Source organism: Glycine max, chromosome 18, assembly GCF_000004515.6.
Source record: "Glycine max cultivar Williams 82 chromosome 18, Glycine_max_v4.0, whole genome shotgun sequence".
In the NCBI taxonomy this organism is placed as follows: Eukaryota; Viridiplantae; Streptophyta; class Magnoliopsida; order Fabales; family Fabaceae; genus Glycine; species Glycine max.
Genome location: NC_038254.2, coordinates 46,676,507 through 46,817,289, shown reverse-complemented (window position 1 = coordinate 46,817,289; position 140,783 = coordinate 46,676,507). Strand labels below are relative to the sequence as shown.

General features: G+C 31.5%; 2 protein-coding genes and 2 pseudogenes across 2 annotated transcripts; 2 read left to right on the top strand and 2 right to left on the bottom strand.

Annotated features, from left to right (window-relative positions):
• Window positions 1–42,879: 42,879 nt before the first annotated feature.
• On the bottom strand, window positions 42,880–47,700 carry LOC100797212 (phosphatidylinositol:ceramide inositolphosphotransferase 1). The gene is made up of 12 exons (XM_003552164.5): window positions 46,828–47,700; window positions 46,599–46,688; window positions 45,722–45,808; window positions 45,566–45,634; window positions 45,323–45,403; window positions 44,621–44,692; window positions 44,406–44,466; window positions 44,221–44,323; window positions 43,650–43,745; window positions 43,516–43,562; window positions 43,303–43,433; window positions 42,880–43,178 (listed from the first exon to the last, which is right to left on the bottom strand). The coding sequence occupies exons 1-12, from the start codon at window positions 46,858–46,860 to the stop codon at window positions 43,098–43,100; spliced, it is 951 nt and encodes a 316-aa protein (XP_003552212.1). The 5' UTR covers window positions 46,861–47,700; the 3' UTR covers window positions 42,880–43,097.
• A 9,544-nt stretch (window positions 47,701–57,244) lies between these two features.
• On the top strand, window positions 57,245–63,820 carry LOC100796684 (eukaryotic translation initiation factor 5A-2-like; annotated as a pseudogene).
• Window positions 63,821–77,896: 14,076 nt separating this feature from the next.
• On the top strand, window positions 77,897–82,137 carry LOC100806604 (60S ribosomal protein L5-like; annotated as a pseudogene).
• A 23,327-nt stretch (window positions 82,138–105,464) lies between these two features.
• Window positions 105,465–110,609, bottom strand: LOC102665747 (uncharacterized). The gene is made up of 3 exons (XM_006602563.4): window positions 110,175–110,609; window positions 106,336–109,029; window positions 105,465–106,244 (listed from the first exon to the last, which is right to left on the bottom strand). The coding sequence occupies exons 2-3, from the start codon at window positions 108,889–108,891 to the stop codon at window positions 105,969–105,971; spliced, it is 2,832 nt and encodes a 943-aa protein (XP_006602626.1). The 5' UTR covers window positions 108,892–109,029; window positions 110,175–110,609; the 3' UTR covers window positions 105,465–105,968.
• Between the last annotated feature and the right edge of the window lie 30,174 nt (window positions 110,610–140,783).

The following is a 140,783-nucleotide window of genomic DNA, read 5'->3' as shown; positions in this document are numbered from 1 at the left end:
CCGGTAAGGTTTGCAAATGAACACCTTCAACCCATAACTTTTTTAGGATCACTACAAAAAGGCATGTAAGATTTTTTTAATTGCTTTTATGTTAATAATTTCTTTGTACTCTCGATTGTGTGCACGTACATGTTATGTAGGATGCAGTCTTCTTCAAGACAAAATTTTATAGGTTGCTTTCAGAGTTTTACAACAAAAAATGTCAAAATTATAATTTTTTTAATTGCAATGACCCATGAATTTTAATATATCTTTACTAAAATACTTCATTTTTAAATTCGTATTTCATAAGATGAGATAAAAATTTCAACAACTTTTTTTCCTATCGGAGACACCACCTAGAAGTTGGATGGGCATACGAAACTGGTCTAAATAGAAATATCATTACTCTGTATGTTTGGCAAAAGACTTGAAAGTATCTTAGTATTATTCACAAATAGAGATTATTTTTTCAAAGAAATGGTAATTATTATAACTTTTTTCTATGTAAATTTCGTTTCTATTTTACTTTAATATAATTTAACTACATTTTTTTATGGTAGATGAAGAGTTGGACAATAAAACACTCATCGAAATGAAAAAAATTGTTGCAAAGTAACAATAAAAGTTTATTTGATTTTCCTCACATACTTATTTCAAAAATTTCTTCCATCTTAAAATCATCTCATTTATGACGAACTCAAATATGATGAGTTTTGCTTCAACCAAACACAATTAATTGTTGTCCACAATGATTAATGAACAACAAAAGATATATGATACAATTATGCTTAGTGCGTCATCAAATACTGTGAGATTGTTCCTTTTTTTTATGGTTGGGGATGAACATGTAAAACTTTTCTTTGAAGAAATATTTTTGTAGCATTTAGATCAAAAGGAGAAATTGTCTTAACTATGACATATAGTGAAATAGATGTTTTGTTGATTCCTGGTGGAAGAAAAATACATTCTAGATTTCATGTTCCAATCAAAGTTAGTGAAGATTCTACTTTGCAACATAAACTAAAGTAGTCCTTTAGCTTAATTAATATCAACAACTAAACTCATAACATAGGATGAAGCCCCTATGACTCATAGACATTGTTTTGAAGATGTTGATAGATCATTCAAGGATATATTAAGATTTTCTAATAGGGAAAAAATCATATCTTCCATTTGGAGGAAAAATGGTAGTTTTGGGAGGAAATTTTAGACAAATGCTTTCAATCATACCAAACGGAATGAGACAAGATGTTGTTTATGCGAACATTAATGCTTCATATATTTGGTCTTTATGAAAAGTTCTAACCTTAATAAAAAAACATGAGACTTCTATTTGGAACTTCAAGTGAAAATGTTTCTTAGGCGAAACAATTTTTAGATTGAGTATTGAGTATTGGAAATGTTGCAATTGGTAAAATGAATGATGAAAATACTACCATTGACATATCATCTTATATGCTTATTGACAAATTCAAGGCATTTTCTTGTAGATATTGTCAACAACACATATTCCTCACTTTTGGAAACACACATCTTTTTCTTTTCCTTCATTATAGAGCTAATTTAGCACAGACTAATGATATTGTTGATGAGACGAAAGAATACATTGTCTTTGATTCATGGTGAAAATAAAACTTACTTAAGTTTGGATGTCCTATGTTCAAAAAATGGAAATAGGGATACACCAAATGATGTACATACTCCAGAGTTTTTAAAAACAATTGTTACATATGTACTTCTCAATCATAACTTAAAGCTTAAAGTTGGTGTTCCCATTATGCTATTAAGAAATACATATCAATCTTCTTGATTGTATAATGACACTAGACTTGTTGACACCCAATTAGAAAATCATGTCTTTGAAGCAAAAGTGATTTCTAGCAGTAACATTGGAGAAATGGTTTTCATCCGAAGATTAACATTAATCCATTTGATCTCAGAATTCCATTTTAATTTCAAAGTAAGCAATTTTCAATAATTGTTTTCTTTGTAATGACAATAAACAAAAATCAAGGACAAAGTCTAAAAAATGTTTATATTTATCTTCGAAGACCATTTTGTTTCACATGGACAACTATATGTGACAATATCAAGGATTATAACGTATGAATGATTAAAGATTCTTATATGTGATGCATATGATAATTCAAATATCACTTCAAATGTTGTTTATGGAGAAGTTTGATAAGTGCTATGCATTTGTAAACTGAAATCACATAGCAATTATTTCATTTTTTTTTCTCTTATTGCTTATTTTGTGTTAAAACAATAGGAACTTAGCTTCTTTTGAGTTTTTATCCAGAAGATGCTAAAGTTAATGATTTTATATTAATTTTTGTTGTATTTTGTGTAAAGATGTAGTAAAGGCATGAAAGAGGATTGAAGAACTGAAATATTGCACTTAGCATGACCTTCTCGCTTAACGAGTCACAATCGCTTAGCCGAAGCATGCTGCTTAGCGCAAGAAGCCACATTGAAAGACAACAGTCATGAGCAAGCGTGCTAAGTGCGCATCTTGCGGCTTAGCACGTGGCCACTTGATCCAACTGGATATGTGCACTCAACGCCAGTGTCGCGCTAAGTGCACAAGAAAATTTTGATTGACCAATCAGTTGGTAAAGTATATAAAAGGAAACGAAACATTTGAAAAACTTAGCAATGAAGAAACCATAGAAGTTGAGGATTAGAGAAAAGAAAGAAAAGAAGTCAATGCAAGGAAAATCTTCTTCTGGAGCTCTGGCCAATCCGTTTCACTCCATTTCTCTTCCATGTCATCCCACTTTTATATTTGTAAGTCTTGTTTGATATTTTAGGGATCTTAATAAAATACAAATAATCACCGGAAACACATTACATTAGATTATTAAGAGGGGTTGCGAAAAATACTTAGATCCATGATAAGCAGTCAAATTGATGAGTCTGAGGAACTGTTGGTTTTGTATTCTTCCTCAACCAAATCACTGTTTTCCTTTTGGGACCGTAGGTTTTTCATCAGATGGGGAGAAGAAAATACAATTTCTGATTTGGTGTATTGGGGACCACAACCTTGCTTTAGGTTTTAACCTATTAGAGTTCTCATTATTCCCTAACGGGCCAAACTGGTTTCCGCTTATCAAGCCCATATTAATTTATGATGATAGTCCAATAGGCTCACCAAATTAGATCACTTTTATTGAGCCCATAAATGTAAATAACTAATATAAATGATAAATATAATATGTAGCCCACACTAATTAATTAAGTAGGAATTATAAAATTCCTAACAATCTCCCACTTGAGCTTCATATTAACCTTAATCATTTATATTGCAAAAGTCTTTAGGTGCGCAACCGTATGTTATTTACTTTTAGACTTTCCTTAAACAATTTGGTCCATCTTATATAATAACACAACCATTGCAGTTTTCCTCACAATCCAATGTGATTGAGCCACAATGATCACCAATGTCACATATACTTGATAACATAAATCAAATATGGATAAGCGACATGAAAATAACATGCAATGTGATCTCATTCATGTTCATTTCCAACTAGTCCAAACTTTATTCTTTATAGAGATCAATCCAAACACAATATAAATATTGCAAACAAAACAAGCTCAGAATGAAATGACAACCTTCAACTTTATTTTATAGAAAATCAATCTATACAAATATCTGAAAAACATAAGGCATATATAGAACATAAATGGAACTCCCACTAAACTAAGGTACTATAAGGAGTCACTCCTATATGAGCAGTGTGCTCATGAAAAACTTTAGGTACCGAACCTTTCATAAGTGGGTCAACTAGCATATCACTAGTCCTTAAATGTTCTATGGAAATCTGTCTATTTTGAACTCTTTCTTTAACAACCAAAAACTTGATGTCAATAAACTTTGACTTGGTTGCACTCCTATTGTTGTTGGAGTAAAGAACTGCTGAGTTATTGTCACAATAAATCTTTAATGGTCTTTCAATGCCGTCAACCACACACAAACCAGTGACAATTTCTCAGTCATATTCCATGGTTGGATGCCTTAAAACAAGCAATGAACTCTGCGGACATGGTCAAAGAAGCTATGAGAGTTTGTTTAGCAGACTTCCAAGAGATAGCTCCTCCAGCCAACATAAATATGTATCCAGGTGTGGAACGTTTGCTATCTTGACATCCAGCAAAATGGAGTCTGAGTATCCAATGATCTCCAAATTCTCAGACTTATGATAAGTGAGCATGTATCCTTTTGTTCTCTTTAGGTAACACATCACACATTTTGCTACTTTCAAATGTTGCATTCTAGGATTACTCACATATCTACCCATAACTCCTACTACAAATGCTATATCAAGACGAGTGCAAACTTGAGTGTACGTTAGACTTCCTACTGCTGATGCATAAGGAATATTTTGCATCTCTATTCTTTCAAGGTCATTATTGGGGCATTATTTGAGACTAAATTTGTCTCCTTTAGCTATCGGGGTATCTCCTGGTTTACTATCTTTCATGCTGAATCTATCTAGGACGACCTTATTGATATAACTCTCTTATGACAACCTTAGGATACCTTGAGAGCGATCTCTTAGTATCTTGATTCCTAATACAAAAGAGGCTTCCCCAAGATCTTTCATCTCAAAATTTTTTGTCAGAAATTTCTTAGTCTCTTGTAAGAAGCTTATATTATTGCTAGCAAGCAGTATATCATTGACATATAACACCAACAATGAGTATTTACTCCCACTAAACTTGTGGTATACACAATCATCAACTGCATTTGCCTCAAAATCATATGAGGTAATGACTTGATCGAACTTGTAATACCATTGACGGGAAGCTTGTTTCAAACCATAAATGGATTTATTTAGTTTGCAAACCATAGACTTTGAGTTACCTGATACAAAGTTTTCTGGTTGTATCATATAAATTGTTTCTTCAATGCTACCATTTAGAAACGCAGTCTTAACATCCATCTGATGTAGCTCTAAATCATAATGAGCTACCAGTGTCATTATTGTTCTAAAAGAATCCTTTGAAGATACTGGAGAAAAGGTTTCTTTATAATCAATGCCTTTCTTTTGGGAAAATCCTTTAGCAACTAGACGAGCCTTATATCTCTTGACATTGCCCTTTGAATCCCTTTTGGTTTTAAATATCCATTTGCAACCAATAGGTTTCACACTTTCAGGCAATTCGACAAGATCCCAAACGTCATTGTCTTGTATAGATTTCATCTTATCCTTCATGGCATTGATCCAGTTTTGAGAGTTAGAACTACGCATGGCTTGACAAAAGTTAATCGGATCATCCTCTGTTAAACGAATGCCATCCTTATGTTCTTGGAGAAAGATACTATAATCATCAGGGATTGCACTTCTCCTCTCTCTATCAGATCTCCTTAATGACACTTCTTGAGGTTGTTGTATAGGTATTTGAGGAAGAACCTCATCGTTGTCTTGTTCTTGAACAATGTCATCAACAATAGTTTGAACATTGTTTTCTATTACTGGAGTTGTTTCTTGAACAACAATAAGTATGAGGACTTGAGCACTATCAATAACAGGTTCTTCCTTAAAGACAACTTTCCTTATGTTCTCTTCCTTCCCAAACTCAACTTCCTCAAGAAATCTTGCATTTTCCGTTTCAAATATTGATCTTAAAGTGGGATCATAAAACTTATAGCCCCGAGAGCATTCAGCATAGCCAACAAAATAACAACTAATTGTTCTTGAATCCAACTTACTTTCATGTGGCCTACTATAAGGCCATGCCTCTGTCGGACAACCCCAAATATGCAAATGTTTAATGCTTGGCTTTTTGCCAGTCCAAAGTTCATAAGGGGTTTTATTAACTACTTTACTTGGCACCCTATTAAGGATGTAAGTTGCGGTCTTTAAGGCTTCTCCCCAAAGTGACTCTAGCAAGGAAGAATGACTAACCATACTTCTCACTATATCCTTAAGAGTTCGGTTTCATCATTCTGCAACACCATTCATGCTAGGTTTGTCTAGCATAGTGTATTGCAGAACAACTCCACACTCTTTGAGAAAAAATGCAAAAGGTCCTAAACGTTGTTCTCCTGATCCATCATATCTACCATAATACTCACCACCACAGTCAGATTTGACAACCTTAATTTTCTTTCCAAGTTGAAGTTCAACTTTAGCCTTGAAACTCTTAAAACCGTATCTAGAGTAGTCATCTATGAATGAGATAAAGTATTGTTGTCCATTCCAAGAAGGTGTTGGAAAAGGACCATAAATGTCCGTATGTACCAGTTCTAAGATGTCTTTAGCTCTTTCGGCACCTAATTTCCTTATGTTTGTTTGTTTTCATTTTATGCATTCAACACAGACTTCAAAGTCTGATAAATCTAAAGGTTCAAGAATTTCATCTGACACGAGTCTTTGAATTCTCTGTTTAGAGATATGACCTAAGCGTTTGTGCCATAAAGTGGCTGAATTCTCTTTTAACTTCCTTTTTGTACCACGTGAATTTGTTTGCAGTATTTCATTATAGGAACAATTAACATCCAACATATATAGATTATCAATTAAGGAACCGAAACCAATCAAATTCGAATTCTGGTAGAGACTAACTTTATTATTTCCAAATGAACAAGAAAAACCAAATTTGTCCAAACTAGAAATAGAAATTAAATTCCGTCTTAAAAATTGTACAACAAAAGTCTCAAACAAATTCAAATAAAATCTAGTCTTTAACTGCAATCTAAAAGTTCCTATAGCCTCCACCACAACCTTTTTACCATTGTCAATAAATATGAATCTTTCATCATCACTTGGCAGTCGGCTCCACAGGCAACCCTGCATGGTTACACTTATGTGAGTAGTAGCACCAGAATCTACCCACCAAGCATCTTTAGGTACAAAAGCTAAATTAACTTCAGAACAAACAAGAGCAAGATATTTACCTTTCTTTACACGCCATGTGGCGTATTTGGAACAATCTTTCTTCATGTGTCCAGACTTATTGTAGAAGTAGCAGGTAAATTTCTCATCCTTTGTTGGTTTCTTTTGCTGAGAAAACCCTTCAGCAACACCTTTAGTTTTCTTTCTTTTCTTTTTCTGAGAGGTGGAACTTAAATGAGTACTTTCATATCTGTCTCTTTACATCCTCTCTTCCTCTTGCACACAGTGAGATATAAGCTCATTAAGGGATCATTTGTCCTTTTGAGTGTTATAACTCACTTTGAATTGCCTAAAGTGTGCAGGAAGTGAGATCAAAACTAAATGCACAAGCAGGTCTTCACCAAGCTCTAACTTAAGTGCTTTCAGTTTAGATGCCAAGTTAGACATTTTCATTATGTACTCCCTTATATTACTTTTGCCCTTATACTTCATGGAGATGAGTTTAGCCAAAAGGTTACTCGTCTCTGCCTTCTCATTTTTGGCAAAGTACTGTTCAATTTCATCAATAAATTTCTTTGCATTTTCACCCTCAGAAATAGAGCTCCGAAACGCTTTTGGAATAGAGCGCTTTATGATCATAATGCACATTCGATTGGAATGATCCCATTTCTCAATTTTTTACCTCATTGGAGGCTTTCGGAGTGGAAGTGGATCGTTCCATTCTCAATGCCAAATCCAAATCTATACCACCAGGAACAATTTCTACGGCTTCCTTCTAGACCTTAAAATTTGTCCCATTCAACATAGGGATACTGTTCACATAACAAACCCATCACAAGATACCCATTACAACATTAATTTAGAGTCTTTGGACAGAGAAATTAATTTGTAATTGGTACTCTCAACACAATGATCAAATATTAACTGTAAATTTTGTCAAATCATAGTCTTTCTTTAGATCAACTATAATTCATATGAAAATACCTTATAATTGTCACACATTTATTATCACAGGTACAAAATTATTTGGCCAAATTGCATCTTCCTTTGGGCTGAGCATAATTCGCATAAATAATTTTATACTAATATCTATGCAATTTTAATTAAATTAATTTATGCAATAAAGATTGCTTTGATAATATATTGTTTCAATCAACTCAATCAAAACTACCCAACATAAAAAAAAATAATTTTGAGGGTTTGTAATTTCTGAATTTACACCAAAACATAATGGTAATTACCAATTAATACACATAATTCTCAAATAAAAACAAGGAAAACAAAAATAAAATGCAAAGGCCAAATTGCATTTAATGATACGCAACATGAGTTTTCTTATGATGATACAATAAAGTCAAAGAATATGTATCACATGTATATCATGTCATGACATGTATGGCATGGATTCATGACATGCATAAGGAAACAAAACCAACAACCATAAAAAAAAAAAAACAAACACATGAATGAGAAACAAAAAGGATGACTATTTTGGAGCGAGAAAAAAAATAGTTTCTCATAGAAGCCGAACGCAAAACATAAGCGCGCATATGATGATTATTATATCGTGATCAAAAAGAAAAAAAAAAGAAATTTCCAAACTTACAATCATAATTATAATTGCAAAGATAAAATCCCAAAATAAAATTAGGGCTCATGTAACAAAACAATACAAGTATAACACAAACCAAATAATTTTAACTCCCAATAATCTAACAATAATGGTGGCTCTAATATCACTTGTTTGATATTTTAGGGATCTTAATAAAATACAAATAATCACCGGAAACACATTATGTTAGATTATCAAGAGAGGTTGTGAAAAATACCTGGATCCATGATAAGCAACATAATTGATGAGTCTGAGGAACTATTGATTTTGTATTCTTCCTAAACCAAATCACCGTTTTCCTTTTGAGACCTTAGGTTTCTCGTCAGATGGGGACAAGAGAATATAATTTCTGATTTGGTGTATTGGGGACCATAACCTTGCTTTAGGTTTTAACCTGTTAGAGTTTCCATTATTCCCTAACGGGTCAAACTGATTTTCGCTTATCAAGCTCATATTAAATTCTGATGATAGTCCAATAGGCTCACCAAATTAGATCACTTTTATTGAGCCCATAAATGTAAATAACTAATATAAATGATAAATATAATATGTAACCCACGCTAATTAATTAATTAGGAATTATAAAATTCCTAACAAGTCTCTCATGACAAATAGTGGCTAAAACCACTCGTTGTTGGGAGCTCTGCAAACCATACTTTCTTGATGTAATGACTCTAAACTATCTATTAATTTGATGTTGATATTATTGTTCTTCTCTATACTCATTCACATGTCTTTGGTTTGATCACTTGTTTTCATGAACTATTTTAGGATTCGGGCATTGAGAAATGTTTATATGCTAAGAACTAAGGAAGAACATCTAGGTAATTCATGTCTAGGGATAAAGTGGTATTGTCTAGCCTATTTATGCCTCTCTGTTCGTAATGCAAATTATTTAATATAACTCTTAAGGAATTAGGAGCGATATTAGGTGATTTAGGCTCTCTCACTTGAGGGATCATGGTTAGAGTATGTTAGAAGGTGCGGGTAATAATCATATTAATGTCAAATAGAGAAAAATCTATTAAGATTACGTTAAGAGTAGTTCTACTACATGGAGCCCCCAACACGTTCCTTAACTCATCACAACACCATCTCACAATTTTGAGTGTTTATTTTCTTAATCTTTTATGTCCTTTACTTTGTAGTTAATTCATTTTAGTTATATTTATAGTTAACTAATGAGCAAGATTCTATTTGAGTCACAACTTGCTTAAATATTATATATATATATATAACTCTAAGTACAACGAAGTCTCTACTCATTCTTATTGTTTTAATACTACTTGTACAACTTAGAATGTTTATCAATGAGTTAACAAAGTCTTTCAAAATTTGAATCAAATACTGATATTATATGTTTATTAATTCTTTTCTAATATATTTCACTATTTATAATCATTTTATTTCTTTATTTTTGTAACCTTTAACATTAATTTATGATTTCAAATTTACAGAGTAATACAACATAAAGATAAAAACTGAAACAACTTTGCTATAAAAAATATTACAATGCAGGTATTCATAATATTAAATTTGAAAATATAGTTCATCAAATATTACTTCATATGAAATCATGTATTTAGTTATACATTACATCATATATTGTGAATGTTACTTACCAAATTTTACATTAATACTTCTAATAAAAAATTAATTAATTCAACTTTATTCCATCAGATACTAAAATATTTATGTCTTTATTTTTTTTATTCAGTATTTTGGACATGTGAAAAATAATTAAAGAATTACATGTGCTTTAACAATTTACATACATTTATAACTATTTGTAACATAAACAATTGTTTTACAAATAGTAATATATGATATCTTACTTTTATTAAATTAAATTATTTTTTAATGTTTTACTTATTATATGTCAAAATAAAAAATTTCATAAAAATTCTTGAATAAACTTTTTCATATTATATAACTATATTATTTGATATAAAATCACCCTACAATTATACAAACATACTATTTACCATGTGCATTGCACAAGTCAAAAACTAATGTATGTAAAAGACATAAAAATAAAATGATGATGGTAAATTTCCTTATCTCGAATCTCTGAACAATCGGTATTAGGTGAGAAAACCAGCTTGTATTTATCATTTATAGACTTAAGCTTTGGATCATTTTTAGACACCAATATATTTTGAATCAAGTAAGTTTTTCCTTCTTCAAGTACTTTTCAAAAATTGTTGACATATTTTTTCTTGATAGATGCGTGAATTATATCACTCTACACATAAACATAAAGATATGTTAGTTGAATTTAAATTATAAAATGTTGCATAAAAAAATACAATATTTGAATTAAAGGTAATTTTTTTCATCCAAAAGAAGCAATTCAATACTACTGGCATCATTTGGATTCTTGAACTTTGGTAATATCCAAAGACGTATTACACGAACTTTCAAAGTTCAATAAAAAATTTTAGGAAATAGATTTGAAATGAGTGCAATTTTTGATGCCACAGCTCTAATAAAAAGCTTTATGCAAGAAATAAGGAATAAAATGTAGTAAAAGATATAAAAATATAAAACAAAGAATTTGTAAAAATATAAAAACCTCAAATCTGAAAAAGTTTAACTAAACATGCAATCTCTCTCTATATATAATGATATTAAATTAATAATTATTTACTATTAGTAAATTTAATATTCCATAACATGTCAATTATATATATTAATAATTAAATAATTACATATAACTTTTCAAGTGTTTTTCTTATTCACCCTTAATGAGAAATTTGAAATGGTGGTGAAACTTTTAATGACAATTGACATGAAGATGTGAGCGGTTATTTCATTCTTTTAATAATAATATCTAAATTTATTAACCTTTAATATGTTATCAATTTAAAATTATAAATATGATTTTAATGATATTGGGATAAAGATGTAAGAAAATATAAATTGAGGTTGGGGGAGACGAAAGCAAATAAGATTTATATATATTTTATAGATATAGATAATAGATTAGGAAAGATTCTGCCGTCAATTGCATGATGATTGTTGTAAACGAGGAAAGATTAATAAATGGGTGTGCAATTACTGCCCTCACAATCATCTTCCTAAGTTTTGTTAGGAAAAGCCATGACATCTCATTTTTAATAAGTGGTCAATAGGGGTAAAAATAGGCTAAAACAGGGTTTGGTGGGCCTAAGCCTGACCTGCATCATTATCACTAAGCCTGCGCCTGATTTATTATATGTTAAAATATTAAGGCTTGAGTCTGACCTGCATAAATGTCTGGCCTGAAAGCCTAAGACCTGATCTAATTAAATACATAAAAGGCCTAAAAGTCTATGTGAGTCACGTGACAAACCAAGAAGCTAAGATAGAGCAACTATTGAAAGAAGGAAACTAAAGAAGTAGAAATATATTCAGGCTTTAGGAACGTAGAAGTAGGAATGAAAGTGATGGACTAGTTTTAAACTTACATATCATGTGACTCTTGTGGACCACGTGTATTACAATAGAAAGGTCCTTGATGAACCACGTGACTCTTGTGGCCTGTATTACAGGTAAGTGAGGTAACTGATAAGTGAGAGTAAATGTATTTAGTTTATTAGTTAAGACAAACTCATTATTCAGACTTAGTGAACCTTTTTTAAAGCCTACTGCCGGACCATTTTAATTAAAAAAGCTTTTTAAAAAACTCAAATTTGATCTTTTTAATAAACAAGTTAGGCCAAGTCAGACCTTAATCAAACCAGGCGATGAGCCCTTATCTAACCTATTTCCACGCTTATTGGCCAATAATCAAAAAATCAAAGAATGAACAAGCGAGATATTTTTTTTTACCTTGAGACAAAATTAATTAGAATTTGTGTTAATCACCAAAAAAATATATTACAAATTATCACAAAAAGTATATTAATAATATTAATTATTTTAATTTTATAAAGAAAATGAGAAAATTATTTTTAATTATCTATATTACTATCCTTTCCATCCAGCCACCATTTAGAATGAGATGACTTAGAGCTATATTCGGTAATGGGTCAAATGGTCAATGCCAGTGTTTTGATTCATATTGCCAATGACTCATATGGTAGCTAAAACTCATTGGAATAATTTAAGATTATATATACGAATCTAAATCTAGTGTGATAATTTTTTTGTCAGAAACAGAGCATGAATTTGTACTATAAATAGTGTACTCTTATGGTGCTGGCTGCGGTGAAGTCTAAAAAAAGTGGACCACCCGTGGTACATTAAAATTACCTGGAATAATAGGTTATCTACTGGAAGAAAATAATAAAAAATAAATTAAATAACATCTTTTATTTAAAAATTGAAATAAAATAAAAAGATAAATTATATTATAATGGAGAAGGTTTAAAAGTTTATCATGTACTACAGTAGTAGGTTTGTTGGGTAACTGAGTTTAAAGAAGGAAAACTTGTTTAACGGATATTTTTTTTTATACATTTTAATTTTTTTTAGAATAAAAAAATTCCTTTTCTTTTTTCTAATTTCATCGTTCATCCTCACCATCATCATGCTTCCCTCCACGTCTCCTCTCGTCGGTAACTTCCACCATCGTTCCCTCTTTCCCCTTTCTTCACTAACAAAATCACAAATATAAATAGACAACCTCAAACACAAAATGCCCACCCAGAAACACAAGAAAAAAAAAATTCAAATCTCAGATCTAGAATTTAATATATTTTTTTACTTTTGTTTTCTTCCCGTTCGAAACCTTCAATTACCGGTTATTTTTAATGCTCCATCGGTAGTCCACTTTTTCAGACTTCACCGTAGCCAGCACCCCACCACTTCTAATCTATTGCTGATCACTTAAGTGAATTTCAGACATGTTTTGATTAGTTGTTTAACATGGGTGTTAAATTTGATGATGAGATTATGGCTCTTTTGGTTTCTTATATATAGTACTTCTCCAGATTCTAGGAAAAATTTACCTATGGCTTTTTAATTCTGTAAAAATTCTTAAGAAGTTTCCTATACTATCAATTATAGAAAACCAACAAGATCTTAAAACCTATGATTCTCATAAATAATCAATAAACAATGATGTGTATCTTTCTCCATAGGAAGACTTGTATTTTTTTCCATAGTAATTTCTCTCCGGTGTACTTTGATTTCCTTGGAAAATGAGAGAAATAAGATTTCATTTCCTTTGACCTTTCTTTTCTGCCTCTCTCCATTCGTGATGACTATCGGTGAGAGAGAACACTTTTCTGGTCAGGAAAAGGACCTTATTTCACGTTAGTGGATATTAAGCCCCTTTTATAACCACTACTCCCATCAAGTAACAGTTAACCCTAGAAACTTCTCCTATTAAGCCCAATTACAATTTAGCTCTTAATCGTTAATTATTTACTTATTAGTCCCTACATAAGTCATATGTCTCTCACATGAGACATTAATTCTTACATTCTCCCACTTGGCTCATGTGACATTAATAAACATTATGGACTAAATAAATAAATAGATTAACTAACATAATGCGCATTAAAAATTGACTAAATTGTTCTATACACTGGGTACATCATAATTTCATGATTAAGAATAGGAACCAATTCGAGTCATGGCGGTTGTACATCATCTAATCGACATAGTCCCTCCCATGTACTACAAATTAGCCTTCTCCTTAATATGACCATAAGTTAGGAGTACATAATTGGTCCAACATAATGTCTTCTTTCAAGACAAAACCTGTTAACATTACTCTAACACAAACATGCATGCAAACATAGAGAACATGTAATCAGAAACATATCATAATTGAGCTCACAGTGTCACTAAAATGCATAAGATAAATTACACTTAATGATCATCAATAACAATAATGTCCATACTTTCAACATGTTCTATAATGTCTTGGGCGGTAATCCCTTATTCAAAAGGTCAACTATCATAAGGTTTGTGCTAATATGTTCTATTGACACTATTTGTTTCTGAACTTCTTCCTTCACGACAAAGTACCTCAATTTCATATGCTTAGCACCCTTAGAGTACTTGTCGTTCTTACAAAAAATATTGCTGCGGAGTTATCACAATACATTCTCAGCGGCCAAGCGATATTGTCGACAATTCCAAGCCTTGAAATAAAGTTCCGCAGCCAATTAGCCTGAATTGTAGCCTCAAAACATACTACAAATTCAGCTCTCAGATGCAACAACAACTGATGCATACAAAATAGCTTTGATTTGTTTTCGTTCCATATCATTTCTAGGACATTGTGCGAGACTAGCTTTGTCTCATTTCTAAATTAGAATAGGTGATGTTAAACACCTTTCCATCTTGAATCTCTCTAGTACTTTATCGATATATACTTTCTGAGATAAGCCTAACAATCCTTGTGATCTATTATAGAATATTTCTATCCCTATCACATATCTTATCTTACCCATATCTTTCACTTCAAAGTTTCTAGAGAGAAATTTCTTAGTCTTATGAAGAAGACCAAGATTGTTAGCTGCAAGCAAGATATCATCAATATACAGAATTAGAAAATAACCTTACTCCCACTGACCTTCAGATACATACATCGATAAACAGTATTTTCCTTAAATCTAAAGGAAATAATGGTATCATTAAACCTCAAATACCATTGGCGGGAAGCTTGCTTTAAGACTGTATATTGATTTTTTTAGTATGCACATCATGTGTTCATTTCCTTCAACTGAGAACCTCATTGGTTGGTTCATACAAACATTCTCCTCTAAATCTTCATTCAGAAAGGCGGTTTTCACATCTATTTGATGTAGCTCTAAGTCATAATGGGCTACTAATGCCATGATAATCCTGAAAGAATCCTTTCGTGAGACCAGTAAAATGTCTCTTTATAATCAATGTCATCTTTCAGAGTAAATTCCTTAGCAACAAGTCTAGTCTTGTAACATTCAAGGTTGCCATGAGAGTCACGTTTAGTCTTGAAGACCCACTTACAACCAACTCTCTTACAACCCTTTGGTAATTTTACAAGGTCCTTAACACCATTATGTTCCATGAAATCTATCTTTTCTTTCATGGCATTTAACCACTTCTCAAAACTATCACAACTTACAACTTGTGAAAATAAAACTGGATCATTATCATTAATGCTTAAGTTTGTTTCTGTTTCATGTAGGTATACCACATAATCATTCGAAATAGCTGGTCTCCTTTTCTCTTTGAGACCTTCTTAATGCTATTTCTTGTGGTTCCTCCATAATAGGTTCATTATGCATCATGGGTTCATTATTGTGTTGCTCCTCTTCATTAATTTTGTAGCAATAATTGAAGGAGCAATCACCTTACTGTTAGAGGCATAAGCTAAAAGGACTTACACTCTAACTTCTTTAATTTCCATTTCTCGTGGAACTGTACTCCCACTGATTTCATCATTTCCAATGAATCTTGCATTTCCAGTTTTGAAAATTCTCATACTATGATTAGAACAATAAAACATATACCCTTTTAACTTTTCTGGATAACCAATGAAATATTCACTGATTGTTCTTGCATCCAATTTTCTTTCTTGCGGATTATAAATCCTTATTTCTGTCTGGCAACCCTAAACATGCAGGTGCCTTATACTAGGTATCCTATTTGTCCACAGTTCAAAAGGTCTCTTTGGAACTGTCTTGCTAGGAACCTTGTTCAACAAATACATGGCAGTTTTCAAGGCATACATCCACAAAGATACGGGTAAAGTCTAATTGATTAACATACTCTTAACCATATCCATTAAAGTTCTATTACACCTTTCTGATACACCATTTTGTTGTGGTGTACCGGGAATTGTGTATTGCACACAAATGCACGTTTCTGAACAAGCTTAGCAAATGGACCTGAGTGTTGCCCAGTTTCATCATATCTTCCGTTATACTTATCACCTCTATCATATCTAATAATTTCCACATTTATGTCTAATTGCCATTTTACTTCATTGTAGTAAATTTCTAAGGCATCCATTGCCTAAGAAATCTCGGGCAGTAAGTAGACATAACCATAACGTGAATAATCATCAATAATGGTGATAAAGTATCTTTCCTTTCCGAAAGAACTAACATCAAAAGGTCCACAAATATCAATATGCACAATTTCAAGAAGCTGAGTGCTTCTTGTAGCTCCTTTCTTTGTATGCTTTGCTTATTTTCCCTTAATACAATCCACACAAATATTTAGATCCGTAAAGTCTAGATAAGGAAGAATTTCATTCTTTATTAATCTTTCCATCCTTTCTCTAGAAATGTGACCTAAACGTTTATGCCACAAGAAAGCAGATCGTTCATTCACTAAACTATGTTTAGTGCCAACATTATGATGTAGAGTTAAAACAATTTCAGCATACAAACTGTTTATTTCCCATTTATATAAACCATCACAAGAATACCAGTACCAATGAGATGATTATGCTTAAATAAATTGAAACATTCATTACCAAAATTAAAAGAGTATGCAGTAACATCAAGTTTAGATAATGAAACTAAATTCCTAGATAAACTAGGTACATAAGGAGTTTCCAGTAAATCTAAACGATGTCCAGTGTTGAGTTTTAAACAATAAGTCTCAACTGTTTTCACTGGAGCTTTCACTTCATTCCCCATAAAAATGAACTTCTCATTTGGGCTTATGGTTTGGATTGTAAGAACTCTTTGCATAATGTTAGAAACATGAGTCATACATCCATAATTAATCCATCATGTATCATGGGAAACTACAATTAAGTTTGATTCAAAACATACATGAGCATTAAGCTCACCATTCTTTTCAAACCAAGACTGGCACCTTAGGTAATCCTTCTGGAAATGTTTAGATTTCCTATGAAATTGACAATTATTTCCCTTTGATACCTTTTTTCTGGATTTGCAAAGAGTCGTCATTGTTCTTTAATGACCCTTTGCCTTTATCATGCTTCTTCATAAATTTTTTTTCAAGCTCCTTGATTCCCTTGGTGGCTAACATCATAGACTAAGTGACTTCCTTGATTCTTAAGAAGCCTCGTTTCTTCCTGAACTAACATACTGTGCAATTCATGCACATTCCATTTATCTTTCATGGTATTATAGTTCATTTAGAACAGGCCAAACTCAGACAGTAATGAGTTTAGAATAAAATGAACAAGAAAGTTCTCATTCACATCCATTATATTCCCAAGTTCTTAAGTCTTGTTGTAATGTTTGTCATCTCAATGACATGTTCATACATAATACGTGAACCATCAAACTTCATGGTGGTCAATGTACTCATTAATGTCCCAGCAACAAACTTATCAGCTGTTTGAGAGCGCTCTCCCACTAATCACATAAACTTTTTAGCACTTTCGATTTTAGGGAGAGTTGTCTTAATACTGTCTGCAACAATCATTCTCATCAACATTAGGCTGAGTCTGTTAGATCTTTTCCAAGTTTTATAATGAACTTTCTCTTCATTGCTACTAACATCAATAATAGTAACAAACTTCTCTTCCAACATAGCAAGATCATGATCCAAAACACCGAGGTGAAATTGGACTTGCTCATTTCAGTCAGAGAAGTTAAGCCCATTAAAATTGGCTCAGATGATACATAAGAATCCAATGAATTCAAAACATGTATTACATAATAAAATTCACATAAGTGTTTTGAGACATAAAATACATGTCATACATATGATTCATTCAGATAACAGTCAATGTATATTGATGTTCTCCTTTGGGTGATACATCAACATACAACATACAAACATAATGATGCTAATAAAATTTTAACATTATTTGGCAATTAAATATGCACCAATTAGTAGTATCTATTTCCTTTGGGCATATAAATAAAACTAATGATACACACAAATCGCCTACAATTATATTCATTAATTATAAGAACAACTAATCAACCTTTGGGCGATCCATAAATGCCTTATAACAATGAATTTCAATTACCCATAAACCAATAACCATATAATTTAGCATCCATTATTCTATGAGTAATCAAAATAATCATTAATTTTGGAATTAAATAACCTTACAAATTTGGCCACTTTGGTGACTAACAAATTCAACATACATTTAATTCCAACCAAGTATAATTGAAATAACCATTAATTTGGAATTAAATAACCTTACAAATTTGGCCACTTTGGTGACTAACAAATTCAACATACATTTAATTCCAACCAAATATGTATGGCCTGCACATACTTATTGCTATTAACAATTCATAGCCATTCTATTAATTTCATTCCAGGCCATAAAATAATATTTGCATTTATTTGTATTTTGCATTTAAACACGTTCAAGCAAATATGTAGCATATGCATATATTTACTGCTACCAATAATTGCAAAACATTCACATTAATTTAATTATAGAACATAAATTTTCAATCCTTTAATCACGTTCTACAATAATTTTTCGGTAAAAAAAAAAGATCAAGTGGGATTAGCAATTTCCAAAATTTCATATTCTTCCTACAAGAAACGTACCTGCGCAGCTTTTCAAGATTGAAATTGAATCTTTACGTTTAGGCACGCTTCCTTTCTTTCACCATTAGAAGTAAAAACTTTCTCCAAATTTAATATATACATGCCGTGGAACTTTCTCTTCCATAATCATAAGTTTTCAAATAATCTTTCTCCAAAAAATTGGTATTCAACAATAATAAAAATATTGCCAATAAAACAATACATGCAGCGAAAAATAAAATTCCTAAATTTCATAATTAGGATTTATGCATAATTGAGAGAAATTGAATTATCCCTAAATTTCATAATTAGGGTTCATACATAATTGAAAGAAATTAAATTATCCCTAAATTTCATAATTAGGGTTCATGTGTAATTGAGAGAAATTAAATCATTCTTGAGAATCATAAATTTCATAACACATGCTCTGATACCACATGTAAAAATTCTTAAGGGGTTTTCTAGACTATCAATTATAGAAAACCAACAGGATCTTAAAACCTATGATTCTCACAAATAATCAATAAACAATGATGTGTACCTTTCTCCATAGGAAGACTTGTATCTTTCTCCATAGTAACTTCTCTCCGGTGTACTTTGATTTCCTTGGAAAATGAGAGAAATAAGATTTCACTTCCTTTGGCCTTTCTTTTCTGCCTCTCTCCATTCGTGATGACTATGGGTGAGAGAGAACACTTTTCTGGTCAGGAAGAGGACCTTATTTCACTTTAGTGGGTATTAAGCCCCTTTTATAACCACTACTCCCATCAAGTAACAGTTAACCCTAAAAACTTCTCCTATTAAGCCCAATTACAATTTAGTTCTTAATCGTTAATTATTTACTTATTAGTCCCTACATAAGTCACATATCTCTCACATGAGACATTAATTCTTACAAATTCTACTCCAGGTGGTGTTATAACCATAGATATATGATCATGTTAAAATTTATATTTTGAATTAAGAAGTTCGCAAGGAAACAACACAAACATCCTTTTTGGAATTCTCTTCGCAGGTAGAGGTTTTGATTAGTAAAAATAGGGGAGAAGCAAAAACAAAGATCAAAGGCAAGTAGTACAAGAAGAGGTTTCGTCAGAAAAATATCGAATGTAATAACCATTATACATGGTACAAAAGAACATACTATATATGAAGTATTGCTATTGTTTGAAAAAGGAGAACAAGGCCAAATAAAAAGAAATATAATGATATTGATGATCGAGTTATCACTTACAGAAGATCTTGTCCTTGTTTGTGATGAGAATGTTTTTCATGTTGTTTCTAACGATTTAGCTGGATTGTTGATAATCTAAAAGCAAAATCTTCTTAATAGATGTTAACTATTATTATAATAAAGATAATTTGGTGAATAACGTAATTTATTTGGTTTTAGAATATTTTTATGACACGTTAGTAGGACTTTTCATAAATAAATAAAAAATACCGATAATGTGAAATTTATGAATTTTTTACTGACATGTGAAATGAATGACTTCACATTTTTAATTTTGGGTTTTAATAAAAATATATTTATTTTATTGTTTATATAAATATATTTTTTATATATGTTCTCGGATCATTTTAAAAACTTATGAATATTTTATATAAAATTTAATATTTATATATTTGATGAACAAAATTTATATTCTTGGCTATTCCTAACTTGTAAGTCTAGTTCCGTCTTTGTATGCAAAATGTGTTTTAATTGGTTATGGCAAAGTCAGATTTCCTAATACAGTGAAAACTTTTGTTAAGAGTACCTTTGTTAAAAAAATTAGAAAAATAGGGGGTGGACGTAGCAAATAATTGAGTGGGAATAGCAAAGCCATTTTAACGTACCTTAATTGATCGAACAAAAAACATGTGATAAAACCAACATGTTACATGTTAACTATTTTTTCTTTTTATCCTTATCTCAAAAATAAAAACTATTGCCTTTTATCCCACGATCAGAGTAAATATAAATGTATATATTGTTATAAAAGATTTAGAAGTAAATCTTCGAGCATTGTTGGGACTAGGAGGCCTCTTCCATAATTGCTTTTTATTATTTTCATTTTAAGTTAAATTAGCGTTTTAAAAATAATTTGTAGTATTAAAATTCCATTATATAATAATTTATGAAACATTCTTTCAAAAATAAAATAAAATTATGAAAATGATGTCTTCTCAGACTTTCTCCTTCTATTTTAAATGTGTTATTATAAAAAAAAAAATTGATTATATGCTACATTATCTTATTTCAAACACAATAGTACTCTTATATTAGTGGTATATTCAAATTTTTTTAACAAATAGAGATTTTTTTGAGACAACAAATAGAGATGTTAGAAATGAATTATATTCACAAACTCATTTAACCATAGTTGTATAATATGGACTGGCTTGTTACTCCATATGCAAAACCCATAAATTAGGCCTCTAGACACAACTCACAAGTATAAAAGAAAGAAGAATTTTGTTATATTAACTCCGCTTTTTTTTTCTTTTTGCCTGAGTACACTCTCATTTAATTTTTTCTATTTTTCACTATCATACACCTTTTATACCAATAACATTTATACAAAATCATTATTCTGTAATGTGTTTTCTGAAACAATGTTTTGATTTTAACAGTTCGGAATGTTGAAAAAATAAAGTTATTTTCTTGAAAATACTTTCCAGTATGTTAAGAAAAATGTCTAAAAAACTTCACACAGAATGTCTAAAATCTCATATAAATTAAGGAAAAATTGCACAATAGTTAAGCAACTGAAGTGGAGAAAACAAATAATTAATATTAGTCCTTCAATTGAAGTAGATGATAATAGAAAGAAATGATATAAAGAAGGAAGATTTAAATTAAAGTGATGTGAAAGAGGTGTGCTGACCCACACTAAATGAAAATTTTTGTTCAATTCTTCTCCCCTTCTTAGCAACCAAACCTATCTTAAGAGCCACTTCATTGCAACAAGTCAAAGTTTTGAGGATGAAGAAACCCTAAGGCTAGAGCATGGGAGGAACAAAAGGAGACCAGAACAAGAGATCTAAGGAGATGAAGGGAGTAAAAGAGAATGAATGTGATGAAAGAAAAGAAAATTTGTTGTTATGTATTATGAAAAAAAGGGAGTATACGACAGAGACAAGAAGGTTTGAAGGGAGAACATTATTTATGTAATTTAATTTTTGAAAAAGGAAAAGAAGAGTGTACTAAAAAAAAGATAGTGAATATAGCAATTGCCAGGAAAGAAACGAGAGAACAACTTATGCCCAAAACAAATAATTTGGTTCGGATGCCTTTAAACTTTATTATTATTGTTGCTGCCGCTTAATGCACATGTTAATGATTATCTTTAGTGGTGTTTGAGAATTGAATTGAATTTTAAAAATTTATAATATTATCTAGTTTAATTTAGTTAATATTATTTAATTAATTGGTATGAATTTGATGTGTTTTGAATTTTTCGTTAATAAAAATAATACAAAAATTCATCAAAATATGGTGATATTTCCATGTGAACTGATATAAAAGTTTAATATAGTAAAAAAAATTGTAAAACGTAAATAAAGAGAGTCCAACATGGATATTTGACATGAAGACAAGTGATAAGTGTATACGGGAGTTGCAAACGCAGACACGTTATAAGTTTACCAAAGAGAGTCCTGCATGGATAAATACTACGTATACTAGTATTTAATAGTGAATGTACTTTCATGTTTCCAATATTTACTTACACTAAAGAATCCTATAAACATAAACAACATTTTCAGTTTCCATTACTTGGCATGTCTGCAGATTTTTGTCGGTAACCCTTTGGCAGCATTAGCATACTTTTCTGGAGCCCGAAACCTTAATAAGATGGAAAGATATTTGGCTTGAAGCAAGTGAATTTTAAACATGACCCATCCTTTCAATAAAAGATGGTTTCAAGTGTACAAACAACTGGGGCCTTGATGGGGCCAAGTGCACCGTTTTCCTTGGAAAGGAATCAAACAAAATTCCATTTGAGTGATATATGAGGTACATGAATTGCTTTATTATTTGGACAGGGGTACAACATTAACCTATGTTGAGCATTTTTAATTGATAATGTTGTTCAATATAGTTCTATGTAAAAGCTTACAATTATTGTTCCGTGCTATTTGGGGGAAAAAATGCTATTCATTCAAGATCATAGTAAAGCAAAAGCTAAATATTAGTGCGTGGAAGTGTGGAACGAATTGAAACTCTAAATTAAAAAAAAAAATTATTAGACAAAGGAATAAGAAAACTTTTATCCCCACAAAGATATAAAACAAAAGAAAGTGTTAACAGAGTTGATGTGTGTAACACTGTATTTTCCACAATATTTGATTAAACGATTTTAATTAATTAATAAGCATAAATAAATTTAAATTAAGTGCTTGAAATAAATAAATTATTTATGTGGTGATGTCATGCTTATCTCGTGTATTTAGTGAGTTTTAGTAAGTATGAGCTGAAGCAGATGAACCTTGATGTATGGTAGGGGGTGGGTGTGCTCGAAGAAAACCTGGTGTGAAAAGGAAAATTGTAAGAGTCATAAACTTTCCTAACTCTCACAATTCATATTTGCATTTGTAAGAGACATTTTTCTCTTTTCATCTTCTTCTCCAAGAGAGACCTAAATATTAGAAGCTTGAGGTTAGGTGTTGGTGATCAAAGGAGACCATTTTTATCTCCCTTTCATGTTGTTTGTGTGAGCCATGGGATGGTAAACATCTCTTCTTCCTTCCTTGGATTCCATTTTTGTTTTTCTCATAGAGCATCCATTGGAGCTCATGAAAAAGTTTTGTTTTTGGATTTTTTTATTCCGTTTGTGGTCGTTTTCGGGTTTAGGGTGATGTTGTTGTGATGGGCTTGCCATTGGAGTCAAGGAAAACTTTCATCTTGAATCCAAAGCCCTCTTTTTTTTTCCTTTCTCCCTCTCAAAGTTTGTTTCTTGGTTTATAGAGATAAGTGAAGCTTAATTTTTTATTTATGTGTTTTTATTGCTTGGAATTGTTGATTTGCAACTTTGAATCTCATATGTTGACTTTATATGAAGTTTATTGATGTTTTAAATCCTTGAGAAGCCATGGAAAGTCTTTGCTATGCGTTTTCGGAGACGTAGGTTCGTACTTAAGCAATCCCTTAAAGTGCATGCTTAAGCACGAGTGAATTTCTACATGCTTAAGTAGTCCTTAAAGTGCATCCTTAAGCATGAGTAAATTCTATTCTTAAGCGGTCATTAAAGTGTGTGCCTAAGCATGTGACAAAATGAATATTGCTTTATTATATGAGTATTTATAAATAGTATGGAGTTAATTTGATGTTGCACTCATATGGAGTCTCGGTGTTTGATGTAAGAGTTTAAGGTGTGAATGTCTTGACTTATGGACTATTGGTTGATTCATGAGTAGTGATGCATATGTATGAATGATGAATTTATGATATGGTAATTTGATGAAATATTATTATAATGAAAAGATGATTATATTGATGATGAAATAATTATATAAATTGATGAATGTCTTGAGTTATAACGATAATGATATGAATATAGTTTGATGAGGTGAATGTGTTGATGTTCATAAGGTGATGTTCATAGATGATAATCTTGCCTTGTAACATCCCTATGTGTTGAAAGGGTTAGCTATGACTTTTGAAAAGGTTTTTGTGGAAAGGAAAATGGTATACTTAGGAGGGTGACTTCCATGCCAAAACTTTGCCTCACTAAAGCGACCCAAGGCTCTCACCTAGTAGGGTGTCTTCCCAACTATCACCCCTAGGTTTTGACTTTAAATGGCATTTCAGAGTGGTGAGAACTACTTTCCAAAAGGTTTAGTGAATTTTTAGTGTATATAGGATAGATTTTTGTTGATGGTGAAACTTGGATACTTGAGATCGACCTTGAGTGAAATAGTGGGTACCAATGTGTCGTACATAAAAATCTTAAGGAATCTAAGTGTAGTTGTTGTTATGAGTAGGCACATAAGTTGCAAGTGCTAAGAAGACCCTCAACCTAGTGTTACGGGTTATGGGTGGTGACTAACGATGAAAGGGCCTATAGAATGGATGGGTAGGTGAATCCCTAAATAGGTTAAGGTTGTTGCAAACCTTATTGGAGATAAGCCACTAACTATTAAAGTTTATGCTAGTGATTGTTATATATCTATATGATGGTGATCGTTTATGCTTTAACTATTAAGTTTTATCCCGTTTTAGTACATTTGTTTTTGTAAGCTTACCCTTGTGTTGTTGCACGAGTGGTTCGTGCATGTGATGATCATGTATCTGACGTATGTGGGGAACAAATGGTTAAGAGGTGGATCCTTCCTTTGGAGGCATAATGGATAGGCATGCTTGGACATGATAATGTAGTTCTTCTTGTGTTGTTCTTTGTTAGCTTTATGTATAGTGTTGGCTAGCTTAGAGTAGAGATAGTTTATCTTTATAGAGTTGTTTAGACTTATATTCATGTTCTGAGGATATTTGAGTTCCTCTGATATTGCATATGATTATGTTATAGGGCACATGGTATTTTTAGTTGTGAATATATATATTACATGATGTTTTATCTTGATATCTTGCGTTTTAGCTTTTGGGCCTTTAAAACACGAAAGGTTTACTAGCATTTTCATAATTAAATTAATAGAAGAGTTTAAAATGAATTAAAATAAAGTTTTCTGCTAAATTTAGTTCTTAGTCTCCTTTATTATGTGTTATGAAATTATTTTCGTGAGAGAATGATTGTTGATTGTTGAACCATATTTAGTTGATTCTCTAAGGAGGCCACTAGTATAACTTTTGTTATGTGTTGAGTATAATTATTCACAGGGGAGAATAATGTTAGTTGACGAGTATGCTTGTGCAATCTCACTATGATCTTTATTCAGTTTGTGATGCTAGAGACTTATGGTGAGATAGAGTTTGTCGCAGTTCCCCTAGAGAGAACCCTCGAGTATGTGGTGTATCGATCTGATGATTTATGATAGATAAAGACTTGAGTGAGGTCGAGATTCCCTAGACTAAGAACTTGTCTCAGATAGAATATGTTGAGGCTAGTAATCCTTGGAGCAGTACTGTGCATTGAATGAGATTTCCTTTTAGATAACTTATGATGCTTTTCTGATATTTTTGTTGTCATTCTCTTTGTTTCCTTTAGTGTTTTAACATGTTTGATGTAGTTTGAAATTGATTTTCTTTTGAAAATGAAGATTATGTTTTCTCATTTTGCCCAAAGTGGTTTTACAAAGGTTTTGGATTTATAAGTCTCATTTTTAATGTATATTGTTATGTCTCCTCATGTAAACATATTTAAACTTGTTTGATGTTGTCTAAAGTGGTTTCTCCTTTGAGAATGAAGATATTACTTTTAACCTTACTTACACAATTTGTGTTGTAAAGGTTTGGTGTTTAAACTCGTTGTCCATTTTATGTTGTTATATTTTCTCTCAATGGTAGTTTTTATTTTTTTAAAATCGGTTGGTTTTTATTGATTCAATTGCAATGTGTTTCACTCGATTATACTTATCTTCTTTATGCAAAAAAAAAGAAAGAACGAACTACGTCTTTTGATGCATGATTTATATTTTATGATCTCATGTGTTTTGAAATTGTTTTGTGAAGTTTTTACCATATGGTTTTCTTTGTTCTCTTTGCATTACCCTTAACTGCTTGTTGATTTGGAAGTTAGTTATGATGCACGTGGTGTTTTTCTATAAAATCTTTTAGGACTTATTTCTAAAGATGGAAAGATGTTTTAGTGATTTCCTTATTCCCAATGGCAAGTTTTACTACTTCCTCATTGGTGGAAATCACTTTTGAAAGATTTGATTCTCGTGCATATGTTTCTTCAATTTTGGGACTTTGTTTTCTCAAATACGAAATTGATTTCGAAGTTCTTGTTAAAAACAAAAGTTTGTCCCTATGGTCTTGTTTTCCATAAATGGTAATGTCTTTCTTAGACCTTTACCCTTGATCAAAACTTGTCTTGCCATCTTTCTTTTTTAGTTATAAAATGGATGTTGAAAGGTTTGATAAAATTTCATGTTGCTTTTAAAATTCAGCATCCTTATTTTCACATGAGCTTTGTTTCAATGAACATTTGCATTTTTTGTTCCTTAGTGTATCTTCCTTTTCTTATTTGATGAAATTATATGCATAATCTTTCATTGTTGTTTTTCAGCCAACCCTTATCTTATTAGTTTCATTCGCTAGTTTGTTGGTAGGGTGATGTTGTGTTGATGAGGGAGTATGAGATGTTCTTGTCGAGAAAACCCATAGTTTTGAGATAATATTAAGTCCTAGTTTTGACCAAATCAAGTTAAAACCTTGAAGGACTTTGATCCTCAACCTCTAATTCTAGATTTTTAAGTTAATTCAACCCTGAGATGAATCCCTTAGTGGAGTAGTTTAGAGAGTAAGTGTGTCAACCTTCCCTATAAACTAGTGGTAAGTGTGGTTAGAGCTTTGAGTGATGGTAAGAACCAATAGTTCCTCAAATAGAAACCTTGTACCTTAGTATGAGTTAATATTATGGTTTTGAGTGAGGATGGAGACCTTAGTGTATATAAGTGATCGGAAGGGTGAAGACTAGTTTTTGGGTATAACCCTATCATGTGAGACACCCGATAATCATCGGAGTAGGTAGAGTTAAAAGTCTAGAGGGAAAATAACATGTTATATCCTTAGTAGTGACCTACACCTTCCTATGTTTTTCAGAACATGTTGAGATGTTTGTCAAACATCTTTTAGGTATATGGTTTAAAAACCTCGTGTAAAAGATTGTTGATTTTTTAAATCATGTTGAAAGTTTTGATTTGTCTATCTTTTTTTTATGTGATTTGAAATCTTTCTAAAAAATGGATCAAAATGTGGTTGGTGTTTTTAAACTTGTTGGAAGTTTAAGTTCACCCTTTTGTTTTTTAAAGACTCTCTTTTGAAGATGGATACATATGCTTTATGACAAAATGTGTTTTCACTAATGGACTGATGATGATGATGTTTGATGGATAGATCATGATCATGATGATTGATTGATTGACGATGACTAATGAATTGATGATTCTTAATTATGAGCTGCTTTGTTATATAAATTTCTAAGATTTATGTCTTAAGTATAATTTCCAAATATTATATTATATATGTATATGATGATTGTCATTTATGTTTTAACTGTTAAGTTTTATCCTGTTTCAGTATTCTTATTTTTTGTAAGCTTACCCTTACATTGTTGCATATATGGTTCGTTCTTGTGATGATCTCGTATCTGACGTATGTGGGGAGCAGATGATTAGGAGGTGGATCCTTCCTTTGGAGGCATAGTGCATGGGCATGATTGGCCATGAAGATGTGGTCCTTCTTGTGTTGTTCTTCGTTAGTTTTATGTATAGTGTTAAATGACTCAGAGTTTAGGTAGTTTATCTTTATAGAGTTGTTTAAGCTTATATGCATGTTCTGAGGAGATTTAAGTTGCTCTAATGTTGTATATGATTATGTTATGTTGGAGTGCCATAGGGCACAAGGCATTTTCAGTTGTGTATATATATCATGTGTTGTTTTATTTTGATATCTTGCGTTTTAGCATTTTGGCTTTAAAATGCAAAAAAATTACTAGTGCTTTCATAATTAAATTAATAGAAGATTTTTAAATGAATTAAAATAAAGTTTTTCGCTAAAATTAGGTCTTAATTCCATGTATGGCGATAGGTCATTATAGTGTGTACTTAGATGCGCCTTGATTTTTATATTAACTTGATTTTATATGAATGGTTATGGTTAAAAGTAGAATGAAACAAAAAACAAATTGTTTTTATTACTTTAACTCTAACTTGACTTTTCTCAATTTAAAATAATTTTATATTTGTTAGTGTGTTGGATAACATACAAAATGAACTGTACTCCCCAAAATAAAAAATTGTGTATATTTTTTAGTGTGTTGAATAACATACAAAATTAACTCTACTACACAAAATCAAAATTGTGGGGATACTATGAAAAAGTAAAAATAATTTATTATTTTACCTTTAACATAAAAAATAATTAATTAATTTTCATCATGACACTAACTTAAACACACATTTTAATAATCAAACATCATATCTTAAATTTGAGTCAAACCAAATTTGACTAGACTCACCATGCATTATCATTCAAACCAACATGTAGTTAGTGTCCCTTTGTTCATCAACAAGCATCTCTTTGAGGAACTTTTCTCTATCATTTTTTTGTTTAATTTTATTTAACAAAAGGGGTAAGAAAATGGTCTCTTTTAAGTCACAAAACTGCTAATAAAATTGATAGTGGTAATTGGTCCTATTTCATCTACTGGAAAAAAAACACAGTTAAATTGATTGATCTCTCAATTGAGTGTTATTATTATTCATATTCATATTTCATACCTCCATGAGGGAATCAAAAGGACCATCGTATTGGGCAAAGGGCAGTACATCTACCCATAAAGTGGTCGTTACTTGGATCGTAGACATGCCACAATAATGGTCTTGCATCACTTATATATATGCCCTATCATTGCACCCTGTCTCTGCAAGAGTGTGTTTGTGTGTGCTTGTTTGTGTCACAATAAGGGTAGGTTATCTTTTCTTCATTGCACAACTTTCCCAGCTTAAATTTCGCAAGCATAACTTATGTTGAATGACATCCTTACTGTGTGGAGCATCTGGCTCATTATATATATGATTAGGGACTTTGTGCAATCTAGTAAATAGAAAGGTCACAATCATATGCACGACCAAGGTAGTAGGTAGCTTATCTGTAATTAGGATTCGTATCTTCAAAAGAAGATAGTGGCAAAAACTATGTAATACATGAGTACTATATGGAACTATATATTTAGATGGACCAAGACCTTATTCAATTATTTACATCAAAATAAATGAATGCGTGCATTTTATGCATACTCATACAATAAACAACATGTGCAAAGAAATCATTTAGGTAGATTTTCTATGCTTTTAGTTTGATCAACTTAACTAATGATCTCAAATTTAAATTTTGGATATACAATTGTGTTAAATACTCAAAAGGAGAATTTTACTACTTATAATAGTCTTATTTGACTCGAGCATAGGAAGTTTTTTTTTGGGAAAAATGTAAATTATATTAAACCCAAAATGATACAATAATAAATGGGGCATACCCCGCAGTTAAAGATAATCAAAAGTCTCCTTAATACAAGAAGACCTATATCAAGATGCTAAAACAAATGCAACAGGTGCGCTTGTCTATACATAAGAAACTTAATCTTGCTAATAACCTCTATTACAGAAAATTGATAATCTTCAAAAATCAGTTTATTCCTAGACAGCCAGATGCAGTAGACTGTAATTGCTATAGCCAGACAACGTAATTTTCCTTGAACACCTGATGTGGATCTGCCCCTAATTAAAGAGTCAGTAATGCGCTGTAAAGAAGTGAAACGCCTGCGGAAAGGAGCCAAATCACGAATGTGAGCCCAAACTTGGAAATATTTCCTGCAAGAAAAGAACAAATGAGCATTTGACTCAGCCTCATTTGAACATAAAGGGTAGAGGGAACTCTTGTTCAAAAAAGCAACTTTGTCAAGAGTAAGCAGCCAGTTCCTTTTAGCAAGCCACATAATGAAAGACATCTAAGGGGGGATTGCTGGGTTCCATCTAACAGAACAACAACTAACAGTAGGCTTAACACCTCTAATGTATTCATAGACTTTGCCAACAAGCAATTGTTCATTGGTGCTCCAAGATTGAATCCTCTTTTTGGCCTCTTCCGTACTTAGCTCTTTGGAGATAATAAAGTCCCTTATTTGAATGATTTTCTTTATCAAAACTGAATATGATGAAGAAGTATTGTAATTCCACATATCGCTCCCTCTGAAATAGTAATGGTGAACCCACCGAACCCATAGAGAATCTTTCTTACAATGAAAGTCCCACAGGATACGGGAAAAAAGCGCAAGGTTCCAGTCCTTGAGATTAAAAAAGCCTAAACCCCCTTCTTTTTTCGGAGAACAAACTACTGACCAAGCAACCAAGGGCTTGTTTTTGCCAATATCCGCTTTGCCCCACAGAAAATTACGGCACGAAGCGTTGATCCGGTCCAATACAGATTGCGACAAAGGAAAAATCCCCATCCAGAAATTCACAATTCCTTGAATAACTGCTTTGATCAACTCTAACTTACCTGCATAAGATAAAGACTTCTTGCTCCATCCCTGAATCAGGCCAGTAATCTTGGAAAGCAAGGGAGCATAATGACATACATTTAATCTAGATGATAAAGGGGGAACACCCAAGTATCTAAAAGGGAAGTCACCCAAGCTAAATCCAGTAAGCTACTGAATATGAGAAAGCTCATGAGGCCTAATACCGGCTGAGTATATGACAAATTTATCAAAGCTGATGGAAAGCCCTGAAACCCTACAGAAGTGCCGAAGCTTGGCAAACATAGTTTACACAGAAGGGATATCTCCTCTAGATAGAAGCATAATATCATCTGCAAAATCCAAATGAGATAGCTGAATACTTGCACAGTTGAGATGAAATTTAAAATTGGCATCATCCTTGAGGCTGCTCATATATCTGGAAAAGTACTCCAAACAGAGCACAAACGGATAAGGGGAGAGAGGATCCCCTTGTCTAAGACCCCGCTGCCCTTTTAAGTGACCATAAATGAATCCATTGACTGCCACACTAAAGGAAGTGGAAGAAACACATTCCATGATCCAAGTACAGAACTGGGCTGGGAAGCCAATAGGAAGTTTGGACATATCTCCCATGGTGACCCTTCTAGACTCGCTTGACATTTTAGTGAAACACTTGGTGATTTCATTACATAGTGTTGCTGCATTTTCCAAAAATAAATAAAGTAAAATATTTTTGTACCCAAATTTTTGTACCCTATTGAGTCATTTAGATGGACATTGATCTTTTTATGTCACTATGATAATGTGTGTATTATAAGAAAAATACAAAAGCAACTATTAACTTAACAACCTTTATATACTATAGTCTATAGAGTCTATGTTATATTCATGGCATGGGTAGTCTACATGGATCTTATGTTCAAACACTAAATTAAAATAGGGTCTATTATATCTATTTTTGTATATTTTCTTTCTTTTAACATAACAGTGTTGTGATATTTAGTGATATAAAGATTGAAGTCAGATTTGGTGAGTGCCCTTAAATGTTGGGATCTCTATTTTCTATAAACGGTGCATATAATGGTGACTCAATGGAGGCTCCTTAAAGTTGGTTTTAATTAGGTTAAATAGTCACTTTTTTCCTTAAATGTGTAATTCGTTAAAAAAATGTTTCCTTAAAAAATAAAAATACAAAATTTAGTCCTCGAGAGTATAGAAAGTGCGACAAATATATATGGTTGTTAACTTTCGTCTGTCATCGTTAATAAAATAGGCTACGTGACATAGAGGAACGAATTTGTCACTGAAATGATTGTCAACATGACCATCTTTAATTGCCAACATAGGGACATATTTGTCATATAAGGGAGTGTTTGGTTTGACTGTTTTCTGTTTTCATTTTCACTGGAAATAGAAAATGGTGATGGAAATGTGTTTGGTTGGATTTTTGAAAACATTTTCAGTGAAAATATTGTAGAAGCATATATGATATAAAGTTTTGATGATGCCCAAGATAAACGCTTCTCAAGTTTAATCCAAGTCAAGAGTCACAACTCTTTAGAAAATAACTCCCAAGAATCATAACTCTTCAATCACAACTCTTCAGAAAATAACTCCCAACAGTCACATCTGTTCAAGAGATTTTTGAATGGTCATCAAAGGCCTATAAATAGGTGACTTGGGACACGAAATTCCAAAGAGAGTTTTTCTGAACTAAATTGTCTTATCCTCTCAAAAATATTCCTTGGCCAAACACTTGTATTTTCAATAAGGAATCTTGATTGATATTCAATTGTAATATCTTTCTCTTAAAGAGAGAATTCTTCTTCTTCTTATTCAAAGAGATTTGGTTAAGAGACCGAGGGTCTCTTAAGATGTAAGGATTTCTGAACACAAGGGAAGGGTTGTCCCTGTGTGGTTTAGACTTTGTTAAAAGCATTTTACAAGATAGTGGAAATCTCAAGCGGGTTGCTTGGGGACTGGACGTAGGCACAGGGCGTGGCCGAACCAGTATAAAAACTGAGTTTGCATTCTCTCTTCCCTTAAACTTCTTTTATTTATTGTTATTTATCTTTTGCTTTAAAGAAGTTTATTTTGAATTGTCTTTTGAGTAATTCATAATAAGGGTGCATTGTTAATCCCAAAAGAGAGAGTGAAAGTTTTAATTGGGGAATAGTTTTTGTATCTTAATTCAACCCCCCCCCCCCCCCTTTTAAGATAACTGAGGCCACTAGTCTAACAAGTGGTATTAGAGCTTCATTCTTGTATAAAGTTTAGAAGTTTCAAGAATAATGGCCTCAGCAAACTATTTATTTCCCGAAGGGAATTCTATAAATAGGTCTCCCATTTTTAATGGCGTGGGTTACCATTATTGGAAAACCCGCATGCAAATTTTTATAGAGGCTATAGATCTTAATATCTAGGAAGCCATAAAAATTGGACCCTACATTCCCACTATGGTGGCAAGGAATACAACCATAGAAAAACCTAGGGATCAATGGAGTGAGGAGGAAAAGAGATTAGTTCAATACAATTTAAAAGCCAAAAATATCATTACATATGCATTAGGAATAGATGAATACTTTAGAGTGTCAAATTGCAAACATGCAAAAGATATGTGGGATACCTTGCAAGTAACCCATGAAGGGACAACAAATGTAAAAAGATCTAGGATAAATACTTTAACTCATGAATATGAGTTATTTAGAATGAATCCAAATGAAACTATACAAGAAATGAAAAAGAGATTTATCCACATAGTAAATCATCTTGCATCTTTAGGAAAAATATTTCCAAATGAAGATCTTGTCAATAAAGTGTTAAGATGCTTAAGCAGGGAATGACAACCAAAGGTAATGACCATTATTGAATCTAGAAATCTTACTAGCATGTCTCTTGCTACCTTATTTGGAAAGTTACAGGAACATGAAATGGAATTGAAGAGATTGAATCAACATGAGGAGAATGATAAGAAGAAAAAAGGAATTGCTCTTAAAGCTTCATCTTCAATGCAAGAAGAAAGTGATAAGGAGGATTCAATTGAAATAGACGAAGATGATGATCTTAGTATTTTTGTAAAAAGATTCAACAAATTTCTAAGAGTCAGAGGAAATCAAAGAAGATTAAATTTTAAATAAAAAAAAGAAGGGCAGAAGATTCATCTTCTACTCCAAAATGCTATGAAAGCAATCAACCTGAACATTTGAGGGTTGATTGCCTAATATTCAAGAAAAGAATAGAGAAATCTGAAAAGAAAGTTGTTAACGAAAAGAAGGAAAAGAAGGCCTACATTACATGGGATGACAATGATATGGACTCATCTGAAGATTAAGAAAACGAAATTGTAAACCTGAGTCTAATGGCCAAGAGTTATGAAAGCGATGAAGAGGTATCCTTGAAGAAGAGTTGGTACATATATAACGGATGCTCTAAACATATGACGGGAGATGCATCAAAGTTCACTCATATCTCTCCCAAGAAAAGCGGACATCTGACTTATGGCAACAACAATAAAGGTAGAATTCTTGGAGTTGGAAAAATAGATGATGTTTCAAAATCAATAGAAGAAATGCATATTCATCAAAAAGATCACAAAGGAAAAAAAGATGTAAATAATGAAGATTTTCACAATGATTAAATCAAAACAAATGCTGATCTTCCAAGAGAATGGAGAACTTCTAGATATCATCCTTTTGACATCATCATTGGTGATATATCGAAAGGGAATTCTCTCAAGACATGCAAAGTGAGTTTGAAATGTCAATGATGGGAGAACTAAATTTCTTTCTTGGGTTGCAAATCAAGCAAACCAAGAATGGAATTTTTGTCAATCAATCAAAGTATTGCAAGGAATTGATTCACAGATTTTGGATGGAGAATGCTAAGCATATGGTCACACCAATGAGTACTGCTTGCTATTTGAATAAAGATGAAACCATTCAGTCAATAGACATTAAGCAATATCAAGGTATGATCGGATCACTTCTTTATATATTTGTTAGCAGAGTAGATATAATGTTTAGTATGTGTATGTGTGCTAGGTTTCAATCAAATCCCAAACGATCACATCTTAGTGGCGTTAAGAGAATTATAAGATATCTGTTAGGCACTATGAATATAGGATTATGGTATCCTAAAAATTCCACATGCAATTTAATAGGATATTCTGATTCCGACTTTGCCGGTTCTAAAACTGATAGAAAGAGCATCAATGGAACTTGTAATTTCATTGGATCTGCTCTAGTTTCTTGGCATAGTAAGAAATAGAATAGTGTTGCTTTATCCACTGCTGAAGCGGAATACATTTATGTTGGCAGTTGGTGTGCCCAAATTCTTTGGATGAAGCAACAACTTTCTAATTATGGAATATTTGTTGATCATATTCCTATAAGATGTGATAACACGAGTGCTATAAATCTATCTAAGAATCTTGTTCAACACTTAAGAACCAAACATATAGAAATAAGACATCATTTTCTTGAGAGATCATGTTCAAAAGGGGGATTGTGTTCTAGAATTTATTGATACAAAGAATCAGTTAGTTGATATCTTTACAAAACCTCTCCCTAAAGAAACATTTTTTGCTATTAGGAGAGAATTAGGTCTTCTAGATGTCAATGATCTAGGCAATAGGTAACTCAAATTGAGTTTTATCCTCCTTATGATCAATAGATTGTTTATGAGTCTAGTTGCTTGTGTTATTTGATTTTGTTTGTGATTGATGATTGTTGATTGAATGTGTTTGATTGTGCTTGTGATTGAATGTTTTTTTGATTGTGTTTGTGATTGAATATGTTTGATTTTGTTTGTGATTGATGATTGTTGATTGAATGTATTAGATTGTGCTTGTGATTGAATGTGTTTTGTTTCTGATTGAATATGTTTGATTGTGTTTGTGATTGATGATTATGTGTGTATTTGACTTGAAATAGTTAGCTTTAAGTGACAAAGCCTTGTTTAAAGGGTTCGGTAATCGATTACCATTCCATGTAATCGATTACATAAGAACAACAAGGTTGTAATCGATTATAGAAGCCTGTAATCGATTACCAATAGGCACTATTAGTTACAGGATACTCCTGTAATCGATTACAATGGCCTGTAATTGATTACAAGGCGTCCCTGTCTATAAATATCTGCATTTTCGCATAACCCTTATTCTCCCCTTTTGTGTGACGGCGCAAAACCTTCCCCAATCTTCAAATCCATGTATCTCTCTCATTTCTTCACCAAATCACTTCAAACAAAGCCCGATCTTCATCATTTTTCATTCACTTTCAAACTCACCAATCAAAATCCGCTGCAACATCTTCAAATGGCAGAAGCATCGAAGAAGCAAAAAGGATCTTCCTCCACCACCACCGCTGCTGGCCATTGCTGCCAAGGAACCTCTGGAGACCCATCCGCACCGGTTCTTCCTTCTCTTTCATCTCCTAGATCATCCATATTGTTTTCCTCGGATGATCAACGTCAAAGGTACTATTCTCAATTCTGTAATAAGGTCATTCTAGACCCTAAGTACCTTCACCTTGAATTCTTTGATGAAGAAACATTTGATTGTTACCAAGTGTTTCAAAATTATGGTTTGATTGATTTCATGTCTTTGAAACTGTCATACTTTCCTGAATTAGTTAAGGTGTTCTATAATAACTTGAAAATTCAGGATGGTATTCTTTACTCTGAGGTGCATAATATTCCTATTGTCATTGATCAGTCCTTGTTCTTTTCCTTGACTAAACTGCCCAGTCAAGGTGTTTCCTTTTGAGGGCATCCTTGTTGATGACTGGAAATTTGATTATTCTAGTGATGATGCTCTTCGTATGGTCTGCAATGACTAGGTTGAGATGACCAGCAGATTACTTGCTGGGTCATTAACTTTTGATTGTCGCATCATGCATTATATCATTGTTCGTATTTTGCTTCCTTGGTCTTCAAACCTTGCTCAAGCCTCTAAGGAGGATTTGATTCTGATGTGGGTCTTTCAAACTAGTCGTCAGATCGACTGGGCCCATTTAGTTTGATACCGGATGCATAAGGCATTACGGGCCAATGCACCTTTGCCTTATCCCCACCTTGTTACTTTCTTTCTTCATCATTTTAATATTCCTTTGGATGGTGAACCATATGTCAAGGTTAAGAGATCTTTTTCTATTAGTGTCAGTGCGGTTACCTCCTTTGGTTACCGAAAGGATGTTGATGGTCAGTGGATTCGCAAGTAAGACTTGCCTCCGCCTATTTCTTACAAGCGTACCCCATCTCCTCAACCACAAAGGGGTGATTCCACTTCTCTTCTGGCTGAAGTCCTCACAGAACTACGCGGACTTCGAGCTTTTGTGGGTGAACGATTTGAAGCAATGGATACTCATCTTGATGTGATGGATACTCGTTTTAATGGGATGGATACTTGGATCACACTACTTGAAAATGATATGAGCTTCATCTGGCGTTGCTTCGATCCCCCGACCGACTCTTAGTTATTTCTGTTATGCTTTATTTCCTTAGTTTTCTGATTATTTCTTAGCCTTGTATTTTGGCTTTTATTGCTTTAGTACTTTGATTATGGTTGTCTTTGATGTTTCTCATTATGTTTTGCTCTGTGTTTGGTGATTGTTAGACTTTGTTTTAGTTGATTAAGACTTGTTTATGTTTAGTGTCTTCTATGGATTGACTTAGTTTTTGGATGGATTGTGCTATGATTTTAATGTTGCCTTAGTTCCTTCCACTAGACGTTATTGGCTTTTTGATGTTGCCAAAGAGGGAGAGAACAAGGGTAGAATTTATCATAAAACTTAGGCATAAATTCCAATCTTAAAGGGGAGTAAGGGTTGTGAGCAGGTATTATCAATTGTATATCATTTATCTTGATTTCAGATTATTGTCATCATAAAAAAGGAAGAGATTGTAGAATCATATATGATATGAAGTTTTGATGATGCCAAAGATAAGCGCTTCTCAAGTTTGATCCAAGTCAAGAGTCATAACTCTTCAGAAAATAACTCCCAAGAGTCACAACTCTTCAGAAAATAACTCCTAAGAGTCACATATGTTCAAGAGATTTTTGAATGGCCATCAAAGGCCTATAAATAGGTGACTTGGGACACGAAATTCCAAAGAGAGTTTTTTTGAACTAAATTGTCTTATCCTCTCAAAAATATTCCTTGGCCAAACACTTGCATATTCAATAAGGAATTTTGATTGATCTTCAATTGTAATATCTTTCTCTTAAAGAGAGAATTCTTCTTCTTCTTCTTATTCAAAGAGATTTGGTTAAGAGACCGAGGGTTTCTTAAGATGTAAGGATTTCTGAACACAAGGGAAGGGTTGTCCCTGTGTGGTTCAGACTTTGTAAAAGGCATTTTACAAGATAGTGAAAATCTCAAGCGGATTGCTTGGGGGCTGGACGTAGGCACAGGGCGTGGCCGAACCAATATAAAAACTAAGTTTGCATTCTCTCTTCCCTTAAACTTCTTTTATCTATTGCTATTTATCTTTTGCTTTAAAGAAATATATTTTGAATTGTCTTTTGAGTAATTCATATTAAGGATGCATTGTTAATCCAAAAAGAGAGAGTGAAATTTTTAATTGGGAAATAGTTTTTGTATCTTAATTCAACCCCCCCCCCCTTCTTAAGATAACTGAGGTCACTTATCTAACAAATATTTTCTCAAACGAACCAAAAATTGAATACAATAAAATCTCGTTTTCAGTTGAAACCAGGAATCTCATTTTGGGTAAAATGAAAACGCAATGGCAAGGAATGTAATTTTAAGCAAATCTAAAAATACATTTTCTTTTGAAAACGCATTTTCAGTGTTTTTATTTCTTGAAAACAGAAAACAAGAAGTCAAACCAAACATGTTTTCAGAATTTTAATCTTTTAAAAATGAAAACAGTTTTCAGAAAATGAAAATGCAAACCAAACACACCCTAATATTTTCTTGACTTTTCCTCTTTCCACTCTATGGGAATATGAATGGGTAAATAGTCGCTTTTGTCCCTCAATGTGTAATTCGCTGACAAATGCGTACCTGAAAGATGAAAATACAAAATTTAGTCCCTGAAAGTGTAAAAAGTGCAACAAATATATCCGGTCGTTAACTTTCGTCCGTCACCGTTAATAAAATAGTCAAGATTCAAAGAAGTGAAAATGGGATATATTTATCTTTTAGGGTAATTTGAAAAAATTTGTAATGATTGGTGCACTGTTACAATGTTTTATTTTGGTAAACTCGTACAATGTTTATTTTGGATAATCTCTATTGTGACAGATAAATTATGGTTGATAATCGATATTATCGTTATTATTATACTTGTATTAAATTATGTTTTCCAATGTATTTTTTTAAGTGATTATTGTAATGTTATGCTTGTAACGATAAAAAATGACGAAAATTTATCCTAAAATTATATTTTACCCTTAAATGAAACGAAACATCGGGTCCAACAAATTAGTCCAATAGAAACATACTGATATTTAAGTATAATAAAAAATTACTGACATTTTCGTCCAGTAATGTTAGCTTATTAACATTTTTGGTCCAATGGAACGTATTGACATTTAGGTCCAAAAAAAATTATTGACATTTTCGTTTAACAAAAAATTACTGACATTTACGTCCAAAAATGATATCTTATAGACATTTTTGTCCAATCTAGTCAGCATAATCACATTGACAATTATTTCAGTGACAAATTCGTCTTTCTGTGTCATATAGACTATTTTATTAACGGTGATAAATGAAAGTTAACGGTCGGATATATTTATCGTACTTTTTACATTTTCAGGGACTAAATTTTATATTTTCATATTTCATTAACGCATTTGTCAACGAATTACACATTTATGCACAAAAGTAATTATTTACCCTTTTAATTAAGAATCAAATACCGCAATCTTAGGAAATATAGGCTTTAATTATGATGCCCTACTTGCACTGGCTACAAATTTTTACCCTTAAAACAATCCGTGGTACTGTGATAAGTGATAACATCAACATGGTTGTTGAGAAACATGATACCCCATGAGACAAGGTGTTTGAGCAATGTATAGGCTTGTGGTCCATGCGTAATGGAGAAATGCATGTGTTTGATCAGTCTCAGAAACGGAAACTTGGAGGGAATTTGTACTTCAAAAATGGAATTGCATACGTGGCACAATATCGGGCACAATATTGGGCACAATTCATGCAGCATTATTATGTGCCACAAGCACATGCTTAAAGCACCATGTGCATATTAATGTTACTTGTTAATTACCATTTCATATTTAGGAATTATTCGAGCTCCATTACCTTTCATAACCACCAAACTCAGCATTTATGGCAATGTACCTTTTAATAATCAGTATAGCATTTGGTAAACAATTATTTCGGGAACTAATCTTTGTTTTTTAGCTGTCTTAAAGAAGTTTCTAACTTATTTTAGCAATCAGTACAGCATGGTTGTTTCAATTTTTATTTCAAAAAAGCTTTTAAATCTGAGAGGTCTTTTTAATTTATGTAAATGTTTAGTTCAATTTATTTTGTAATTTTATATTTAGGAATTATTTGACTTTCATTATTACTTTTGAAAACTACCAAACTCGTCATTTAAGGCAATGTACCCTTTAAATAATCAGTATACACCATGTGGCAAGCAATTATTTTGGAGAATAATCTTTGTTTTTCAGCTGTCTTAAAAAGTTTATGGTTCATTTTAGCATTCTGTACAGCAATTTTTTTTTAGTTTTATTTTTAAAAAATATATAAAACATCTTTCAATTTATATGCATGTTTGTTTCAAATTATTTTAAGAAAAACATTCTGTAATTTTATACGAAACTTTCAAAGTTAAAAATAAAAATTTGTGAAATAAAATAAAAATGTTTTTCAGACATAAATATTGGGGTTTTCACCATTTTGGGTGATTTTTACAAAGTATTTACTGAATTGAATTGGTCTTGAAACTATCTATTTGTTATGTGTGATTTTTATTACATGATACGGGGAGCACCAATCAAAGTGACGTCATTAGTTTATCTTTTGTCATATAGTGGATGACGTCATCTTATTTCATGTCACACGTTTAGGTTGGCTTCTTAGAACAGGTAATGTCACCTTGTCAAGTGTTACATAGGAGGCGTCACCCTAAATGTTGTCTCCTTCGTTTTGTATTTAATAATAATTAAATAATTTAAGTGATTTTATATTTTAATAATTTTAATTTTAATTTAAGTGACTTTAATTAATTTTGAATGTTGTTTTTACTTTTATAAATTGTTGGTCCTTAGAGATATTGATTAGGATTTATGGTTAATGGTTTTATTAGATCATGTGTTTGTATTTATTGATAGTTTTTTATATTAAATAGCAAAAAACGTATTTGTAATAAAAAAATGAGTTAAATTGAAATGCATTATAATAATTACAATGACAATATGGATGAAATGATTTTTTTTTCATTTATGACAAACTGATGTCAATTTTGTGGATAATTAGTTCTGTTGCGCCCTTGATGCCTACATTGGCTACAAGTTTGTGCATGTTGAGATTTAAATAATTCATTTAATTCCTAGTGTAGACCTTGCTTGACCCTTTAGATGTAATTTGGACTCATCTAGAAGAATAATAGAGTCACTCCTTTTAGGTATGACTTCTTCACAACCAAGGAGATTATAGTTTCTAGGAATATACTTGAATGATGGTTTCGATTTTGTATACCTTATCCACATATTGATATGAACCAATGTTAACATGGACACAAGCTACAATGACGTGGGAGTTAGGATATATGTAGGCTTGAAAAGTTCCACACCCAACTTTTTCACTCGCGTGGGAACAATTAATTAAAGTCACTTAAATTAAAATAAAATTATTAAAACCTAAAATCACTTAAATTATTTAATTATTAAAATCACTTAAATTAAATTAATTATTAAAATTACTAAAATAATTTAATTAAAATTATTAAATACAACGAAGGAGAAAACCTAAAGGGTGACACCTCCTATGTAACGCGTGATGTAATGACATCTCTTATGTAACGCCTACTTTGACTGACGTCACCATAATCTCATGCAACAAAAATCACCCATGACAAGTAAATAGTTTCAAGACCAACTCAATTCAATAAATACTTTGTAAAAATCACCAACATGGTGAAAAACCCCATAAATATTCCTAAGATATTAATTTGTGAATATTATAGTAAAACCCTCACTTTTTAGATAAAAATGAAAGTGTTTCGTGAATTAATTTACTTATGATAATTGACCATATACAAAATATTCATAAAAGATAAATAATACTCAAATGTAGTTTCCTTTCAAGCCCTTCCTTCAATTAAAAACTTACTAGAACACCTCAACAAGAAAAAGTGGCAGAAGATATAATGTTACTTAGAAAAAAAAAATAGTCATGTCCCTTTTTAATTGGAGAGACCAAAATAGAAACGGAAGTACGCATTTCAATCCATCATCCTCATATTTAGGTAAGAGTAATAATTGTCTCAACAGCAGAAATTTAATATAAACTTGACATTTCTAGATTCAATAATGAATGCACGCCATGTGCCATGTGCCATGTTTACATTTTCAGTGGAGTGACCTGGTGCTAAGAGAACACAAGATTTCCTACACCAACCCTTTTGTCAGCAAGCGACAAAATGTACAAGTGTCTGGTTTTACTTCATCTATTTGCTCAGCAATTCAAATTAACTCCTTTTTACATTTAGAAATTTAGAAACATGTTACATTTTACTGATGATTTTCTCTCCATGTAAAGAGCATGATCATGGTGCACCAAAAATATACTGTTAGGGAGGACTATGCATATGGTACTAAAATTTTCTCTCCATGTAAAGAGCATGATCATGGTGCACCAAAAATATACTGTTAGGGAGGACTATGCACATGGTACTAAAAAAAGAGGCAATGTGAATTGGAAATTTTTCTATAGCACTGCTGATGCTAGATCATTTTTCACAATGAGAACAAATGGATCAGGGCTGCAATATGTTAAAAAGCACACAACCCAGTTACAATAAACACAAATCAGGCTAACAAAAATCTAATCGTATGTAGGTTGTTGTAACTTTCCAAAAGGCCATGTTGCAGCAGATCTCAACTTTGTGCAGCATAGTAAGCTAATGTATCTATGAACCATTCATTGCAGTGTCAGCATGATGTGCATGGCTATCTTCCAGAATCTTTCCATTTGCTTGAGTTCTCTGCCTCTGAGTAAAGTCACAAAAACCATGTTATGTCCAGATCACAGAAAATGACATTACATGAAAAGAAGAAAGGAGGAAAGGTAGGGAGAGAGGAAAAAAAAGGACAAGTAGAAGGCATTCAACACACCCAATCTGCAGGGTCAACACCATTCCCATTCAACAACTTGTGGTTCTCTTCTTTGGTCCTGCCATCTTTGTTGTCCTTGGTGCTTAATGGTAGCAGCAGTGCTGCAGCAGCATTTGTCCGGTCTGGCAATTCTGTAGTAGAATAACCAAGTTAGCATATAACAGCAAATTGCTGTTACAATAGCAACATGTAATTATGTCCAAATGTCCAAACCTTCTAATTTCTTCTCAACGAAAAATACCACCAAATTAACCGTATACCTGCAAGGGATAAAAAAAAACATTAATAAACCAAAGTGGACATGGACCACAAAATTTGAACATTGCAATTCAGAATATCCTCCTTACCAGGCAACAACTACATCAACCGTGTAATGTTTGCGTGAAGCTATTATCAAAAGAGACTGACACACAGCAAGTGTCCATCCTAGCTGCTTTATACATCTGTAGTGATTCATGAATAAGCACAATAAGTTATAACAGAAATTTAAGTTATAGTACAATATGACAGTCATGAGTAATGGCAAGTCCTAAAATAAAAAAGAGATAATTATACTGACTTTCCTTGAGGTTAAGGATAATTGCATGCACACCCTTCTTGATTGAAAAGTTACGCTTACCTCCCTTGTTTTGTCATTTTTAAGAACAGTTTGTAACTGTGTATGGGGTTCAACATAAAAATAGGCAGGTATGTATAATTTTTCCAAAATAACATGTCAAATGTGTATAAGGGAACTTGGTGTAATTTTTCTATCATGAAAGGTGTAGGTCGTAATTAGTACAAAGTACAAGTATCAAAGACGGTTGTGGTAATTATCACAATAAACAATGAAGCAACCAAAACAAATGTTACGGCAGTGAAATCTTCTGGAAAACTTAAATCTTCACAAAAATGAGTCAGACCCATGAGCCAATTTACCTTCTTGTGCCGTATCTATGATATGTATTAACAAAGACTAGAGTAAAGATCATGTGTGATGAAAATATCAAATCACCACATCCATATATCACGCCACGTGGAACTGCATGATGAAAACCAAATGAGCACCATAACAACCAAAAAGGAGTCAAAGCTAAAGAACTCAAGAACAATAGTATACTAACAATTAATCAAGAGGACTTCAAAGACACTATCTGGATGAGGCAGTGTAGCAAGTTTAGACCCCTGCACGATACATGAAGTGGAGTTAAATCAAAAGATTATTTGAAAAGAATCCAGCTTGCATAGTTTACCACTCACAGTCACCAGAAAGAAGAAACAGTTAATTTTAAGAGACGTGATGTTTGTTTAAAAAGCACACATTCTCAAATAAGTATACCTCTCGGCAATGGTAGTTTGGACCAGGAAGCTGCGTAGCATAAAATGTCACTATGCGAAGAGCTTGGGAAGCCTGCAGTTAACAATTACAGAGGAGCCAAGCTTATCAAAAAACTGTTATAAATCCATATGCAATGGGTTGAAATGGACATGAACTGATTCTGCTTGCTACACATAAAAGGAGGTGAAGCAATGTGACAACTTAACAATGGGTCTATGATCATCGCAATGATCATTTCCAAGATAATTTATATGTTCTTATTTACAAACTTTTTCAAGCCTTAAACTTAATTTACTTCCAAAACAATGGCAATTACCCATCTATTAGAAAGTTTCACTACTAGTTAAAGGGTTAAACAATTTGAGAAAGCACAGCAAGTCTTTTACTTTTCAATTTTCTAAAATGCAAAGGCTTCAGAAAAGATCTAAAGCAAGACGGCAACTATAAATAGAGAAAGATAGGAAACCAAAGTCAAACAGTAATGATGCTCACTTTTACATCAATATGCATGGAAGCATAATTAGAGATAAGCTGCGAAATCATGATATTACTTTAATAATCAGCATTATCTTTGTTGACAGCAAGAACTGCATTTTGTGTTAGCAACACACTAATTCATTTTCTAACCCTAAGCACTCAAGTCAAATGTTTAAACAGTTATAAATAAATTAGACAATACTTAAACACATGATGAACACTTACAACTAAGAAAGCTAGAACCCTGCACCATATTAGAACCGTGTAGATCTTTTTGCTCTTGTATATAAAGGGATGAAATGTCCACTGCGAAAGCACACATTTTGAAGCATATCATTAAAACTTCAAAAAAACTATGATACTTATTGCAGACTAGAACTTTATAGGAAAAAGATAAAACCATGCTAGCAACTGAAATGAAAGCAGAGAAAGGGAGAATAAGATTGAAGAGGGGAGGAGAATTCTTACAAGGACAAAGGATAAAAAGATAAAGGTAAACAATGTTTCACTAATATAAGCCTTCTCTTGCCCAAGCTCCTGTAACAGCGACAAGATTAAAAATTCAAAAGGCAGTCCTAGGTAAGAGATTTTTGACACACAGAAAAGGGAATGAAAATTACAGACCGGAAGAAGGATGAATCCAAGATCCTGTAGTGTAGGGCCAGGCCTATGCAAATAATGAACTCCTCGTGCAGCCAAACCATGTATGTACTGTACGGAAATAGTTTAATTTGAATTTAGACATGGAACAATCATAAATAAATATATAAATAATAAAAGTATGTTAAATTAAACAAAACATCCTTCATGCATAACACTAAACAAGGATACAAAGTTTAGAAAAATATATACAAAATTTTGCTATTCTTATTTATTTACCCTTTTCTCAAACTAAAACAAAAAGAGAAAATGCTTGATAAAACATTTCAACTGCCTTCAACAAGTACATGCAAAATATTAAAGGCTTTCTGTCAATGAGAGAAATGAAACCATGTGGGAATCAGAGCGCTCCACATGGACTTGAGTAAATTTGAAATTAAGATTTAATTAATAAGTATAGTCCATTACTTATGTCAGCATTTCATTTGAGACGCAGTAATTGATCAAATTTTGAGCATGCATCGAATGCCACATCCTCTGAGTTGCAGAATATGACAAACAATGCAGCAGTTACCAGTTCCTTGTGTTTTTCCTCATTGAATTATCAAGATATCAAATTTTTAACACTAGATGATAATCTTTATCAAAATAACGTTAATTGATCAAACACAAAAGTTTATTATATTAATTAAACTAGGTTCCTAATAAAGAAAACTAGCAACCTCCAGAAGTAACCACACCAACATGAAGGAAAACTTTTAGTAGCGTTCAAGTAAAGCTCCCACCACAACCACTTGTGAAAACTATTTGAATCTCCAATCCACAAAAAGAAAGACAAAAGCACCTTTGCATTCCTTTCACAAAAGGGTAACCAGAACAACCTTCATAGGAGGAAACTAACCTGAAAAACAATACCAGCGAGAAGGTACTTCCAATTCTCCGCAAGGAGGTTGAGCTCGGTAGTTGTCTCTGCACAAAATCTCTTCCATAGCTGCACAACAAAAGATTAAAATTAACAATAAATAGAGAAGACAAAGAATAAAAGGAATAATACCCGGATGAATAAAAAGGTTGTACTAAAATAGAAAAGGGTTCACAAAAAAAAAAAAACAAAAACAAAAACAACCAACCTTGGAAGCCTCGCGACCAATGTAAAACGACATGTTCTTCTTTTTTTTCTTGTTGTTGATGGTGGTGTTTTTGCTTTTGTTGCTGATGATGTTGTTGATGCTGTTGTAACCGTATAACGACCACTTCCATATTACTTCATAACGACACTTTTAAGGTCAACATCATTGCCCTCAAAATTTAAACCAACAATCGCATAAAAAAACCCAGATAGGAATCAATCCTTTTCCCACTTTCTTGCTATTAAAAGCTGAATCTTTTCCTTGGAAAAACACACACCCACGAGGCAGAATTGCGAGACAACTTAAAAAATTCGAATAAAAAAACTGAGAAAACAAAAACAGAAGAGGATCTGAGGAGAAAAAACCGAAAGCCAGAAAAAAAAGATGGAGATCGAGAGAACCCAGATGATGATCACAAAATGCCCAGTTTCCCAGAAAATTCAAACAAATTCAAAAGGGGTTCTCTGAAACCGAACGAAGATTGCAATGGTGAAAAGGGGTGTTTGGGCTTTGCTTTCTCTCTCTAGACTCTCCCTCTCTTCCCTCTCTCTCTCTCTCTCTGAAGTTTTTCTATCCGATTCTCTTCCCTTTCTCGCTTGGGCTGACTGCAATGCACGCGAGTAGAACGCGGAGAAGACGGTTGAGAAGAGAGGGAGAATAACCAATATTTATATATAAAGCAAGTTGCTTTTTTTTTCTTTTTCTATATTCACATTTTTGGAAATTTTATCGCATTTAAAAACAAAGGGTTGATTTTTCTATTATGATTTTGAATAGAAAAACGAAAAACAAGGGAAGATGATGAGTGAGAAAGAGAAAGAAAGATACTGGAAATGGATAGATTAGATACATGGTTTGACGCCACCAACACATGTTTCACTTTCTCTCTCCTGTTGGGTGCTGTTACTAGGAAAGTGAGAAGAGACAGACAAATTGAACCTTGCTAGAATCCTCCGGCTTCGGAAAATTGGGTTAATTGTTTATGAGTTTAATAATAATGAAAAATAATTTTACATTTTGATTCAATTATAAATCATTATTAATATAATTTTTAAGTATTTATTATAAAAATTAATAAAATTATTATATGATAAAATGTGATAAAATAATAATATAAAATAAATTATCTAAAATTATTTTATATTATCATTTAATCATAAATTATTATTGATATAATTTTTAAATAATTATTATAAAAATCAATAAATTTATCATATATATATATATATATATATATATATATATATATATATATATATATATATATATATTATAAACGAATGAAACTACAAAATAAACCATGAAAGTCATTCTATACTCATAATATATAACCTATTTTTTTTTATTATTGTTTGTTTAATTTGTAACTAAGATAAAAATGACATTGCATTTTGAAAAATGAAATTTGAATAGGGTTTAATTATTAATTTATTATTCTTCTTTGTTTGAAAAATAGGAACAATGATTACGTTAGTGGCTAACAGAAACAATGATTTAGTAGGAGAAAAAGAAAGGGTGGCTGTGGATCCCCTCGGGTCCTCCGGCTTCGGCCTGCAAAGTTGTGATGTTTCCTTTGTAAAATAGGCTTTTTAAGTGTGTGTTTGAATTGGGTGATAAAATTGATTTTAACAGAGTAGAATTAGTTTTGGTACAAATTGTTTGAATTTTATCATGATTTTTATATATTATAATTGATTCTACGTAATTTTAAAAATAATCCAAAGATATAAAATTTGATTAAATATAAGGTTGATCCCACCTTATCATAATCTCATAATTTTATAGGTTATACAAACACACTAAATTTCCATATGGAGTTTAATGTATATATTCCTTTCAAACAAAGAACAAAATCTATATTGGTTAAAAATTTATGTTGTTAGAAAATTCTCAATTATCTATTGTGTAAAATTTTGTTAATAATTTTGTTGATAGCTAGTGTTTTAGTTTGTGCATGTCATAGAATAAATATTTTCTTTTTATAATTAAAATTTATAACAAAAAATATTTTTAAATATATAATAAATGAATAAATATTTTTTAATATGTAAATTATATTTATATTTATGACAAATAATTTATATTATGATACACTATTATTTTTAATTACTAATATTTTTTTAAAATACTAAAAGATAAATACAGATTCATAGATTCAATTGAAAAAAAATAGTTAACGAACCTAATTAAAAATTTTCAATATTTCAAAGAAATGCAGATTAATTTAACCTTAATCAATCAAATTAATTTAAAATTTAAAAATATTATTTAATTTGATTTAAATTTAAAAGTGTAATATAATTTTAATAATAATATTTAAAGACAAACAAATTATTCGTACTTAAAATAAATTAAGATTTAATTTTAATTTGGCTATAATAATAATATAATTCAATTAAATTTTTAAAAAATAATTGTTATAATTTAAAATAAAATACAATTTAATTTAATTTAAATTTAAAGCTAATAACATACTCATAATGATTGCATTACCAAAAAAAACTCATAATCATTGTTATTTATTTTTCTAAATTAAGGGAATCAAGACTCATTCCCTTAAAAAGTAGGAATTGAGTTTTATATAGGATCGTTTGATTAATTTGGTGATTTGGATCTTTTTACAAACTGTTTTTTTTTATTACAAATTGGTTAAAACATGCTAAGTTAGACGGTTTAATTTTTCTTTTTTATAATTATATTATTGGTATGAAATATTTATTAATTTTACTTATGATTATTTTCATCTGATTGATCACTTAAAATGAGTTTCTCTTTTTAATTATCTTTTTTTCATTCACAAAACTTACTCAGAGATCTTAATTAAGAAAAGTGAATCCGGTTAGTTTAAGAACTAATTGTCAATAATTGGATTCTTATATATTGATTTGGTTTGATTCTTAATTAGTCTAGTTTGAGTTTTAATAGTTTGTTTGGGCACTTCTACAAAAAAATTGTAGCATCATCTAATGATTTCATGTTTTTGGAACTATATATTCAATATTCACAAAAAATAAATGTATAATTTAATCAAGATAATAAATTTCATTAGAAAGGCTTGTTAAATTTGAAGAAAAAGATACAACTGAGAGGCCTCCAAATAAATTTATCACAGGAGTCCTCATTTATAGTAAAAACTCTTTAAATTAATACTCGATAAATTAATAAACTCTCTAAAATAATAAATTTGTCCGATCCCGACTTGGACCAATGTAAAAAATTGAAAAACTTGGTAAAATAATAAGATAATAATTTTTCGTGAGATCCCTTTATAATTTTTGGTCTCAAGAAAATCATAAATTAATAAGATCATGATTTTTCATGAGATCCTTACGTATTTGATCTGACATAATTGATTTTGTAACACCTTTTAGATGAGAAGTCATCTTGTGAGATATGATTTGAATACTCTAACACATTCATATAATTTATATATGCCAAACTTGCTTAAGAATACATTGAACACATTTGTTCTTCTTGTTTACATTTAATGTACTTCAAAAGTCATTATTGATTTCCAATGCATATGAACACAGTAGTTGCTAATTTACGTTGAGTCCTAAGGTTCGTTGCAACATAATTCTAAGAGGCATAGACTAATTTATCTTTTTATTTGGTATGTATAGTATAATTACTTAAAAACTCTTTAAATTAATAATTATTAATTCATCGATAAATTAATAACTCTCTAAATTAATAAATTTTTCCGATCATGACATTATTAATTTATAGAGTTTTTATTGTAAGAGCATATACGCTTATATTGCATCCTTGTGAAACAAAGCCACAATCAAGGATAAGAAACTAAGAAACAAATAAAAGTATATCATGTTGGCTGGATATCTAACAATTTGTTTATATACTATGTAGCATCCCTTGTACAATTACTTTGTATTGCTCTCAACTCTCAAACTTTCTGTGCTTTCCTTTCAACATGTATTCTACCTTCTTCTGATTTCCACTGCTTTCATAGCAATTGGTAACTACAAATTCCCCAAGTGTCTATCAGATCAGCCTAGCGGCAGGAGATTAGGATAAATGTATGGAGACATAAATTTAATTTTTTTATTGTTGTCATCGAACATAAATAAGAAAAATCAAGTCATTTTTACATAACACCTCAAACTAATAGGACATTGTATTTCAATAACATTGCTAAATGGTGGGGAAAACCTTAAATATGTAGTTGCATTATGAGTATATTTGGGTTTCGGTTGAGAGTATTCCAAACTTAGTTTAGGGAATAAATTCAGTTTCATGACATGTTTAATTACCTTTCAAAAATATGTTAGACCATTATATTTTCCTAAAATAAGTTTTAATAAAAAAAAAAGTATGGCCAAGGTTCCTCTTACAAGTTACAAACTTAATTTACAAAATAGAAACTATCCTAAGATTAAGTTTTCTAATTTTAACCTAAACATACGCTAAATATTTAGAAGAAAAGTATTGTTGGCTTTATAATCATCTTATCCGATCCAACTAAGTAATTAAGATTATTTCTTCAAAAAAAAAATACATGCCATTTTAACAGTAAAACAAAAACAGAAGACGTACTCTACTATATCCAACCCTCTTTTTTTTTGATTTTTTTTTTAAAATTAATAGTGGGGGTTTAGTGACTGAGAGATACAGGTAGGTCACGTGGCCAACGACATTTCCTTCGCAGTTTCACTGCTTGTCCCTTTACGCACGTCGTTTTGCCAGCCCATACGGGGAATCTACCACTCCACCCTGACCGAAATCAAATTCCAAATAATTATATTAATGAGAAAGGTATAAGCATAAATCTTTTTAGTAGTTTTATTCTTTGATTAAAAGGATTGATGGAAAAAAAAAAAAAAAAACTGGATAGGAAGTTATTATATTAACGAGAAAAGTGTAAAGTATGCACCGGAATTTTAGTAGTTTATTTATAGTTGTAAAGGCACGGATATTGGATGTTAATTTGTTTCTTTTAAATTCTCCTTTACAAGAAGGAGAAAAATAATAGCCGAAGCTGAAGGGAGAAAAATGCCACCTGAAAATGTTCGAGTTTAAAACCTTCATTGAATTTGTGGGGCATCCCAATCAATTTGTACTCATCTGAACTTATTGGAACTTTTGCATCAAAAAAACTTATTGGAATTAATTTATGTTTCAAAATGTTATTTTATTTTTTGAAAAGTATGCTTAAATTAAGTTCTAATTGAATTAATTTACTCAAAATTAAATATTTATATATGAGAAAAGTTTTAAACATAAATATTTCTTTCTTGTAATAAGTAAAAATAAATTCTTCATGTTATTAATCTTTATTTTCAAAGATGACTTAGATGGACTCTTACGTTAAATGGAGATGTAAGATGTTCTTGCATGTCCTTGGTTATGTTCTTCCTAAATTACCCAGATGAACTTGCATATGCGTACCAGTTTGTTTCCTGGCTCTACCATTCAAATTTGAATATAAGAATCACATGCACTAATCTGTTTATATTATTCTAAGACCCAATATTTTTCATTTGTTCATTTTGTTAAGTACGGAATAAACTTCAATAATTGATGTCTAGAGCATGCTTAAATACTTCATTATCGATGGGCCAACTAGGTTGTCATATATAGGTGAAATACAAACTTTATGCTTTTTATTGTAAATTTTGAAAACAACTAATTACAAAACTTGAATGTGCGTGCGAGAAATTCAGTAAAGAATTTTTTTTTTGGAACTAACTAACAAACAAATATCTCGGGCTGTCGTGCGTATATGAATACTCATAAATACAGTGAATAAATGAAAAAAAAGCAGAAATATTTAAGAAAATAGTAGTTTGACAAATAGAACAATACTTTCTTAATTAAAGATATAAAGATAAATTTGATTTATTTAATATAATCTATTTTAGTTTCTAAATATTTCATATATCATTACAATATATTTTACATAGGATAACTATAAAACCTAGGGGGGAGGGCGAGAACTCTAACAGCAAAAGTAGTTAACTAGATTTTTCAATAAAAATATTAATAAAATTCGTAAGTTGATGAATACTTCATATCAGTAAGATAATAATCAAAATATATGAAAATAATAAAACTTATTTCTAGAAGGTTAAAAGAATTAATGGTTGTAAAAAAACATAGTGGAAGTAATTAACGATTTTACTATGGGTGATTATTACCTTTTGTTTCATGAGTTTTTTTTTATCAACCAAAGAAAATTATCATTTCTAGAGGTACAAGGGACCGGTATACATAGTCTCCAGTAAAAAAAGGATAGTTTAGTCAATCGATTGAATAACCAACTAACCTAAACACGTGTTTTAATTTAAACTAGTTAGTAAGTTTATTATCAGTTTCGGGCTTTTGCCCTCCTTCATACCCAAAAAGAAAAAAACTAGTTAGTAATTTAGTATATTAATGAGATAAATATTTCAAATAGGTTGGAATTAAACATATTTGATAAGAAATAATACATACATTGTTTCCTACTAAGTTATACTTAGTTTTTAATTATAATTCTTATACTGATTATATTTTTACGTTGTATTTAATAATTATTTAGAAAAAAATTTCCTTGTTATTAATAATAAAGGTAAATTATGTTTTAGGTTTCTCTAAAATTATTAATGATCCAATTTGGCCTCTCTATTTTTTTTGTATTATTTTGGCTCCTCTGATTTTGAAATCTATTTTTTTTTTCAATAAATGCATAAATTAAAATGTTTGAAATTTTAATTTACTATATTGATATATTTAAAAATTAAGAATTAATTTAAATAGTCACATCATCTTTGAAAAAATTATATACTTTTTTGGTAAAAGAAATCACTCCCGAATTTTTATATACTTCATGTTATTAATTATTATGATTAATTATAAAAGTCAAATTCAACTTTCCTTCCGTACGCAATAAGTTAACTCGATAGAAATATGTTGTGGCTATGAGATCAAGTCCACTAGGCTCTCACAATTCCTAAACATGACATTAAATCCATATTTTTTTAAAAAAATATTAACTACTAAACTTCATCACAAATGATCATAAAAATACAAAATTATGTGCGTCTTTTATAAGTTAAAAGACTTTTTTTAAATAATCATGCTACCTTAAATCTTTACTATTTATATATAACTACATGTTTTGAATTTACCTATATATCTCACTATCATATAAAAATTATTTTCTCACAATATATATTAATTAATATTAGGATGTCCAAGTTTGAAACCAATTTGTCTTGTTTTAATTGCCACGCGTCTTCTTTTGTGAAACTTACACAAAATATTTCACAATCACAAGAAAAAAAAAAATCAATAAAAATTGGTGTTCCACATGTGCTCGCGCGCATTGGTCAGAAATTGACGGCGTCAAACGGTCGTGGGTCAAGCCACCCACACTTATTAGCTAGTTTTTCATTCTTTGAATTCGAAGCTAAAAGCTATTATTCTTCATGTGGGGCATGCATGTGCTACAAAGTGCGATTTTTTATTGGTTGCTGAGATCCTTCGAAGTTCAAACCAGAAGCCCATAAGCATCAACGGGATTTGCTATCCAATGATTTCCAGGAAAAATATATAACACACTGCCAGAAAAAAAAATATTTTATCGCATGAGAAAAGCCTTTAGTGTTACATCTAATTAATTAGGTGAGTATTTAAATATTTAAATTCCTACTTTAGGAATTTGGAATTGCTAGCGTAGATGCTGTATTTTTTTAAAAAGAAATAACCCTTAATTTAAGAAAAAAAGACTGTAAAGTGTAAACAATTTTACAGCATTATTTAATCATAATTTATAATATATGATAAATTTATTAATCTTTATAAAAATTATTTTAAAAATCATATTAATTATAATTTACGATTGATTAATAATATAAAATTATTTTATATTGTGAGTACATAACCATTAAATTTTATTTCAAGTATCAATAAAGGTTAGTCTAAGTTTTTTTAAAAAGAAAAGGTTTAGTCTAAGTTAGCAATTTAAAAAAAAAAAAGGCTAACATACAGTTTTTTATTTAAATTGCCAAAAAAATATTTTTTTTGTCAATTTTTAATTTCTGCAAACAATAATATTTTTAAATAAAAAAATTATTGTTAACCACATTTTCCAAAATATTATGAATCTAAAAATTATGATATTAGACAGTTTTTTTTCACGTTGATTTGAAAAAGATTAAGGGATAATGCAAATCAAGAAAATGAATATAGGACAAAATTTCAAATTTTTATCACTCAAAAAACCATGGAACAATTTTTTGTCCCGACACAATATTAAAAAGACACATATATTCCTATTTATATCTCTTTAAAAACCAAAAAAATAATAACTAACTAACGTAATCATTTAAAAAAAAACATCATATATTTTTTATTCTAATCTCTCTCTAATTTTTTCTTTGATAAACTCACTAAATTGATATCAATTATATTAAAATAATTAATATTAGATATATTAATAAATTTTATATTATTTTTACTTGTGTTGTCCATTGTGTTGTCCATTGTTTGTCAAATGATATACACAAAAATTATTTTGTAACTTATGTTTTTGTCCTATCCTATTCTTTTTATACGGTCTAGCACTATAATTTTAACTAATCAAAATGATCCTATGAGTGTTATTGTTTCAAGCTTTTTACAGTTTTATTTTATGAAAATGTAAATTTAACATGAGATATCATATTTTCATGTTTATCTGAAGCTTTACAAAAACTTTCTCAAGTAGTATTTATGTCTAACTATGGCTGGATTTAGATTAAAGTTTGTAAGATTAAGTTTGAGTGAAATTTATTTTACAAATTAAGTTGGTAAAAGTAACTCTCTTTTTACTTCTATTTCAAACCGAGTTTTAAGACAAAAATTTACAACAGAAGTCATTTTAAAATTAGAATCCGTTGAAAAATAAACAATATGTTTTTTCAATTTTACTTTTTAAACGTACATATTTTTACGCCTAATAACCAAAAACCAAATTCGTTGTTGTTCCCATAATAGTGAGTAAGTTAAATTCCTATAGGAACAAGAACTTTATTTTCTAACTCAATTATAATTTTCATTTCTTTTCTTATATTTTAAGTTATTTTTCCATAGGAATATGAAAATTATTTTTCTAATATAACTTTCATTCCACTCTTATATTTTATTTTAATTATTTTGAATTTTAAATATATTCATAGGGATACATTAAAATTTAACGAAATTAAACATTTTTAGATGTATTCATAATTAATTTGTTATTTCTTTCGACAAATGTTGGTTTATTAGGATTTAATTTTTGATAGAAGGGTAAATTATATTTCTTCTCTTCCCTTCTCCTTTAATCATTCAACCCATTTTATATATTCACAAATAAGATTTCTGATTACAATATTACTGGAAATGATTTATAAAAATATAATATTATACTATCTATATATTTATAAAAATTGTCCAGCACTTTGTCATGTGTTAGTGGGTGGACAATGGTTAGTGACATTTTTTTTTTCACTCTCTCCACACTAAAAAGCTTATTGCACGGGCACACTCCAATTGTCTCATTTTTTGTACAGCATTCAATTTTTATTTTTATTTTACATTTATCACTTTTATTTTTCATAAAAATTGAATTGTCAAACATGCTTTGCACGGGAACTAATCTAGTTATGTACTAAAACAAAGCAAACACCTCCTACTAGGCACAACCAAATTGCCATGAGCTTGAACTCTAAAAAATTGTAAGACTACAATTTTTTTGAGTAAATTCTCAATTAAATCTCACTACTAAAAAAAACATGTTTTAACATCGTTGAATCTAAGTCGGTTCTTGAAAAATCGATGTAAAAAAAATAAGCAATGACATTTTTGAAATTAAATTCAACTTTTTTAAGATGGTTTTACAAAAACCGTATATGAAAGCAAGTGTTCAAGGATGGTTTTCAAAAAATTATCTTTGAAAATCCTTCCATTCCCATTTATTGTCTCATGTCAGAGCTCTCTCACCCTTCCCACACGACGCTTCCATCTCTAACAAACAAAAAACCTAAGAAAGGAACCACCATCACACTGGCTAAGTCCGAGGAGGCTAAGGCCCAGGTTGCGGTCATGATCGGGGCGGTCGAGCCCCAAAGCTTTCCCAACCTCAAGGAAGTTGTGAACTTCATGCCCAAGAAGAAGAAGAGAACCACAATCATGCTTTCCGAGTTCAATCATGGCGGTTTTGACTAGGGCCCATTAGTTTTAGCGTCCATCTAACACAAACGGGCAAGATCCAACAGTGCAAAAAAAAATGAAAAATATATGGGAGTGAGATGCACAAAAGAAATACGAAACCCTAGCTGGATAGGTTCAGTTTGGTGGCAAAGGAATATATTACATAGACGCAGATACCTGTAATTGTGTTTGTTCACCCGCTCTTCTCCACCACTTCTCAATCATTCTTGTTGAATCAAACATCATCATGTCGGACGAAGAGCACCATTTCGAGTCCAAGGCCGACGCCAGTGACTCTAAAACCTACCCTCAACAAGCAAGTACCATTCACAAGAATGACTACATCGTCATCAAAGGCCGCCCCTACAAGGTCAAATTCCTTCTTCAAACCCTTTTAGATTTTTGTTCAATAATTGATTGCATTCCACTTCTTAGATCCACACTCTTTGCCCCTAATTTTTTTGGTTATTCGTTGAAATCTACTGTTGATTAGCCTATGATTGTTGATTTGTTGTTCTTTTTAATTATTATATATCTATATTTTGTTAACAAGTTGTGGAAGTTTCGACTTCCAAAATTGGAAAGCACGATCACGCTAAGTGCCATTTTGTTGGAATTGATATTTTCACTACCAAGAAACTTGAGGATATTGTGCCCTCTTCTCACAACTGTGATGTATGCATGCCACTTAATTATTATTATTTTTTATAATTTTTCTCTCATTGTTTTCTTAATTGTAGCTTAATCTACACCATGTTTTTTCTATGTTGTTGCTACTTGTCTTTTCAGGTCCCTCATGTGAATCCTATTGATTAATGTTGGTTCTATGCAAAATTTCTGCTACTCTTAAACCTGCACAAGATCAAAAACAAGAAAAACACAGCAAGTAAACACAGCAGAGCAAGAACCCAAAGATTTACGTGGTTCGGCAATGTGCCTACGTCCACGGGAAAGTGCAGCTCCTCATCATCACATTGATCATGAAATTACAAGTTCAATACAAGTAGCAGCTAGCTTTGATCTCTCTTGGTTTCTCTTGTTTCAAAACCTCTCTCAATCACCTAGCTTTCTCTCTCTCTCTCTCTCTCTCTATTGAACTCTCTATTTTTCTGCAACAACTTTGATTTTTGCCTCTCTGTTTTCAGCCACTCTCAAAACCATCATTCACTACATTACATGATCAAGAGTATATATACACTCTAAAAGGTAGTCTTAGGAACAAAGGCTATACATTGGTGCCAAAACCAATTCAGTTATAATAACTGAAAACAGTTATAACAGCACCACTTTAAAGCCTTCTCACTTATGCCAATTGTGATTTTGAGTCACACACCACAAATCTCCACCTTGACTCCAAATCAACAAATGTCTTCCTTGTGATTCAGGGCTGTACTTCTACCAAAGTGCTTTAGGCATCTTCGAAATTGATCAAGTCCAGGCAGTGCTTGAACTTGACACTAGAGAGGGACTTTGTGAACATATCAGCCAAGTTTTCTTCTGTTGAAACTTTCTCCACCTTCACCTTTTCAGATTCAATCACATCTCTGATGAAGTGTAGTTTCACATCTATGTGCTTTGTCCTCTCATGGTACATTTGGTGATTTGCTAAGTGAATGACACTTTGACTGACACAGTGAATTGTGACACAAGCTTGTGCTATTCCAAGTTCATTAATCATGCCTTTAAGCCAGATTGCTTCCTTCACTCCTTCAACTAGGGCCATGTACTCTGCTTTAGTTGTTGAAAGAGCAACAACTGATTGTTGATTTGCTTTCCAACTGATTGTTGTACCAAACAAAGTAAACACATATCCTATTAAGGACTTCCTTGTGTCTACATTTCCTGCAAAATCTGCATCTACATAGCCTGTGACTGCTGCCTCGTGTGCTGTCTTCTTGTACCTTAAACTAGCTTTCAAAGATCCATTTAGATACCTTAGTGTCCACTTCACAGCTTCCCAGTGTGCACTGCCAGGATCTCCCATGAATCTGCTTATAATACTTACAACATGAGCCAAGTCAGGTCTACTGCAAACCATTCCATACATTATGCTTCCAACACCACTGGCATAGGGTGTTTGATCCATTTTAGACCTTTCTTCAGCTGTTTCCGGTGCTTGAATAACAGATAGCTTTGTATGATGGCCAAGTGGTGTGCTAACAAGTTTGCTTAGATGCATCCTAAACCTTTCAACCACTTTCTTGAGGTAATTGCTTTGGGACAGGATTAATTTATCCTTTGCTCTATCCCTATGAATATCAATCCTGAGTATTCTTCTAGCTGATCCTAGATCTTTCATCTCAAATTCTGTGTTCAAGCTTTCTTTGAGTTTCCTAATCTCTTCCTTATTAGCACTTGCTATGAGGATATCATCCACATACAAGAGAAGGTAAATAACACACACTTTCCCATTTTTCAGGATATATACACAGTTGTCATATTTGTTTCTAATGAAGCCATATCTGATCAAGAACTCATCAAATTTCAGGTACCACATTCAAGGACTTTGCTTTATTCCATACAAAGATTTTTTCAGCAAGCACACCTTGTTTTCCTCTTCTTCAAAACCTTCAAGCTGATTCATGTAAATGGTTTCCTTCATAATTCCATGGAGAAAAGCTGTTTTAACATCCAGCTGTTCAAGTTCCAAATCATACTGATTTACCAGACCAAGTATGATTCTAATTGAGCAATGCTTCACAACTGGTGAAAAAATCTCATTGTAATCAATTCCTTCAACCTGTGTAAAGCCTTTTGCTACCAATCTTGCCTTAAATCTAGGCCTTTCTACTCCTGGAATGCCTTCTTTCTTCTTGAAAATCCACTTACATCCAATAGCCTTCTACTTCTTAGGTTGATCTACAAGTATCCAGGTCTTGTTCTTTCTCAAAGATTCCATTTCTTCACTCATTGCCTGAAGCCATAGCTGGCTGTCTTCACTTTCAATTGCTTCCCTCCAGGCCTTTGGTTCTGAGTTTTGAATCTCCTCAGCAACACTCAAGGCATAGCAAATAATATCAGCATGACCATACCTCTTTGGAGGCTTTATCACCCTTTTTTTCTCTATCTCTAGTCAATTGATAATTGGACAAGTCATGCTGAGTAACCAACTCTTGATTATCTCCAACTTCTCCTTGATCAGTGTGATCAATAGCATCTCCACTGCCATGATCTAAAATTTCAGAATGCTCCACCTCAAAATTGGTATTCTCACTACTTGAGTTGTTATCCTTCTGCTCCTTACTTAGCATTGCCATTATGCTCTCATCAAAGGTTACATCCCTGCTGATGATGCATCTTGTCTCACCCGGTTCCAATTTCCACAACTTGTACCCTTTAACTCCTTCAGGATAGCCAATGAACACACACTTTATAGCCCTTGCATCCAACTTTCCTTGTTTAACATGAGCAAAGGCCAGTGATCCAAACACCTTTAATCCTGAGTAATCAGGTGGTTCACCACTCCAAGCTTCCATTGGTGTCTTGAAATCTAAGGCTGATGATGGACATCTATTAATCAAATATGCTGTTGTATTTGCAACTTCTCCCCAAAAGGTCTTTGGCAGTCCTGCACTTAGAAGCATGCACCTCACTCTTTCCAAAATGGTCATATTCATTCTTTCTGCCAAACCATTCTGCTGTGGAGTGTGAGGGACTGTTTTATGCCTTTTGATGCCTATTTTCCTGCAAAACTCATTGAACTGCTCTGAAACAAACTCCAGGCCATTGTTAGTTCTTAAAACTTTTAATTTTGTACCAAGTTGATTTCCAACAAGAGTATGCCATTCTCTGAATTTTTGTAAAGCTTCTGACTTATTTTTCAAAACATATAACCATACTCTTCTTGAGAAATCATCTATGATGGTGAGAAAGTATGAGCTTCCACCATGAGTTTTCACTCTAGATGTTCCCCATAAATCTGAATGCACATACTCAAAAGGCCTAGATGAAACATGAATACATGTGCCAAAGCTTATTCTATATGATTTACCAAGCACACAATGCAATGATCACACAATTCAAGTTTATCTAGATTATCACCACCTAGCAGATTTTGTTTCTCAAGTTCATGTAATCCTCTTTCACTAACATGACCTAATCTCAAATGCCAAAGTTTTGTTTTATCAATCAAAGTATTACTAGCTACCGATGCATGTCCAACAATAGTGGAACCTTCAATAATAAACAAGCCATTACTTTTATTCTTGTTACCCTTAGTTATGATTAAAGATCCATTTGAAATCTTAAGAACACCATTTAAAATTCTAGTTGAATATCCTAGATCATCAAACATGTTTATGGAAATAAGATTTCTTTTGAGTTCTGGAATGTACCTTACATTTTTCAGTAGATACTCTCTATTATCAAACATCCTCAATCTCACAGTTCTAATGCCTTGTACCTTGCAGGGGTAGTTGTCTCCTAGCAGTACAACTCCTGCTGGTTTCAGTTCCAAGGTTTCAAAATAGTCCTTTCTCGGGCTGCTGTGATATGAGCATCCAGAATCCATAATCCATTTTGTTTGTGTTTTGGTATTAGAAGCTACTAAAACACCTACACTCTCATAACCTTCAGAGGCTTCAACAATGTCAACAGAGTCCAAAGATCCTTTCTTGATCTTGTCTGGGCAGTCTTTCTTGAAATGACCAGTTTTGTGACAATTAAAGCATTTGAACTTTGTTTTTTTTGGACATTCTTTGAATCCCTTGACCTTGATCTGGACTTCTTTCCTCTTGTTCCCTTCTTTTCACTCCTTCCCCTTGAAATATTCAGGCTTTCACCATTATCCTCAGATTTGTAGTCTTGCTGTTTTTGCATCTCCTTGGTCCTTATTGAGGTCTGGACTTCTTCTAGGGTAATGTCTTGATCTTTGCCATAAATAATTGCATCCTTGAAATGTTCAAAGGATTTTGGTAAGGAATTCAGAAGCAAGAGAGCTTTATCCTCCTCTTCAAGCTTTACTTCAATATTTTCCAAATCATCAAGAATCTTGTTAAAATCAGCCAATTGTTCAGTGGTTGTTCTTGACTCTGTCATCTTGAAGGTGTACAGTTGTTGCTTCAAGCATAGTCGATTTTCAAGGGACTTTGTCATATACAATGACTCCAATTTCAACCTCATTGAGGCTACTGTCTTTTCTCTTGCAACTTCTCTTAAAGTTTTATCTCCAAGGCATAGAATGATTGCACTTCTGGCTTTAGCAATCATCTCTGATTTCTCCTTTGAGCTTAGAGATTCAGACATCCTTTCTTCTCCTTTAAGAGCTTCTGCACAACCATGTTGAATTAAGATTGCTTCCATCTTGATTCTCCATAACCCGAAGTCATTTTCCCCTGAAAACTTCTCAATATCGTACTTTGTTGTTCCCATCTTTCTTGATCTTGGTCTTGTCCCCACAGACAACGCCACTTGTTGGTTCTATGCAAAATTTCTGCTACTCTTAAACCTGCACAAGATCAAAAACAAGAAAAACACAGCAAGCAAACACAACAGAGCAAGAACCCAAAGATTTACGTGGTTCGGCAATGTGCCTACATCCACAGGAAAGTGCAGCTCCTCATCATCACATTGATCATGAAATTACAAGTTCAATACAAGCAACAACTAGCTTTGATCTCTCTTGGTTTCTCTTGTTTCGAAACCTCTCTCAATCACCTAGCTCTCTCTCTATTGAACTCTCTGTTTTTCTGCAGCAACTTTGATTTTTGCCTCTCTGTTTTCAGCCACTCTCAAAACCCCCACTCACTGCATTACATGATCAAGAGTATATATACACTCTAAAAGCTAGTCCTAGGAAAAAAGGCTATACATTGGTGCCAAAACTAATTCAGTTATAGTAACTGAAAACAGTTATGACAACACCACTTTAAAGCCTTCTCACTTATGCCAATTGTGATTTTGAGTCACACACCACAATTACCAGCTCATTGATATTGCTGAGGATGGATTTGTGAGTTGATGTTTCTGTTCCCCGTTTTCTTTTATTATTATACATTAGTAATTAGCCCTTGCTTTTATGTTCTGAAATCTGAACAAGGGTTTGCTACTATTGTAGTTGAGTCTGCTTACTAAAAATGGGAACACCAAGGATGACCTCAAGCTTCCCACTGATGAGAGTCTGCTCACTCAGGTTGACATAGTTCTAATGATTTTTTCCCCTTTTGGATTGACAAACATAAGTTGTTTTTTGTGTATATTTCATTTGATTGGGTTTGTATCATTGATTTCTCTTTGTAGATAAAGGATGGGTTTGTTGAGGGCAAGGATCTTGTTGTGTCTGTCATGTCTGCTATTGGTGAGGAACAAACTTGCGCTCTGAAGGATATTGGGCCTAAGAACTAGCTTTTTGTGCTGGCACCTTGTTGTTTCTATTTAAGCAAATATACTTTTGCAAGCCTCTATATCGGTTTGTTCAAGCCTGTTGTTTCTTTAATTTTTTTTATGTGGTATTCAATTAGAATTTTTAAATGGTATAAATAAGTCTTATGGTATTGAATTAAATTTTTTTAATGAGGACAACAAAATTTAATGACATTCAATTAGAATTTTTAAATGGTATAAATAAGTCTTATGGTATTCAATTAGAATTTTTAAATGGTATAAATAAGTCTTATGGTATTCAATTAAATTTTTTTAGATTTTTTTTGATGAGGACAACAAAATTTAATGACATTCAATTATAATTTTTAAATGGTATAAATAAGTCTTATGGTATTCAATTAAATTTTTTTAGATTTTTTTAATGAGGACAACAGAATTTAATGGCATTCAATTAGAATTTTTGAATAGTATAAATAAGTCTTATGATATTCAATTAAGACTATATTGGGTTGACATGTGTATCTTTGGTTATCCTATGTTCCCCTCTTGGTGAGTAATAAACACATTGCAATTTCTTTTTCTATGAATTTTTATTTTATCTCTAGCAATAATTATGCTTGTGTCACATTTCCTTTGATAATGACTTTCAATTTTTAGAGTCCTTGTGTTCAGTAAAGTGAATTACGTGATAGCCTATAAGCTCAAAAGTTATTTGTCAGGAATAAAACTTCTTTTTGCTTCTTATTTTGTGGTTTTGGCTGCCAAACTCTCTGATCTCTAATTACGTAAACTATTATAAGTTTTACTAGTGGATGATTTTTTAAAAGATGGTGCTAATTAACATTTATAAGATATTAGAGTTTTGACCGCAACGCATTGTTACATGAAAGATAAAGCAACCACACTATAATCCAAATGTAATTTTCCCTTGACAAAAGTAGTAATAGAAAACTAACTAAGCCTAAACATTTACATACTACTATCTTTGGTTCCTAGTTTGTCAATAAGTCACTCATTTGACATCCACTTAAGCCTATATGTTTCATTTCGGTTTAGGTAAATTCAAGGAATAAAAGAGTTTAATTGTTTCAAATCTTAATGACTTCCAGAACTTATTACTTTATGTCTAAATTTGATTTATTTATTTTACCTTTGTTTTAACACCATTACTAAATTTAAGAACTTATTTATAACATGAAATGACTGGACTTTTCTTTTGTAATATAAGTTTTGGTGTTATTGAGAAATAAATATTATATTTTTTTTGTTTTAAATTTAGAAATAAATAAAAAAATAAGTTAAATTGAACATCTACTTGTTCATATTTCAAGTAGGTTTAATTTCTTTCATTGTATTAAACATCAGGATGAGGTTAGCTTTTCTGATATGTTGAATAATTTAATTGTGGCTCAATGTCATGCTAGCAAGTCGCCTGTTTATTCTTGTAGCATTGCTTTGCTGTTTGAAACATGAATCCCATATATTGTTGAAAGCATGGTAAAGTTTGCATATTTTTTGTTTGGCTATTTTAAAGCACAAGTTGTACATATTTAAAAACCCCAAAGCGAAAGGTATGCCTGAATTTGAACTTACCAAATATTAATGACTGCATAATTTCATCTAGGAGATGAAACTTGGATCAACATGAAACTATTAATATCTTTATGGTTGCCTTCTCATTCTAGTTGCTCCTTTCTAGTAGGGGAATGTGTTCCTTGATGGATTGCAATCACCTATTGTATCTTCAAAATTGTGTCCATGCTTAGATGAATGGCTTGTAATTTTGCAAGCACTTGCACTTGATGCAATTCCTGTGAATTCTGAAGGAAATGAAGCCTTGGTTGAAAACACCCAAAAACATAGTGCCACTACATATCAATATAGCATGGTTGAATTGAAGTGTGAAGATTTTAAATTCTTATGGGGCTTTTCTCTTCTTGGTCTTTTTCAGTTACAACATCCTATCATTTATAGACCAATCATACAACCAGCTTTTGTTAAGGCCAAGCATGGCGGGAACTTGCCAAGTAATGAAGTGAAACCCCATGCTTAAGAACTATTGCATATGGGTGTTATACTTGGACATATAACTCCAAAACAACATTTTAATGTTTTTAGTGGATACAGTCTTCTAAATCATGTCCTATTAAGATTACAGTTTTTACCTTAAATGACATCTACTTGTACTTATTCATTTAATTTCACTATGACATGAATGCATATTCCTCATTTAGCTTAGGTTTCTTATTATATAGTTATATTTTCTCTTTTATTGCTCTTTCCTTCTTTCTTTCTTAGATTTGTCTGTACTACTTATAGGTACATGCAAGCGGTAGTTGTAGTCAATTTCTAGTTGATTTTTTATTTTTTTTTTAAAAATATATTCTAAGACAATTCTTTCAAAACCCATCTTAGAAAGTCTACATTCTAAGATGATTTTTGGAAAAATCGTCTTAGAATCCTCAATTTTTTTTAAAAAAAGACATTTTAAGACGGTTCTTTAAAAAACCGTCTTAGCAAGTTTACATTCTAAGATGGTTTTTGAAAAATCGTCTTAATATTCTCAATTTTTTTTTTAAAAAAATATTCTAAAACGATTTTTTGGATTCTAAGATAGTTTTTGGAAAAATCTTCTTAGAATCCTCTATTTTATTTTTTTTAAAAAAGACATTTCTATAAAAAAAACCGTCTTAGAAAGTCTACCTTCTAGGACTGTTTGAGAACTATCGTAAAAAATTTTGACTTTTCATGACGATGACTACAATGACAATTAAAAACCATTGTTAAAAGGCCTTAAAACTGTCCTAGAATGTTATTTTTTTAATAGTGTCTTTTGAAACACAAAAAATTGTTTAAGAGATTAATCTCTATCAATAAATATTCTTTCATATATACATAGATACCTATAAATCTATCTATTAATCATAAATCTAGGAGATAAATTACCTACAAGCCATGCTATAATTAACATGTACACTCAACAAGTATACACCATTTTCTAACAAATTTGGTCTCCTATTTCTGTGAGAAATTATTAGATAAATCCTCGATTATCTCCGATAGGCAATAGGTGTATTAGGTAGAACTCTGCATGTTATTATGCAATTGTTATTATGTCATCATATACAATTGTGGTTGTGGTTTACTATTTTTTGTGTTTTTTTTTGGCAAATATTAGTAGCACTACCACAAAAAATATAAACTACGACGGTCGAAAACAACATACAACGACGGTGCATGATTGTCTTTGAAGTTAACATCATTGAAAGTTAAACACTTTTAACGACGGTTCAAGAAACACCGTCTTAGAAAAACCTACCTTCTAAGGCGGTGCTTGCGTAAGCACCATCTTCGAAAGCTCGCTTTCTAGGACAGTGCTGATGAAAGCATTATCTTCGATAGCTTGCTTTCTAGGACAGTGCTTACGCAAGTACTGTCTTTGAAAGCTTGCTTTCTAGGACGGTGCTTACGCAAACACCATCTTCAAAAGCTTAATAATAAATAACAAATCAACGTTATATGCTTTGCACCAAAAATATTTTATATTTTTTTCTCATATCCACATTTACTTGAGATTATTTCTTATTTTCATATTTTCTAATATTTTTCAACTTTATTTACTTTGTGTTTAAACAATATGGTCAGCTTCCTTTAATTTGTGGCGTTTGGCATGACATGAACAAGGTTCTTCATATCACCTAAAAAGTAGATAAATAAAAGTAAACAAATAAATACGGCATATCCCATTACTCTAAAAGCAAGCTTAATATTCAAAGTCTAACAAATAGAAAAGAAGGAGGTAGTAAATTTATGTAGGGATGCATACCGATAGTACTAACCATATAAACAACATTAAGCAAAAAACTTACACTTATATGAAGAGACTTTATTATTACCTAGGGAAAGGGGGATATATACTATGTATGTAGTCTCATCCATGGATGTAAACAAATTAAGAAATATATAAGAATATCATGTTGTTTGGATATTAACTGTATTATTGATTCAAATAAAACACAATTTTATTTATAGTTTACAATAATTAAAACTTGATTTATAGGTTAACCCATACAGGAAAAACACAATTTTCCATATATCGAGTATATTTCAAATAGATGGAGTATACCTTATTTTTTAAAAACTGAGATGGACTACATTAATTAAAACTTGCTTAATAGAGTAACCCAAACTTCCTAATTTAAAAGGTTTAGACTTTAGACAGTGTGCATTATATGTTAGCTTTAAAACTCATTGTTTGCCTTTTAGATATACTTCCAGTTTAAACCTCATTGTTTTTGAATAAATAAGTTTGAAAAATATTACGAATAAAAGGATAATATATTCCTTACTTGCTTGAGATTATTTTTGATTTTTCTTTTATTCCTAATATTTTGCAACTTGTTTATTGATTTACCTATAATTATTGTTACTCGTTTTCTCTTTTACTTAGGATTATTTGTTATTTATAGTATTAATATTTGATAGGGGTAGTGATTTTCAAGAAAAAAAGAAGATAAAGTAAGTTAACAAAAGAGAAGGACATATCAACAAATTTTCATTGTTAAAAAAGAAAGCAGGTTATATATTTGAATGTAATTGAAAAAAGAAATGAATAGTGCTAAAAATGTAAAAGTGGGGGAACATGTCATGTAATGGCTTTAATATACATAGTACTTTAACTAGTCACTAAAATTTTGCATCTCTTAGGTAAAGCACAATGTATCAATATGACAAGAGAAGAAAGGAGAGGAAAAGGCAATAATTCCTACTCTCATACTTATATTTTCCAAGTATGTCATCCATATGCCCAGATTCTTAATAGCACAATATACTTCAAGGCAGCATGATAATGTTTTGGATATTTATCAAATATTTTGGCTTTAATGGATTGTATATGCCCAGATAAAACTAGCATAATATACTTCAAGGCAACACGAGCACAAACAAGTGAATTGTGAGCATCCAGGTAGACATCACAATTCTTAACTTTTAGCCATAAAATGAAGCTTAGTAGAACAAAATAATAACAAACTAGAAGTATTGAACCAACTTTCTACATTGCAACCTATATCGTTCAACAAATGAGCAATGCAAAAGGTCATGCTACTACATCAGAAATTTTCTTGCATTAAGAGGAAAATGACTAGGGAGAAACCAGGAAGAATCTAGAAATGGCTCACAAAAGAGATCAGCCATATCCGTTCCAGGGTCAACCACTACAACACGGTTTGTGAGTAATGCATTCAAAAATGAAGAAGCTAGGGTCAAAATCCTATTCCTTAATCCACTAAATGAAATCCACATAACATATTTACACTCTGAGGACTTAGTAAATTTAGCACCAGACCTAAGTTGTTAGTATACATGAAAATAATGAATTGAAGGAAGCAATTCACATGAAGGGTTGTTTAACTGAAACTATACCTTAATTAAAATAAACAAAATGGAGAATCTCATTGGAAGTAGATACTCTTAAATACTTGAATCAACTAATATGCAAAGTAAATACAGTAAATTAGGCACAACTGCACAACTATTTGATGCAGACATACAAGAATGTAGTAACCAATACCAACCAAATAATCTGCACAATAGACTTAAATCACAATTAGCTGTGTTGATTTGGGTACTTTTGGTGGCAAAAATAGAAAAGTTATAGTCAAATCCCAAAGTATTTAATGCCTAAACGTTATATTTTGATTATTATAAAATTTGAGTGACCTTCAACACACAATTGAAATTAATAATTGATAAGCATTTCTATATGATCCATACATAAAAGGCAAGACAAGGGATGCAAAAAAAACAATTAAAAAACCAATACAATTACTACCTCCACATATGCATTTGGATCAAGACCACTTGATTGTTCAACCGATGTAGGTGGGGATGAAAATCTCACTGCACATGATATTGTAGTTGTAGGTAACAATTCAGAAAATAAGACTAAATTAATTGAGAATTAATTACCAACAAGACAACCTGAATGCAAGTCATAGTCCGCTTTTCCATTCACAATCAGTTGCTGCCTATATTTTAAAAAAATTATAGCAAACGAAAGTTAAATTTTATTTTATACTGAGACAGTTCCCATCTATGTCTATTTATATTTGACCTTCGAACTTGTTTGACTGATTCAAAGATCTTCTTGCCCTGAGACAAAAACTCCATTAGAAGGTATATTTTGTCAACAACTTGGCAGAAATTAATATTCAGCAAAAACTTTTTAAAGTAAAATTCTTAGTAGTCGTTTGAACCTCCAGCATAAATTTGCTAGAATTTTGGACATGATAAGCCATCAAAATTTATCACAAAGTCGTGGAAGCAAAACTTTCCAAGTTTATTTTGATGATGCCAAAGACTTAAGTTTCAAGAATCAAAGAGTCGTTCAATCAAGAATCAAGATTCAAGTGAAGTTTTAAGAGAAGACTCAAGATATGCAAGAACTTCAAGAACCATTAAGATAAGTATAAAAAGATTTTTTCAAAATATTGAATAGCACAATTTTGATCAAGAGAATTTTTCAAAAAGAAAAATCTTTTACCGATGAGTTTTACTCTCTGGTAATCGATTATCATAAGACTGTAATCGATTACCAGTAGCCAACATTCTTTTCAAACTGATTTACAAAGCTGTAATCAATTACCATAATCATGTAATCGATTACCAATGTTTTAAAATGTTAGATTTCAAATTTTAAGAGTCAAAACTTGTGATAAAACATTTTCAAATCATTTCAAACTTGTGTAATCAATTACACAATACTTGTAATTGGTTACCAGTGTTTCTAAACACTTTGATTTTCATATTTAAACATGAAGAGTCACATCTGTTGATATATTATCGATTACACTATGATGGTAATCGATTACCAGTGACTTATTTTGTAAAATAAATTACCAAAAGTCATAATTCTTAAAGTGATTTGTTTTTGAAGATTTTTCAAAAAGTCACAACTTTTAAAGTGACTAGTTTTCAAAAGAGTCACAACTTTTGAAAAGTGACTAGTTTTGAAGAAATTACCAAGAGTCAAAACTTTTAGCTTGTTTTTTCAAGAGCCATCAAATGGCTATAAATATATGACCATGACACGAATTTTATAGTGAGAACTTTCAGATTTCTTTCATTCATTCAAAGCTTTCTTCTAAGAGTTTTTGTTCAATACTTTCTTTATTCAAGAAAAGTTCATTGGTCAAAAACTTGTACTATTTTTTTTCTTCATTCCCTCTTCCTCTTGCTAAAAGATTTCAAAGGACTAACCGCTTAAGAATTCTTTTGATTTTTCCTTCTCCTTCTTGCCAAAAGATTCAAAGGACTAATCGCCTGAGAATTCTTTTGATTCTTCCTTCTCCCTTTAAACAAAAGATTTCAAAGGACTAACCGCCTGAGATATCTTTTATTTCCCCTTACAAAGATTCAAGGGACTAACCGCTTAAGAATTCTTTGTCTTAACACATTGGAGGGTACATCCTTTGTGGTACAAGTAGAGTGTACATCTACTTGGGTTGTAATACTAAGAACAAGAGAGGGTACATCTCTTGTGGATCAGTTCAAGTGGAGGTTACATCCACTTGGTTGTTCAAAGAGAACAAGGGAGGGTACATTCCTTGTGGATCTTTGCTTGTAAAGGATTTTACAAGGTTATTGGAAATTTCTAGAAACGGTGGTTGCTTGGGGACTGGATGTAGGCACGGGTTGTTGCCGAACCAGTATAAAAACTTGTGTTTGTTTTCTTCTTCCTTACACTCTTTACTTTCCGATGTGTACTTTTTATTTCCGCTTTACTTTTGTCTAAGTTATTGTTTCTGTTCTTTACTTTCTCATAACTTAGTAGTAAAGCCTAATTGAATCTAGTAATATTAAGAAGGATAAATTTTAATTAGTCAAGACACGTTCATAATTAATTCAACCCCCCTTCTTAATTATTCTGAGGCCACTCGATCCAACAAAAGCCTTAAACAATTGGATGAAAGTTAAATTCAAGGGAATGGTAATGCTAGGAATCCCGTTAGAATAGTTAATAACATGTGCATAATATTTGTCAAAGTTGTTGGTCACCATGAGCCACCTTGTTGGCTCTTAAGGGGTCAAGTAATATATAGGTCTCTGTTATAGGTCTCCGTTATTTTAGTCTATCAAGTATTATATAGGTCTCTGTTATTTTAATTTCTGGACTATTTTTTTCCTTTTAAAAAAATGTTAGGAATTAAAGTAATGGAGACATATTACATCATAGACTAAAATTAGAGAATATTAAAAAAAAAAAAATAGGGACAAAATTTTGTTTTAATATGATATAATACTACTATTGTTTAAGAACTCAATTAATGTTGTACCTTTTGCTGCATCAACAACAATTTTCAACCTTCGAACCCAGCTTAAGGAAGTTTTTTTATCGTTTGTACCTAATGGAAGAGAACTCACATGTTTTACACCAAAAAAAAAGAGAACTCACATGTTGATTGCATTGTTGGAAGACATCATATGATGATACAAAAGGTTTATAATAGACATAAATAAATTTGTGTCTAACCAATTAGTACCATAGAGGTGATTAGCCAGGGATCCACCTGGTAAGTACTCATAAACCAATATTTGATGCTTTCTTTCATGACAAAATCCTTCCAAAGACACAAGATTTTGATGCCAGATTTTTGACAAAAGATTAACCTAAGCACAATAGTAGATGTTGGAGAAAGAATCAGTATGTGAAAACAAGAAAGGATAAAGAGAATTTTATAGTAGAATCATTGTTTCCAGATTTAGATAAACATGACACACATCTTTCAAAAGTTTAGAGAAGCAAGCATATATTTATCGGTGCTAATAGAGAATTTTGATGAAGGCCGAGCTTTTGGAAAAGTTGAAGCATATTAGTTGAACTTAATTTAAGCAAGTACTTTTAATTATTTAACTTCTTTAATTCAATATAGAAAAATGTGAATGATTTCAATATTACTTATAGATTGAGAGCGTATTTTAAGCTGCCAATAGAGGCCATGGTGGGCAAAGCACTTTTAATGTCTAAAACAAATCAATAATCTATATCGTATAAAAACTACATGTGTGGTTGTTAAGTCTGCCACACACCAAGAGAAAGACAAAATTATTTATTTCAAAATGATTAAATTTAAAAATCCGTCCTTACACTAGACATTATTTTTCATTTTAGTCTATGCATGAAAAACTCTATATTTTTTGTCCTAGGAGTTAGGGGTAACTCCTAGGAGGCTAGGACATGACCCTTGGTCTCAATTTTCATCATGCACATTTTTGGTATTACTCAGCTTAGTTATACTTATGAAGCATGCAGTACTGCATGTGAGAGAAATTCAGTTAGTGAACCTCATTGATGAAAGAATCAACACCTAATTGAGATTTGTCAAACCGAACTTTGACAACCACAGATTTTTCATCTGGAATTTTTCCAAGATAAACAGATCCAAAACTGCCCCTTCCTTTGACTTCTTTAAGTTTCTTGTAGCTACTTTGATTTCTTTGTAGGAAAAGACTTTTGCAGCACCCCAGTTCCGCATATCCATTTCTGCCCCTAAAAGACACTAAGATATCAATGTAACACATGACATGACAAGATAATTATGCATGTCAAAGAATATACATACTTGATGTGTGGGAGGCTTCATATTGCTGTTTAGTCTTGTATATCAATACCGAAATATGCATCAAGAGAAAGGCCAGTGTGGCTCCTCCAACTATGCCTAATATGATTGCTAGATGGTTATGTACATTGTGCTTTTTCTGATGAACTACAGTGACTTGTGGTGCCTCAATTGGAGGACTGAATGATGCATCATCACATGATATTGTGGAGATTACATTAGCATGTATGATCAGAAAAAGGTAAGACACAAATTACCAGATGTCCTGCAAAATGATCAAGGAATTAATTAGCATGTATGTTGTATACTAAGGAGATTACAGATTAGTACATTATTTGTATACCTGATCTCTAGCGTTTCTTTGTTCAAAGACTGTGGTAGTGGACCTTGTAGTTTGTTGTTTTCCAGATTCCTACATATTCAAAACAACATTTTTAATGTCAATTGTCAAGGATACAATACAAAAAAAAAGTATAAATTATAAAGAAGAAAAGGTTCTCATTAATTTCTAAGCTACTTTTTTTTATGCTTGCTTATAGTAAGTGGAGGTCCTCTAACTCTCCCAAGCTATCAAGCACTACTCCTATTAGATTATTGTTCTGCAAGTCTCTTCACATATAAAGGGAAAGAAATACATGAAGGGGAAGAAAAGGCAAATGTAATGTAAGATTAATATCACCTTTGTGAGACAATGCTATAAATTCAAAAGATAAAAGATAGATAAAGGTTCAAGTTTTATTTTGTATGTGTTAAAACTTCCAAGTTCATATAGAGCCCTAAACTCCCTGAATTTCAAAAGCATGTGGTAATTGTAACTAACTCAAAATATTTGAAGGTTAATCAAGTTCGGTAGATTTGCACCAATGGATGTTAGTTGATTGAAACTCAGGTTCCTGAAAAGTTGAGCAGTTATTAGCCTACACTTTATACAAAAACCAACATTCAAGTTCATGCTCTTTGGAGGCATTACAGTTTCTCAAGATGTTGCAAGCCATCCAAATTCTGAAATGTGTTGTGCAAATCCCTGATAAATTATGAGGTTAAAGATGGACATAAGAAATTGAATACCAGAAACATATACAGATAAAGATGAACATAAGAAATTGAATACCAGAAACATATACAGTATAGTACATGTTTAAAAACACTTGTATTCAAAGAAATAATCATTTTTTTGGGAAAGCTCTACCCAGAAGATGAGAAAGAAAAATAGACTATTTCTCCTAAATAAGCTGAGTCAAATAGGCACATGGATGATTTCCAATTAGTTGAAAGAAAATTACAATGTTTTAAGATCTAACAACTCACCAAATGTAGGACTAATCGATCTCAAATTTATGTCTGAAAGATCCCTGAAAAATGTCATTGATATTAGATCTCCAATGAAATAAAAAACTAGTATATTGAGAAAAGGCAAAGAAAAAAAATGTATTGACTGCATATACAATGATGTAATAAGGCTTCCTTCACATTCAATTTTCTCCCATGGGGAAGGAAGGCATGGATCATCCTGCCATCCAAGATCCAATCTAGTGGATTGCTGATAACCTGTAGTGCTGAAACTGGAATTCAAGTTGAGCAAAAGAATAAGTAAATGAAAAAAATGGTAGTTATTGGAAAAGAGCATGAATTGTAAGCTAAGGCAAGGTGGAGAGCAACCTGTAGTTGAGGAGGCATCAGATGGAACATCAACCCTCTTATAAACCTGTAATTTGTGAGAATTTGTGAGCTTAAATATGATAAAATCATTATCATGGTGGTTCTCAACATTTTTTTGCATTGGAGAGAATTTGTTAGCTTAAATATGATAAAACTGACCCTTTAATGGTGCAGTGGAGAGTGAAGCTAAACCTTCAAATGATGTAGTGGAGAGAGAAGCTGAACCTTCAAATGATGCAGTGGAGAGTGAAGCTGAACCTTCACAAGGTGCAGTAGATAGTGAAGCTGAACCTTCAAATGGTGCAGTGGAGAGTGAAGCTAAACCTTCACAAGGTGCAGTGGAGAGTGAAGTTGAGCCTTCACAAGATGTAGTGGAGAGTGAAGGTGAACTTTCAAATGGTGCAGTGAACCGTGAAGCTGAAATAACAAGTGGTGCAGTGGAGAGTGAAGCTAAAACTTCAAGTGGTGCAGTGAAGACTGAAGTTAAACCTTCACATGGTGTAGTTGAGAGTGAAGCTAACCTTCAAATGGTGTAACTGACACTAAAACTGAACTTTTTGTTGATGTGTGTGAGACGAAAAATGATGTAGTGAATAGTGAAGCTGAAACTTCAAGTGGTGCCCTGCAGAGTGAAAAAGAGTCGTGTGTTGTGTCTGAGATGAAAAACAATAAAGTGGAGAGTGAAGCTCAACCTTCTGTCGATGTAAATCACAAGAAAACTAATGCAGTTGACAGCGAAACTGAACTTTTAGTTAAAGGTGGGCTTTCTATTGAAAGTGAAGGTAGTAATCAAGGAGATGAAGATTCAAGACCTGCCTCAGATGCTTTGGATGGACATAATGTGGGTACAAAGGTAGTGAAAAACCCATTCTACTATTTGATCAGGGTTCCCAGATATGATGATGATGAAAACATAAAAAAGAACATAAAAAACGCTCTTCACCAAGTAGAGGAGAAGTAAAATTCGAAATGCTATTCAAATTGAAAGCCAGACTATAAAGGTAATATTATTTTGAAGGCAACAAAAGATGTTTTTTTTGTAAAACAAAAGTTTGAGACTAATTTTTGTAATTATTTTGAATTCTACTATGGGTAGGCCATTTGTAAGGATTTCGACCAAAAGTTTAGGGCTGCAATAGCAACCCATAGAGCTGCTCGTGACTTGCTCAAATCCAAATGCCAGGAAATAGATTCAGTCCAATCCATAATAAACATATTAAACAATGTAATTTTTGTTGGGGATATAGATGGCAAGGTATGCCTTCAATTTTGATCCTGGAGATATTTATAAGGATTTGAATCTTCTGCATGTTTTGTTGTGTTTACTTGTCTAGATATATGACTTATTGGCAGATAAGAAGCATGGAACACATGATCGAGCATGAAACTTTGCCTCTAAATAAAGAAAAGCAATTGATACGCGAGATCAAACAATTGAAGCAGAACTGTGAGGAATTGTCTTCTAATATGAAAAAGCAGGATCAATCACAACAATCTGTAGACAACAAGGATGACAATATTGAAGAGCACTTTAAGGTACCATATGAAAGCTTCTCTTTGCTAGATTTCCTGAATTAAATACTTGATTGCATTTCCCAGCACTATTGATATCAAGTATGGGTACTTATTTTTAGGGGATTTGTAATATCTTTGACAATGCATTAACAATATTTCACTATTTTTAGCATTTACAGCTTTTGAAGAAGGAAATGGAAGTGCTTAGAAATAATGTCCTGAAGTCAGATACAAAAACTAAAGCCACAAAGAAGAAATATAATGATGAATGTGATACATTGAATAAGTTCCCCTTTTACTATACACACTAACATTGGTTTCCACCTTCCATCTCTTGCAACCACGCTCAAAATCGAAATATAATTATAACTTTTATTCCAAAAGTTTATGTTAGTATTCTCAAATTACATAATTAAAAGAAGAACACTACATTCTGCACCTGCCCCCTCCCTTGCAACAATAAATAATAATAAATGATACATAGCAAAAACCTCAAACACAAAATGTGGCAAGCAGATAGAGGAAAATTAGGAGTCCGAACAAATTCTTACCTGCACTAATGATAATTGCCACACCAGCCCAAAAAGTAAGAGTGGAAATAGCAAATATGGCAGAGCCCAAGGAGCTTCTAGCCACACCCAAAGCAAAAACTTTGTCAATTTTGACTCCCTTCAAGAGTGCTTATCTTCAAGGAAACCTTCCCCAAATGCCTCTAAAAAAATATTAGGAATTTTTGCATTAAATAAGCACAAAGGCCTTTTCATGGGCATTTCTTAAAATTGGACATAAGCATAACAGAAAATTGCATTCCTTATAGATCTCAAAATGTTAGTCATTCACACATGACATCACTACTAAGAAACAACGTTATTACGACACTACATCAAGGGCGGTCCAAGAAAAACCATCGTCTTCCAAAACACGTGGTATTTTTGTAAATAATCACAATCTTTCAGGGACAGTCATTGTAAAATCGTATTTAAAATATATTTCAAAGGCGGCTTTTTCAAACCCGTCTTTAAAATATGATATTCAAAGTCGTTCTTTACAAAGTGACCGTCGTAAACTTTTTTTTTTCCGGTGCCCCTTCCTCTTCTCATCACGCCCCTTCCTCTTCTCTGGAGTTTACATACCTAGCTAGGTAGTGCGCCTTCCTCATTCCCCTTCTTCTTCTCAAACCCTCACTTCTTCATCGTCCAAAACGCGAACCCTAATGTCTCATTTCGTGAATCACTTGAACCTTAGTGTGCGTTTCGTGAAACACTGTAGCTTCTTCTTCATTATCCTCGAGGTGCTGAATACTGCGCTCCAACAACTGAATATGCCATCATAGAAACTTTTTTCAATTATCCTGAGAGGACAAGGCCTTGTGGTAGAGGTCCTTGTTTTGGAACTCACTGTAGACGTTGTAACAGACAGGATGGCCCTCTCTGCCGTGTCCGTGCATGAACACCACCTTCTCCAAGTCGTCACCCAGATCTTCATCCAAAAGGGCGTTGATGTTGAAGTCCTTCCTCCATCGGAGAGTGTTTTTAGCTCCCGCACTCTAACAAACTTGAGGAGACTGACATCAGTCCTGTCATCCTTCAAGAGAGGGATGCCCCAGATGGAAACCTCCTCGTCCTCTAATTCCTCTTTCAGGAGCTTCTTCAGCTCATCAATGGAATTTTTCTTGAAATCAGAAACCCTATTGCTATTTGGATTTGTAGTTACTGTTTGTATATTTTCATACATTTTCCCCCATTCTTTCAAAGTTGTGATTATGCTCTATGCTTCGCAATCGAATGCTAGTTGATCCCACATTTCTTTTCAAAATTGGCTCAGAGGTTGGTTGGGCTTGTCTTATAGTAATCCTAATTTTGTCTGTTCATATTACTTAATGGCAGGATTGCATGCAGTGCCTTGAGTTATCCAATTTTTGTGACTGTTCTATATAACATATGTCAGAAGAGCTATTTACCTTCTTAGCCGATTTGTTATCACTTATAAGTGTCTGGCCATTGTTTAAGTTTTGTTATGGTGTTGGGAGTAAAATTGATATGTTGGTTAATGTGCAGGTCTATCCTGAAGGAACTCACTTCATAATTTCGTGGTTTGAGAGGCTGGTTATCTATGATATCCGTGCACGACCCCATCTAGTTGAGAGTACATCTGGGAGTCGTGATCTACAGATGGTAAATAATACATGTTGCTAGGATTTGCGTGTAGTCACAGAGAAATGGTTTTGGTATCAAATTTGTAGAACCCTAAAAAAGAATTCTGACCTTAATCATATTGTATTCTTGGAAATGAAATTGATTTGAGCATCTTTGTGTCTTTCCTCTTTATTTGCAGGACTCTTTGCATTAGTTTCTCTACTTTGTCCCTTAATTCCTTTTTTGATGGTCTGTTTGTGTGGACATTATCTTGTCCTTCTATTACATACATCATTGTTACTGGGCCAAACTTTAGCTAACTAAGTAATATTCTCAACTGAGATTTGTCCCTAATCTGAAATGATGTAAACTGATTTACATCAATCTCAATTTTAATATCAGCTTAGCAGCTTTAGAACTTGATAGATGCCCCTAATCTGAAATGATGTAAACAGATTTACATCACCTCCCATTTGGTGTTTTAAAATAATTTATTTCTGAATTTTGAAGCTATTAGACATCTGATATTTGGCTTTGAAGTATAAATATCTTATGCAAATGCTTCATCAGTATCGAATACTCTAATCTACAATTTGCCTTTTCAAGTTTAGCCTTTGTTTCTAATGGGTCAAGGTATCTGCATCCATACTCTTTCCATCACTATCTGCATATTGGCAGGGGATATTTACTTTCTTTAATTTTTTTTTTATGGAATGGGATAAGCAAACTAGATGTTTATTATAATCACCTATTTTAATTTCTTCAATTCATTTAGTTGCAATGAAAGTTATAATGATTGTAATCTGGATCTTCATGCATTGATCTCAACTTCAGTGAAGACATCAAAATCACAAGAAAACTTAATTGGAAATTAGGGAATTAAGCAAATCATGAAAAAATCGCTTTTGTAACCAGTTATGACTTTTGTGATGAATAGGTTTAAGTGCAATAGTGCAGTAGTTCCAAGATGTATCTCCATATATTGAAGAATTTCAGTAATTCTCTGAATTTTTTGTGATTGAAATATTTTATCTGATAATACGATGTTCCTTTACCAAAGTGAGCTTCACACTCTATTCAGGGGCTGAACATACTGCTTCATGTTAACTTTCATTGACTTTTTTTCTTTTTTCAAATAAATTTATCTCAGATACTTAGCTTATTACAAAACATTCAATTTTATTAAACTCAATTTATTAAAATACATTTTTGTTAACATATACTTTGTCTAGAATTTTTTAAAGTGAATAAATATTAATTATTGTTAAGTAAGACCACATGTAACGTCAAAAACTATATCTAAAACAAACACGTATGGTAGAAAAAGAATAAGACCATGTGCATCTTTATTATACAATTTTTCTTCTAAATATTTAGTGGATTAAAAATTAAACTTCAGATTATGGATTAAAAGAATAAGAGTGATTGCTCTTAGAGTGCTACTTTGTGTGTTTTTATGTTATGCCACTTAACACTTCCATGTTGCAATTTTCTAAAAGCAGTTTTTGATGTATTTTTTATATTCCTGCCATTGATATCCACTTGAACGATGGTGATAAGTGGATGTTTGCTGGCCATGAGGTGCGTGTAATGGACGCTCCTGGTCACACCCAAGGTCACATTCATGCCCTATTTGCATTAGTAATTCTTCTTAATATTGTAAAGTATTAAAAAAAATCTGGTTTCTTTTATGTGGCTCATTTTTCTAGTGTTCTTTTTATTTATATTGTATGCAGGCCATATAAGCTTCTATTTTTCTTGGATCTGGGGCAATTTTTTACTTGAGACACTTTTTTCAGCTTATCATGTGGCAAGCTCTTTGAAGGAACCCCACAACAGGTTGTTTTAAACTGTACTTGTCCTTTTTTCTTTCTTTTTTTTTTTCTTTTAAGGTTTGAGATTTCTATCCAGTAATAGGTTGTTGCATCTTCGGACGTGTCTTATTTTTTATATCTTGTTTTATCCCCTTGCCAGAAGTGCTTGAAATTTTAAGTACCCGCACAAAGCAACTTGTTATTGAAATTACTATTACATGAGGACTTTGTAAAATATGGTATGATTATTTGACTTATTTATGGAACACCTTATCTAAAATCAGGTTAGGACTTAGGAAAGTATTTTCCATAACTGATATATATATGTTTTTGTTCTTGAGTTACAGATATAGAATTTCCTTTGACAATTGCCCACAATTTTGTTCTATTATTTTTTATTAGAATTTCCTTTTTTTATTATTTTATTAAAAATTTTCTTTTTCACTTCTTGATATATTGATGACTACATCTTAAGACAGTTTTTGAAAAAATTATTTTAAAATCTTCAATATTTTTAAATTTTTATATAAAAAGATATTTTAGATGCTTGTAGATTGCAGCTTTCAAGAATGGGTATTCGAAGATTTATCATTGATGTAGAAGCTTTTTAGAGACTCATAGAGGCTAACCTTTCATTACATCTAACTTGGTTTGGGTGTAGAATTTATCATTGATGTAGAAGTTTTTAGAGACTCAGAAGCTTTTTAGAATTTATCTCCACAAAAAAGCACGAAGGTCTTTTTTTTTTTTTTTTTTTTTTCAGGCTTTGCTGTCTAGTGAAATGGAAATATCTCCATAAAAACAAACGCTATGTTGTTTGTGTGCGAGCAAGTGCCTTTCTCTCTACTGTGTAAGCCAATTGGTAGTTTCTTATTTTTTCAGGCTACTGGAGAGGATTATCCGTGGAACCTGCTGAGAGCAAGAGGCCATTCCGTGCTCTCCTTGACGTTGGTCTTATTAAGACTACAACCGGTAACCGCGTGTTTGGTGCCCTTAAGGTAATCTATTATATTGTAATGTTAATCAGTGTGATTTTATTTTATTGGTTGATCAAATTGAATAATCTATGATTGTTTACAGGGAGCTCTGGATGGGGGTTTGGATATTCCTCACAATGACAAGAGGTTTGCTGGGTTTGATAAGGAGAAGAAGGAGCTTGATGTAGAGGTTCATCGCAAATATGTTTTTGGTGGACATGTTGCTGCCTATATGAAGGCACGAGAGAAGATTTTATTTTGTATCAGTCTTCTGTGTTGTTTGATGCGATTTTTCAGCTTGTTGTTGACAACCTTATTTTTTATTTTCTATAGATCTTGGCAGAAGATGAACCAGAGAAATACCAGTCACACTTCAGTGAATACATCAAGCGTGGGATAGAATGGTATTGAGGCACTGTATAAGAAGGTTCATGCTGCCATCCGGGCTGATCCTACTCTCAAGAAATCTGATAAGCAGCCCCCAAAGGAGCACAAGAGGTAAAAATGAGTTTTGACTTGAACTAGAATAATACTAGATTCTAGAAATGTATCTATTTTTTCATTTGATTTCCAGCAATGATTTGGACCTGTTGCTGGCATGGCTTTCTTTTTAGCTGTTTATGTGCTATATTGGGTGTGACCCTTATGGTTTTGTTTGCATTTTAGAAGTTTTGGATTGGTAACATAAGCTTTTGGTATATCTACTAATAGGAGAATGTTCTTGAGAGTATCTGCCTCTTTCTGCAAGTACAACTTGAAGAAGCTGACCTATGAGGACAGGAAGGCTAAGTTCATTTCACGCGTGGCGGCTCTCAACTCTAGATGTTGCCGATAACGATGAAGATGATAAGTGAAAGTTCATTGCAGATGCCGTCTCATGGCTGCACAAGTAGAAACTATCTTATTTGGTGTCTACATAATCATTTTCTTGAATGCTTAATTATCTACACTTTCTGTGCATATAGAAACTATTATTGCATATTTTATAATTATATTTGTTGATTATTACTAATATAGATAATATTGTAATTATAAATACAACTTTTCATATTATGTAATTATATTTATTGATTATTAGTAACATATATAATATTATAATTATAAATATTGATTTTCTTATTATATAATAATATTTATTGAATATTAACAATATTGATAATATTGTAATACTGATTTAATTAACCTAAAATTTAATTGCAGGTAATTCAACATTTAACATCGGTGCAGACGTAAGCACCAATGTAGAAATATGTAATTTCTAAGACAGTGCTGACGTCAGCAATGTTGTAGAAATTATATATTTCTACATCGGTGATTACCTCAGCACCGATGTGAAAACACAGGTTTGTTACATAGATGGTCAAGGTAGCAAGGATGTAGATTATACATTTTCTAAGACGGTGGCTTGTTTAGGACCGATATAGAAAACAATGTGTTTTCTACATCTATCGATTGGGGACCGAAGTCGAAATGTTGAACTATCAACGTCGTCATGTTCTACATCGGTTGACCACCAATGTAGAATGATGTTTTCGACCAATGTAAAAACCGTTTTTTTGTAGTAGTGATTCTTCCCCTCATTCCATTGAATCATCACTAAGTTCACCTATTAATTTCATATAAAAGTTATATGAAAATAAACTAATATTCAAGTAAAACAAAGATAATAAATAAACACCAATTGCCATCATTGTATGTTAACTAATAGGAATCAATAAATTACATGCATTAGCTACAACTGGTGAACACCTCTCAAATGCCTAATTTCATTCAAGCTCCCTACTATATAAACACAACATATTGTTATAAAACTAGTTAACTAATTGACAATTTGACATAGATTAATCTACCTTTTACATGATACTATTGCATCATAATGTCAAAATAAATGAAAGTAGAATTATATGTCACACAAGAGATTCATCCTTCACAACTCTATACAACTGAGGTTATGGATTTGAGAGGGACAAATAGATAAATACTTATTTGTATAACAAATTTTACAATTAAAAGACAAGGACATAAAAGTGTAACATGTAATAAATGAGGTTATGGATTTGAGAGGGACAAATACTATCAATAGAGCAAATCCTCCTAAAGTCTTAAATTTGTGAGCATTGTCATAATAGTCTCTATAATTAGAAAACATGAAATATATTCCTGAAATTAAAATGCACAACTTTTAAAATATCAGATAAAGTCCTAAATTAAAATTACTATTATTGTGGATCCTAGTTATCCTAAAGAGATGCTCATCTGACTACGATCAGACATTAGCAAATGTTTCATTATGATACATGGTAGCTACCAAAATGTTTCAGTCACGAGATACCTTCATAGAGAACAAAAAATAACCTATAATTAATGCATTTGAGTGTGTGTTCTACCCTTCATGCTTTGGTCCAATGGATATGTATGTCATTAGCTAACATTATCGAGTAGTGTTAGACATCACAAGGGTAGTTTTATCCACATGCAATGGTTAAAGTCACGCCTTGCAATACCCGTCGCAATACCCGTTGTCGCACTTTTCATTCAAAGACGGGTTAGTGTGACACCGTCTTCGTATAACAATTTAAATTTACAAAAATACCATCGCCTTATTTATTAAAACGGTTTTCTAACGACCTGTAGAAACTGCATCATAGAACAGACTTTTTCTAGTAGTGTAGTTTATTGTTATTTTTTTGTTAATGAGAGAAATCAAATTCTTTTTTTTTTATCACAAAATCAACCTTATAACTCTTGTTACTCCTTGTAACAAATCCAACTTTTATTAATACTATAACTCTTTCTGATGCAATCCTACCCCGCAAGGGCATTGGATAGAAAACTGCAAGTAGATTGGGCCAGATATGCAAGAGAAGGCCCTAGGGTTCTTATGAGCCTTAGGGTAGATTTCGGGCCCATGGGCTAAGTACGAGCCCACTTATCTTTGTAAATATTAGATTAAGGTTTCATTATTTTTGGGCCTTGTATTTAGGGCTCCATAATGTAGATAGGGTACCCTAGAAATATAGGATTTTTCAGCCCTTGTATTTTAGGGCACCTAGACTAGTTTTTGTATTAGGGGTAGTTTTGTAATTTCACATGCACTAAGTGGATATTTGATGTGTGTGGTTGGAAATAAATTTAATTGAATTGGTAGAAGCCCAATCCAATTAAATTTTAGAGGGGGAGGTGAGCATTTGCTTACTACACCCCATTGCCACATCATATAGTCACACTTTGTGCATGTCCTTCATGCTTTTCATGCCTCATGACACCTAAGCAAACTTAGTGGAGAATCTTGGAATTGATCTTGGATTAGTGGGCTGAACCATAACTAAAATTCACTAATCATAATTAGTGAAATTTTGGCTCCAAAGTTTGGCTCCACAAATTCAATTTCAAATTCAAGTGAAATTTGAATTTCCCTCCAATTTTGTGTGACACTTAGGCTATAAATAGAGGTCATGTGTGTGCATTTTTTTGAACTTTGATGATTTGAATATTAAACTTCAGATTTCAAAGCTCATTTAGAGCACAAAATTTCGTGCTCTTCTCTCCCTCTTCCTTCATTCTTCTCCTTCTTCCTCCAAGCTCTTATCCATGGTCTCCTATGGTGGTGAGCTTCTTCTAGACTCATCTTCTCCTTGAAGTGGCGTCTCCTCTCTCTTTCCCTTTCTCCATTCCGCTGCCATTCATCTTCCAAGAAGCAAAGGAATCCATTGATGAAGAAGATCCTAGGCCTACAAGCTCCAATGGAGCTTGCATCATGTGGTATCAGAGCATCTTCATCTAGGTGATGTTCTTTTGCTTCCTCTATCTTTTTGTTCGGTGAATTCTCTTTTAATCCTTGTTTTTCATCTTATTCTCCATGTATATCCTCCATTGTCTTGTGGTTTTGTGCTGTTTAGAGTAGATTCAAAAAAAATAAACCGATTAAATCTTAGATCTACACTTGTTCTTGCATTTCTATGGTTCAAATTTTGTAGATCTACTCTTGAATATCGTTTTTTGTGTTGATTTTAGGTTCTATCAATTTTCATTCATAATATTCTTGTGCTGAACCTTTAGATCTAAATTTTGTTCCAAAATATTGTTTAGAAAAAAAAAACACAAAAATCTAAGTGTAAATCACTTAATCCATGTTGTCTTAGAGTCATGTTTAGTCATAGTAATTGTCACATTATGTTCTAAGTTTGTGTTGAATTTTATTTTGTTGATTGAATTCTAGATACATTTGTTCATGTATTCTTGTCATTCTTAGCCTATCTTTTGAATTTTGAGTCTAACTCATGCATGTTATTTAGTTCATAACATGTTCTAAATCAAATCCTAGAAGTAGTCTTGTTGTTGAACTTTTTTTGTTTTCTAAGTTTCCTACATGATGCCTATGATGAAGTTGAGTTGTGGTGCTGAGTTGTGGCTGGATTTGTGAATCAAAATAAGTCTTAGGCTCTCTTGAATTGTTTTATTCAATATAATTGAGCATAAGCAAACACAAATTGTAACTATCCAAGCCTTAAGCAACATAAACACTACTCTTGATTTCTAGGTTGAAATCGCTGGTGCTGGCAGCTTGAACATACGAACTTGTATAAATTACTGGGAATTGGTCACTACGTTTTTTGAGCTGAAACTTTTACTGAATTTTCTAGACATATGGACCAAAATTATAAAAAAAGAACCAAGCAATTTGGATTAAAGGAAAAAATAAGAAAAATCGCACAAGTTGGCAGACAAATCAGTGTCCAGGAAAAAAAAAAGTGAAAGGAAAGTGTGCTTGTTGTTTTGGCTCAACATTTGTTCTATAATTGGTACCTATTTTATACCAATCCTAGTTCTGAAATTTAAATTGAAAATTATTGTGAAAACAAGTGCCAAAACTATAGGTTTCTTGAGTCTTTTTTTTTTAGAGTTTTTCTACTCTACTCTAGAGCCATTCTAGGTTTCTCTTTGAGTCCTAGCTTGCTTTTTTGTGCTTTTCATTGCTTTAATTGTTGAATAATCCTTGGAAATTTGTCTTGTTAAAAATCTATTGGTTTAACTTTCATTTCATTTTTTTTTTGTCTTTGGTTATTGCTTGTCTCTTTGTTTCCTTGCTTGTGAGTTGCCATATAGGGAATTGGAAAGGAGGATTGGTGCCATATCTTGAAGAATTTGAGTCAAGAAGCAAGGGGCCAACCACCTTAAGAGCTATTGGACTAAGAAGCACTCCAAATTGAGTGAAATACTAAAGATATAATAGCCACCACAATTGAGGACTTTTTTTTTTTTTTTGTAATTTTGTAATTGGCAATTTGTTTTGCTTTCAAATTTTGTAACAAAAAGGCCTTTCATTGGAAGTAAGTTGGGAGCCTCCAATAGGTCACCCTACTTCCATTTGTGTGTAATAATTTTAGGCAATTTCCCCTTAGGATAGTGAGTGTTTTGTTGGGAACCTTAAATGAGGTCATCCAAACACTCTTAGGATCCGCCTAGTTTGCATTTCTTGCACTTTAATTTCTTGCTTATTTTCATAGTTTATTTCCTTTACCCTCCATTGTCAAACCGCCTAGATAGCTTGCCTTTTACCAATTAGTTTTTACCTTATCTTTCACACCTCTTTTAGTGTTTATTTTGGCTAGTTTCAACCATAGTTTCTTTTAGCTTTTGTTTTCAAACCCCCAACAAGAAAGAACCATAACTTAGGAACCAACATGAGTCTTCATTCTTCATCTAGTGTTAATGGTGAGGGTTCTACTCCTAAGGACCCCTTGTATAAGATATTAGATGAGTTGAGATCCCTTAAGTTGTGGAAAGAAAAACAAGAGAGAAAAGAAAAAGGTAAAAAAAGAGTGGAAGAAATAAGTCAAGATGAAAGAGAGAAAATAAGAGAGGAAGAAAGAAGAAAAATAATGAAAGAAATGAAAAGAGAAAAACATGTCTCCTATAGTAGTCATAACTCTTGCAAGAGCCTAAGTGAAGAACTTCGTGACTATTATGAAGGAAGGCATAGGTCACATCTTAGACCTCACTCCCATAGGAGAGAAAATGAAAGAAAGCCTCAAGAGGTTAACATTAAACTCCCATACTTCCATGGGACGGACAATGTAGAGGCTAATTTAGATTGGGAAATAAGGGTAGAGCAACAACTTAAAAGGAAGTCTACTTCAAAATCTTATGGCTCTCACTCTTATCCAAAGAAAGACCAAGGTCAAGGAATCTTAGGGGTGAGACCTTCTAAGCCCAAAGATGATAAGGGTAAGACAATAGAAAAGCAACCCCTTAAGGCTAGTATGCAAGAGAAGACTAGCTCCATGAAGTGCTTTAAATGTCTTGGAAGAGGACACATTACTTCTCAATGCCCCACCAAGAAAACCATGATTATGAGGGGTCAAGACATTTATAGTAGCCAAGATGAGGCTACTACTTCACCTTCCTCTAGTAAAAGTGAAGAAGCAAAAGGGGAAGAATCTAGTGAAGAGATCTACCCCCAAGAAGAAGGACAACCTTTAATGGTTAAGGAGGATTGTAAGGAGGTAAGTGTCTCCTCCAAGAGGTTAGCTAAGAAGGAAAGACATTTTGAAATAAAGACAAATATTAAAGAAATTTCCCTTCTTAGACAACCTCCACATTTTCTCCTTTGTAAAAAGACACTTGTTAGCATTGCCACATCTCTTAGGCTTGAGTTTATTCCTCAAGTAAAGGAGTTGTTGGATGAGGGTTTGGTTCGCAAGAGATTAAATCTTTGTGCTTTGTTGGTGCCCAAAATAGGTATTATTAGGCGCCAAATCCCAAAAATAGGTGGTGTGATGAATGCTTTGGGTGGTGCAACACTCTTTTGTAAAATCACTCGTGCACCCAACATCTTCATGATTTGTGTACATAGGGACTCGTTAGGTAGGTTTGTTCTTATTTTTAGTTTCAATACAAACTTAGGCACTCATATGGGACACCTTAGGTTTGTCATATTTTTTGGTAGGAATAATCAACATGAAAATACAGAAAAAGGTATGTTCTATTGCTTTACTTTTCTTAATTTTTTTAAATTGTGATCAAGGGGTTCCCATGAACCCTAAGAGAATAAAGGTCATTCCTGAGTGGCCCGCTCCACCAAGTGTAAGAAAAATTTGGGGTTTCCAAGACTTAACAAACTTTTACAAAAGGTTTGCCCCGTATTTTTCTATACTTGTAGCACCACTCATTGAGTTGGTGAGGAACCATGTTCCTTCATGGGAAGATGCCCATGAAATGAGTTTTCAGACCTTACCTTACTTCAACATACTAAACACCACTAATACATATGTTTTTGTTATTTTTACAGGTGTTGAGGGAAAAAGCCCAGAGTTTCAAGAACCTCGGGATTTGAGGTCAAATCCTTTTCAAGGGGGAGGGAATGATGCAATCCTACCCCGCAAGGGCATTGGATAGAAAACTGCAAGTAGATTGGGCCAGATATGCAAGAGAAGGCCCTAGGGTTCTTATGAGCCTTAGGGTAGATTTCGGGCCCATGGGCTAAGTACGAGCCCACTTATCTTTGTAAATATTAGATTAAGGTTTCATTATTTTTGGGCCTTGTATTTAGGGCTCCATAATGTAGATAGGGTACCCTAGAAATATAGGATTTTTCAGCCCTTGTATTTTAGGGCACCTAGACTAGTTTTTGTATTAGGGGTAGTTTTGTAATTTCACATGCACTAAGTGGATATTTGATGTGTGTGGTTGGAAATAAATTTAATTGAATTGGTAGAAGCCCAATCCAATTAAATTTTAGAGGGGGAGGTGAGCATTTGCTTACTACACCCCATTGCCACATCATATAGTCACACTTTGTGCATGTCCTTCATGCTTTTCATGCCTCATGACACCTAAGCAAACTTAGTGGAGAATCTTGGAATTGATCTTGGATTAGTGGGCTGAACCATAACTAAAATTCACTAATCATAATTAGTGAAATTTTGGCTCCAAAGTTTGGCTCCACAAATTCAATTTCAAATTCAAGTGAAATTTGAATTTCCCTCCAATTTTGTGTGACACTTAGGCTATAAATAGAGGTCATGTGTGTGCATTTTTTTGAACTTTGATGATTTGAATATTAAACTTCAGATTTCAAAGCTCATTTAGAGCACAAAATTTCGTGCTCTTCTCTCCCTCTTCCTTCATTCTTCTCCTTCTTCCTCCAAGCTCTTATCCATGGTCTCCTATGGTGGTGAGCTTCTTCTAGACTCATCTTCTCCTTGAAGTGGCGTCTCCTCTCTCTTTCCCTTTCTCCATTCCGCTGCCATTCATCTTCCAAGAAGCAAAGGAATCCATTGATGAAGAAGATCCTAGGCCTACAAGCTCCAATGGAGCTTGCATCACTTTCTGCTGTGAAAAAAAAAATCACATGTAATTCCAACTAATATTTATATAACATTCAAATTTTATAATTTATGAGAAAAATTAAAAACATTTAATTATATATCACACAAAAATTAGTAGGGACCATCCAGATCTACCTAATAAGCTCTTCAAATCTTCCCATGACTTGTATCCTAGCTAGCGACTGATTAGTTAATGAGGGCCAAATTAAATTCACATATAATATATATAGAACCAATTGAAGTGAGGTACGTAGCCATTATCTTCAACCCCACATTGAAATCAAGGCCTGCGTAACTCACATATCCACACACAAAACCCCACACTCAAAATCACCATGCACTTTGTTCAGCTGCATGCCTTTTAATCTATCACCATATTATGACCGCAAGGCATATCAGCTGCATGCCCTTTAATCTATCACCATATTATGACCGCAAGGCATTGACGACCAACACCACAACATCGTTGAAACACAACAACACGACAACTTGCCTTTTCGCCTAAGTCACAAGCTCTGTCACAAAAACACATCACCATAGCTACGGTCATGAGACCCTCTTGGTCCATTTCTTTCATCATCTCATGAGTTCAGTTCCCTTAGAAACCATCAAATCACTTGCTTGCTCCTTTTTTGAGATCATTATCATCATTATCAAGCAAAATGATTAGAACAAAGGACAAGAAAAGAAAAGGAAAAAAGAAATAACAGAAGAAAGAAAAGTAATTAAAAGATGAAATAATAAAAATAATGGAATGCAATTATGCAAACTCATATTAATTCTCCCTCCTTCTTGGCTTCTTATGACCTCGCAACTATGACAATTACTATTTTAACACGTTAAATCGCCCTATTAATCATGTTATGGATTTTAATTAAGTGATGTTTTGCAGTATTTTTAATTATTTGATCGAATTGAGCTTGATAATATTTTTTTTGGCATTTATTACATATTGATATTGTTTTATAACTTGTTATAGATTTCTAATTTTGAGGTTAATTATGATAGAAAATTAAGTTGAAAAATAGATTTAGTTATGGAAAATATCCGGTAGTTAAATTTGGGTTTTTAAGTGGTTAAATCCAACCTTAAAATAGGAGTAGAAGTGTTGTCTATCCCCATTTGTTACGGATACATCTCATTCATTTTAAGTTTGATTAAAACATATAAATACTCTTTGAAAAACACATTAATTAGGATTGATTGCTTAGGGTGCGCGACATCTCACGGTTTTTTTTTTTTTTTCGATCCATAGTATTAGAATGAAGTAGTCACCCTGTAAACATTAATTAATTTTTGTTAGGGAGCATGAAGATAAATAAGATGTATATTTTTTTAACATAATTTATTTGATAATCAAAATTAGAAACCTTAAACTATTTTGTTAAAAGATGACACAAACTGTTACAACTTATACTAATCAATGTTGATAGGTTCTTGTTTTTGTCCAAGGTATTTTTTAAGATTTTTGTATTGTTGTATTTCTATATATGTTTTTTATGCACTCTCAATATAAAGATTTTTACAATAATTATTAATTAGAACTCTCAAGTATAATTTTTAAGATAATTATTTTACAAGTCAATAGATTTATTATACATTGTAATTTGTATTTAGATGAAGAACTTATAGTGTAAAATATCTTTACACACAATCATTGAATTTGATTTAATTAAATTCTCTAACAATTTATAATTCTATGTTTACTAGAGATGGAGTTATAAATGAAATATTTTGAAAAAAATTTTATCCATGTATAAATTTTATTTGTAAGATGCATTTGACATTTTTATTCTAAATTAATTAAATAATTAATGACGAAATTAGAGATAAAATTTATTCGAGATCAACACTTTTTTTCCACTAATGCTTGAAAATTAAACTATGTATAAAGAGAGAGATTAAAAATAGTCGATATTTAATTTTGGACCGTTACTTTAGTTTGACTTTAAAATAAATCATACAAGTATATGTTATGTATTGTTCAATCATATAATATCATATGACTTATTTTGCTCCATAATATGATTAAATTTAATTTTTCATTTTTTGCAAATAAAGCCTATGGATCTTTTTGTAAATTTTATTTTTTATTTATTTTAAAAGATACTTTAATTTCTAATTAATTCTTAATCTTTCTAATTCTCAACCTAAACTTTCATGTGTTCTATCAATCTTTTCCACCATTATCACCTATATGAGCACTGACTCCACAAGACCAACAAGGAGAAGAGCACTCTCCAATCTATTATTCCTAATCTTAATCCCTAGCTAGCTAGCATATTATCCTACAAGAATATGAAAGTGCATTGCCTCCCACATGCCAACACCTCACAGGGCCATCGAAGCATGCACTACATACAATAGTGTTACTTTCAAGAGAGAGGAAAATACTAAACCCAACAGAGTGTAGCTGTAACATCCTTGATTGTCAACTTCTTGTTGGTCAGAATCGTCCATAGGTAACTCTTTCTGAGACCTTGAAAATCAACTCTGCTTGCTTCCAGAATAATGATTGACCCCACAAATCAACACAAGATTTTTCAACATGTTTTGTTCTCACTCACATGCTTTTCGAGAAAAATTTCCAAAAGGTCATCCATCTCATAACTACTCCAAGTTAAGCACACTAAATTATGAAGTTCTTAAGTGACGAACTACTGAAAAGTAGATGCATCTTGTTGGTATAGATAGTACCAATTAATTTCTTTAAGTCATCCTCAACTACACCCCACCAGCTTCTGTTAGATTCATCCTCGAACCACATCGTATCGGAAGAGAGGTTTGCTCTGATACCATTTGTAGCATAACTGATTTTCAACTTCTCAGTAGCTCACACACTATGACACTTCACATGGTGACACTTCACTCAACTTCTTGTTAGTCAAAATCCTCTGTCAGTAGCCCTTCCTGAGACCTCAAAAATCATCTCTACTTGCTTCTAGAATCAATGATTAATCCCACAAACCAACACAAGACTTTTCAACGTGTTTTGTCCTCATTCATGCTTTCCGAGAAACTTTCCAGAAGGTCACCCATCTCATAACTACTTCAAACCAAGTACACTTAATTATGAAGCTTTTAAGTGATGGACTACTGAAAAGTAGATGCATCTTGTTGGTATAGGTAATATCAATTAATTTCTTTAAACCATCCTCAACTCCATAGTCTTATACCTACATAGCATTTAGATCTCTTTCATTCTGATATGATTCAATCGAGGTATTACAGTAACCGGTACATAAACCAAAGCATGATGACGAAGAATAATCGAAGTCCAAAGTTAGTTCAATGTAGTTAACAAGTCGTGATAGGAACTTTGCATTCCTTTTGATTCTCTAATTTTTTTTCTTGAAGATCATGCAAAACATATTTTTGGATGTCTATTTGTTGAACAAGTTGTTGATTCTGGAACTGTAAGACTCCTGCATCAGCCTGGAGGTAGTATACCATTCCCCGTTACATAATTAAAAACATAGATTGATAGAATGCAAGGAAGATTAAGTTTAAAATTAGGAAGATTAAGAATTAATTAGGGACTAAAGTGTCCTTTTAAAATACATCAAATTAAAAATAAAAATATTAAATTTGTAAAAAATCCTTAGGCTTTAATTGTAAAAAATAAAAAATTAAACTTGTTGAGGTGTTTGGCAAGTATACCAAATCGCTCTAAGTAGTAATTCTCGGAAGTCTGAGTATCGTTTTCACAGGAATTTTATTGCACTTTATTGAATACTCTTCAATTTGTAAGTGAGAAATAAATAGTAAAAAGTAGGAATAAATGCGAGAGTAAATTGCTACTACTAGATCAAACAATTTAAAAAGATAATTAATTGAGATGAAGATGCTAAGACCGGACAAACCTAATTGGCCTACGACGCATGAAATTATGATGTTTCATTACCAATGCAATTGAACTTGTTCTACCTACATCTGTCAGTTTTACTTGTCCCTGATGCTTCACGATGACAAGCCTATTTTAACTACCTATCTCCCAAATGCCTTTGTGAAGACTCAATAATTAAAATGCATTAAGGTTGAATTCTAGATGTTTGCTAAATGCGTGGGCATTGGGCCATCATTCTATGCCTAGCAATGCTGACCCGATGATTCTTTTCTTTATTTGTTCTATTAGGTGTTACCCTTTCCAAAGCGTATAACCCCTAAAACTGATGCATGCATTGCCTCTTAAACTCTTATTAGGAAATACCCTTTCCCGAGCGAATAAAACCCAAAAGAAATTTAAGACGTAAATGCAAGATAAAAAGAAAAGAAATTAGAACATAAAACCTGGAAGGAATTCTCTTTGCATTGATAACTCTTAAAGTACACCACACATCATTGCCTTTTTAGGCCTGCCAGGCCCTAACTAGGGGATTAGCCACTCATGGCCATTAAGGGGCTTTACAACTGAGGGGTAAAAGAAAGAATGGATAGGAAAACAAAGAATATAGAGAGGAAGGGAGAGCTCAGGCTTGGAATGTTGAGAGAAGTGCTCTAAGGCGAGGTGTGTCATTCCCCCTAGATTGACTCTCTATTTATAGCTGCTGAAATGAGCTTCGGGCTTTCGTAAGCACGTTTAGCACGACACCCCGCGCTTAGCGCGTTCAGATTGTGCGCTTAGCTCATGTTGCAGGCTTAGTGTGTACTTCTATTGGATCGCGCGCTTGGCGTGTGCTTCGCGCTTAGTGTGAGTAACGGATCCTGCGTCTTCATGCTTAATGCCTTGCTTAGCGCTTGTGCTTCGTTGCCCGCTTAGCGTTTAGCGCATGCGCGTACTGGACTGGGCCTACTTCCAATTTTCTTCTTTTCTTTAGTTTTTCTCTTGCTATTTGCTTGTTACAACTTCAACCTTCAATTCTACAACCAAAATCTAAACTTTATCAATTCTTTAACTTTCAATTACAAATAACTGTTAAATAATTAATTTTAAGTCAAAATTTGCCTGATTTTCTATTATTAATTCACAATTATTTAGCAGTTATCAAAACTTAATTATCTTATGTGACAAAATAAGTCATATGAGATTATATAATTGGACAATATATAACACACCAAAGTAACGACCTAAATTTTGTTGTGAAGCAAGAAAAAAAATGTCATGCAACAAAATATGTGCGGCTCCTACATTATAAATTAATTGTTAGTTTACATGAGGCTAATTTTCTTTTCCATATTAAGTCAAATTGAATTTGTGGTAGCCACTAAAATCACAAATCACTTTCAACCAACTATTTTCAAATAACTTGGTCATCACTGTACAATGCTTATATAAATATTACTTAATATTTTTTTAGCAAATATAAATATTATGTTTAAATCTGGTGTTTATATATCGTAGATGCATATAAATATTTTTTTAATTTATTTATCATGAATAAACACTACTAAAAATATGAGTTTTTACAACAGCGAATCTACGACGGTTCTTTTGGAACCGCCTTAAAAAATGAACCGGTGACATTTTTGTAATTATTTTACTAAAAAAGACACATTCTAAGATGGTTATTAAAAAACCGCCTTAGAATGTGTGTTGGTGATAACAATAACGACGTGTTTTAACAAAAGACTGTCGTTATCTCAATTAAAATAAAAGTCCTTCATATATTATATGTGTGAGTGGCGCAGTGCAGTCAGCAAATTAGGAACCCTAACCCCCAATCCCTCTAGAGGCTCCACCCGCGCCTCGCTCCAAACCTCCGCCATCGAGGCCAAATGCTTCTCTGTCTCCACCTCGCTCTCCCAACTCTTCGCCCTCCTCTACCTCCTTCTCGTCGCGCTCCCCTGGTTGTTCCCCGCCGACGTCGCGCTCTTTGCCGCCGACGTCGCGCTCTTCTCCCTCCTCTGCCTCCTGTGTTTAATTTCTTTTGCGTGCAGGTACAACTTTGATATTGTTAGAAATTTGTTGTTAGAGGGTCGCTACCAGTGGGTTCGTTTACATTGAATGCCTTCAATGAAAGAGAGAGAGAGTTTGCATTTTTTAGTTTTAGAGAGAGAAATGGAGGTTGATGAGTTTGTAGTGTTTAGTCATTGGAGATTTGGAGTACATTGGTGAGGAAGCTAACTTGACATGAGGTAAAACGAAAACGAGCGTGCAACTTTTTTTGGTTGCTTTGAAAAGACGGTGGTGGTGGGTTGGTTTACATTTAGCTAATTGTTTTCTCTTTCTCTTTATGTTTTATACAACAAGTTAGCTTTTTTGCAATCTTTGCACTCTGATAGAAGTAGTAGAACCTTCTTTGTGAGGTGATGAAGATAAATAAAAGAAGGAAAAAAAATAACAAAATTGGGTTTTGTGGGAAATATACCAAGAAAACAAGAATTTCCGCTATGAATATTGGTGATCTAAAATATGTTAATGTAATTGAGAGTTTGAGATCGTCTCTTTCAGTGTTTCCAGTACAATAAGGGGGTTCAACTAACTCTTGCAGCTGTTTTTTTTTAATAATTATTCATTATCAGAAGAATTCATGGATAGAAGAATATTAATTGTTATCTGGTTACTAATTTTCTATGAAAAATGTCTTTTCTTCTACCATTGGTTCTTGAATCCATTTTTCAACTTCACCTTTCAACAATTGCTTGCATTTGATGCCATGAGTGCGTACTCTTGGTTGGAATCTTTTGTTCTGTCATATAATTTTGTAATTACTTATAATCTCCTAGATTTTTTTCTTATTCAACTCATTTTAGTTTATGCCTTTAATTAGATATAATATTTCTCTCTTCATCTCAATGCAGAACTAAGAATGCAAACGAATTTACCTCATGACTTTTAGATATTCATTCTAAGATGCTACAGATTAACAAAAAAGAGATAAGTGTATACTAGTAGGACATTTGTACAGCCGAGAGTATTAAGAGAGGATCAGTGTTAGTTCCTACTCTAGTTGGTATTCATTTTAAATATCATTTCATAAGAACTCTTTATGCTTGTATTTTAGTTGTGAGGGACAGAGTGGAAGTATTTTAGAACATGAATTCATGTTTGTTTTTAACGAAAAATTACATAGAAAACAGAAATCCTACGTATAATTATCTTTATTCCAGAAAAAGATTGAGCATAAAGATTTAAAGTTTTCTGCATCTTCATATTCTTTTTCTTTGATAAAGTGAGTCAAAGGAACTTTTATTGGTATTGATTCTTCTTTGGCCACTGAACCCACGAAAAATTACATAGAAAACAAGAAACATTTTTTTTTTTTTTACTTAAATTCCTTTTTGAATCATTAGTAAAGGTTAACCCACTGAACCCAGTACCACCTCTGCTTAAAAGAATATCTCACTACGGTTAGAAAATGGCATTGTATTGGCAACTAATATTTGATTCCCTTGTTAGGTTTTAATGATATTTTGTGTGAGAGTGGTTTTTGCTGTGTTTAAATAAGTGTATCTGCTGATGTGTTGTCGTAGTTAGTTTGGTAAGAAGAGAAAGGAACATGGGAATGTTTTGTTTGTTTAACTTGTTAGGATAAGAAGCGGTTTTGGATGTGTCGTGATGGTTTTTATGATGGATAGAAATTAGAGTAGATAACATGCAAAACAGGTGAAGGGGAAATGGAAAAATGGGAGCAGCAGTACATGGGTTTTGGGGAGGAAGACCCAGTTTTGTGGCTTTTTGTGTGTGGGAGGAAAAAATTGAGTTTTAAATCCTATACATGTGTCATAGGTTTTAAGTTGGGTGGACTGTGTGAGTATGCTGATTACGATTACCTCATCAAGCTTCTTATCGGCGACAACAGTGAGTTTTTCCTCGATTCAATTCAATGCTTTCTTTATTCTTCTCTGATCATTAATTATTATTACTAGTTGTCGTTGAGAATAGGGATTAGTGTTTAATTTATGATTATATATGGCATTATTGGCTTTGCTGGTCTCTGGTTTATTTTATTTGTGACCCAAAATCATTGTAGGTGTAGGGAAGAGTTGTCTACTTTTGAGGTTTTTTGATGGCTCATTCACAACAGTTTTATCACCACCATTGGGTTAGTATATTATGTGTAGACACCTTTTTTTTATCGCTTGTGAAAAATGCTGCAGCTGTTTGTTGTCTTGTTTCAAGATTCTTAGATCCGTATTTCCTCTTTCCAATCACTATTGACTATATTGTCTATAGCGCCCCTGTTTCTCTTTTAGTGTTTTTTTGGAAGCATAGCAATTTTGGACTTAATGTCTAGAGCTCATTTAGTGAAGACAAACATTATTTGTATACCAAATTATATAACAAATCTTATAAAAGTATGTTCTCTTTAGTCACATGTCAACATTTTATGTGTCACACATCAATATTTTAGAAACCTAATTTTTTAAAATTTTTCTTTTATCTTTCTATTTCTTGTAAGTATTGTTTCTTTTAATCTTTTTTCTTCTTATTCTTTTTTATGCTTTCTTCAATTTTTTACCTTTTATCTTTTCTTTTGCTTTTTATATTTCGTTTTCTATTTTTTATTTCTTCTTTCTCTTTCAGCATTTTTTTCTTTTTTATATACATTTTTAATACCTAAATCAAATCAAGGATTGTTATTAAATTAAATTTTGATCAATGGCTATCAAAGTTTCAAGTCTCCTTTAGAGATTAAAGGTTATTATTAATTTAAAAATTTTGATCTAACGATTCATACAAATTCAAACTTCCTTTACATAGATATATATATTAGATAGATTCAAATGAGTTAATTATTTTTCACAACTAATGATAATAATTTTATATCACTAGTTAACAACTGTAATTGATTCGTGTCATACACAAGTAAATATTATTCATGAATATTTTAAATATATAAATATTTTTTAAGTTTATAGTAGGAATTATATATAATTAATTTTTTAATTATTAATTGTAAAGTATAATATTTTTAATTATTAATTATTGTCGTCAATTATAGATATATAATTTATTAAAGTATATGGTAAAATATAGTTTTTAAAATACAATAAATGGGAGAAATAAAAAACATTTTAGTTAGGTAAGGTAATAATATTTAAATAATTGTTGAAAAATAATATTTCAATCAATCTAAGATAAGAGTTCTTAGTTACAATATAAATAAAACAAATCATGAAATAATGACATTTTATAGGGAGTTAACTTTGAGTCAAAAATTGCCAACTGAAGTTTGCTTTACTTATGGGAGTTAACTTTGGGTTCTAGTTCTGGTTACTTAATAACCACACTATTCTAGTTCTACTTTAATAATGTCATTGACACGTAAGTTGGGTAGTTGCTCCCATCATGGGGGGTTCTCTGTCCCTCATAGAGTTTCTGAAGATTGTTTTCCTTGTTTGGTGTGACACCTCACATGTTCTAGTTTTGAATTTCTAATAACATGAAATTGTTTAGGAGTTTTGAATTCATTGTTTCCCTAGGGGTGATAAATTTCTTTTTGTGGCCACTACAAGATTATAAGCAGCAAATACCTTCTCAAGAGCTTGTTGCCAAAGATTTGCATGGTATGGAGTGGAAATTTCGACATATTTACAGAGGTAATTGGAAAAAAATTAATTAAAAAATTGTGTGGCTGACTTCATAATCTTATATTGATATAAATGATATAGAAAGTCCTTGTGGTAATTTTTGTCAGGTAAGCCAAGGTGGCATCTGCTCACTACTGGCTGGAGTATTTTTGTTAGCCAAAAGAATCTTGTTTCTGGAGATGCAGTTCTCTTTTTTAGGTGTGTATATGTGTGTGTGTTCAAGTAGGATTTTGTTTTAAGAATATAATAAACACTGATGGTGTAAAGAATTGTTATACTGTCACAGTGTCACTTAATTTCAAACCGCCAGCCAATATAAGTTTGTTTGATTTTCAAAATAACTACCTTAAAAGTCATACAAAAGGATGATTTCTGATTAACAATGCAAATTTTTTTACACTAACTGTTTGTATCTATTAAACTCTTGTTTTAATTGGTATTGATATGTATGTTCTTTCTATACTTTTTTACCAATCAATGTTATGTTGTTCTTTTATTGAAATGAATAGTGTATACTCTTTATTGATTATTAATATTAAGGAAACTTCTTGTCATAGTGACTGAAATACCAATTAGCATGAGAAATCCGTAGGGGAAACAAAAAAGAAAACTTGTAGGCTGCTAGCATTTACCGAAGTAGCATCTTAAATATTCATGTTCTTTCTTGTATTATTTCATGCATGGAGTTTTTAAATTATGACTTGTCATCAAACCCATAATTGTATTTTAATGTCTGATAATTTTAGTACTACTAAGTTGGATATCAATTTTAGTACCTCAATATCAATTTTAATGTCTGATAATTTGTCACTTTTTATGTCTTTTCTAAGATAATTATTACAAAATAACCGTCTTTGAAAGATTTTCACTTTGACATTCAAAGACAGTTATATACGTTTGACATTTAAAGACGGTTATTATGAAATAATTATCTTTAAAAGTTTCTTTTTTTTGATATTTAAAGACAGTTATTATGAAATAACCGTCTTTGAAAGGTTTCTGATTTTCACATTTAAAGACGGTTATTACGAAATAACTGTCTTTGAATGTAAATGCTGACACAACATACAAAGACGGTTATTAGTTAATAACCGTCTTTAAAAGGTTCGTACATTCAAAGATTACTATAATAACCATTGTAAAAATCAATTTTGTTTTAGTGACATTTTAAACAACGACACTTGAAATCATTATTACATACATTTATTAACCGTCATAAAAAATCCTTTTTTTTAGTAGTAAAATGAACAGAAAGATAAATCTAAAGGGAGAAGAGTAATATGATACATTTTCTATTGTTTTTAAAGAAAAATTAATTCTTTCCAATAAAGGCAAAAAGACTTTGTTGGATGACTCAGTCAAAAGAAATAAAAAAAGAAAATTGAGTATACCGAAAGATAAGGCCTAACAAATTGAATTAATCACAAAAACCAAACAAGTAATTAAAGAAATATAAAAAAAAAAACCAGAACGTTAACGCATTGTATTGTATGCATAAGAATAAGTATTTTTAGTATTATTCTTCAATTAGAATCAAAATTTTATCTCGATAATTTGCATAATAGAAGTTTGCACAAATAAAATATTAATATAATTTATCAAAGTAAAACATTAATTCTAATTGAAAAACAATACTAGCAGTGTTTGGTTCAAGAAAAAAAGAAGGGATGAAAGTGAAAGTGTTGAAAGAAGGCTGGAAGTAGTTTTACCATGTTTTTCGATTGGGGTGAAATGCAATTGAAAGTTGTAAAAATATAATGTGACCCACGAAATTTCATTTTTTCCTATAAAAAAAAATAAGATAAAAGATAGTAAAAATTAACAGAATTCACAATGTATATATGTGATTTTTTTTGTCATTTCAAAACAGTACCTCTTTATTCCCTCAATTAAGTGCCTTCATTTTTTTTTTTTATAAAAAAACGAGAGGTTATAACGGGTCTATAATCAATAATGCCAATGCTATTATTTTAAAAAAAGTTTTTTTAGGATTAGGGTAAAATGAAATTTTGTAATTGCTTATTTTTTTATTTTTTCTTTTATTATGTATATAATAATTTTAATTTAAATATTTTTTTTCACTCTCTTTCACCCAAGTCAAACAATCTCACTTTTCACTATCTATTATCTCTTTTCATTTTTCATAATTTTTTTTTTCATTTCACTCTACTGAAAATACCTAATATTTATATTTAAGTTTTCTCAGTAAATTAAACTTTGCACAATCTGGTTGAAATTCATTCGAAATAGGATGATTATTTTCAACATCATATCCTTGGTGAAGTCACATCATTGCTTGGATTTCAAATTCTCCAAAAACCAAAAGCTACTAGCTCAATAGATCATGATTTAAGGGATGACGTGCAAGTGCCCCGCCATTCCATGAAGGAAAAGAAGGTAAGCATACATATTAACCTTAGAACAAGAGGACAAGATCGCGAGGGTAAACGGTCTAATCAAGGCGTTAGGAGAATAAATGTGAAGTAACCTCGAATTGGATTATCGAAGAAGGTAACTTGTTATGGGTTTTTGAACAATATGCTTAACTAATACGTTTAATTACGTGCGTGAACCAAGCTACCATTTGTTAATGTGCATCCACTTGGTTTTTTAAAATTAGCCTCACTTAAATGTATTTTAATATTAGTTATAATTATAATTTGTTAACATTATTTCTAAGAAATAAGTGATTGTACGTTAAAAAAATGATATTTTGAAATTAGTATTCTTGATCGATATATTATGAGTTTTTGCTCAAATATGATATTGAGCATTATGTATAGTTGGTGCTCATGCTAATAATCCTTATTACTTGAAAATGAATTATGTGAGGAGGTTAATATTGGAATTATTCATATAATTTTTTTTTAAAAAAAAAGTTTTGTAAAATAGTATTTTCTTTCCTTCATTCTAGCTCAAGAATGCAACTTCAATAACGTATATATATGTTACTTCTGACCGATTATATATATTCTCTTCTCAATAATACTCAATTCTACCACACTCATTACATGTTATTAAATCTCTTATGTAACTGCTTGCTCCCTAATTAACTAAGTACTCATCCTTTCTATTTCGAATGGAAGTGTAATTGAATCGCAATGTAAAGATCCATTTTTGCCCTCACTTAACACTTAACTTTATACTTTTAGGGTGTTTGAAATGGTTGTGAGATTTTAATTTTTGGTTTTTAAATCATTAATTTTGAAGCACTTTTACACTTATTCCCAAAATCAAGAAAAAGAATATGTGAATTTGGTTTAGTTTTAAAAAAATACATATTTCTAACATTTGATAATAACATTTTTGATGTCACCACCACCATCTCTGTCACTAATGACACTATCACTATCATCATCATCACAATCACAAATATCACCTTTGTCACCTATCATCGTCACTATTACTACCATAGCACCATTACCTTTGTCATAGCTGCCACCACCACCAACACCACAAATACTACCTTCATCACCACTAATACCACCTCCGTCATCATCACCACAATCACCACCAATATCATTGCAATCACCACCACTATTGACTGTCGACACCAACACTGCTACCACCATTGTCACTGTTACAATCATCACCACTGACATCACCGACATTACTACTACCACCACCATTAATGTCATCGTCACTACTATCACCACCAATACCAGCCCTATCATCGTCACCACCAATGTCGCCATCACCATCACTATCATCATCACCATCATTACTACCACCACCACCAATGCTATTGCAACCACCACTACCACCACAACCATTACCACCACCACTGTCACCGCAACCATTGCCACCACCACCGCTACCATCAATACCACCTCTTTCATCGCACCACCATTGCTACCATTGTTTATCACCACTACCATCACCACCATTGACATTGCTATCACTGTTGCTGTCACCTTTACCTTCATTATCACTGCAACCACCATTGATATCTCTACCGGCCGCGGCTGAAACCACCATTATCACTATTATTGTTACTCTCACACAAAAACACTCTTAAATATTTTATTATATTATAAAACTTTCAAAATGATTTTATTTTGAAACTAATCATATTTTAAAAATTGATTCAAACTTTTTTTAAACTAAAATTAAAAACTGATTTTTATTTTTAAAAATTTTGAAACTCAAACCTAAAAACCGCCAAAACTCGGTGCTTGAACTTTTCCTTTCTTGGTGGAGTATATGAGTAAACTAATTAATGACATTTATTTATGCTTTTTATGGATTTTGCTAGCTATTCAAGTTTAAGTTTGGCATTTTGGTGTTCAAGCTTTTAAATAGTTCAAATTTTCTTATAGAATCTGTAATTTCTTTATTCGTGTAGGAACGAAAATGTTATTTTTACTTTAACCTTGTGTTCTTTCAATAAAATTCCTGCTTAATCATCCTTTACCCACCTTGTTTCTCAGGTTATAGATTGACATCAAATTTTCCAACACATCCCTCTCACGTTATTTAGTTCTAATTAGTAAGTCACTCTATGTTGACTAATTGGGGATCACAAAATCGAAAATATCAACTATTCAAATTTTTCTTTCCTATCCCAATCAATAATACCTTTTCCTATAACAAAAATCTAGGTCTTCTTTTCTAATGAATGTTAACCACTGCATTTGGGTTTATCATTTCCTATACAATTTTGCACTGCAACGGGCTTTTCGGTTTCCAGCTTGTTTCTAGCTTAAGCATGCATGGAATGAATGTTAGACAACAATCTTATAATGCATTAGAATAATGTTGGTTACATTTACATTATTATTTCTTGGAGCTGTGAAGGTTTTGCTACTGGCATAATAATCTCGTTTGATGTTTGTTTTTCCTCTGTACACCTGCATTAGTAATTTACTCCTAAAGTTTTAACTATTCTAAAGCTTGTAAAGGAATTGATTATTGGTGGCTCATTATCCATAACCCCATGATCAAGAGATGAATGAACTACAGGCTGAAAAAGCAATATTACCTAGACATTAATGTTTGCACATGCAATAAAATAGATTCAAGGAAAAACAAGAGTAAGAGTTGAAAGTGTAATATTCAAGCAGAACTATCTCTGCCAAAAATTCAATATATATATATGACACAACACAAGCCCAGAGCAATTCTCTTTGTTAAATGTGGCATTTCATAATCCCAATTGATTAAAATATTGTTATTTTCATTTGAATTGTATTAAAATCTAAAAAACTGGAAAATTTTCTATGTGCTTCATCGTTTCCTTATTGTCTGTTGAATAAAAATTACATAAATTTTCGCGTTTAGGAGGAATTCTGTTCAAAATAGTGACTTTTGTAGTTTTGTGTGATTCAAATAAACATTTTCTTTATTCAGAGCCACAGGCTACATATCGCCTATCTTGTGTAAATAAATATATTAGTAATAGTAACATTATAACGCATATGCTCAGATTCTCCTTTATGAATTTCTGTGAAGATTGACTTTACAAATTTCTGAGGACAAATTTATAATTACTCTTTCAATTATTCCGTAGCTTAAAATATGATTTTTTTTAAAATTTGTTTCCTTGGTACATAGCCATTGGTTTTAAATATTTTATGAAGGGACTTTCTCTTCCTATCAAGGATTTTAATTTCTTGCCAGGTTTGTTCATCAATAGCTTGTAAGAATCTCCATCAGTGTCTAGTTAGTATCTCAATTTGCGAATGGGATTATTCAGTGTTTTCCTTAAACCATTTAATTCATCTTTGGACTTACTTTTCGCATAATAGTTAGTATTCTGTCAGTGAAATTTGGAATTGTCAATTGTTGGGTAATTTCTGTCTTTCTCATCGTGAATTATGGATATTGCTTTTATCATTTTCTTTTCCCTCATCCACAAAACCAAACTTCAAGCACTCTCATTAGTTAACTATATTTACTGTTTCATCTTGAGAGTAGTGAGAACACTGATTTGGATGAACAGGGTTTGGAAGAGGGGCCACAAATTTCCATATTAAGAGAACTAATGCAAAAGAAGCAGAAATAAGGGACACTCCAAAAAATCTTCAGAAGTATGGCAAGTCAACAGTGTTTGGGATGCACGGTCAGTTTTATGTTTCATTCAGGAATTGTAAGCTTGGAGTTGAAGACATGCAAGGCCTGTGAGCAAAAAGGAATGAGGTATGAAAGAATTTCTGATTGAAAGTCAACTAGAAAACACTAGAGGTTCATGCTAGAGGAAATACAGGACCATTTTGTTTGAGCTAAAAATTTGATTGATAGAAAAACAATACATAATTCTATACCTATAAACCTCAGATTCTCAGCATAACTAAATAAACAAGGACTTGTTAATTCTTCTATGCAGATGTATAAATGAACCTGATACAAACATAAAACCATTTATGTATTTTCACCCAACTAAGCATTTGGGACAATTGGTTCATGAGTAACATGTAATGGAATAAACTACTGTTATCTAGATGTACTAATAATATTTAGACACTAGGAAAAATTGATTTCCTCTTGCCTGAAAATAAATTGTTTTTTCTTTTAGAACTACTAGAACAACTAAGTATTCTCTATTCCAATTAATATCAAATAACAGTATTTGGTTTACAAAATTGTATAAGAATCATCACCATGAAACATTAAACCATATATACAAAATTATTATTATAATGCTCGAGGACAAACTGGAAAGTAAACATCTCCAATAAGAGATATTGAAATGATGTCAAAACTGAGTCATGTAATAATGCTTAACTGATTTACACATCATTAAGAATCTCCAGTGTATAGAACAGTTAAAAGGATTTCTGGAGGCACGGCCTTATACTATTGTTGATCAAATTACAGTTTCAGCTCTTCAAGTTCACAGTGCTCAAGATATACAATGGATACTAGTCTTATGTTGTATTTTGTAAAAGGATAGTATTGGTGCAGGGGTGCTTTTGTACAATGAATACAAAAATACAGTGAGAATACCATTTTCTGCAACAACAGGTATTCTGGTGGGAAGGACTGTGGTATTGCTATAGTATCAAACAATAAAGGAGTAAATGGAGAATTATTGGCAGTGCAATAACTTGAAATTCCTTAGCTTCATGGTAATATATAACAGATATCTATGATGGATTGATGGTGAAAAAGCCTTCCCTTTCTGATATTAAACTCTGTCAGCAGGGGAGTATGGAGGAATTGGATTATAATATAAAGGTGCTTTCCCCTGAAGTTCATTGTTGCTCTTGGGACTGAATTCTTTATTGATTGCTTCTTGCATGTTATTGATTTCCAAGGAACTTGGCAAGTTATGGCTGCTTAAAACTGCCACAGACATGAAGAATGCTCGTAAATGATTAATTTCTGAACTGAATTCGACTGAGTAGAATCCATCCTTCAATGGAACCAACGTGAATAGGGGTGTGTTTTGATCAGCTCCTTCCTGAAGTTATGTCATAGATGATCTTAACTTGCTATCATTATATTTATAATCGTATATACTCATGGCTTCAGGGAGAAAAGTAAAAGCATACCTGAACAAAAAGATGAAATCTCTCAAGGTAAGATTTTGAACTCCTTGGAATATTTGAACTAAGGTTTTGGTTAGAGAGAACAAGCAATTTGCAACCAACATCCCAACCTCCACAATCACATGTTCCCCCCAACTTCCATCTATGGATTAATGGTGAAGGTTGTCCTGTGTTTGGTGAACTATGTACACCACCAGGAAGTATAACTGTAATGTTGCCATAGATTTCATTTTCTTGTGAGCTGCAAAAGCATTTTTCATCTGCCAAGCACTTTAAGCATCTTTTTCTCAGTAAGTTATGACTATATGATAGTCCTTCATGATTTACGTTTTCACAAGGGATCTCAATAACAACAGCTGCAAGCTCCTTGCTCATGAAGAATTCTGGTGGTTCTTGATCTAGCTGGTCAACTTCAACTCCCATTAGCACATATTCTTTCACCACACTCTCTCTCTTGGAGTTCTCGTTGCTTGATTCAGTGGTTTTAGAGCTAGAAACTTTCATCTGACCAACAATATTGTAGACATATCCACAATTTTTTTCTTTACTCCTATGATTCATCCATTTGCCACTCTTTTTCTTAATTTCATTAACAAGGTAGAATGTGAAATAGCAGTCTACATCATCCTTCTCCGGCAATGCTAAGCTCTTCATGGTCGCAGCAAGAACCTTTCTTTCACTGTTGAGCACAAATTTAAACAAAGGTACTCCATTTCTTATTGTTAACTGCAAAAGGGCTTGGGTTGGTGATTCCTTGCTCTTTTCATCAGACAGATTGATTGTCCTCAAGCTGATGGAATCCATGCTTCCTTTTGATGTCACACTTTGTTCATCTGAAAACTGTATGTTTGATGCCTTACGCTTCAATATGGGATCTAATAACTTTAGGAAGGGGCTGGACATAGTTCTGTTATGACCTTTTACCATATCTTCGCTATGATTATTCAAATAAGCATAAGATTCAGGTGTCACTGGACCAGACTTTGCACCAACATACGTGGAGCTAAGTTTTGAAATAGACCCTTCCTTGAAACTAAAACTTCTTCCAATCCGGCTTAAGCTTAAGCTTAAGCTAAGCCGACAATTAGATGAGGGATTCTGAGGTGTCAGCTCAGCAGTTTCATGGTCCAGTGATTTCAGCACATTACTGAAAGCACACTGATTTTTTGGCTTGATATCTAACACATCCTTTTCAATGCAAGTATTTTCAGATTGGAGACTAGATATGCTATTTGAGCATGCTGGTTTCTTAGATAAAACAGAAGAACGATCCATATCTAGATCAGTATTGATACTATGTTGCAATGTTTCTGAAGAAGCAAGCTCAGTCACAGAAGGCAGTACACTTGAATGAGGAATTTTAGAATGTACATCTTCAGTGTAAACCTCCTCAGGAATGGACATATATGACAAACTACTCCAGCTTGATTCCAAAAAATCTTCTTCAGATGAAGTTCTTGATTGAGAATGCTGAAAATAGTCTTCTGATTTCAATTGCAGAACTCTTGGGGGACGAAGCAACACAATATTATTAGGCATCCTATGATTTTGTTCATAACCAGCATCAATATCTGACTCCTGCCACTGATCCATCTTTTTCTTGGCTTCACTGCTGCTGGAAATCATTTTCTTCTGAGAATCAAATGAGACTCCTTTAGTTTTTGATTCTAATGATGGAAATCTCTTATCAGAACTGGACTTTAGACTCCTCTCCTTTTTCTTGAGGCTATGCTGCTGTAAACCCTCCATCCTCTTCTTTTCTTCAACATCCCTACCACTTGAATTTTCATTCGGAACTAGTGAGACCACATTATGCCTGGACTTGGATGCAGAGCTTTCAACTACTGAAGTTATTTCATCATAGTCATTAACTTTCACCCTTCGAAGTGATGTATCTGACTGAGTTTTGCCAAATTCCGAGGGTGACATCCCAAGCTCATCTCCAAGGGTCTTTGTTTCAGTTTCAGAATGTTGATAGTGCTTGACATTCTGAGAAGACATTTTAGATCTTCTAGGAAGGCCTTCTTTATAAGGTCCCTTGCTTCGTGAAGAACTCGAAACTTTTCTACCATCAAGCTTTTTATTATGGCCACCCGAAGTGGCAGACGATGATGTAGTGGCTGCCCTTGAGGATATTTCTTTACTGCTATTGGATGATGTGAAATTGCTAGCTTCTGCCTTTGTATGTGTTTGTTTGTTCTTCCATTTTTCAAGATGTGACCAATCAAGAACTCCAACATTTAAAGCCTTCCCTTGAATGCTTTCTCCTCCATCAGAACGCTTGAGAAAACTGGGCAAATTAGACATGTACTTGACAAGTTCATCAGGTTGAGTTGAACTTCCCTTTGCACTATCCAAGTGCTGAACCTTTCCTTTTACATCATGCTTTGCTTTATGACAAGAATCACTGCTTGCTTGACCAACATTAGACTTTGATTTAAGCTTAAGTGAATCCTTTGAACATGGATTGGGTTGAGGCAAATCAGAACTCTCCTTGTCTGTCTTTGACCTGCTTTGCTGCTTTGAGCTTTTCTTTCGAAGGCTTAAACCAAATCCCATGTCAACAGAGAGGGTTTCAACTTTCAACAGCTCATTACTTGGCTGTATATTGAATTATCAATGATATGTCATAATATATGCAAAGATTTCACTCTGAAGTTTCTCCAGTAAATTCGCAGAGGAGTTACTCCACTTGATCTAGAAATATTTGCATTTAGATCAGTTAATCAATTTGTAAAAATTAAAAAGAAAAAAGAAAAAAGAAAAAGAAAAGAATTCCAAAACAACATGGTGCAAATATTAAATTCCCATTTTGAAGGAGTTTTGATGGTATCCAAAGCAAGGCAACTATGCTATCAAATTACAATTCACAACACAAACAATGGTATGTATGCATAAAGAGAAGAACATGTCTCACATATTGATGTCATAGACGTACATATATATTAAAAAGATATGAGAGTCAAGGCATTGTCCGTGTAGAAAATATGAAGACATGAAAATGATACTATTAGGGGAGGAAAGAATCGTCGTGTAAAAGGGGCTATTGCTTTTTTTTTTTTGGTACAAAACGCAAATAGTTAATGGTTCCTAGAAGCTTAAGAAATTTGTTTTTGACACTCAGAAGAATGAATTGTGACAGAAAGCTACGTGAAAGGGAAGTGATTGAATTTATTGTAAACATCCACGTCCTAATTCAGTGAACAAAAATGATGGATATCCTCCGCCCCTTACTCCAGAAAACAACAATGAACTCATTTACACCATTCATTAACCTATGAATATGTGGCTTCTGAATTTAATGCGAATTAATTGCACATACACATGTCAATATCGTGACATAACTTCTGCTCTGAACTCAAAACAGAACACAAACTCAAAACACAGAACCATAGAAGTAAGCAAAGGCTTAGGCTAATATACTTATTGGACTATGACATCAGAAAGCAATTAATGCGTAAAACGATGGGGTAGCCAATTAACTAATTAATACCCAACATTAGTGAACAATTGGAAACAGAACCCAAATTTATGAATGGCATCACAAAATTTATTCATGTTTGTCTGCAGAGAAAAAAGATGCCATAACCAAAAATTAAAATAAAACAAAATTCAAACACCCTCTTCCTGGAAAATCAAGACCAACGAAACCCACATTTTTATTTTCAATGAAACTATGAAACAAAGGAACCAGACACAATGATAAAAAAGTTCCCTTTCAACCCAAGATTCATTTTTTCTTGAAAAAGCAAACAATAAAGAAAATACCCAGAAGAAGAAGAAGAAGGTTATACAAAGATGCAGCATCCTACAGAATCTAAAAAATTTTGTGAAGAACTTACCAAGTACCAACCCTGAAAACCAAAAGTGAAAAAGAAGAAAACTTGGCTAAAGGGGAGTGGCAATTCCACGTGGGTAATTATGTTATGGCAGCAAAGTGAGAGAGAAACAAACAGACTTCGGAGATCCCGAGGAAGATCCGAAAGGTGATTGGGCGAGGAATTCAATGCAGGAAGGAACCAAAGCTGAGAAGTAGAAAAATCAATGGTGGCATCACTGTTCAAGGTGTGGGATCATTGTTCAACGTTGTTGTTCATCATCACACACAACTCACAAGCATATCAATATTAACATCAAAATCATCTCCTGCTTCTTCTACTACATTAGTGGTATTAAATACACGTATATGTATGTGTTTTCTTCAGTGTGAAACAAAAGAAACAAAGAGAGAGAAAATCGTAGATTCCAATTCTTGTGTTACATAATAACACGAGAGAGATAACGAGGGTATGTGTGTTTGAGAGTGAAATGAATGAAAGAGTGTGTTGGGTCGCTGTGTGGGTCCCATGAGGGGAACTTGTTTCGCTTTCACGGTTGCCTACGTTCGATAACTGGGCCCACGCAACTCCAACTGATTTTGTTTATTTTAATGAATATAGTAAACACGTCTACCATGGAAAACGAGTAATGTTGTTAAACAATTAAATAATATTACTACCTTCCTTCCAAAATAAATGTTTCACAACATTATTCATTTGACACATAACATTAATTACTCTTTTTAAAATATAATTAATAAATGTTATTTTAATTTTTAACCTAATATTAATATTTTTACATTTATTTAATAAGCTTAATTTTATAAAATTATCATTCTCTTTTATTTATTTATTAATTTTTCTTATATAATATAAAATAATCTAAAATAATACTTATTTTAAAACGAATAAAGTATAATATAGCCCCTAAAATAAAATTATGAAAGCATGAAATGTTGTCATACAATTAAATAGTATTACATTAGAAGATGTAATTTTTTGATAATTATTATAAGGAGTCATTTGTTTCCTAGATAATTATTTTAGTTACTGAAATATTATTTCTAGGAATACAATATGAAAATTTTATTCTCGGATATTATTAAAATATGTTTGATCAACTATTAAAATTGATTGTAATTGCTTTTTATATTTCCAAGTAATGATTAAAACATGTATTTTGTTGAATTATTTCTTCCTAAAAATATACATTATAATTACTAAAATATTATTATTGCAAAAATTCCCGTTATACTCTCGTCCCCGCCCCATTTCTCACACCTTGTGTCAAACTTTTGTTGTAAGAAAGAGCTCTTTTTTAAACCAGTGGTCAACAATAGCTTCTTTTTTATGTTGGCCAAACTTCTAATTTTTCACTGAAAGGCACAGCATACCACGATCACACTATTTTATGTGTTGATCAAGAACTTGGGGGAGAAAAAGAAAGTAGTGGAATAGTGATCTAACAAGATATAGATAGATTTTTACTCATAAAAAAATATTTCTATATTATGGGAATAATTTTTTCTTATCTTTTCATTTGAAACTAAATATTGATAAAACATGAGATTATATTTTTTTCAGAAATAAAATATATTTAAGATTAATTTTTTTATTATCTTATAATAAATGTGTGATAATCTTTTTCTGGTTCTATATGTCTGAGAATAATTAAATAGTTCATGAAACAAATATGTTGAAGAGTTAAGATTTCATTATAATATTAAACTATAGATATACAAATGAGTGATCTATTCTTATAATATGATTTTTTTATGTCTATTCTGATAATATAATTTAGAATACATGATTTAGAGAATGTATTTTTATTCTTTCAATTAGACGTTTTTAATATTTTTATTGTTCTTTTTCAAAAGTATAATTAACACAGTATTTGTCTGCAACTAGCCATGAATTTTTATCTTAACCATTTTGAACTATTTTATTATATTTTTGTATCTCTAAATTGAATTTTAATATTTTTTTAAGAAATTAATAGTTAAAATTAATATTCTATCATAAAATAAATGATTTATTGTAAATTTAAAATATAAGTTATGTACAGCTGAAATGATTAGTTAAAAATATACGATAACAATTACATTGCTACTATCTTATAATATAATTATAGTTAGTATTTATAAGAAAATATATTCTTATAATTAATATAATTTCTTATACCATATTGTGTAATTTTCATTTTAATAATATATATCCTTGCTTATCACATAGGCAATATGCTAGTTTAAAATAAAAGATCAAATACTTTGATTATGCTGTTTAATTACCAGGTTGCAAGAAGACGTAAGCTAAAGCTAAATTAGGATTATCTGCTTCAGTACCGAATGCATAAAAGATTATGACGGAGTGTGTCAGAGTGACGAAATACCACGAATGTAAATAGCCATCTAGAAATATCTCCTTTTGGTGTTTTGCAACTCAAACTCATCATTTTAATACTTTCTAGTGAGTTCTTATTAATTATTATGATGATTTTGTTGCTACATGTGGAATTTTCCATCTGTTCATTTTGAAAAAATGATCAAATAATTTGATACTCTAAGTTAGCTGATATATATATCCAAGTTTTTTTTTTTACCTCATTATACTTCTCTGAAAAAAACTCATTTTTCTAAAATTAAAGTATTAGTTTCCTTTTATAATGTCATATGAAAGTCCAAGTGGCAATGACACAGCTCATAAAATGCTAAAGAAAATTTAAAGATGATGATTACTTTTGTAATCATCAGTTTTAAATTCCTCGATGATCGTGTGACAACTTAACTTTCAAGATCAAGAAACAAATTCAACTGAACATCTCGGAATTAAAGTTTTGAACTTGTAAATAAAGAAAATAACGATACGCCTATAGCTACAGTAATATCTTTAATGCAAAACAAGAAATTAAAATATTAAATGATGTACTACATGGGTTTGTTAGAATAAACTTATTCTGAAACAATTCTAAGAAAATAAATAAATAAATAATTTTTTATAAATTAAAATTAATTTTAAAATTAAATAATCTCTTAGAAAAGTTATATGAGATAATTTCTAAAAATTAACGCAATTTTTTATGGAAAATTTCATTTGTATTTTAGTTAAATAAAATAATTTAGGATTTTCTTAATAAACTAATAATATGATTTGATATAATATTAGTTATATAAAAAAGATAAAATAAAAATATCAATTAAAAAGTAACACAAAAATTAAGTGTGCATTTCCTTCAAGAACATGCCAAATTCCAAAAGATTTTAGAATTCATTATATAGTGAAATTCTTTTTATACCCCCTTCTTATACATATTTTTCTTTTTTATATTCTCTCCGGATATTTTGAAAATACATATATTTTATAATTAATTTACCATTAAATATAAGTTATTGTTGTTAACACTATGATTTACACTATATGGTTTTAATATTTATATAATCTTGAGATGGTAAACTCATTTAAAATTATATGAATATTTATATTTTCATAATTAATATAAAATTTAGGTGTATAATAATTTTCACAATATAATATAAAATATATAAATATTTTTTACAATTATCTAATATTGCATGAATATGTTAAGGTGAAAAAATATAGCTACGTTATAGAATTTAACAGTTAGTGTATTTTCTTTTCCAAGTAGATGATAATACTAAGCACTTTAACAACTCATCTTATATAAGTGATAATGAAATATAAATTATTTTTAAAAATTAAAATAATAATTAATTTATTTAAGTAGTATTTGATTTCAATATTGCATCCAATTTAATTAATTTTTAATTTTAAAAATCTTATTTATTAACTTTAAATTTATAAAATAAAACATTATTTTATTTACAATATAAGTTTAAATTATTTTATCATTTTACATTTAAAAAATTATAAAAAATTTAATTTAACATAATTTAAATATTTTAAAATTATTTAAACAATTTTTTTTCCATAAAAATTTATAAATATTTCTGACTGAATATATGTCCTGTACGTATAGTACAAATTAGACGTGTTATACACAATACATACATTTATAATATATATACTATAAATATACTTATTATATTTATATTAGTGCAAGTTGAGTAATATAACATTTATACTTGTACCCAAGTACGGATCTATGAATACATCAAAAGAGAGATTGAATTTTTAACATAATTATGTAAGATTTTCATTAAAAATAATAAGATAATTTTAAATCATAAGATGAGATTAAAGCTTGTTTACAACCATTACAAATGATCCATTATCAAAGTCTTTTAAGTCTCATCAAAAGAAAAGAGTCTTTATTCCTCTTGCTCATCTATGATTATAGAAATTAATTTATTCTAAACATTAAAATTATTCAAATCGTTAAACCACTAAAATAATTTTATAATTTAATTAAAATAATTATAATATTATATATTATATTAATAATAAAAATATTATTACTAAATAGGCTAGTCTGTCAAGTTTAATAAACTTTTTTTAAAGCTTGAGTCTGACCTTTTTTATTAAATAAGTTGAGTCAGGTCAGTCCTTAAATGAGTTAGAAAATAGGCCTCTGAGACGGGTGAGTCAACCTACTTGTATCCCTAATTGTGTGTATATTGAAACATAATAAATTCCATAGAATACTTTATACTATTGTTAAATATTCCTAGTCAAGTATTATTGTCAATTTTTGACCAAAATCATGGATTATGGACAAAGTGATTATAAAGTTAGTCATTGGACATAACAAATTATGAAGAGGGATATGAATGATCTAGATGAAATTTATTCCTCCTTCATAATTAGAGTAATATCTATCAACCATCTTAATAAAGTAAGAAGCTAGGCATAGTTGTGCTCAATGAGTCAATATGGGATATTGATCTCATTTATTTTAATGTCTTTTCAAAAGTATTAAGAAATAGATAAATTGAACTATACAAGGATGACTCGATCTATGTTGTGTTCAATTATGATATTTGTACAAATCACAATGATGTGTTAATAGATACTACTTATTGTTTATAATATTGAATAGGATTTGATATTATCACTACTAAAAAAATGGATTCAACGATGATTTTAAGGAGATCATACAAAGATGATTTTAAATTGTCTTTGAAACCAACATCGTGGGAAATTTTGACTTTTTACAACGGTTCTTAAAAAATAATCTTAGAAAAATTATAATTTTAAGACGGTTTTCAGAAAAATAATCGCCTTACAATGGTGACATTGTTGAAAACCTTCTTAGAATGTATTTTTTTATAAAAAAAATTAAGAATTCTAAAACCGTCTTAAAATATCTAAAATCTAAGATAATTTTTCAAATAATAGTCTTAGAATATTTTTAAAAAAAAAATTAAAAATTGAGAATTCTAAGATGATTAATGTCTTTTATAAAAAAAATTAATTTTTTTAAAAAAATTAAAATAATGAATTTGAGTATAAAAGAATATGGTAATTATGTCCTGTTGAAAAATAACAATAACTTTAGAGATTCTACACAATAATTAGAAAAAAATCTACATGAAAAATTCTAGTTATAATAAATTAAATACAGAAACAAACCTGTAAATTTGAATTTTGAAAATATATCATAATAGAATTTGATATTTTAAGCAGTGGCGGTTGATAGATAGAAAAAGTAAGCAGTGACTGCTACCATATAATTATATATTATTTTATAAGAATTACATTTGAACTACAAAATTTTACACAAACAATGCCATATTAGTTTCAACCATACATACATACAGTGAAATTCATAGGTTTAGGGGATGTAAGCGTTACAAATTATGGAAGTTGCACAACATGTTGGGATAGAATTTGGAAAATGATTAGCAAACTTTTTCCAGCCAAAATCCAGGTTATTCTTCACTTATGAACTTACCAGCGAAAAGTAATCATCATCCCCTTTTTTTAATTCTCTTCATTTGGAAGAAGATGAGCAGTCATCATTTCCCATTTGGTCCATGCTCCAACAATTGCATACTAAGAACAAAGAAATAGGTAAGTAAACAACACAAATTCTAGAATCCATTCTTGAGTCCATTCAAACAATCTTCTAGAAAGAAGTTGATCTCTTTTAGCAGGATTTAGACAAGGGAAAAAAAAAGAAAAATTCAAGGCTAGTCTTTTTTACATTTAACAAAGGGATTGCCGACTGAAACCTCTCAATTAAATAGAAAACCCAACCAGTAAATTGATACTCAACTTCTCAATATATAGAAGAAAGACCTCAAATATAAATAGTACTAATATAGTTTTTTTTACCTTGAAACAACAACAACATCAGGAAACTTCCCAGTATTTCGTTCTGCATGTTTACTGTAAATCTTTATTCTAGGTACTAAACTACGGTGCCAATGGGCAAAGCTGGTGTAACTTTGCTAGGTTTGTCAAATCCAAGCTAGTGTAATTTATCCCAAAGATATAAACAACATCAACAACAACAATTAAGCCTTTTTGCACGTGCTAGTGTTGCCTGCATAAATTCACCCGAAACTGAAAATGATTTATCTCAAGAAAATGAACCTTACATGATAACCTTCCTATCTTGGCCAAACACAAAATCCAAAAAAAAAAAGAGGAAAATCCAAAAAAAAAAACTCCGACTTGATCATTTATAGTCATAGCTCTTAATTGCTGAAAAAATAGAGGAAATGGAGGATAATAAACTAAATTTATTGGAACATAAAATTACCAAAAGTGTCATATAGAGGAACACAAACCAAGCTATGCACGCAGCAAGCCTACATCAATATAAACGTGTTTGTGAATTATGATAGGATCACATCAAGAACAAATAACAAAAGTTGAAAACTCGAAGAACAAAATGGATAGGAAAGTGAGTGCTTAAGTGCCAAACCTCCATTGCCACGATCCATTGAGGATAGTTATCTCCATATAACTAAATTATGAATCAAATGACAAAGGCTTGTTTACGAAATTTGAATAAAAAAATATCATGAATTGTTATCAATTATTAAAAATAGCATAAAACTAATAGAAAAATGTAATCTGATTATTAGATTGAAAAATCACTACTACAAAATATAGATTTAATATCGTTATCTTAACATCAATTTTCGATAAAACCATTGCTAACAAAAACATGGTGGCACAATTGTAAATAATGTGACTTCGTTAACATCAATTTTTCAAAAAACCGATGTTAACATGACCGAGTTAACATTATTTTGTTGAAAACCCAATGTTAACAAAGTAATAACATCGATTTTTTGAAAAATCGATGTTAATAAACAATACGTTAACATCACTTAGTTAACATCGGTTTTTAGTAAAAACCGATGTTAAAACCGACATTTAAAAATATATGAATTACCTCTACGAGTCCTATTTTCTCTTGTGTGCACTCTTCATCGCATTCTTGTATGTTCTCATCCTCTTGCTTGTTCGCCTCCTCGCGCCTCTTCGCCTCACCGTTGCGTTTGCTCCGTCAACGGGTAAGTCTGTGAACAGGTAACTCCTCACGCCTCCTCTTCCTCACATTCCAACATTCTGTCATCACCACCTTAGTCACGTTTCATCTTCTCCATACCTCACAAAAAATAAGTCATATTTAGTTTCGAGAAGACGAAACGCGGGTGAGGTGGTGACGACATCGCAACGTGTTTCCTCTATGTATGAAAATGTGCTCTCTGAAATTGATAATGGTGTAAACGCTAGTGTTGTTGTTATTGTGATTCTATAATTAAGCTTGTGTTCGTAAGCTATGGTAGTGTTGTTGTTTGTTTTTTATTTTTGCTTGGTTTGCGGTTATTACCATGGAAGTTAAATTATACATGTGTTTTTAAGCAATGGTAGTGCTCCTATTGTATATAGTCGTGGCCTTCTGGGTCATGTATATGATAGTAGCTTCATGTACACACCGCTAGAAAATAGGCTTTGGTTGCACAGTTTTGTTTCTGGTTTGAATGGTTCTATGTGTATGTGCTTGTTAATAGGACTTTGTGCTGGTGTGATAATTGTGTCATAGCCTTGGGCCCCCAAAATAGGAATATCATATTGGTATGTCAAATGTATCATGTATATTAATGTCATGTTTATATTGTAAATGGAGTTTAGAACCCATGGATGAACATCAATAAAACTGGAAGGAAATGATTAACATAATGATGAAGATTAACAAAGAATCAGATGAAATTTTTAATACTTTTCATGTTATTGATTAGATTAGAAATTATTTCAAGAATACTTTAAAATAAACATGACTTGATATATAACAGTACTTTTGCTTATATTAATTTGTTTGTTAAATGTAGCCTTACGGTGAAGTGAATAGGTAATTTTCTATAAGATGGAAGGATAAACTAGAGCCTACGTGGCATCTGCTACACTCTAGTTGCAACATGCACTCTATCATATATAACCAAGATTTGGTGAGCCCAACTCTACTTGCTGGATGGACGAAACTTAGAGAGTTCTATGGGCTTACTGGAAATCATCAGGTCACCTCGACCCATTATGGACAAAGTGTTTTCCTCTTCACCATCTTCAGAAGCAGCTCTAAACCAAAAGCTTCCCCTAAATGACACTCATTGTACCACCAAGTTTCTAACTCAGTCACTTTTAAAGTCATCCTCACTGAATACAAAGTGACTTGCAACAGTTTGGTGAGTAATTAAACACCTTTTTATATGCCAAATTTTGATATCATATAGTTATCTAATATGAATTTCTTTTGTATTTCAGGATGTGTCAAGTACCATGTACTCATTTATGAAAGCTGCAAGATTCACTTATCTGAACTTGGAAGGGACAGAGTGTAAAATAGTTTATAATCATCATAGGAAGACCGCAAAAATTGGAAATGGATGGAGGACTTTTGCACAAACATAGAATTTGCTTCCTGGAACTTGAATTATATTTGAGTTCCCAGATGCAACTTCTAACTTTGTTTTATTCTGGCTTTGTTTGGAATTAAAGTACATTACTACTTTCATATATTATCAATTTGTAAATTTTTGTTTATAATATGTTATTTTGTTTAGAAATGTTTATAATTACCCTTGGTACATGATATATTTATATACTTTGTTTATAACTTTTGGTGCATGACTGATTTTATGTGTTTTTATACAACTTTGAATGATAGGTTGTGATCTGAATTAATTACTACAAGTTACTAATTAAAAAAACAAATACGATATTTAAAAATAAACCATAAGACAACATCGGTTTTCTAAAATTCGATGTTGTTAGTAAAAAATAACATCGATTTTTTGAATAACCAATGTTGTTTTCTTCTTACCAACATCGATGTTATTGTTTACTAACAACATCAGTTTTTCAAAAAAATAGATGTTGGTAAGAATTAAACAACATCAGTTTTTCAAAAAACTGATGTTGTTTTATCTACAATAACATCAGTTGTTTAGCATCGGTTTTTAAACAACCGATGTTAATGTTGATAAATTAACGTTAGTAGTTTCAACATCAACTAATAACTGATGTTGGAAGTCTTTAATAACTGATATTAAAAGCCTATTTTCTAGTAGTGAATAGTAAGATGATTATATACCTAGGCTAAGTGACCAATTGCTGAGTCAGCAAGAAACTAAATCTCAGTTTGCTTCTTATCCCTTCTCACAATTACTACACAAAGCACTAATAATTTAGCAAGAGGTAATTCACAATTACTATGCAAACACTAATAATTCAAGCCTACTAAATCTCAGTTTTCTTCTTATCCCTTTTCACATAAATTTTCCAAGGTCTATCGTAATGTTTTACGAACTTTTATCTGAAAACTTTAACCAAGCAAACCTTTGCACTGGTAGATTTTTCTGATTTCTATTGGAAGAAACATTTTTGTTCTAAATTATATTCACATGCTCTTATTTGGAAAGTGTATGAGTAAATAAGCATTTTGGTCCCTAACTTTTGACCCTTTTTGCAAATTAGTCTTTATCTTTTTGAAATGCAAAAAATAGTCCCTATCTCTACATAAGTTTTGCAAAATAGTCATTGCCTTAAATTTAAAAGCAACGTCATTAGTGAGGTGCATTGTTGGCAATTTTAGTGCCACATAGACTATCCAACGTGGCAAATTGTCCCAGATTGTAACACGTAGATTGGACTTTGATGCAAAATTTAAAAAGTTGTCAAATATTTTTTCTTCACTTGCTTCTTCTTCAAATTAGGGTTTCTAAAGCTTCTCTCCTCTCAATTGCACTTCCAATGATGTTCTCATTTCCAAATTCCAAGCAACCACCAAAGTAAAGCGAAAGTACCTTCCCTTTGGTCCCAACCACTGCTATTATTATCTGATACAAAGAAAAACAATGTTGATGACGTTCAATTAGCTTGAAAAGTTTCTAACAGAAGAATAATAGATATACTTCTTTATCTTTTATAAAAAAGATAAAAACACTTATAATCACATCTGCTTATAATATTTATCTTTCTCAAATGCACTACCGAACCTCCACAAGCCTCTTGCTACAAAGCATTAGCCACAATTTTCACATCCAACCAAACGTAATCACAACTGATGCTGATTCTAAAGTCTATTCAAGTACCTATTGAACACACAAAAACATTTAAATAAATAAATAGAACAATGAAAACACATCATAATAATGATAGAAAGCATGCCACATTGAGTGTAAGAAATAGGAATTTGGGTACCCTGAGACAATTCGCAGCAAGCGCACGATTCGACGGAAATGTGAGAAGTAAGACGAGCGGAGGTGTCAACATTGTGCAGAGGCATCAATGAATGCATGCACACTAGTTGTAAGAGAAAAAAAATAGATTTAGATAATAAAAAAATGAATGATTATGAAAAATAGGTAAGAAAGGGAATAAATAAACACAAGTTACCTTCCCTAGGGAGTGTATTGAGGGGGTAGTGAGAGTGGAGAAGATGAGAGCGAAGGGAAGGCGAAGAAGAGCGGTGAAGGCGAGAAATGGAGGAACAAGTTGGAATGAATCTCGCGGCCGAGAGAACCGACCGAGAGAGAGATCCACAGCGCCATGCCATGTTTTTGGTTTTGCTCTACGCACAAATGGAACCCACTAATTAGGGGTTTAGGCAGTGTGTGACGAAGAAGCTAAACCTAGAAGGTCTCATAATTCCCAAAATGGAATTTAATTGAGTTGAAGCACCCCAGAAGGTAAGAAGAATGAGCATGTTGTTATAGATGGAGATGAATAGGGAATACCATTTACTATTTATTTTGTTTTGGCAATTGTTGTCATTGGAGAGAACTACATACAACTTCATCATTCATCAGCTACTTAATTTTTGAATGGTTTTTATCCTAACTTATCATAATTTTTCAATTCAGTCCAAAGACTTGCCACAAGGGTTTGCTTATATAGACAAAGACTTGTCACATAGACATATGACTAACAGTGGAAATTGGATTTTAACGGTAGAGACTTATTTGCATAACGGATGTAAAGATAGAGACTATTTTTTACATTTCAAAAAGATAGAGACTAAATTGCAAAAGGGACCAAAAGTTAAGGACCAAAATGTCTATTTACTCAAAGTGTATATTAACATGTAAAAAGTGACTGCCAATTATGAAAATGTGCAAAGTGTATATTAACTAAAAAAGGTCACAAGTTCTAAAATAATAATAATATGATGTAGACTTGAGTACTAATAAATTTTAACTATTAACATATTGCTGAGTTTGGCTTCTCTGTTGCCATGCTACCCCTGCAGCAACATCCCAGCCTTTTATTATTAACAATAACTATAAAAATATTCTTGCAACAACTTCAAGTATTATAATGGGGATTATATATAATTAACTATAATAACACATAATTTAGTTACCGCACTCAATAAGAAGATAACAGTAAAAAATAAACATGATAAGGGGTTTGACTTGATAAATAGGAGACAAAACTAAAAGATTAAATGGTCTAGCATTTATGCTCTTAAAAATAGCAGTAGTAAACCGTTACGACTATTTGTTTTCCTATATTTAGCATTTTTATGTTCCTTACCTCCAACAGCGTGCATACAATTGATCCATTATTACGACAACCTTTGTGGCCTAGCTTCTTGCGCATCCCATTATTATGGCAGGATGTGTTGCATAATAAAAAAATAATTAAGTTAAAAACAATTGAGATCCATTTAACACACCTTTGCAAACATTTCCAAGCTAAAAAAAATGTTACACTTTCAATATCAGTGGATTAGCCGCAAGAGTCATGACATTATATGTTAGTTGCAATTATCAATCCATGTGGACTAACCTGCAAGAAACATCTAAAGGACTAAATTAACCTACTATATTATATTATAATTAACAAATAAGATCTTTGTGTTGTGTGTTAATTTCTGAAAATGGCTAAAGCCTTAATTGGAGTTGTATATGAGAATTTGCCCTCTTTGGTTCATAATGAATTTTTTTCTACCGTAAATTTTTGGATTCAAGGGTATGGCTAAAGAGTAAAGAGCTATTAAGCACTTTGGATCTGACCAAGGTCGTCTTTTGAAGATGATGAGGAGAAACAAATTACAAAACAATACACATGAGAAAAGTTGGTCTTATTTTTCCCCATGATCAATATTATATCATTTAATTAGAACAACTTTGATTCAATCAATATTTCAAGTATCAAACAATCCATTCCCTTCAAAAGTTATTGCAGACCAATCTATTTTATGCTATTCAAATTCAATTCACATTTCATGGCATCTAGTAAATTTCATATTTGTTATAAGTCAAATTATCTCACCTGTAATCAAAGAAAATATTCTTATTCATTACAGATACATGATAAGGAATCTGTTTTAAAATTATTAGTATCAATTTGCAAGATTCCTCACACAAAGACTTTTACCGTTGAGCCAATCTTTAGCTTCTGCTTCGGATTAATTCCATATTCATTTGGAATTACACCACCAAAACTTGTGCACTACCAATTTTGTTCTTTGTGACAACTCATAATCCTATAATTTTAGAATTGTTGTGATTCTGAGACAGCATTGCTAAGTTAATTAATAAGACACATCAACCTCCTCCATATGTTCCTATATAGTTGGGTTCAATATAAAATTAGAATACCATATTTTCTCCCTCTTCCATCTGAAAACCAATTTTTAAAGAAGCTTGTAATACTAAAATAAAATGTCTGTTATCCCCAAAATAAAATCATAGCGATATGTATGCAAACAAGACTCTATGAGCAAGAGCAACCAGGAAAATAAGATGAGTGAAGCAGAGAGATAGAGATATTATAGATGATACATAAATCAACACCGTACCCAAGGCAATGGAAACATGTGAAATAACTATAAAGAAAAATTACAGCATAAAAAACACTGAAGCATTATCTCCAACGCCCTAGTTTTGGATGAGTTTTGTAGTTTTTCAAACCACAATTTAAAACTTATCTAACCTGAACCTCAATTGCAGCCTTGCGACCTATCATCAGCATCTAAACAGTTCCACGTTCTTTTAAGCAATAACTGAATGATGGTAAAAAGAGTTTTTTCCCCATAAGAAAATTTGTCTCAAAGAGAAAAAAATCATAATTAAGGTATGAGAAACAACAACTACTTAAGCATCAGTCAAGTAGGACAGAGCCAAAGCGAAAGGAAACCATTTGATACAACAACTCCACCATTACCACAATAGCAAGTATCCGACCGAGACTGCTTTTTACATGCTGACAATTATGACTTAGAATGAAATATTTTGAATCATAACTTGATAATGAAGGAAGACTGTGATAGGCATGGTGGCTATTGTGTGATGACTTACCCCTCAGATAATCCATGATAAAGGTATACAAATGTCGTCTTGTTAGTCCTCCATCGTGTTGTTTCTCTAGCATTGCTCTAATAGATCCATGAAACATGACAAAAAATGAGTGAATTTCCTTGAGAACATTTCTTAATGCATCAACTCTCCATATAGGTTATAAATCATTGCTTTTGTCGGCCACCTACAAGGAAACAACCTCATATCAAATGAATACATAATTCCAACCATTGTGATTTGAGAATGAAAAGAAAGAGAGGAGAAACGGGAGATCAAACTGTGACTATCCAGATATCGAGTTTGGCCTTGTAGAAAACATAAGAATGCCTTTCAACTTTGATGACGTCACAAGCAACTTCTAGAGAGAAGATTCTACAATGGTAGAATAAATCAATTAATAAAATAAAATAAAATAATTTGAGAGATAAGTAGGGTAACCTAACAAACAAACCTAGTGAAAGTGATGAGTCCTTCGCTGAGGCCAATGACAAAGAGTTTCTTTGAAAAATGCAAATCATCGGGGAAGAAGAAGAGAATAATTCCATCGATTCCTTCGAATTTGAAGACACACCCATTGTTTTTGCAATTCAATCTCCTCAAGTAAACTTCTCTAACATCGGAATCCCTTTTTTGCTTCTTGCACACCTTATTTGCTTCTTCCACTCTCTTCAATAGCCCTTTCAAGGGATTGTTTGTCTTAGAAGTCTCCATGATGAGGTCGTGGAACGCTTCCACGCGAAGTGGGTCTTTCTTGAGGATTTCCTCAAATAGTTCATGCACGCTCATGTGGTCATCATTGTAGATGTGCATGATCACCTTTAGGAGCGGTCATTCTAGCTCCTCCGGGTCAAGCTCAATCAAATGGTCTAAAACCCCAAACACTTCGTCCATTTTATGCACTCTGATTTTGACCTCTATCAGGACGTGGAGCGCATCAATGTTGTGCGGGTTGGTATTGAGACGCTCTTTGAGAAGTCTCTCGACTTCCTCCTCAGTGAAGGCAGTGTCGGACTCGGCGGTGAGGGGAATGAGTAGGTTGGTGAAGAAAGGGGTGGGGGTTGTGGTGGAAGTGCATGAAGAAGAAGGCAATAGCGGAGATGAACAAGGTTAGGGTTTGGAGGAAAGGAGGGGAGGGAGGGGGTGTTTCTTGGGTTGCAAAACATAGGGGTTATTTTGGGAGGAAGCTCTGATGGAGTGTAACCTAAACGGCAAAGAGGAAGAGGGAAAGTGAGGTGGCGTAAAGAACAGAAGGAAAAGGAAGAGGATAATAGGGTGGGAAATAGGTAAGGCCCTGGAAGGAGAAGTGAGCATGAACATTGGTACTACACAAAAGAAGAATGTGTGTCAGAATGAGGATAAGGCTAGGGTGCGTGAGAATGACACTAATTTTAAAGAAAAATTGTCTTTGAATACTTAATTTTTAAGACGGTTTTGTTAAAACCATCTTTGAACACACATTTCCTAAGACGTTTTTTATAAAACCGTCGTCGTATATATTATGTTACAATATTGCCACCACCTTATATATTAAGACAATTTTTGGGAATCGTCTTAAAAAGTGGATCGTAAAAAATTACTTTTTTAGTAGTGTATTGCTAACGTAGTGAGAACCTATAGGGTCACACACGTGAAATTTATTAGAAGAGAAAATAAAAATTAAGTATGATTATAATGTTTCTTATGGACTGGGATCCTAATGTAAGAAACCCATTTAAAAGGCAAGACTTAATAGTGAGGAAAAGATTCATTTCTCATGGCCCAAACCTTAATGTGATGGCTTAACATTGCTAAGTTAAACCACTAAGGAGTTCTATATAAACAAAGCTCCTAAATCCTTATGACACACAATTCTTTAGCCGCACAATGTACTCAATGTGATTGGAAAACCCTAGTCATTAAGACCTTTCTTGGTGCGGCAACTAGCATTGCCTTTTTCTTTCCTGGTCGTCGAGTGATGAAGAGTCTATTTATGTGGACTTTGTAGAGATTAAGTTCTCATTGTTAGGGTATGTGGTTTACTGAAATTTTTGTTTGTCACACTACAAGGTAAACCCTTTTTCATTGAAATTTTTGTCACACTATAGGTAAATCCCTATTCATAGTGTTACGCTATTTTGCAAGGATCCATTGATGGGAAATTTTTTCATTGGGGAAGTTTTTGGTTTGTGTTTCACAATAAGTTTTCATTTCTTTATTTTTTTCATTTCTCTTATTACAATAATCCATTGAATTTGTCTTCCATATCTCATTCCTTTTCATTTGTCCATGATTTCTTTGTTTTTTTTCATTTGAAGTTAAATCTGGTTTGGTATCATTTTAGATTTCTTCATTTTCTTATTATAATAATCTCTAAGATTTCTTTTGTCTTCCATTTCTCATTTCTTTTTACTTTTGTCTTCGATTTCTTTGATTTTATAAAAATTGAATCGAAGTATCTTCCATCTTCCATCTAGAAACCTAGTTTTTATTTATTCAAATCTCTTGGTTGTTTGAATTTTTAAGGTAAATGATGTAGATTTAAATGATTTTCTACATGAATGTTTGATTTTTCATATGGTAGATTTCCATATGCGGTTGAGAGGTTGATATTTTCTTGATTTTTGTTTAATTTCTTATTTCTTGGCATTTTATTTGTTCTTTCATATTAATTAGATTTTCACCATTTGTTCTTTATTGTAGTTGGCAAAAGAGAAACCAAGAAATCAAATCTTCTACATGTAAAGGTTTCATACTATATTTCAGTCGAATATCTTAAATAATTTCACGTTCAAGTTTCCCTCTTTTGAGTTAAATGTTTTTAGTTTTTTTTTTGTATTTTAGTGAGATGGTAGATTAAATTTTACATAAAATAAGGCTAGTAAGTTTAATTCAACGGAAAAAGGCAAGTTGTAATATTTAATTTGAACCACAATTATGTTAGGTTAACCTTTTTTTATTTGCATATACCTATTCAAACCTATATAATAACAATTAGTAATGAGATTCTTTTTGTTCAATCAACTTTCACATAGAGTGTTGGTGCACTTTCGCCATGTGTTACTCGTTTAATTTCAACAACTTAATTTTTTTCACTATTTTGGTTATCATGTGCTTAAGTTTTTAAAAGGCATCATAGTTATTATTTGATATATACTATTATTTGTTTTCCTTGGGCACGAATTACACTGCAAAAAATATATTAAAAAATTATTTGACTTAATTATAATGTTATGATTTTGTCTTTGTACAAGTTGCATAATTATGTTTGAGTTTGTCTTGATTTGAAGAATTCCACATCTTCTAAATCACTCATTGTGCTATTGTGTACCATGTAGAACATTGCATTGTACCAGTTTTATTTGCTAAGCATAATTTATGACACATTGAGTTAATAATATAACTCGATTATACTTTGCTATATTCCTTCATGCTAGCAACTATATAGACACAAAAGTCATGTGATGGATCTAACAATGAGACAACTCAACATTTGAGAAGTTTTTCTTCAGCGCCATCTTCACTCTTTCTTTTATTAATTGCCTTCGTAAAATATTCTAGTTATCTATAAGAATAAACACTAAATTAATTTCTTCGTCCAAAATTAGTACAATTTTTAGTATGTCACAACATTTTTTGGATGATTTAAACCATCTTGAAAATTTTCATGAAGTTTTAAAAAATGGACCTTGGGGATTATGTATTTTTTAGCAGATATAACCTTCCCACCATAATGGTGGTATTAAATCTTGAGCCAACTAGTCTTTTCGTTTTCCTATTTAATGAATATGCTAATAATATAATAAAGGTATTTATATTTCTCTTAAACTTCAAACTTACATTGTAGGTAAATTTCCAGAGACTTGCATTTCCACTTTTATACCCAATTGTTCCTTTATCTCTTCTCATGCCTAATTTCAAAAAGTCAAATCAATTTGTTGTATGATAACTTATATTTTTTTACACTCAATGAGTCATATTACATAGTTACATCATATTTTATAGAATAATGAATTATGTTTTATTATTTTCCTAGTTTATTCATTAGCCTTAAATGTTGTAGAATGTTTATTTTAGTTATTTTTTTGAAAAGTTATTTTGAATTCAAGTGATTTTCAAATGTCTTTTAACGAGATATATTGTATGAGATTTCTTTCTAAAGATTGTTGGTTGGCCATTCCTTATAAGTAATTAACCTCATTTCTCTAGGTTTTTGCGAGAGTCATGTTTGGATTAAGTATTGATATGATTGCAATATTGTTTACAACCTTTGTCATCTTTGTTGTTAGGCTACAAGAAGATTTAATATCCTATCACTACTAAAAAATTATGATTTTACGACGCACATTCTAAGATGGTTATCCGGAATCGTCTTAGAATGTGAGGCGGTGGCGTTTTAGTAATTAAGAGGGTTAAATTTGTATTTTACATCGGTTGTAACCGTCTTAGAATGTACATTAGTGGAAAAATTGTAAATAAAATAATAATTGACAACAATGGTTTTTTGTTGAAGACCGTCGTCATTATTGGAAACATTAATTAATTAACTCCCTGCACATTGCGCCTGCACTACCACAGCTCCTTCCCTCACCGCTCCATTGTAGCTCCTTCGATGTTGTCACGACATGAAGCTCTCGCCCCCTCCGTGAGTCACGCCGTCCATCACCGTGTATATTTGTTGCTCCCTTATAGGTAAGATGATATAAGGGCATGTTTGGGTACCCTGATTAGGTTTTAGAACACTTAGTATTTGGGAACGTACCACGAATGGTTTATTTGACATTGAGATTCTGTGAGCAATGTCAGCATACACTATTTCGTGGACTTTGAGTTGCTCGCATTACTACACACCCTAGTGCCATTAGGGTAACTTGTATTTTCTTGCGATGAAGTTTTGTTTAACCAGATTCTTTGAAAATTGTAGGAGACCCATGTTATCTGGTTTTATCTTTAGTTTGAGCATAGGCATGGTTCACGACCAGTTGCAGTTTTAATACGGTGAGTGAATGGCATCAACTCCCTTACAGGTTTTGTTTCTCACTGCAATGCCCTTTTAATTATCAGTGGTTTTCAATTTAGCTTGAGAAGTTTAAATGGAACAAATCATATGATTTCTGGTAAGGTCATTGCAGTAAGTATTAATTAATTAACAGGATGTGACCCACTTCTCATATAGACTAGGAACTTGACAAGAACATTGGGTGTTACCTAATAATTCATTTCTTATATGCTTTCAGGTGATGATTGCAATCAAAAGATCACTTGTCATTCTTTGAGGTACATACTTAAATGCATTCTTGAGGGTTTTCATATTTCTTGAATCCTTTTAAAGTTGCTTCTTATTTGATGCCCCTGCATAGTGTTTTGTTCCATGTATGTGAAGGGTGCAAATTATGTGTACACATTAATGTGGTTTGTCTTGACATAGCTAATGTAATTGATGTTTTGATTTAGTTTCTATATTTGTCCAATCTTTTGTATGGTTTGTTGACCTTATCTCCTACACAACTGATTTTCTTTTTTTTTTCAACACTGAAAATTTGGTCTGTCTCTTTGTTCAGGCAATTGTATCTAACAAGAAAGGTGCATATATACTTAAGTGTGGTCGTAGAGGAAAGCCAAAGTTCTGTCCTTTCTGACTTTCCCAAGTAGGCCATAAGTGCGATGGCAATTTATTTTAGAAGATTCTTATAGTTATGACCATTCCTTTAATATGAAACTTGGTTATGAACCACGTTTCTTAGTACATTTGTTGTCCAAATTTCTTATGAGTATTGAATTTAGAAGTACCATACCCGTTGATGTTCCATACTATATTATTTCCATTTTTACTAAGGCAGTTAGGACCCAAAAACCATCGTAGAATGCTGAGCTTTCTAAGACGAGTTTGGAGACAAAACTGTCTTAGAATGTTCCACTTTCTAAGACAGTTGCAAAACCATCGTCGTACATTGTTGGTCTTTCTACGATAGGCGTTTCAAAGACGGTTCAAAACCGACTTAGAAAGTTGATTTTAATCGAGGTGGAAAGACACTCTTCTAGTAGTGTATTTCATTATCTTTGTAACTACTTTTAGGAATTATTTTTGTATGATGTCATAAGAAATTTATGAAACCTTGTGGCACTTAAGGATGTTTCGTAGGGATGGATTGGAGTGAGAATTGACACTATCAAGGCTCTTTTATCCACTTAGGGAAAACTTTAGTATGAAGAAATGTCGGTGTCTAACATGCTTTAACATGGGTATTGAATAACTTAGGTTAAGAACGTAGGACATGAACATGTGACACTTTGTTAATGCATATCATGTGAAATTTAGGGTATCAAAATTACATTCCTCAAATATTCCAGGATAATGAAGGATTTTTTTTAAGTAAACATACTACATGATCTTGATTGTGTTTATGTTTTTACACTTTGTAGTTTCTTTCTTACTTTGGGTACATACTCTTTTTAAATGAGAAAATATGAACATTCACCCAATTTAAGGATGGAGAAAAGAAAAAGATAGGAAGATAAAGAGAGAAAATAATAGATATGAGTGATGTAATAGTAAATGTATGAAAAAAGAGACAAAGAAAAAAATAGTGAAATAAAAGAAATAGTAAATGTATGAATACAATTACTCTTTTCTTCTTTACTTTGGTTATAAATAACTTGATTATTTCCCAAAATAAAACAATCAAGTTGTTTGGTTAGGAACTATAATAAAAGAGTAATTATATTGATACATTTACTAATTCTTACATCTCATTTTTTTCTCTTCATTTTCTATCACATAATGCATCACATCTATTGTTTTCACTCTTTATCTTCATATCTTTTTCTTTCCTCTATCCCATTTAAAGATGTATATATATTTATATTGTGAGAACCTTAAGTAATAAACTACAAATTGTGAGAACATAAACAAAAATGAGACAATTTGGTAGTTTGCAAGGTTCATTTCCATATATTGATCAAAATTGGGCATAGGGGTACAGTCAACTTTTGGTTCTTGCACGACATATAGGAGTACATTTACTTAAAAAATCCTTTATTATCCTAGAAAATTTGAAGAACATAAGATATGGTGTCTTGAAATCCACATAATCAACATTAACAAAGTGACACTTGTTTATGAATAACCTTCTCAACCCAAGTTCCTCAATACACATATCAAAGTGTGTTAGATTCCACACTTTTTCATACTCAAGTTTTCAAGTTTCCCACAAGTGGATAAAATAGTCTTAATAGTGTCAATGCTCACTTCATTACATCCTAAAGAAACATCCTTGGGTGACACAAGGTTGCATAATCTCTCATTTCATCCCTTAAATTTTGTTAGTAGGTATTTATAACCTCTTCTAAATTTAGCTAATTAAACCTATTCATCCATCCAAATTTAAAAGGATACCTTGCCCATTTAACTCTTTAAATTTAAATATCCATGTCACTTTGAACCTTTTATGTGGAAAAGAAGTGACCCCTCCACTACTACAAATAAGACTTTCTACATCGGTTATTTGAGTCATTCTACATCGGTTTTCAACCGTTGTCGTAGGAGACGTCGTAAAAAGGAGAAACTTTTCACGATGGTTGTGAACAACCGTCTTAGAATGTTGAACATTCTACATCGATTCTAAGAGGACCGATGTAGAATGATAATCATTCTAAGACGGTCACGTATAAAAAATCGTCTTAGAATGCTTAGCATTCTACATCAGTCATCTGAGAACCGAATGTAGAATGTTCAACATTCTAAGACAGTCTTTGACACGTGACCGTCTTAGAATGATTATCATTCTACATCGGTCGTCTCAGAACCGATGTAGAATGCGTTTTTTTAGTTAAAGCTACTTTTATTATTCAATTATTAAAGAATATTTTCATAAATATAAGAAACCCATATATACCACTATCAATGCCCATATATCCCTCATGAACCACTAACAGTAAATATAACAGTAAGAAACTTTAAAAATTTGCATAGAAATAATTCCATTCATTAAAATAGAAATATATAAATAAAAAGGACAAGTTGATTTAAATTTTGAACAGTGCAACAATAAGCATTTAGACCAAGACACATGATATTTAGAATGCCAAGGAGACTCAAAGCCAATAATGAACAACAAATAGCCGCAGGGATATTTTGGACCTGTTTACAAGGTAATATTATGTCTCTAGTGCTTCTAGTTATTGATATATTTGGATACAGCGATATTTAGAATTTTAGCATGTTTATATAATGATTTTCTTGTTAATTAAATTTACCTCACAAAAGTCACAAAAGACAAGTGTAGATTTTTTTATTCTTAACTCAACTAATGATCTTTAATTATTTTTTATCATATATTTTTATATATCATTATGCTCTTAATTGATAAATATATTTTATTTTGTTTTACTAGTTAGTGTTTCCTTTAACGTGGACTTAACCCAACCACCGCAAGTAGTCATATATATTATTTACTACAATATAATTATTTACTACAAACAAAGAAAGTATGTCTTATATATTAAATGAGGATTTAAAATTTTTACATGTCCTATATAATTATTTAAGAACTTATTTTACAATGCTAAAAAGAAACAATGCTAAAAAATTTACATGTCCTATATAATTATTTAAGAACTTCAAATTTTTCATGCGTTGATTTTGGAAACATGCTGAAAGGAAACAAAATCAGGATTAAAGATAATTTGGAAGAGGGTAATGTATGAATAAATATACACTAATTCAGGTTAAGTAACTTAAATTGTACCAAGCTTCATCTAACAAAGCAATAATACCAATGGGTTTATGCAAAACACAATCATGTGATCAATGGTTTTATGGATTGTGACAATGTATAGTATTCAAGAATCCATGGGGTCTAATCATGTGATCCCATATTTGAACTCATGCCACTTATTGAGAAATATGTATTTCTTTCCAGGATGGGGTCTAATCTTATTCTTTTTGGGTGTAAGCCTCATTCAGCTAAAAAATAAAAAATAAAAAATAAAAAGAAATCAAGAAAATGCATGCTCTAATTCTAAACAGGAATTCACCTGTAAGCCAACGGTCAAGCATAGCAAAGCAATTACATTTTTCCCTACCCTGAGGGAGATGGGATTCTTAAAAGTGAATGGTGCATGTGTACCAGTACCTAAAAGACAAAAAGTTAAAATTATTTGTAAGAGCTTGTGTTCATATTAGTTCATACTTTACTCATTAGTGTCAAAATTCAATAGTTTCCAAATGCATAATACAAATTTCATTTTGAAACAAAAATGAATGCATCTAACAGAATTGTTTCTAATGTATGACATTGACAAGACAGATGAATGCTAGTAACTAATTGGCACCGTAAGCCACAAATATTCAGACTTCGAAGTGATTAGGTTGGAGCAACATATGAAAGGCAAGTGAAAATTTGTTTCTTTTCCTTTGTTTTCTTTTATCTTATTTCCTTTTCTTCCTTCCATTTTTTTTAGTTTTGAATAATGAATATTTATCAACTCAAGATAAATGTGAAACATGCCAAGGTACTCAGCTTCACCCGATATCACATATAACTACACAATTAGAAATATGTCAAGGTACTCAGCTTCACTTGATATCCTCAAAATATGATGTTTTCATTTTTCCAAAATGATTTCCTTAGCTGTTCAAAAATTTCAGAGTACATGCCAATTTATGGCAAATGAATGCAAGACTACTAAAGAGACCATGCAAAGGTTTAGTGTCATCACTTGAATGTCTTCCCAATTTTGCTAGATCATCTAGCCTATGCATCTTAAGTCTTAACCAAGAAAGACTTGAATTTTCTTTTTTAGAGTCATAAATAAATAAATGATGAGGTATATAGGTTACTATAAAGGAAAACATACAATTAAAGAAAACACAGCTCATGCAAGAACATATATACAGGTATAAACAATTCAATTTTAGAAGGCCACTTAAATGAGAGTGAATCTTTTCTTCTGATGCTCAAATTGAGTTAATATTTTACACAACAAAAAACACATTTACTGATAGACGGGTATAATAAAAAGGCTTAAAATCAATTAATTTCTAAATATAAAAAAGAAGGTTTGTGGAGACCTCTATATTACACATTGTTACAATATATCACTCTAGAGAAAACAATGTACATGCCCGTGGAAACCGTGCAGCACACTCGACATAATCAGCTAACTTTATGAGATCATCCAACCCATGTATATTCTTCTTAACTGCCTGTACTGGAAAATATGAGATTTTGTGTACTTCCCATAAGATGATGCTCTGTTCTCTCATTCTCAACCTTTTTTACCAGAAGAAGATAATAAAGTGAAAGACACTAAGTGGATTTAAGAATACAATACAATTAGAAGACAAAACATGAATATCAGGAGGCTGTAAATAAACAACAAAAGGTCAAATCAGTTTATGAAAGTAATAAGTTATAAAAGTAATAACCTCATGTGCAACAATTAGAGCAGTTTCATGCAATCTCCCATCCAAATAAACAATTCTTGCTCCGTTCAATGGAGTTAGCAAATTTGACTCTAGAAGATCATCAACCTTCATTGGAGGAAATCTCGAGGTATGTATACAAGTACGGGACTTACTTAAAAATTAGAATAAAGATTAGTCAAGTTACAAATATAATTTGCAACAACCTCATTAACAGAAAATGCTTGAAGATCTAACTATTGTGAATCATGATAAAACACTGTTGTTTTATTCTTACTAAAAATGCTTTATTTTTCCTTCTCATGCATGCACTGATTGCTGGGTAAAACAACACAATCTCAGGTATCTAAAGTTGATATGAAATAGAAAAAGGAGAAAAAGAATTGAGAAATATTAGAAAAAATTTGCAACCTCAATTCATTTATTTTTTCTTTAAATTATGTTGCAGTATGTCCTATTTTATGTTCAACTTTGAGGAGGCAACAGTGACAAGAATCTCAATGCTTATTGTATTTAATTACAATTTCGTTTTGGAAGGGGGAGCTATACAAATAAAAGGAAGAATAAGTCAATAATCATTACGTTTGGTTGTCCACAATGATATATGTAAATGGTGAAGTGCCTTCCTTAGAGACCTGTAAATAATAGCAAGCACAATAAATAAATATAATAATAATAACAGCAACAATAATACTATTATATACATGAAAATTATATAAAAAAAAACACAAATAGGGAAAAATTAAAATTTGAACATCGAATTATACATTGCCATATACTAAGGCTTTTTAACTTTTAGCTGCAAACTTAAATCATACTACGACTTGTCTAAAAATTCAAGAACGCACATAGACATAGTAGTAAATTCCAGATAGTAGCACAGTGCAATAAGCTCTAAAAAAAAGGCTATATTGGTCTAGTGATGTCAAGATTCAGATACATGCTTTGCGGATCTCATTTTCAGAATACACAAAACAATAGTTATAGTGATTATAGGTATAAATTAAAAAATTAAAACTATTTCCATATATTTGTGTACAAAAGGATGAAATTTACAGAACAAGTTTGTCGTGGCTATCAGTATTTACCGTATAGGTACCCTAAAAAGGATTAAAGACTTACATGATACTCAAATTATAGAAAAGTAAGACTTTTAAGAATCTAACACCAAGAACCAAAACCAAAACCAAACATTTCCCCCCCTTCCCCCGTAAAATTAGGACACAATTAAAACTTTTTACAAGAAATCAAAGAAAAATGACTAACCCAAAATCCATTTTAACATAGTAGCCTCTCTGTTCTTCTCCTCAGACGTCAACATCCCATTCATCTACACAAACCGTGGCAATGAAAGCATTAATAAAATAAGTACAAAAAACCACTTTTTTATTTTAAATTTTAGGGAAACCCTAAAAGAGAGAAAAAGAACAATTACCTGAGAAATTTGATCCTTGTGACATCGAACATCAGAGACCCACCCTTCGTACTGCATTCAAAGGCGATCTTCAACAAACCTGTGGCGGCTCACGAAGGAGTGAAGCTAGTTATGCTAGTTGCGCACCATTTGAACCATTGTGAAGGAGTGAATGTCGTGAAGATGTTGTACCATCTGCTGGCTCGCGAAGGAGTGAAGTTGTGTTCCGAAGAAAGACGTCGTTGGAGGGTTCTGCTTAGGGTTCCTTTGCTGGCTGCACGTGGACTTATATATATATATATATATATATATATATATATATATATATATATATATATATATATATATATATATATATATATGGCTTTTAAATTCCATTGAGATAACGACGGTGTTTTAATTTTTATAACCAACACACATTTTAATACGGTTTTCGGTTTTCAATAACCGTCTTAGAATGTGTGTCGTACAAGGCATTTTTAGTTAAATAATTATAAAAATACCAGCGGTTCGTATTCTAAAGCGATTCCAAAAGAACCGTCGTAGAATGCCTATCGTAAAAATGCTCTTTTCTAGTAGTGCTCTAACGTGTAATGGAAATTCTAATGTTCAAGAAACCTTAATTGATGTCATCCATTTTTACATATTCTTGCTCTTTATATATGTTATATTTTACTATATAAAAATGTAATATCCGTAGCCTTTGTTCCGCTTTCATTTTTGTGGTGTTAGTAGGTTCTTGAGCATTATTTTGGGTAAGAGGTATATATGCCACACTACAATAGCATCACTTTATAGAATGTTTTTCTCCTTGTGACTAACATGTTAAATGTTTGCAGTGTACAATGCATACATATTCAAGCATAATATTTATCATTTAGATTGGAGTATTTTATGCCTTATTAAAAAATAAATTGAAGGTTTGTAGACTATTTGATTTATCCTTTTGTTGGAGGTACATAGTGCAGTAAATTTTGAATTTCTTTTTGTGAGCTAATTCTTAGAATTTAATTTATCTCTACAATATTTTATATTTCATGTTTTTAAATTTGAATTTGATTTTCTTTATATTGGATAATAATATATATAAGAGTTAACATGATCTAAATTCATAAACTACCTAATAGGTTAAAGAGGGAAATGATTTTAGAATTGTCTGATTTTGGATAGTTAATTTTGTTTTTTGAATGTTGTATATTGTAATCATAGTATCCTCTATATTAATCTTTTCGTTTCTATAATTTGGGGCAATACAATAGTTAGTTCATAACATCTTAGTTGGTTTTGAAAATTGCATAATTAGGGGTATATATATAGTGAAATATTTTATTGGATAGTTTGAGTTGTATTATTAATTGATCCACCTTGTATTCATTTCAGCATTTTTTGAGTCATTAGAATGAATCTTTAACTTTTGAGTACCCGTTGATACGATTTAATGTGATCTAACATTAACAGATGATTATTAATTTTTAAAACTTATATATATATATATATATATATATATATATATATATATATATATATGTGTGTGTGTGTGTGTGTGTGTGTGTGTGTGGTTGAAGGTCTTTTGATTTATTATTTTTGTTAAATAAATAGACAAATTTTAATAATTATATATTCATATTTATTTATTTTAGATTCTTTTTTAATTTATACTTTTCATATAAGAAAAATAGAATTGAAAATATAAAATAAATATTTAGTCATGTTTTTTATTTCTTACTTTATATTGATTATATGAGTGAAAAATTATATAAGTGTGAAATTTACTCACACCATTATTATGATTTTGCTTCAGAACCATTAATATGATTATGTGCTATAAAATTAGACTCACAAAATTATTTTAGAGTTGAGATAATTATTTTATATTTTTCTCTTTTATTGAAAATATGATAATAGATTTGATAAACATTGATAACTCTCATATAGAGTATTAGAATGAAAAAATTCATTAAATAATGAACTATTGATTCTGATATAAAGTTTATAATGAAATATTTGATAAATTACTTTATAAACTATAATATTTGATATATTTTAGTTTATAATGATAATCTTGTAAAAAATTAATAATCAATATGTTAATTTTAAAAATACTCACAATACTTAGAAATTTCATTTACAATGAATTGTTTATAATAAATTATAAACTAATAACAAATTTATTCTTTAGACTTTTTATAACACGTGAGTTTAATAAATTTTAATTTAAATAATTATAAATTTACTTTTACTATTATTACTTTAAAAAAAAATCTAGATAAATTTTAATAAGATTAATATTTTTGAAGATAATATCTATTAAATTAAAAATGCAATTATTTTTTTACTCAATTTTAATGTAATTATATTTAATATCATACTAAATATTTTTAAAAATGATAAATTTATTTATTTATATATTTTATAAATAATACTAAATACATATAGTACTATTACAAATTTTAAAATTTATAATTTAATCAAATTGTGCTATGCATATGTATAAAAATTAGTTATAATCGAGTCTTCACCCTAAAAGAAGTGCTAAATCTATCTATTTTCAATTTATTTTTATTTATGAATTTTACTTAAATTTAAATTTGTTGATGCATGTGAGCTTGTTGCCTTATATGTAATAATCTGTTATTAGGAAGTCCTAGGTCGTCTGCCTTAATTTTTGGGATGCAATTTATATATATATTGGACAACTTCACTTAGTGTTCATTAGTTTTAAATTCAAATCTAACATGTTGTTTATAGCCCACCTTAGTTGTGTAAGGAGGGTTTTTTTTTTTTTTTTATCAATCTTGAGTTTGATGAGACATAACCTAATGAATGAGATAAACTGATACTAACAAATGATAAATCTATTGTATATTCTTTTATTAAATGAATATTTAAATTAATGTTTTTATATCTTAAAAAGGCTATTTAGATTTATATTTTTTAAATAGGTTTAAATATGTTTTTAGTTCTATAAATTTGGATAATTATTTTTTTAGTCTTTAAAAAATAATTTATTTTTATTAGTTCCATAAATTTTTGAAAATTTACTTTTAGTCCCTCTTTGTTTAATGTATTCATGATTTCACAATTTATAAGGATTTTTAACCGCTAAAATTTATTTTTAACTTTTTTTTAAACAAATTTCTGCCAATTTTTAATTGCCAAAATATTTGACTTGGATGATTTGGTGTTTTTTTTTTTTTTTTTACATATTTTGTTGGTTCTAAAGAAGAAAAATAAAAAGATAGATATAGAATTGTTGTAATTTTTTTACATATTCTAATTGTTTAAAATTGCCACAAATTATTTTTAAAGATTAAATTTTTAAAAAAAGTATTTTTGAACATGACACATCACCACAAATTGTAACAGTATTAAGGAAAAGAATGAAAGGGACTAAAAGTAACATTTTGAAAATTTGAGGGATTAATAAATACAAATTCATTTTTGAGGGACTAAAGAAAATAATTATCCAAATTTAAATGACTAAAGACATATTTAAGTCTTTTAATTATTACAAAAAGTATAAGTAACAATTTTTAAATGTTATATGCAATTGTCAACTAACATTTTAAAATTTTAACTAAATAAATAAATTAATAAATTTTTTAAATATTGTTAATATTATCTTAAGATGCTGTTAAAACTAACAAATATTTCTAAATGTTACAAATGATATCTTAAAAATATTGTAAAACCATTTAGTGATTGGAGATTTATATCGCATTTGCTAAGATGTTGCCAGTGAAATGTGAACTTTTTTTTTTGAATTTTAAAAATATTTTTTAATTGTTACGAAAATCAATAATGTTGCAGTGACTGCGTATTTTTAAATTATGTATATTATTTAAGATAAAATATAATTAATCTCTTTTAAGATTTGTAAAGAAAGAAATTATTTTTAGAAGTATAAGTAGGGAAAATTTGGTGAATTGAGGGAATCTAGCTTGGTTAATCTCTTAGTAGTAAAAGTAGCTAAAAATTAATAAGAAATAAATTAATCCTTTATAATATTAGAAGTATAGGTAGCTAACATTTGGTGGATTGTTGAAAATTCTCATTACTTATCTTTGATTATCTTTGATTTTGACGGATAGAAAAACTAAAACTTGGTGAAAACATAACATTTAATGAAAAAATAAAATTTGAAAGCTATTATGTTGATAAATTAGCTACCCAACATGCAACATAAAGTTGTTCTAGTCTGACTAGTAATAATAAATTAGAGATCATCCAACAGAAGAAAAATTTAATATAAACGGAGTTATTTGAAAGTAATAGCAATAAGTAATATTTTTTTTTTCTTTGTTAGATACCATAGATATCTCCTAATTGAGTCAGGACCTAATATAGCTCATAATGCAGGATTGCCACTTATCCAAGAGAATTTCGTATATAGAGAAAATCAAAACTAATTTTTTTTATTAAATAGATTATTTTTCACATGTGAATGTAGTGAAATCTTATACCCCAATCTTAACCTATGGATTAATTAAAAGATAATAAATAATCTATAATTTTAAAAAAGTTGAATAAAAAGATAAATATGCAATAGGTGAAGTCATACATTTTAAGAAGGATAAGATTATATATATGAAAAAGAAAAAGAAGAAGGAAAATAGTATAATAAGATCTATAGGAAGCATCTTAATTTCATGAATATTTGTAAATACAAAACAAAAATATACACAAGGTTTTTAAATTTTTTTTTTCTAAATTGGTCCATAATTTTCAAAAGTTCTAAAATGCTCCCTCCTAGTTTATTTAATTTATTTAATTAATGACATGTTAGTCCTTTTATAAAATTTATCATTTTTTGATTTTTAGACATAATTTTAAAACCTTTTTTTTTATTGATTTAAGAGGTAAAACTTTTTTCAATAAATTCACCTACATAAAAGTTATGCCAACCAACTAATTTTCGGACTTTTAAAGAGTGAGTCTCACGATCAATTGAAAACTTAAAAATGAGACTCACTTTTTTTTTCTATATTGCTGATGAGCCTCAATTTTCACCATATTTATCACTATTTTTGTTTTGAATATTAATTGATTCTCATAATGTTTATATAAGTGAATCTAATGAG

What these genes read in the sequence shown, in the direction of transcription:
- LOC100797212 (XM_003552164.5), bottom strand. Translation starts at nt 46,860, where the DNA reads ATGTCGTTTTACATTGGTCGCGAGGCTTCCAAG. An exon ending in GGGTTCTAGCTTTCTTAGTT is followed by an intron (nt 44,693 to 45,322) that starts GTAAGTGTTCAT and finishes TGTTAACTGCAG; the next exon opens with GCTTCCCAAGCTCTTCGCAT. An exon ending in GTGTTGACCCTGCAGATTGG is followed by an intron (nt 43,179 to 43,302) that starts GTGTGTTGAATG and finishes GACTTTACTCAG; the next exon opens with AGGCAGAGAACTCAAGCAAA.
- LOC102665747 (XM_006602563.4), bottom strand. Translation starts at nt 108,891, where the DNA reads ATGGGATTTGGTTTAAGCCTTCGAAAGAAAAGCTCAAAGCAGCAAAGC. An exon ending in GATTTCATCTTTTTGTTCAG is followed by an intron (nt 106,245 to 106,335) that starts GTATGCTTTTAC and finishes ACATAACTTCAG; the next exon opens with GAAGGAGCTGATCAAAACAC.